At 38.1% G+C, this 143,863-nt stretch overlaps 2 protein-coding genes across 2 annotated transcripts; both read left to right on the top strand.

Moving 5' to 3' along the window:
• Positions 1-33,969: 33,969 nt before the first annotated feature.
• Positions 33,970-111,268, top strand: MYOM2 (myomesin 2). The gene is made up of 37 exons (XM_061989250.1): positions 33,970-34,076; positions 34,755-34,874; positions 36,508-36,646; positions 36,824-36,981; positions 37,897-37,989; positions 48,420-48,508; positions 48,589-48,639; positions 48,912-49,076; positions 53,383-53,544; positions 55,186-55,327; positions 56,948-57,147; positions 58,343-58,396; positions 60,290-60,417; positions 63,562-63,745; positions 70,679-70,853; positions 72,231-72,352; positions 73,100-73,120; positions 74,420-74,607; positions 76,943-77,069; positions 81,375-81,553; positions 81,722-81,836; positions 82,419-82,575; positions 82,680-82,786; positions 84,675-84,719; positions 85,173-85,309; positions 88,858-89,002; positions 89,109-89,168; positions 90,365-90,432; positions 94,780-94,893; positions 96,201-96,288; positions 99,807-99,845; positions 100,437-100,542; positions 105,281-105,444; positions 105,765-105,801; positions 105,933-105,955; positions 106,794-106,849; positions 110,924-111,268. The coding sequence occupies exons 1-37, from the start codon at positions 33,970-33,972 to the stop codon at positions 111,266-111,268; spliced, it is 4,410 nt and encodes a 1,469-aa protein (XP_061845234.1).
• Positions 101,640-102,501, top strand: LOC133625007 (perilipin-2-like). The gene is given in 2 exon segments (XM_061991346.1): positions 101,640-101,965; positions 101,967-102,501. Coding segments are annotated over 2 exon segments (831 nt in total). The 3' UTR covers positions 102,472-102,501.
• Positions 111,269-143,863: the final 32,595 nt, after the last annotated feature.

The following is a 143,863-nucleotide window of genomic DNA, read 5'->3' as shown; positions in this document are numbered from 1 at the left end:
TAAGGTTACAAATATTCAAATTTTAACTTTCAAAATTCAACTTTTACAGGTTTTCGGGCTCATAGTATCTTTGTCTTAACTCTGATGATCAACAGCACTGAGCAGATGAAGTACTAAAATGACAAAATCTCTTTACAGCATTGAATTGTTTCTTTCCGTGGACTTCAGAGAGTTTAGAATTAAATAAATAAAAGAAATAAAAATAAATTAAATTAAAAAAATTAAAGAAATAAAATGTAGTAAAGTTAAATCCCCTAATATTAGGGGGCAAGAAACAACCAAACACATTCCCTGCAAAACATTGCATTTTCATTAGATTTTAGAGGCCTTTTCAAGGGCTGTAAATCTGGATACTTGAAGCCAAAAGAACAACGCTGATTAGTGCTTCCTGAACATCTGCTTGCTGGGTTACTTTTGCCAGTGCAGTTCTAAGGATCTGAGGCTGTAAGGATATCTAAAATGCACTAGTCATCCCTGTCTCAAGACCTTTTAAATGTTTTTGGTGGTGAAGTTCACTCAACACTCAGTTCTTGCTTCTGCCAGCCAGCTGGTGGTTGCCACAGCATCTCTGGTTTCAAATTTCAAAACAAGGTATGGGGCAACCCTTGCCAGTTCTCTTCCGCAATGCAGTAACTCTGTCCTATACAAACTAGCCAACAAGGGTGCTTTGCTCACTTTTAAGGACACAAACTACTTACTGAAAGAGCTGCTTCACAGAATCACAGAATCACAGAATGGTAGGTGTTGGAAGGGACCTTTAGAGATCATCTAGTCCAACCCCCCTGCAGAAGCAGCTACACCTAGATCAGGTCATACAGGAACTTATCCAGGTGGCTCTTGAAAATCTCCAGAGAAGGAGACTCCACACCTTCTCTGGGCAGCCTGTGCCAGGGCTCCCTCACCCTCATGGTGAAATAGTTTTTCTTATGTTTAAATGGAACTTTTTGTTTTCCATCTTTTTTCCATTACTTCTCGTCACTGGACACAACAGAAAAAAGTGATGCCCCAACCTCCTGAGATCTTCCTGTATCCCCTGACATCTTGACTGCTTCCTGCAGTCCTCTGTGTGTAGCTTTCCTTTCCTTTCAACATTGGAAATTTGGGGGCCTCTGGCAGGAAATCCTCTACACATACTGATTTTCAGCAAACAGAGCCAATGGTTACTACTGGGTGCTCAAGCATCCTGCATAGCCTCTCACTTCTGCCATTGTAAGCTGTTTGGGAGGAGGGAAAACCCACAAAGAAGTGTTACAGAAAGAATACTTACCAGTTTCCCCTATGTCCATTTGCCAGTTTTCTCCTGGCCTACATCTAAATTAAAGCCAAATATATATAAGCTTAGCTTTTGATAATAAAGAAGGCATTTTCCTGCAGGCAGGATGGGGCTGCTGGAAACAAGGAGCATAGCCTCTTGATCCAACCCAGCACTTGTGGATATTACTTGACTGATTATGGTTTCATCAGAAACTCTTCTTAGGAAACCACACAGCGTGCAGGTAATTGGAAACAGAACCTGGCACAAGGATCTTTGAAAGTTTAGCGCTGGATTTTGAATTTGTAAATAGAAAAGGCCTGTGGCTCTGCAGTAAAATGGCAGTTCCCCCAGTAAATTTCATGAAGGAAACAGAGACCTTATTGTTTTCTCTCTCCCCATATAGTTTTCTTTTTCTTTGTTTCTCTCTTTGATCTAAGAAAACTACAGGACAGCTCCGTTAATTAAGAGGCAGTAGACAAAGATTTGTTTGCAAGGCAGTGTTTGTGATGACACACAAGGCTAAGCCTACAGGCTCTGTTTTCCTCTGCCTGTTTATTCTATTTGAAAAAGCAAGACAATTTTCTTATGATCTTTTTATCAGGTTTTAATATCCCTTGTTTTAAAGGATGCCTCCCATCATCTCCCCTCGATATCTAGGCAGGCTACATGCACAAGACGCTGTCCTTTCTGTTGTATTCACTGCTGTTTTTGTGGGCACAGCACCAATAACAACAGCTTACATAATATTATACATGAGAACCACAGATTTCAATTCTATGACTGTTGTTAAGTAGCTGGGATCTCAGTAATTTCCTTAGCCTCTGTGTTCCTTTTCCATCTTACACCATTCTTCCTTTTCCTACTTCTGTCCAGCCCCTTTTACTACTCTTTTTAAAGGGCTAAATGTGAGCACCATTGTAAACAGATACATTTTCAGGAGAAATTATTTCTAGTGTTTTATTTTACAGTAGTCACATGGACAGCTTCCCAGCTGAAGAAAATCAGTTTATTCACTTTTCAAAATATGACACTTCAAATGTATCTGTGACTCAACTCCTACTCCTCCAGCATCTCCTAGGTGACAGTGACTGTACATACTCCAAGATAATATTATACAATAAAATATCCTATGGTTACAATCACTGGTTGAATTTTGATGATGATGATGATGATGATGATGATGATGATGATGATGATGATGGTGATGGTAGCAGGCTTTGGTATCTAGCCCAGAGAGCTCCAAGAGGCCACTCAAATTATGCACACTGTGCTTGCTAACCTAGCTCAAACCCAGATCCATGTGAGGCAGAATTTAAGGTGCTGGTGACAGTGTTTTAAATTAGGTTGTCAATCATACTGTTGCAAGCATCAGTAGAACTGGATTGGAAATAGGAAAAAAAGGGGGAAAAAACAGCCAAAAATATCCTAGGATAAAGAAACAGTATTTTGAGTATTTTGATTAATGTTCCTCCAACTGTTAAAAAAAAAATCAAGCTCTCCCAGAAGTAAATTATTTATTACAGAAATAAAGAGAACTATTGCGTTACTGCTAGTAGGTGGCATATAAATCTAAATGAAGTAAGCAATAGTAAAGCAAAAGACAGCCGAGATGTGCATAAACAAGTGAACTCGTGGGTTGGATGACAAATAACGAAGTGATTCTGGCAGCGCAGAGGTGCTGGGACAGGCAGAGGGGGATAATGATCTCTCATGGTAAACGAGATATGACTGAAGCATAAGCACCAAGGGAAGATAAGAGCTTTGCTCAGACAGAAGACCTATTCCCACACCCAGCCTTCAGTTTCCTTCACTAGTATTGCTAACTGCTGCTCTACTAATTCCTTTCCTAGCATAAACAAAGCAGAGGCTTGAGAGTGACAGATGAAAGGTTTACATGCTGAGTGTTTGAAAGCTGTGCTCAGCTCCTACTCAAATGCCGCCCACCTGGTCAGTATTTGGTTTGCTATTACCTATTGGGCTTCCTAGAAATCAGTTGTTGCATCAGAAGATGACACACAGTTTGTATTTTGCAGCTTCAGATCAGGATATGGAGGAAAGATGGAAATTATTACAAAAATGCATATTGTTTGTTTTTCACCAATTTGAGTATTTGTCATATTAAAAGACTGGGTAAAAGAGCATTGAGCTCTTTTCTATTGCAGGCTTAATCTACGTTTAAAACCACTGATGGCATAACATCAGTTAGGAGTTCTGTGGGAGAAGGGTATCAAACCTCTCCTGTTTTTACCTTCAGCCTATCCAAAGTGCTTAAATCCAGAGCTGAAGCAAGTTGCCAGATCCCCCTGCTGCCCCTGGGGCCATCTCTCCAGCAGCCTGTGATGTGCAGGGAGGAGGTCTGCAAGCTGGAGTCTGCACTTCCCATCCTCTTCTTCTTCACAGTTTCATATAACAGCCCTGAGTGCTCCCACTCAGCCCCACGACAGCACCAGCGGGCAGAGGAGGGCTGAGGGGAGCACACAGGATGAGGGAGGAAGTTGTAGTAGCAGAGATGTCAACCATGAGGGCTTGTTCAACTGGAACATAGCAAAAGGTGGACTCACAGCCCTTGTTACAGCTCTGTATCCTATTTAATGATAGCAAGGGGTTGTGATGATAAGAGTTCACATTTCCCTGGGCAGAGAAAAGGAATGAAACTGGTTTTCCCTCATCTACATTAAACGTCTGATGAGTTGCCTCTGATACACAGGACTAATCTATCTCTCTGCATTTTATGCAGATCCTGACCCAAAAAGGAGGTTCTGAGAGGTATGTCTGAATGAGAGCTTCCAAGTGTGATAGGCCTAGTTGGTGGGCTTTCATGGCACATGAATATAATGTAAATCTGGAGCTGTACCATTGTGCTATATTTGTTCACTTGTGCCCAAGGGAACATTTATACTGAGTGCTCAGGGCATCTAAAATGTGATGGAGAAAAGTAGTTTAAGCATACCTAGAAAAAAGGCTGATACTGATGAATTTGTTTCATAGACTCTTAGAGTTATTTAGGTGGGAAAAGACCTTGAAGATCATCACAATGATTGATATGCTTACAGGGATGGCCGTGAGCATAAAATTGGGGTTTGTCCTAAATCTTATCTCTCTATGGAACAGAAATGCTCTAGCACACAGGTTTACAGTGCACTTTCATTCCTTGTATTAGCTGCCTAAAATTACTATTTTCAATGTGAGACTGCCTCTGTCCCTTTAAAATCTGTGGCAGTTCTGCTGCCATACCCTTTCTTAATAGTGTTATCACTAAGACTTCTCCTAATGCCTTCCATACCTTGAGAAATTTAAAACCACTTTGTCCTAGACTCTTAGGGCTGAAGGCAGCCCTACACTGTCTTACAACAGAGGGATGATTCTGAGAGATAGAGAGCTCAAGAGACAGGACACACAAAGGTGATGGACGCTGCAGTTTGCTGCAGACAGGTTCAGAATCTAGTCCCTGCTCTCAGTGTTCAGTTGTTTATGCAGCAGAGTTTGGATGCAAAAAGTTTGAAGGCCCCAGGATCAGGAATAAAAACCAACATGGTTTGCTCTTGCTTAGCTGTGGGCCACCATCACTGCAGGCAGTGATGCCTCTTGTCTCATTGATCTCCTTGAGTCTGCATTTCCCTCAGCAGAGAAGCTCAGTTGCTGCTGCACATTTCTCTTGCTTAACAAGTCAAAATGCAGCAGCAGCACAGTGTGGCATGCAGGATTAGACTTACATTTAACTTTGCCATGCTGGTTTTACTTCAGCTTTAATTAACCCCACCTTTTCCACTGACTATCACGAATTCCTCTGGATCGCATATTGGTAGAGTAGCGTGGCAAATTGAGCTCATTGTTGGAAACTTGGTGTAATAATTAAAGTGTCAGCTGAGGTGATTCTTTTCTTACACAATCCTCAAACCCATCCTCTGCTGCATCCTTTCACAGCAGTTTTCCTCGTCGGCTGTGTTCGATTTGCAGTAAGCGATATTGCTAATCTCCCAGGCTGGGATGCCAGGAGCTTCCTCCTTGCTGACAGCTTGCCTGGGAGGGATTTTGTGCTGCAGGCCTTAGAGAAAAAAAATAGAGAAAACAGAAGAGATAAATGTTCCCCTTCCTCCTTTGTCTGTGTGTGAAAATGAGCATGTGGGATTCTGCCTCTACACAAAAGGGCCTTTTTTCTGCTGGTCCTCAGGCTGATTTTCCTCACTGTTCCCACTGTTCTTGCCTCTGGATAACATTCAAAGGACAAATTGGGATAACTAAATGTCCTCTGCTGTTCAAAGCGGTCATTGCAGCTTATATGAAATACACCAACTCTTTAAAACTGTAACCACTCATCAAAGTCATTATGTAACAGTGTTTTTGGGCTTGTTTTTTTTTTTTTCCTGTATTTGAATAGTGTTAACAAGTTTAGTATTCTATGGTACTATACACATGCGTTATTTTTCTTCCTATAAATACATAGAAAATATGCTCAGACCTTAACTAGAATAGCTGCTGTATCAGAAAATTCTTGTGCTTAGTTTAACAGTTTGTCCTAACAGTTGTATTGGTGAAATGTTGTACCCAGGTGACCCAACGGGGAACATGTCTTTTTTTACAGTAATGGGATCAAGTTTCATCTGTGGATTTCAGTGGGATTATTATTATTATTAGCATGGAAACTAAATATATGTCAATGCCTTGTTAGTGCCATATTTGCAAACAAGTACAGAAAGAGAAACACCTCAGGGAGAAAATCTCCTTTAATGACTGCTAGAGATATTAAAACTATGTCTTTTCCTGGAGAACTTTGCTGTAACACATTAGAACTGAATAAAATGCTGTGACTTTACCTTTCTTTTTCAGAGCAGCTTTGAAAATGTGCAGGAAATTGCAGAACAGATTTGGACAAGCTGACTACAGTGCTCTTAAGAGCAGGTAGCACAAAGACGGTAAATAGTAAATGTTGGGAGAATTGGAAGGTGCACCAAGAAGAGGATGTAAAGTCTTTTAAATACAAAGCTTAGGATATTCAAAACTGTAACAAACGGTGTACTTTGGTAGGTGCAGGTCTCGCTTTTGCTACCTCAGGCTATAACTACAGTCATGCAGTTTTCACCTGAGACTGTCTTGCCTCAGACATGATGTTCCAGGTGTGCAGCAAATTGCCTCATGACTTGTTTGCTTTTGCAGGTGCCCAAAGTGAGCTCAAGATGTTATTTTTCTATAGCCTTTGAATTTTGAGTGTTCTTCCCTGAGATCGCTAGAAGAAGTTTTTCATCTCCTGACCATAATAAAAGGCTAGTTTTCTTCTAACCTATTCCCAGAGTGTTTAGGCAATGTGATGCTTGAAAACTTTAAGCTTTATTTTAAAATAATTTCTAATGCCATAGAATCTATTTCACGTCAACTTCCTGGACAAAGTCCCCACCACCTTATATGTCCTACTTTAACCATTTGGATTGTCTCATGTTTGTCTCTGTCTTGTAGTAACAAGTGTACCAGTTTCCTCCTATTTCCTTCTCAGATTTTACCTTTTGCATCACCCACGCAGAGGCTGTGTGTGTCTTTTTTCCCATATGCCATGGCTGGCAGTAAAAATTAACTTCATGACAACAAGAAGGAGTTTACTTTTCAGACCTATTTTATCACACAAAGTGTCATAGCATGCGTCTTCTTCTGGGGATGGAGTCATGCAGTGAAGAGATATTGCAAAGAGCAAGAGGTCTGAAATAAGGCATGAAAAGTGTGGGCTATTCCCAAGTGGAGTAAAAAGTGGGACATTTCCCTCATACCTTTAGCAAAAGTTATGGATGACACAAAATGTTGCTCTTGAGGGTGAGGAAGAACCCAACCAGGTCTCTTGGAGTGATGTTGGAAAGCGAAGGATGTTGTGATACAGGGTGATTCTATAATGTTTCAAAGAAAAAATGGCCACTTAAGAAAAACTCTGAACAGCAGCATCATTTGTAAAATAGGGATTAATTACACTTCTTTTCTTGGCAGGAGTGAGTTTGACTGAGATACTGCACCTGCTCTCAGGCATTGTCCTTGACTGGAAATGTGGACTCACTGGGGAGAATTCAGAGCTCAACAAAGGGAACATGAGGTTTAGGAAATTAAGAAAGTTTCAGAGCACTGGCTATGTTTAATCTAGAAAATGAGACGCTAAGTGGGGATGATGAGAAATCTTTCATTATATAAAAGGGAAATATTAAAGATAATGATCAATTATTCTCTTTGTTCATTCAGGAAGTGCAAGAAATCAGTTTAATTTTTGCTTACTCTGCAGCTAAAAATATTCAGACCAGATACTATGAAAGGTTTGTTAAGGTAGTAATATTCCTATTAATCTACCCAAGGATGAACAACAACCTAATTTATTTCCTAGTTTGTTACTAAAAGTCTCAGTGCCTGAAATGTGCTTTAGATACACTAAGTTCTTGAAGTATCTTTAGGCCCCACAGGACTACTGAGTAATTTCTGGATAAGTTAAACAAAGATGCCATGTTTCTGACAATATATGCTTCTAGTTATCTTGAGAGCACTGAGAGCTTGTGGGGTCACCCATTCATATTTAGTTCTCATTTTGAGCTTTGGAAAGAGCTAAGCCTGATACAATGTAATAAAGCACAGGAGAAAAGTAACTTGGAAAATAAAAAACCCTCAAAGATGGTAACATAAACATGGGAAATGATAGATTGATTAAATGATTAATGAAAAGAATATCTGAAGATGCTGTGGGGAGAAGGAACAGCTGGCAGCATGTGAGAAAGTGACCTTGGCAAAGCAAGGCATGCAGGTAACAAAGAAATATCTGCCTGACATAGAGCTGCAAAATAACTGTGTGAAAGTGAGAGAGTGGGCAGATGAAAGCAGTGGCAGATGAAATGTAGGAGGCAATAAAGAAAAGCTGCAACACACATGAGGATGAAGTAATTGATCTCTTTCCCTCTGCCTCAAATTACTGGATAGCAGGTGGGTCTCATTTGAAAAAGTAGTGAAGGAGAGAGAAAGCATTCTTTACTCTGGACCTGACCTGCACTGCTCCTGAGGAAGATGGAGTCAACAGAAATTACTGGCTCTTTCTATGCCTGCCTGATAAGAAGAGCTTTCTTATTTTGGCCACCAGCAATACTGCTCTTGTGCTAGCCTGCAAGAAATATCTTATCTGGTTTTGTTTCTTCACTCCAGATGAATACTGAAGTTGCATGTTAATGATTCCATTCCTTCATTTTAATTTTGGCAATTTTCTTGCAACATGTTGTTCTTGCCTGCTCCATTTACAGGCTTCCAAGATTGCTGGTGACCTTGCCTTGAGGAGTTGGACTGGATGATCTCTAAGGGTCCCTTCCAACCCCTAATATTCAATGATTCTAATATATAGAGGCTGCTTCACCTCCATACCGCTCTGGTGCTGCAATTCTCTCACCCTGATCTGCCTCTGAATTTCAATATCGCTTAGCTGTTTTTCATTCTCAGCCACTTTTCCATTTATAAATCTACCAGATTCTGGGCTCACCAGCTACAGATATGTACTAGTAAAATGAACAGAGTTGTGGCTATCCTGATTGATCCCCAGAACTGCTGGCATGGCCCTATCTGTACCATATAGCTATCTTAGCTAGCAGAACAGCAGGACCACACAAAAAACCTCCAAGTGCAATGATTCCTTGCTTAGGCTGAATCATAGAATCACAGAATGGTAGGGGTTGGAAGGGGCCTTTAGAGATCATCTAGTTCAATTCCCTTGCAGAGGCAGGTTCACCTAGATCGGGTTGCATAGAAACATGCCCAGGCGGGTCCTGTCTGTACTCAGAAGTTATATGGGAAAGTGTCATGTGTCCTCATCCAAAATGTTGCCAAAGAGCCCTCTAACACTGTAGCAGTGTTGATGACTGAACTACCATGCCTGTTAGGTTCATAAGTAGCTGAAGTTTTCTTCCTTCAGAAGTTGGAAAAGGTTGGTGCTCCAGGGTCTGATTTGGTTGGGATAAAGTTAATTTTCTCCCTAGTAGCTGGCACAGGATTGTGTTTTGGATTTGGTGTTAGAATAATGTTGGTAACACAATGACATTTTAGATGTTGCTAAGTAGCACTTGTCCCAATTAAAGAATTTTTCAGTTTCCCAGACTCTTCCAATAAGGAAGTGCACAAAAAGCTGGGAGGGAGCATGGACAGGTGTCGTGTTTTAGCCCTGGCTGAGTGCCAGATGCCCACCAAGTCATTCTATCACTCCCCCTCCTAAACTGGACAGGGGAGAAAAAAAAATAACAAGAAGTTTGTGTCACGATAAGGACAGGGAGATCACTCAGCAATGAGCATCATCGGCAAAACAACTCAACTTGGGAAGAAAATGGTTTGATTTATTAATAAACTAACAAGAACAGGGAGATGAGAAATGAAACCCAGTCTTAAAACACCTCCCCCCACCCTCCCCTCTTCCCAGGACTTTCCTCCATCTTCCTTCCCCTTAGTGGCACAGAGGATGGGGGTTAAGGTTAGTTCATCACAGATGGACTTTGCTGCTGCTTCTTCTCACGGGGAGGCCTCTTCACACTTCCCACTGCTACAGTGTAGGGTCCCTCCCATGGGAGACAGTCCTTCATGAACTTCTCCAACATGAGTCCTTCTCACTAGCTACAGTTTGTTACAAACTGCTTCAGCATGGGGCCTCCCATGGGGGTGGCTCCTCACACTCTGCCCCAAGGTGGATCATCCAATGGCAGAACAGTCCTTCAGGTACCGACTGCTCCAGCCTGAGTCCCTCGCAGGATCACAAGTCCTGACAGCAAACCTGCTCTGCATGGGCTCCTCTCTGCCCACGGACTCCCAGGCTGGGCTCCCTCCAGGCTGGGCTTCCCACGGAGTTACAGCCTCCTTCAGATATCCACCTGCTCTGGTGTGGGGTCCTGCGCTGGCTATGAGTGGATTTCTGCTGCCCAGTGGCCTCCATGGACTGCAGGGGCAGGACCTGCCTCACCATGGTCTTCAGCACAGTTCACAGGAGGACAGCTGCCTCACCACGGTCTTTAACACAGAGGAGTCTTTCCTTCAGGGCCTAAGCTCCCTCCTCCCCCTCTGACCTTGGTGTCAGCGGAGACATTTTCACATTCTCACTTGCTGTTGCTGCTGCAGTTTAGCAACTGCGCAGTAACTTCTTCCTCTTCTAAAATATGTTAATCACAGAGGTGTTACCTGAACTATGGGGAAGCTTCTGGCACATCTTTGTTTAAAGAAGCCACTCCTGTGGCCCAAAAACCTGGCCCAGAAAAAACCACTACACCAGAACAGCTGACCCAAGCTAGGCACAGGGCTATTTCAAACCTGAGAATGTCATGCCCAGTGTTTAAATTGGGGTAAATTGGTGGGGAGGGGCAAATCACTACATGAGCATCAGTCAGCAGGTGGTGAGCAATTGCATTGGGCATCATTTGTCTTTCATTGGGTTTTGTCTCTCTCTTTTGTTATCTCTCCTTTCATTACTATTGTAATTATTATTATATTATTATTTTATTTCAATTATTCAACTGTTTTTATATTAACTACTGACCTTTTCTTTTTTTTGTTGTTTGTTTTTCAGTTCTCTTCCTCATCACACCAGGGACAGGGAAAGGAGTGAGCTTAGTTGCTGTCTGGGGTTAAAACACAACAAAATTTTTTAAAAGCTGAAATATTGTCGCTTTGACAGTGGGAGGCTCCCAGAAAAAAAAAATCAGATGGTTTCAGATAGATGGTTATAATGTTGCCTTAAAAACCTGATCAATCCAAGAGAAAAACTAATATTTTTACTCAGGAGGCCACCGTATGTGTTGTTAAACACAAAGCTAAGTTAAGGTGTCTCCTCTGAGTAGATGCAGGGGGCATTTTGCCCACCTCTAAGGCCTCTGTAACTTTGACATCCATCTGAATGACCTACCCTAGGAGTACAAATTTTAGACATTTACCTCAGAATGGGATGAATTGCATTGTGAAGCGGCGCTCTCCACTGACAATAAAGATAGTCATGGGTTCAGGTACAAATGCAGGGATAAGCTATATAATAACCATAGTCTGCACTCACATTTGTGTCACAAATTGGTAAATTGTTAGGTAAGGATGAACTTCAAATGGTTTAAGTGAAGAACAGTTGTGGATCAAAGTGAATACATATCATTAATTATATCTTGGATCGGTGGTTATGGCTCTGGCTGTGAAGTGTAGAGATTTCTATTTCTTACTTCATATGTGAAGATCAACATTTTCTGTAGGTGTGAAGCGATGAAGCAGAAACCAGACAGGGAAGCTGATGCATTTCTGTTAGAAGCTGAGTGCCTATAAGACCAAACCATAGCTGAAAGGTCTTTGAGGTTTATTGCTTGTTGGAAATATATTTTCCTGGGGGATGCTGGCATTGCTGTTGTCTGGACCAACAGAGAGGAAATAAATGATGCTCTTTGTATCACATCATTTTGTTCATGTCCTCCTCTGTGGGTAGGTGAAGCCATAATCCTACGTAGTCAGACACAGGTATGTGAAAATATTCTGAATTTTATTAGTAGGATACTGGGATCTGGTTTTTTTAAAACAATGTTGGATTTTAAGAATTAGATAGCTAATCATTTTAGGAGTAGAAGGTCTATCCTTTCCTTCTGGTGCAGGTGCTAGTAGAATTCAAGTCCCCTTATGAACTAATTTCCAACGCCAGCTCGAGCTTTCGAACTTGTTTGCGGTTCTAAGATTTCCAACCACTTTTTGCCCTTATTCTCTGTAAACGCAGCTCCACGGGGCGGACGCGGCAGTGTGAGCTGAGCACTTCTTGCCTTGGGGCCCCATCTAGTGGGAAACAGCTTCCAGAGCAGCACCGGCTGCAGCTCTGTGATGGCTTGCGAAATAGGAGTGCAAGTAGCTGACTTAAGATTCCGTAAAGAGCCTAATGATCACAACCGAAATCACTCTGTATTCATTCTTCTGGCATTTTGTTGCTGTGTCTCTCTATATAGGCAATTTTACTTAGCATTATGTGCCCAAGCGTTTTCATGACATGAGAAGCATACACCAACTGTAAAAAAAGAGAGAGAAAACACGATAAAAAAGGGGGGGGGGGGGAAAAAAGGGAAAACCCATTCCTTCTGTACCACTGAACTTCTTGTATTGTTTTAAAAGACCAGCTGCATTATTTCAATAAGTATGCTACAGTGATTGGTAAACTATTTAAGGATATCTGTACTACTCTGTGAAGTTACCCATAAGTTATTATGGGTATAATAAGGCTTATTAGGTAATCTTGAAAGTAGAAAGCATTCCAGCAGCACCAGAAAGTCTGTCAGAGCCAAGCGCTTAAAATCTGTATTTTTGTCTGGACAGAAGTGTTTTTACACCAGATCGCTAAAGAGGTAGCTACGTTCAGGAAAAGAAAAGACAGTGGCTTGAGAAAGGGGAAAAGGTTTTATGGCTATATCCAAGTTACTTTTACGAATTACATTTTTCTAGTCCATCTGTCAAACGAATTTAGAGAGCCAAATTTGGATTTCAATTGCACTTAAGTCATTCCCTATAACCTGAGGGAGTAAGATGGATGGCTAGACAGAACATATGGCCCTAGCTTTCCAAAAATTTGTGCTTTTTTAGAATGAAAAGGAAAAGAATGAAGGAAATAGCTAAACTCTCTGGTAGGGATAAAGCTGTTTTCTCTGGCAAATGTATTTTAAAGAACTAACTGTTTTCAAGAGAGAATCCATAACCAGACATAGCTGTCTATGTTTCAACATAAAATGAACCCTGATAAAAGCACTTTTCTAAAGAGTTTCTGTGCTAACTATATCTTCAGAGAGCATCATAAGGGATGGAGAATGAATTTGTTTAACAGACAAAAAGTGATTTCATAAAGGGTAGGCTGATTATTTTCATCGAGCTGCATGGTGGGGTTATTTGAAAACACTGCATGAAACCCCCAAGGTAGAGATATTGGAAGACAAATGACAGTCTGGCTAAAATAAAAAGTGCACTGCTGAGAAAGAAGTTTTTTAAAATTTTGACTGTTGATCTTGAATGTTTCTTTGCCTTTGGGTTTTTTTGGTTTGTTTGGGTTTTTTTTGTGTTTTTTTCCTTTTTTTAATTCAATGGAGGCAAAAAAAAAAGTCAAGTGATATAGTATATAGACTTTCCATTCTTTGAAAATCTGACTCTTCAGTTTGCTGTCTATAAAGAAGGAAGAGTTTCAAAGGAGGAATGTAAGGTTGTGTGCTTTTGTCTGAAAGACTGATTGAGAAAGGATTTTTTTCTTTTTGACATGGTATCCATTTGGATTATTTCCTATCAGTTTTCAGCCTCTCTTATTTTATTCTTTGGCTTCTGTAACTGACATCCCTTTTGCAGCATGTTTACAGTTCTGTCTTTTGAAAGCCTAGGTTGGTTTTATACTGTGTCAGGAGTCATGCAGAGACTGGGCAAGATCTTTAGCTGTGCAAATCCTGGAGAAGCTCTGAGTTGTCTCCTGACATGAAGCTCTAATTTTTTATTTTTTTTTCCCCCTGTGTTTCTCAGCCCGTAGGAGCCAAAATAGTTTCTGAAATAAACGGTCCTTGAAAAAATGACTCTCAGAATAAATGATCTGAAATAGTGCTGGAGTTATAGCAGCTGGAATGGTCCCTTTAGACCCATTACACTGGCCAACAATCATCCTAGCTCAGCTACCCAGGAAAGGCGTGAAGGGCTGGCAGAGGTGAATGCCAATAAGGCTTTTAGGAAATAGATCTTATTGATGAGAGAACCTTTGTATCACAGCTGTATTCCACTGTAGACTAGACAGAAAATATATTTTTTCAGTACTATTTCTGAATTTCAGAAAATGAAGTGTGGCAGTACTGATACTCATGATAAATGCAAGTCCTTCCCTTGACTGTATTGCGGGTCAAATCCCAGGCTTGGGCTTCAATACATTCTCCCAGTTAAGCTGTTTCCATTTGATATTTGGCTATTAAAACTTCAGAGAGACTGGAAATAGTGTGAAAACCAGTCACATGCAGAAGTTGTTGTCAAAGAGGAGGAGCTGTAGTGGAGAAGCAGAGGTACCTCCCAAAAAGCATGGGGCCCAGGGGAGGGGACAGACAGATGTAGGGCAGAGTAAGAAATCTTTAGCTGCCTGGCCTGGCTGATGGCTGTGGCTGTCTCTTCTCACAGATCAGAGGGCAGGCTGTCTCTGAGGTGACCTTTGGAAAATGATCTAATGCCTCCTTCACACTGAGGAAGGTCTTCTGGCCTTGGGTGCCAGCTTGGTGAGCCAACAGCAGTAGCAGATACAAGGCTGGTGGGAACAACCTCACATCCAGCTGCTCACCTGGTATGTGCCTGCTCTCTCATCTCTTCCTCAAACTACATGGTATACAGGGCTCTACACCAAGGGCTGTCCTGTGTTTTCCTAATGTGGAAGGCAAGGCACAAATATAGCCTAAGAATTCATAAACAATGTAAGTACATCTTCAGTGTGGCCTGAAACTCTGTCTTGCAGCTAGCAAGCCTTTCCTAGCAATTCCATATCCACAGATGTAATTAATATGATATTCAATACACACTTTGATACTTGTCAAGTATATTGCAGAATGAAATTTAAATAATTGGCAATACTGAAATACTAGCTCACTGAAATGTTGCTATTTGAAACTGGAGTTTGTGAGTCATGATATATTGCAGAAGTTAAATGAGGCTTTACAAGGAAATTGACCAGCTAACAGGACAATTGTCTAACTGCAAATGCGCTATCATGGAAACCCTGCTCTCTTATTTTTGATTCTTTACTCATAAAAAGATAAGTAAGATCATAGACATTTCCTGATCGGTGCAGGTTCACTGGTGGTGAACACTATGCAATATGTTTGAAAGGAAGTCAAAAATGTGGAGGAGACTTTCATCGGTTTTTCATAGAATCATAGAATGGTAGGGGTTGGAAGGGACCTTTAGAGATCATCTAGTCCAACTCCCCTGCAGAGGCAGATCCACCTAGATCAGGTCACATAGGAACACGTCCAGGTGGGTTTTGAAGACCTCCAGAAAAGGAAGCTCCACAACTGTCCTGGGGAGCCTGTGCCAGGGCTCCCTCACCTGAACAGTAGTTTTTTGTATATTTAAATGGAACTTTCAGTGTTCCAGCTTTTATCCATTACCCCTTGTCGAGTTGGTAGATACAATAGAAAAAAGGGATGCCCCAACCTCCTGACATCCACCATTTAGATATTTGTAAATATTAATGAGTTTCCCCTTTAGTCTCCTCCTCTCTAGACTAAACAGCCCCAGTTCCCGCAGCCTTTCCTCATAAGGAAGATGTTCCAGTCCCCTGACCATCTTGGTGGCCCTGCACTGGACTCTCTCCAGAAGTTCTCTGTCCCTCTTGATCTGTGGAGCCCAGAACTGGACACAGGACTCCAGATGAGGCCTCACCAGGGCAGAGTAGACGGGGAGGAGAACATCTCTTGACCTGCTGGCCACACTCTTCTCGATGCATCCCAGGATGCCATTGGCCTTCTTTACTTCTCAAATGTAGTTCTAAAATTACTACAAACCTCTCCCCACCCTGCTTATGGTTCAATTTCAGCCCACTCAGGGCCATAGCCACTGCTCCAGTGGTTCAGTGGCAGGACTGTATCCAGCTTTCCATTGCTCTGTGCACCCCTTAAAAAAGCCTTACTCTGCCTTCTATACACCCTTCCATCAGGTATTTATACACACTCATATGATCCCCTGAGATTTCTCCAGACTGAACAATCAAGACCTGTCGTTGTCTCCTGATATGCCAATTGTTCTAATCCCTTAATTGTCAGCATGGCTTTTCAGTGTAAATGCTTGTATATGCATATTTCAATAATGTACATAACAATTAATCCAGGGATGGCAAATGAAATGCTATTTGGTAGTCTTGTGAGTGGTAGACAAAATTACCAAGTCATGAACTTCCTCAGATGTTTAAAGAAATCTGGAGTGATTCTGGATCTTATTTAAGCACCTTGTATAGACAATCATATTTTTGGACAACTGTTACTGAAATTATTTCCTGGAGGGAGTTGTTGATCTTTGGTGTTGATCTTTAACTGTAATGTATCCACCTACAAAGACGTCATTGTACTTGGCGCCTCTTCTGATCTTTTTTATCCACATTGATTTATCTTTTCTTTCAACAGATTACATTTGCCAAGCAAATGTCCATTAGCTTCTGGAATGCAAATAAATTCCTTGACCTTTTCTTCTTTAAGATCCCTGGTGCATATTTCGTAGGTGTTGTCTTGACTTAAGAATGACCTTATTAGACCAGGACTAGAGGTACATTTAGTGTCTTCTCCCTGTCTATGGCAAAGAGTAGGTATCTCTAGGGAGGACAGAAAGAGCAAAGCAAACGTCTGTATTTTTCTACTCCCCAGAGCAGTTTCCATTCTCTTACCCAATTTCAGGTCAAGGGCTCAGTGAGAGGAGTACAGTACTGCTGCAGCTGTGAGTTAAGAAGGGCTGGATATGGAAGACTGCTTTCAGGATCAGCATTAGCCCACCTGTTCCAGGTGTCGGTGGAGTCCATAGGCAGGAGCAATGACTGCTATCAGAGGACTGATAAATGGCATAAATTAGTTATGCTGGTAAGTTATACATAATCCTGTTCGTCTTATATCCCTTTTCTTTTGTCTTGATAATTAATAAGCAAACTGTAAGAGGCTGGGAGGAAGAGTAGCAAAAAAGTAATAATGAACTAGGCACATGGCAAATCAGAAATAAAAGTATTGAGACAGTTACTCTTTATTACTTGGGGATGGATCTCTCATGGACTGTTTCCATGTAAAACTCAGGAGACACAATTGTTTCCCAGGGCATGTGACACCCCAGGAAATTGATGGCATGTTTCTGTCAGAAAGCGGGTGGCACTGCACATGCACGTCCTTTCTGCTAGTAGGGAGATACGTGTGTAGACACCTCCTTTCAGTGCCATATTTTTTGTTAAACTGGAGATGGAGGCAGTATTTCTGCTCCAGTTGTATCAGGCATGACTTTAAAGTGTATGATTAATCAAAGATTTACAGAAAACCAACCACCATTTTTGTTCCCATCTAAACTCACAAAGACTAGAACAGAGCTCTCACTTCCCCTTCTACAGACCCCTGTTTGCTGGCTCCTTTCATGATTCCTGTGACGACACAATCTTCGAAGCTGGGGGGCAGCTTCTCAACCAGCAGCTATCACTATCAGCAATACACTCTTTACACTTTTATACTAATTCTGCTTAGGATTAAGCAGGACAAAACATCTGCAAAGTATATTTGTCTTTCTATATACAGACAACTGAAATTCAGATTGAAGCTTCTATAGTACAACATAGGAATGTGATGCAGGTTGCTCAGTTAGTGTTTTGCAAAAGATCGTAATCCTATGGTATCCTTTCAGCAAGATTCCTCTTTCTACAAGCTTCATCTTTCTAGAGGTTTATTTTTTTGTAATGTACTACTGCAAGCTATTTTTTCTGTTGCTTAATGTTTGTCATGACCCATGTCTGTCCCTTATCTCTGACATTTTCCAAAGGTCAGCACATAATGTCAAATTCCTTGTCACTTCATTGCCTGTTTCTAATGTTTTCTAAGCAATCACTCTCTTTTCTTGCATGTCTGGAAAATGAAAATTCTAAACATCCCAGACTCAAACTTGTTTTAATTCTTTCATCCTTTCTACCTGTTTCACAGAAGTCCCAACTGCTTTGTGTTAGCAGGCTGCACCAGCATCATATAGTCAGAAACACATTCTGTCTAGCACTAGCAGTGAAAAGCTGAAGTGTGAGGATTAGTGTGTGAGCAGCTTCAGAGGAAGAAAATACAGTGGTTTTGGTTTTGTTTTTTTCTTTAATTTGAGGAACCAGCAGGAACTGTTGGATTAAAGGTAATAGTGGGCAAATTTCAACTCAAGATAAAAAAGCATACACTTTTACACTAAACATGATTAAGAGTTAGAGGAAAGTATGAGCAATAAGGAACAATTAATTCCTGGATATGTCCAAATTAAGACAGATTTCATTTTATAGAAGAAGTACTTTATCGAGGTGGTGTTTTGACCACATGTTTTATCAATTGCATGATGTCACAGCACAAAAGTAGCAAAAGTAACAGAATAGACTGTGAGATATAAATAAGACAATCATAATGATTCTTCTGGACTCAAACTTCACATTTCCAGTCAAGAGTTACCATGTGTTAGAAACTCCAAGCAGCTGATTGAAGCCTCTTTGTCAGGGAGGGAGCAATGATCTGTCACTCTCTGAGACTGCCTAAGCAATCCCACCGGTTGCTGAGATGTCATGATGTTGTCATTGTCCTGTTGTAAATGCCCAGACATCTTGACGACTGCACTCAGCTCAAGATTTTTTCCTCTCTTGAGCTGCTGTAGTATTTGTGTCACTTGGGGAACAGTGCCAGTGGATGGGATTGGGTACAAGTGTAACCAGACAGGCCACCAAGGCAGCGGGGGAAGGACAGCTGTCCTAAGCATTCAGTGCTTTACATTCTGTGCCACTCTAATATGACCTGGGCCTGAAGATATTTGTTAAGCTGGAAGAAAGCTTTTTTTGGTCTTGCAGCTCTCTGAATCTGTCTCCCTGTTACTTAGGATACGTAACAGTAGAATCTAGAGTGATACCTAATGCTGCATTATTGCAATAGAAATTCAGAATAAAAGAAATAGGCTCTATACTGCCACGAAAAAAAATACTGTCATCCCTCAGTTTGTTTTCTGTAATGAAATGTTCCTTTCTTTTATCCACTATGGCATTGCTTTTGATACCTGGAAAGGAAACTACAGGGCAGTGTTTGAAGGATCAGTGTGACTCATTGGCGCTTTTGTAAAAGAGTGGTTTCTTCCTTTGTTGTTACTAAAAATGTCAAATGTTATCTGTTAAAGCAGTGCAACTTTGGGACCTATCTGGGACATGCATAGTCTCAGTACCTTTCTCTTTGTAAATGCCTGTGGTGAGCTCAAGTCTTTTGGTTATAACAACTACAGAAGCAAAGAAATCCAGCAGTAGCAAAGAACGGAATTAGGAATCATAGCAACTGAATGCCTTAAAGAAAATTGTGCCTGGGCTGCATTTCTGGTAGTTCTTGACTATTTACAGGGAAACCCGGTCAGATGTCCATTATATCATTCCGTCAGGCTGTTATGGATGGCCCTGAAATCAAATACAGTTTCTCTAATGAGAGTTACCTGGTTCCAGGGATACACCAAAGTCTCATTTACCCTAGAGCATATTTATCAGTCGCTATTTACCATGAGACCTTCAATCTCTGGCAGCCCAAAAGGAGGAGGGAATAGTACCAGAAGCAATGGGCACAAACTAAAATGCAAGAGGTTCTGAACAAGAAACTTTTTCTTTTTTCTTGAAGGTGGCATTGGCACAGGCTGCGTAGAGATGTTGTGGATTCTCCCTTACTGATTCCCCAGAAGGCTGTGCTGCTGTTCAGAGAGATCTCAACCAGCTTGAGAGTGGGCAGAGAGGAGCCTCATGAGGTTCAACAAGGACAAGTGCAGAGTCCTGCATCTGGGAAGGAACAACCCCATGCACCAGTACAGGCTGGGGGTTGAACTGCTGGAGAGCAGCTCTGCAGAGAGAGACCTGGGAGTCCTGGTTGATAATAAACTGATCATGAGCCCTTATGGCCAAGAAGGCCAATGGCATCCTGGGATGCATCAAGAAGAATATGGCCAGCAGGAATAGGGAGGTTGTTCTCCCTCTCTACTCTGCCCTGGTGAGGCCTCATCTGGAGTATTGTGTCCAGTTCTGGGCTCCCCAGCTCAAGAGGGACAGAGAATTTCTGGAGAGTCCAGTGCAGGGCCACCAAGACAATCAGGGGACTGAAGCATCTTCCTTATGGGGAAAGGCCATGGGATCTGGGACTGTTTAGCCTGGAGAAGAGGAAACTGAGGGGGAACCTCATTAATATTTACAAATACCTAAATGGTGGATGTCAGGAGATTGGGGCATCCCTTTTTTCTATTGTATCTAGCAACAGGACAAGGGGTAATGGACAAAAGCTGGAACACAAAAAGTTCCATTTAAACATAAGAAAAAACTACTTTGCTGTGGAGGTGAGGGAGCCCTGGCACAGGCTGCCCAGAGAGGTTGTGGAGTCTCCTTCCTTGGAGGTCTTCAAGACCCATCTGGACATGTTGCTGTCTGACCTGATCTAGGTGAACCTGCTTCTGCAAGGGGGTTGGACTAGAATATCTCTAAAGGTCCCTTCCAACCCCTACCATTCTATGAAAAGCCTGGACTGCTGACTTTAGGTAGCCCTGCTTGAGCAGGTGAGCTGGACAAGATGACCTTCAGAGGTCCCTTCAAACCTCAACCATTCTGTGATTGAGCTGACTCTGCTTATGTCTGATGTGAGTCTTGTATACTCATACCTGCTATTATGATCAGTAACTGCCACAGCTGACAGCTACTAAAGCCTGAATGCATTAAAATAGTCTTTGCATAGTGCTACCCAGTGGTGGATTTGGGACTGTAGCTGTCTCTCTTGTATTTCCCAGCATGGCGAAACCTCTGAGCCACACAACTGCAGTTCAACTTGTTCCTATCTCTGCACTCTTACAACTCGTGGTTGTGTCTTGATTCAATCTCTTCTTGTTGACTTTGAGATTAGTTGATAGAGATAACTGTAGCTACAGCAGATGCCTGCAGTGACACCTGAATAAATGTATCAGAGTAAGACAAAAATCATTATGGTCTTTATGTTTGCTCTTGGTTGAAAAATAGACCTCATTGTAATGGTAAATGAAGATGTCACTGAGCTGATACAGTGCTAGTGGGCTCTTCTATGGTATGATTTGGCTAAATAATTACAGTTAGTAAACTCTGATAAGTGCAGTTGTTTTCATTAAGGTTTATCAGAGACATTTTCAATAGATTTGATTAAGTTGAAAAAAATGAAACCCCAACCAACAACATTTGAAATCAGAGCTGTAACTTGACATCAGTAGAGAGAGACTATAATTTGCTAGGCTCATCCTAAAAATTAGCAAAACATATTTAGCTAAGCATTTGCCACCCTGAAACTCCAATTTTAATTAAACTATCACTGTCAGCGCTTTACCAGCTAAAGAGTATTTTATGCTGTTCAGAGCAGTGGAAAATAGATTTTTGTTGCCACTTGAAGTAACTCAGAAAATAAGTAATTGAAATATTCTGCTGTACCAGGCAACTCTGTATTTTCTGTTTGTGGCTGAGATAACCCTCTGTCAACTTTTTAAAAAGGCATTAAATCAAGAAGGATATGAATCAGAGCTTTCCTGAGTCAATAAAACTTTACCATTGACTCTGATGTGCTCCAGAGAGGGCCCTTGGACAGCATGGTGACATATTACAGTTTAAATACCTCTTTTAAATGATTGACTCACTGTAACTCAGTGATATATTTGTCCTCTCAGATACAAATAAAGATACTTACCAAGAGAGTCACTTTATCTTATGTTGCAGGGAAAAACAATCCCAATACTTTCTCTATTCGGATATCTTAGTTTTTGTTCAATACTAAGTGCTACCCAGTGTCTGATGTTCTGGATGCAATTCAGTCTGGCTCTGTTGAATTGCCTGTTAAAAATCCCTGTTTGGCTGTTTAAAACAGCTTCTAGTACATATTTTGAATAAGGTGTTTTTTCAGTTGTGTTCTCTCTGCACAGACCTCCTTTGGCAATATCTTATTCTCCCAAAGTCTTGGCTTTTCTCATCTCCACACAGCCTAAACTCCTCTCTGGGAGAGGTAGCTTTAGCTTTTCTCAGTGGGCAGCTGTGTGTAGCCAGCCTTAAAATACTTGCAGTTAGGCACCAAACAAGAAGGTAAAAGTTTTAACAGAGGAAGAGAAACTGCATCAAGTACAATGAAAATAGGCAGAAAACAAGAGATAGAGTGAGAAGTGTTTAAGCTTCTTAGGAGCTGGAATGGAGTTGTTCTCTCCCCACATGAAACAAGTAGTCAGGTATGTTTTCCCTTAGGGATTTGTACTCAGCTGTGTGAACATATGTACGGTGCTGTCAGAGTACTGTCAGCAGTGAAGTGCATCTGTTAGTGCTCTCTTGTTAGCTAATCTTCAAAAGCAGGTGCATTGCCTCCAACAATTTTTTGAATTAAATATTTCAGGTGAAGGTACTATCTTTTGAGTAAGACACATTCTATTTGATACTGTCATGATTTGACTCCAGCCAGCAACTGAGCACCACTCAGCTGCTCATTCGCTCCCCACCTCATGGGATGAGGAGGAGACTTGGAAAAAGAGTAAAACTCTACCTGCTGACCGATGCCTAAGCAGTGGTCTGCCCCTGCCTGCCAACTCCTCTCCAACTTGTATACTGGGCACAACATCCTATGGTATGGAATATCCCCTTGTACAGTTTGGGTCAGCTGTCCTGGCCATGTTCCCTCCCAGCTTCTTGTGCCCCTTCCCAGCCCACTCATTGGCAGGGCAGAGTGAGAATCAGAAAAGGTCTTGACACTGTGCAAACTGTAATCAGCAGTAGCCAAAACATCACTGTATTATCAATATTCTTTTCAGCATAAAAAACCTCCACAACTCTGTAGCAGCTACTGGGAAGAAAGTTAACTTGATCCCAGACGAAACCAGGACAGATGTCTATATGGAGTCCACACTTGATAATCCTGAACTTCTGGCCAAAGGCACTACCTGAGGAAAGAGTATGATTTATTTTTCATATGGTTGAAGTTGCATGCATTGTTTTGTTTTGCATTTCAAGGGAAATGTTAGGACCTGGATAGCTGTGAAGGAAATCCAAGACTGCTCTACACTCACCAGTGCACAGTATCCATTGTTCTAGGATGGCTTTACAAGTATTATCATAGGGGTGTGTGAATAAAAAGGACTGTTGCAGAGATGAGGAGCCAATCTTTCAATTTATGTTAATATCCTACATGCATGGGAAGAAATCAAGAACTAACGTGTTAACACAGCTGAGCTTCAGAAGCTGCCATACAATGATGCATTAGGTTTCTTAGGACAGGAGAAAGCTAAAAGTATAAGGCCACTATCAAGGCATTATTACAGGCCAAAAAAGTACCTCTTCTAACACCATTACATTTAATTTCATCACTGTCTTCGTGTTTCCTCAAGTAGCTAAAAAATGAATGTGTCTTTTTTCTAGCTTCATTTCAGATCTTTGTCTTTGCCTATACTGGAATAGTTGAGCCATGTACTTAATGTAACAATTAAACAACTCACATCAAGGGATTGGTATAAGATTGGTATAAGATAAAGAGGTAATTCTAGAACGCCACATTCACAAAGGCATTTTAGCACAAGCTCAGCTTTAACTGCCTGAATAATCCTTTTGATACCCTGCTAAATCTCTTCTTTTAAAAAGGACCTCTTAGAAAAGAACTTCTGTTTGGCAGGTGGAGGTATCAGGGGAAGATGCTTTCAGTGTCAGGGAGGAATTCTGTTTGAGAACATAATGTACGTTATTTTGGAATTTAAATGTTGGATAATTTTTCGTGCTTTGTTGCCCAAATTTCAACACCACTAAATAACACCATATTGCAGTGTTCCCTTTTACCTTATCTTATGACTGTTTATGAAGCAAAAGAGAACTTATTTATTGATTTACCCAGAGACAACCTTGGAGTGGCCCCCTGCATGGCTTATTCTTGCCCATGACAGGTTCTCCACAGCCCTCAGGATGAACTTTCACATTTTTGATATCCAACCACACCCTCAAGAAAGAACTTAAAATAGAAGAGAGCTCAAGTGTAAAGGCAGACAGAATAGTCCTCCATTTATTTAAAGATAATAAATATAGAACAAGTAGAAAGTGTAATGAGAACTTTAAAATTTTCCTGAAAACCGACCTCTAACCTCCCACAGAAAAAATGCAGGAGAAGAGAAGAGAAGAGAAGAGAAGAGAAGAGAAGAGAAGAGAAGAGAAGAGAAGAGAAGAGAAGAGAAGAGAAGAGAAGAGAAGAGAAGGAGCTGCATAAATAAAATGAGTTTGCTCTGGATTATTACATGATAATTACTTTGACAGCTGCTTCTGAAGCAACATCTCTGCTCAGTGCATATGCATGCATTCCACTGTGTCTGTCTGTAGATCTAATTCTGTCAGACAGAGTTATAATTTAAGTTTGATGGGAGGAAGGGAGAAGTCTCTGTCAAGCAAATGATATTCCTAGATGATAAGAAAGTAGGAAAGATCTTTACCAGAGCTATTTAGGAAACTTGGATGAGTACTGTGGATGTGATATGAACCAGTTGGTTAAAAGCTTTTCCACATCTTTCTCTGCTTCCCATATGTGTATGCACAAGAAGAAAGCATGATTTAGAGGAGAATTATTCATGTAACAAAGTTTCTTCTACCAAGTACTGGAAGATCTTAATTGTCATTGAGTGACGTTGGTCTTGTCCCCATTTCTATTTAAGTAAATGGAAAACAGATCTTGTTCTTTTCAAATACTTTGACTATCTATGAATTCCCTACTTCTTTTATATTGCTGATTTACTGGATATTTGAGTCATCATTTACCATGTCATAAGATGTGATTAGGTCTGACATATAGTCAGGTTTTCCCAGATATGTTGTCCTACACGCAGTCAGAATAAGAGGAATGTAATAATTTCTTTTTGTCACAAAGCTTTGTCAGAGTTTCTGTTCTTCCGTCCTTTACCCATTACAGGCTCACATCATGAGATGAATCCCTCCAGGGTTTCATACCACCAGAGTGAGGCAGAGTGACTGAGCCCATGATCACCAGTTTTGCAGAGCAAGTGCTGCTACATCATGTCTGGACATATCAGAGCCACCATAGTGGTTCCTTGGAGCTTCTGGATAGAAATCTAGGAACTCTAGAGGCACCAAATCTTCATTTTAGTTGGAAGTAGTCAGGGACTATCAAGGTCTCACAAATTCAGTGCTTTGGCCATGTTTTTCCTTCTGCCTGTACATGCACCTATGTGTATTAATTCCTTCTACTTTATCTACCAAACACAGAGAAATATCTTTTTGGTTGACTGGTGATATTATGGAGATGGAAATAGTGAAAATCGATATTAATAGGCTTTTTATACAGTTCCTATGCCTTCACATATAGCAGCCATGTTCTCAAATACGGGGAGCTCTTAAGGAGGCAGTGGAGAAGCTCATTTTACAGCTTGAGGCATCAAGGGAATCTAATATCTCTAGTAACAAGATTCTGGAGTTTACATCTTCTTACTTGTCTTCTAAGTTACTGATTATCTTAAATCTTCAATAATTTCTAAATAAAAAGTTTAAACTGATTTCTGACTTTAAACTATTTCCCATGTGCCTGGTGTTGCTGAGAAAAACCCACACCTTTAACATAAACAACTGCCTTTTTTTAGGCATAAGATCTATCTTGTGTCACAACACAATATAAAAATGTGTATGGGTAGGGCTTTTCTCCTGCCTTTATATCACACCCTTATTGCCTGTTAGGCTGACTTCAGTTTTGGTAGAATCACTTGGTTAGTTCTAAATATAGCACTGCATCTGCCCTTATATGGATGTGAAGGGGCAGTAGCCTTTAGAGAGGGGAATTATTTTTGTTTTCCTCAACCAGAGTTTACTAAGCTGGGAAAGGCTGGTCTTCCTCTCTGCTTTGCAATTTTTCTATATCCCTTGGTAAGTCCACTTTTCATCTAGGGTTTTCTTGCTCAGAGTAAATGGCAGTGATTGTGGGAGGATGTTGTGTTCTTCTCAGTAAAAAATAAATTAGCAATAAGCAGGACACAGATTGATTTATGAAAAGAGAAACAGAAAAGTAAAGTAAAATTGTTTTATTCTGTGTGTAGTCACCTGATTATATTGTGTGTAACATTTGCTCTGCTTCTTCCAGCATGTAAAGAACTACAGTATACCAGTCCACAGCTCTATTTGTATACCTGCTTCTCCAATTGCACATATATTGGCAATATTACCTTCTTGGGTGCTTATACTGTATAAAGAGACAACACATGATTTATCTGAAGTGTATGCATAAACAATTAAGCATAAAATCCTATAGCAACTGGCAAACTATTTGGCATGTTGAAGAATAAGATGTTGCATGGACAAAATTCTGCTTTTACTTTTCTTCTACCATGCTTTCAAGTACATATCTTCAGAAAATGCATTTCTAGTGCCTGTGTTGCTCTAGGCTATGTGATGTGTTTTGTGTCACATGAAAATTCCAACTAAATACCACTGATAGAGTCTTGGGAAATTATGTTCATGCTCTGGAAACTACATCTGTGTGTTGATGATACCTGTAAGACAATGAAAGTATTGTAAAGAAGGATAACAAAGATTGGTATGATGGGAAGTGACTTTCACCATCTCAGTGTCTCATATTCCTTGTTGTCCAGTTGAAGGGATGGAATACACTTACCAAGTGAAGGGAAATCTTAAAACTTTATTGGATCATATTGCAACTCTTTGTGCATTTGGAATGTTAGGATGGCAAGTTTTCAAGTAAATGTGGACAAACTCAGCATCATTTAATTTCTAGTCATGTAAGACCACAAATTCATAGGAAAGCATCTACATAAGTACCCTCTCTGGGCTATATATATGGCTTAGCTTATATGTGGCAAGAGAATTCAGATTGGAGGCTTCCACTCCCTTCTATCATGAAAGTCATAGAAAACCCAAAATTATATTTATTTTAGACCTACAACAATGCAGGAACTGGTGCTCCCCTCCACAACAATGACCTTGCTGGAGACAAGAATATCCATGGCTCTGCCTTCTACCTACTTGGCACAGAGCGAAGCTGGTGGTTAACTCCACTGAGGATTATGGCTATGACCATGACTAGGATCACCCATGGTATATTCCAAATTACCTCCTCACTAACTGTGATGGCTAGAGGGTCAAGCAAACCATTCAGGGACTATTGTAAGATCAAGTTGTACATTCTAAATAATCATATATATATACTACAATACACTATATATATACTACAATATACTATAGCTAATTGATTCCAATAGATTGCTTAACATACCTGTATCTATTTGCAAGCAGAATCATTTGATGTAGTAAGCTGTTAAAAGTCTACTCATTTATCATGTATGAAATTATTATCAGAGAATACAGACATCTGTGATGGCCAGTATTGTCAGCTACTTGAAAATATTACTTTACTGGATATTCAAATGACTAGAAGTAGGTGAGAGAACTCCATTTTTAATGAGAAAAGTAGCGCATGCACTTCTGGGGATGATGTGAATCAGACTGAACTAGTTGCTCACAAGATTTCTGTCTGAATCTGATTTGTGAAATTAGGATAAGAATATTCCCATACAAAAGAGATATGATGAGTAAAACACAAGACAAGCTATGATGGAGGTGAAGATGTCAGAAAAAAAGAGACAAGGAATCTGAAAGGACTTGATAATCTTAAAGGTCTTTTCCAACCAAAATGACAGGCTGGGGGTTGAACTGCTGAAGAGCAGCTCTGCAGAGAGACACCTGGGAGTCTTGATTGGTAATAAGCTAAACATGAACCAGCAATGTGCCCTCGTGGCCAAGAAGGCCAATGGCATCCTGGGATGCATCAAGAAGAGTGTGGCCAGCAGGTTGAGGGAGGTTCTTCTCCCCCTCTACTCTGCCCTGGTGAGGCCCCATCTGGAGTACTGTGTGTAGTTCTGGGCTCCTCAACTCAAGAGGGACAGAGAACTTCTGAAGACAGTCCAGTGCAGGACCACCAAGATGATCAGGGGACTGGAACATCTCTCATATGAGGAAAGGCTGCGGGAACTGGGGCTGTTTAGTCTGGAGAAGAGGAGATTGAGGGGAGATCTTATTAACATTTATAAATATCTAAAGGGTGGGTGTCAGGAGGTTGGGGCATCCCTTTTTTCTATAGTATCTAACAACAGGACAAGGGGTAATGGGATGAAGCTGGAACACAAAAAGTTCCACTTAAATATAAGAAAAAACTATTTCACTGTGAGGGTGATGGAGCAGTGGCACAGGCTGCCCAGAGGAGTTGTGGAGTCTCTTTCCTTGGAGGTCTTCAAGACCCGCCTGGACATGTTCCTATGCGACCTGATCTAGGTGGACCTGCTTCTGCAGGTGGGTTGGACTAGATGATCTCTAAAGGTCCCTTCCAACCCCTACCGTTCTATGATTCTATGATTTTATAATTTACTGCAATTTCTACAGGACTGATAAAACCATCTAGAATGGACCACGTTGTCTGAGGCAATATGGTAATTCTTTAAATTGGTCATTAGAAGCAAACTGATGATTGTGTGAGGTGAGGGTTTTCTTAGTTTTTTGTTTGTTTAGTTGATTTTTTTCCCTTTTGTCTTTCATTATGATATATAGGTTGTATGGAATTAAATGTATTTTATCAGCTAAATATCATGGGCTTTAAAGTACCGTGGAAGTATATATTGGCAAAACAGGGCTTCTTAAAATCACTTAACTTGTACAATTTGGAGAACTACAGACAGGTAGAGGAAACAATGCCTACATTACAGGAAAATCAGGACAAATCCTCAAGTCAATAGAAATGTTCTAAGATATTTAAGAAAAATGAGACATAGAGGAAAATCAAGAATGAGGATATGTATGTAGGAGCAGGATATACTGATCTTTCAGCCAGACATGCTAGATGAGGGCAGGTAAGAAACATGCAAATTGTTTTTGGCACTTCTGCAGATGGACAAGGACAGAGAAGAGCAAACAAAGTGCATGTTGCATGATATAGCATTGACAGGTCAGGCAGAGAAAGTACATGCTGTATGGTGCACTGCTCATGACAGGAGCCTCCTAAGTTTGGGAGTGCGATGCTATCTATGGTGAGCACAACCATGTTCTTCTTCCCGTGGCATTTGTCAATGCCATCCATCAATTTAGTTGGCTTTGTGCCTGCCCTCTGAGGCTGTTTGAATGATCATACTAGAATTTACTGCCTGTCCTTTAAATCTTAAATTAACTCACTTATCAAACTAACAAAGTCTATATCAGACCCTTGGCTTCTCTGCCTAAGAATGTGGCCCCTTGTCACATGTTCCTAGATTATTGCTTTCTATTCAGATCAGTATTACTATGGCATAAAACTATGCACATCCTGGCCTGGGAACTCTACCTTTTACTAATACTCAAGTATAAAATGTTATGTATACACTACTAAGCATGTGGAAATACGTATTTGTGTAAACACATTTGAACAGTCTAATTCACTCATATATCACTAATCCTTAAGGACATTTTGGCTGATTTAATGTTTGAGTTTAACAATCTTCAGAGCAGTTTATACAGCACACAGTAGTGCAGTTTAGGTACTTCTGATGACTCAAGCATTTACAGTCATACAAATAAATAGGAATAAAAAAAAAATGGTGAGACTACAATAGCACTGTGTTCCACCAAAAAAAGTAAAGGTTGGATGAGAGGTGAAGTGATTTAAGAGCATCTTGTCCTGTAACTCTAGGTCTTTTTTTTTGAAATCCAGAGATATTAATAGGATCTGTATGGATGAAGTTCCAGGGCTTGTTTGTGACACACATGTAAGTATTTTAGCAACTTCTCTGTAGCTCTAGCAGTCACATATCACTCAAACTTGGTGAATAAAAAATGAGACTTGCTTGTTACAATCATCCAGAAAATGAATTTGTCTTTTTCTTGTATTATCTATACTTTTTTTTAATTTTTTTTTTTTTTGATTGTTGAATTTTTGGTTTCTTATTGCAATTTTTTTTTATTCCCTCAATGCCTCTGCTGGAATACTGCCTGTGTCTTGCTTTTGGGTCAATTCCATCAATTAACTTGCCAGAATAATTAAGTCTTCAGACACTACTGGTAGTAAAATCTTGGTTCATCTAAATGGACATCTTCAGATACTTGTCTTTGCATCACTATTAAGTATTAAATACATACTCTGCAAGCATCATTGTAACTAATAACTGACAATGATTATTACATTTGGAATTGTTGCCAGGCAGCTCCCCTCTGTGTTAACAGAAGGCAAAATGAGACTGTCTGCTAACAAGCTCAGTTAATTGCTTCCAGTGGAGGCTGGAAGTGGATGGCTATGCTTGTTTCTATTTTAAAGGTTTTTTTGTTAAATGTGAAAAATATCTGAACTCAAATTTTGAGAAACCCTGCGTGCTGATTAATAGAATAAGATGTGCTAATTAAAATTCAAGTTTTACATTTAGTTGAAAAGGCTGAACTGTAAACGAGAAAGGTATTTTCTCCTATCTCAGAAACGAAAATAACCCAGACTGTTATCCATCAAGACACATGTGCATTACTCTGTAACCCTGATACAACAGATCTCAGTGAGAGTCTTGTACATAGCAACATATAAATTTCATGTTGATAGATTCACAGAATTATTTATCTGGGCCACATGTAAACATGAGTAACACTTAACAGCTGAGTCAGCCGAATATATGGGTTTGCCCTTTGCACCTTCATTTAGGTGAAAAGGCTAATTAAAAATAGAGAAGAGGGAACATTATACCATTAACTGTCTGGTTAATGTATGAACTAAGGGGGAAGTCAATTGCCATATACACAATAGTCACAGAGTTAGACAGCAGGAAGCAAACCAGTATTTGATGTCTGCAGGTATAACACAATGTCATGTACAGATATCAAAACTAGAGCAGCCAAGGCTGCTCATGGGTCTATGTAACTGTGATCATGTAACTAAGACAATATGTCATATGAGGAGTTAATAGGCTCATGTCAGCTCATCATTGCATGAGGGCACCTAACTAAACTGGCATCACTGCAAGATGCTGCACTGTGATGTGCTAACTTGGGTCATGTTAACTTTCTTATTTCTCTAGAAATGTGGTAATATACTTCTTTAATATACTTAGTCACATACTAATGTTGCAAACCTGTTTTATTTCTGTCTTGCAGGGTGTGGTATTTCGCCTAAAGCTCTCATTCCTGAACGTGTGACTTGTCCTTCTCACATCTTTTCAAAAACAGTTGTAAAGGTAACTATAGATTATGGAGAAGATGCAGCTATCAAGTGATAAATTGTAAAACCTCATCTCTTTAATCTCATGGCTTTTTTTTTTAATAAGGTGATACCTACTGTCTTCTCCTGCAGAGACCTTTATCTTAGAGAAGTAAAGCTAGCTGTTGTGAGTGTCATGATTTGGGGGCATCTGGCTTGACTCACCTTGAAGAGACCTTTATCTTAAAAAAGTAAATCTAGCTGTTGTGAGAGTGTCATGATTTGGGGGCATCTGACTTGACTTTTGAGTATCTGAAACCGACTATGACATAGTTGGAATTTGTTACACTACTTAAGCAATAATTAGCATTTCCATTCATAACCTATAAAACATGTGTTTTTAAAAATTAATTTGGTTTTATTTTTAGTTCAGGCAAAATTTCAAAACAAATGTCTAAAATGAGGTGACTTACTAAACTAAGAATTGTGGTCTTTCATGGAATCATCTTATGTTCCTCTTTGTAGAAATGTGACATGTTGTATAAGAAACTCAGCTCTCATTTTTCAAGTAGAAATTCCTGCAATGAAATGTAGAAAAATATTTTTTCTGCATATGTAATCTGGCTAGTAATAAAATTTAAAAAAAATTTTGACAAGCCACACTTTAAAAATTCCTGCAAAAGTCTTGATAACATCTGTAATTTTTCTACAATTTTATCAGTGCTTCCTATTTTTAATAGGAGATTTTGCAATACAATTTTTTTGAAACATGAGATACTAATAAAAATTCCAATGTGGCAGAAAACATCATTGCTATCAGAACAAGTAATAAACATTTAGAAACCTATTTTCACAAATATTTTATTAAAGTACATTGATTGCATGTACTTTTTGTTTGGTAAAAAGATTAATGAAATATAAACCAATTACATGGTGTTTGAAAGTTGACAATGATGTAGTGACTGAACTTCTTAAATTTTGAACTATATCTCATTTTACCAGAAATCACATTTTTCCTGAAACATTTATGAATTGAATTTTAGTACAAGTGTTGCTCATTTTTGTCTCCCACCCAAAGCACATAGAATGGTTTTTGTTGGAAGTGACCTAGTTCCAAATCTCTTGTCATGGTCAGGGACATGTCCTATCTCCAGGTATTTGATAGGAAACAGAACATGGCCTAAAAGTGGTCAATAGCAGTTCCTTTGGAATTCTGTAAGAAGAGCTCATGTTGTACCTAAATGAGTTTATAAGTTTCTATTCAAATCCCTTTGAGCTTTCATTTTATATACACCTTGAAGCTGCCTACCTATGGGACTCTGTTATAAATGTAGACTTTTGGTATGAGTCTGAGGACTTCCATTACGGACAGGTTCTTTTTTACAAGACCCATTGCTGGGCAATGTTGCTGATGACCCTGGGGGCCTGAAATGGGATCCTGGACCATGGGACTGTGGTGAGGGCTGGAGCAGGCTGAATAGGGACAGTCAGGTCTATTGCTGCCTCCAGAACCCCCGACAACCTCTTGCATGCCTCCTGTGTAAGATAACAACACTTCTTATGGGTAGCTCTGAGGTGGATACCAGCCCATGCCTCTGCCTATGGCTGAGCTTCCAGATGGAGCTGACAGGCTGAATCCCTGCATGGGAGTACAATGGGAGCACTCTCCTTATCTTTCATGAGGAAATGACATGTTATTGAAAGAAACTGCTTGACTGAAAACTTCAGGATTTTCCCTAAGCTTTTTTATAGATTTTATACTAGGAAATTGCTTCCATTGTCATTGAAGTGCAGCCGTCTCATGGGGAAAGTGCTGGCTATTCAGTTGCCTCCTGGAATCTTTCACTACTGTTTAGGCCAAGTGACCCAGAAATAAAAAGGGCCACATTCAATGAGACTGTAAACAGGATGTATTCAGCAGACTGTAGTTACACAAGTTAAAACTCTGTACACAACTAGTAGCATTCCTCACTTTTGCAAGAAGTCATCATATTTCTAAGGAATACAAAGGAATGTGAGCACCTCAGACTTCTTTTAATGCCATGGTTGGAAATTTGCTTAATTCCAACTCAGTGGGAAGTGTGCTCTCTCCACCCATACTGCTTCTGGGAGCTCCCTGAATATTTCTGAGAACTGTCTATCCAAATACTGATCAAACTATGCTGCACTGGAGAAAAGTCCATAGGAGGGCAACCAGAATGATTGGAGGCTTAGAAAGAATAACCCATGAAAAAAGATTGAGACAGATATTTTTAGTTTAAACAAGATAAGTGAATGGAAATGCAAACAAAATCTTCAATAGACTGCTGCAAAAGTGGGTGAATACAGGTTGTTTTTTGTTGTCATGGTGAATTGGCCAAGAAACAGTGAACATAAATTGCAACAAGGGACAAAGTAAAAGGTTTGAAGAGTGGAGAGCTGAAACTCTCAAAAAAACCCGAAAAGCTGTCATATTTCCATCCTTGGAGAATTCTTCTATAGAAATGTTAAATGATATCTGCAAAGAAGGAGAAAAAATGATCCAACAAATTCTCTTCTAGCTCTATCATCTCTGATACCATAGCTCATACAGAGTGGCTGATAAGAAACAACCTGAGGAACTCAGGTATATCATCAATGGCTTTATTTGTCATACATTGATGGAACTGTATACATTTGTACATATATACATTTGTTGTATATATGTACAAAAAAAAAATATATGTTGTATATACATTTGTACACATATGTTGTTGTATCAAAAAATAGCAAACCTAAGTGTCTGAAATATATGCCTAAATGTGATTTCACTCTCTGCAGGAATTACTGATTGTAACAAACTGAAGTATGTCTTCAGTAGCGGTGCCTTTTTACCAGAGGAGGCACAAGCACTTTGATCAGTCCTATCGCAACATTCAAACAAGATATATACTTGAGGAATATGCAGCAAGAAAGTAAGTGCCATGTATTTCACATCCTGAGCATAGAGAGGTTTCTATTTTGTTTAATCAGTTCTTTGAATCAAGATTTTTAGATTCATTTTCTTTCTCATACCATCCTTTTCCTGTGAAGTCTCAGAGTTTTAGCCACAAGATACATATTCTTTGTCTCTCAAAGCCCAGAGCTTTGATTCTTGGTTGCTTAAGAATCACCGTCCTCCCTCCTCAATAATTAAGATGCCTAGTTAGTCTAGCTTGTCTAGCTTCCCTTTTGAAAGAGGAGTTTTTGCAGAAGGTTATGTGAAGTGTAGAAGGGCAAGAATATTTAGAAACAGACAACATATAGGGATTCTGTGTCATTCCTGTATTAGACAGGCTGGTACCCTCATGGTTCACTGAAGTACTATCATCGTAGTACTTGAATGTTTGGAGACTGATATAAGTATAAATGTAACAGAACTGAATGGAAAAAAAATGCCTAATGTTCCCCAGTGACAGATGATGGGCAGTAAGCCTTTGAAGAACAAGTAAGAATCAGCACCCTAGTACAGATAGTGAGGAATGCAAAGTAGATTTCTCACTGAACAGTGCTCAATCATGGTATTCAACTCATTTAAAGTAGTTTCTTTGTCTTTTGTGAGTACATGATTTACCAAAATTGCTGTATTTTAACAATATCTTTTATATTGGAAGGGCTGCTTCCAGACAGGCTGCTTATTATGAATCATCTGGCTTGGGAAAAACAACCTGCAGGCTTTGTGCTAGAAAGGCACGCACCTTGGCCCATGAAGCAATGCAAGAATCCAGGAAAAGGTAAAGTTCTGCTGGTCACCACCTGTGTGGTGGCTCTGGTCTCATTTTATATTGCTCTTTTGCCAGAGCTCTTTTCAGAGTTGACAAGACTGGAGGCATCTCTGTCACTGTTCTTCACTATTCTATTTTGGCAGGAATACTAAATGACCAAGTGTCACTTTCAATCTCAAATTTCAACCCAGAGCTGTTCCCCTAATCCCCACTTTGACCCTTGAGAACAGTTTTAAAAGAAATATAAATTAGAATCTACCTGGGATCTGAAACTCATTTTTTGACAGATCTACTCCACTATTCCCAAATTTCTGATTTTAATAAATTTAAATGTTTAGAGTTCTTTCCTTAACAGCAAGAGGGCTGACTGTCACGTCTCAGTTACAGCCGTGATATGCAGTTCTGTACTAAATGTGCTGACAGCAATGTTCGTCTTAGTTTATTTGTCTGTTTCTGCTCTGCCAGGCTCTACAGTGACTACATCAAAGATATACAGAATTTATACTACAAGAACGAGTTCTGCCTTGTTTGTAGAAAACATGTTGTGAAAAATCATCTCTATCTGTACAGTTCTGGTACTTTGATTGTTCTGAAAAATATATCCTAGAAACAGAATGTTCTAGGAAAATCAAACTAATCTGTACACTTGTTTTAAAATTTATTTTTTACAAACTGTCTGAAATTTTATCAATTACAAAATATGTGGAAGAAAAATGCTGGCATTTAAAGTATGTTGAAATGGTATAAATAAATATTTTCAAAATACCAGATGTCTTGATCTACTATTCATTGAACTTCATGCAAGTCTTCTCACTTGTTTCACGGCATTTTGAGTTATGCTTCAAGAGTCTTGCCATATTCTACAATGACAGCCATGTTTGAAATGTCTGATATTCATCTTCCTTCTTTTGTCCTGTTGGCAAGGCAAAGTGTTGCATAAGCTGCTTACTACATCAGTATGAATGGAGGAACTTGAGCCAGCTCCTCCTAAAACATTTATGTGGGTTTTTTTTTGTAATTCTGAAAAATTTATGGACCCAGATTTTCAAGACCAATCCACAAATTAGTTTCTATACTTCTCACTCACCCTTGTCCAAGGATAGATTTTCTGCATGCAGAAGTTCATCCAGGAGCTTAACTCCCTGGTCTGTATCTTTCAGGGGAGGTCAGCTGATAGTGCTCATGGAGCCATCAGAGCTTCCTAGCTGCTAGAGTCGAGGGCAAACTGTAAGCAAGTCCCAGCTCTTGTCGGGATATGAACAGGAACAGAATAGGTTTTCACTCCTCTGCCTTCTTGTGTCCATGGGAAGGAAAATTAGAGGCCAGAAAGAAGCCAGGCAGGTTCTTGTTCTCAACTACCAGAGGGCTAAAACTGTGGGATACCATGTTAACCTGACCATGCTGGCTTAAAAGACCTGAAGCTATGCCACCACAGATACAGGGGGAAAGAAAATGAAGAAAAAATAGTATTAATTTCATATGCTCATTAATATAGGTAGATACACTCTAAGAATAATTCCAAAAGTAGTTTTCACATCTTACTGATATGGTTTCAGAGACCTTAGTTACATAATGTGTATGAGTGACAATCTTAAAGCTTCATTCTGATTACTCCTACAGGATATTTTTTCTTCTCCTACAGGACTCATGAGCAAAAGTCTCACATAAGTGAAGAAAAAAGGCTACGGTTTGCCAGTGAGTTGTCTGCTTTGGAAAAAGAGATTCACACAGCCAGGCACCATGCTAGAGAACATCTGGATAGACTAACCATACAAAGGATGGTACAGTATTGAACCTTTTTGTTCCTATCTAAGCAGAATTATATACTGAAATTTTGACCCGTGTTTGAAACAGCAATAGTAACTTAGCATCTTTCAATTTTGTGAATTTAAGATTAGACCTTCTGCCTCATTTAAGTCTGGTGTTAGCTGCTTCTTTTGTTTTCCTGTGTCTAATAGGTAGAAGAAAATATGGCTCTGGAGCGACATGCTATTGAGGAAAGTATAAGTCGAGCTCCTGAAATTCTAGTGCGCCTGAGGTCTCATACGGTCTGGGAAAAGATGTCTGTGAGCCTTTGCTGCACTGTACAAGGATTTCCCACCCCTGTTGTACAATGGTAAGGGACTGGCTTTTCCTAGGCCTCTAAAAATGTTGTTAAGCTCTTTTCATTTGGAAGTTATGGCATAACTGCTAAGTATCACATATATAATGTCTATGTTAAACCCCCTTTATAATCCTCATAGATGTGCTAGATTGTAGCAGTTAACATTGCCGTGGAAGGAGTGGGAGAACACCTTGCTTCATGGCTTTGTGCAGTTTGAGAAGCAAACTTGAGTATTTCAGAAAGCAGACTGTGGAAGGCATTCCACTTTTTCTGGCCATTGAGTTTCCTGATGATGAAGTAGCAAATGTCAAAACGCACTGAGCTCACAGGGTACTTGCTAAGCCTGGGTGAACTTGCATAGCACCACTGTTGCATGGGCTGTTTCTATGTTGTCTTTGTGTCAGCCTCTGAAATTGCCTTCTTCTCTAGCACCACTGTTGCATGGGCTGTTTCTATGTTGTCTTTGTGTCAGCCTCTGAAACTGCCTTCTTCTCCAGAGGAGTGCTGTTCTGTGTATATGAGAGCCACAGGCTGGACTGTGGAGATCTAACCTGAGGTGCCACTCTGGTGCTGCTTACCTTGTTTGTGCTTTACTGTGATCCAAGACAAAATTTACTTCCCATCTTGTGTCAGGGCTAGTGGACTGGAAAGTCCAAGTCATGTGGCCACTTCTCTCTACTTCACCACTCACTCTTCTGGTTTGGGTGCACATGTTCACTTTTCACTTTCTTATTTCAATGATGGTCTCCTTTTTTGTCTTCATGGCCCACTGTGGATCTATCCATACATACTGGAAAGTATTCTATGCAGGTAGATTTATAGAGAAGGCTCAGATGATAGTAAGTGATCTCTGGATGTAAAAATCTCATAAAATAATACAGTGCATAGTAGCTAATATTAATGAGTTCATTTTTTCTTCATTGCCAGGTACAAAAATGAGGAACTGATTACTCCTGCAAGTGATCCAATGAAGTACAGAATTGAAAACAAATATGGAGTACATGTGTTGCATATAAGCAGGTAGATTGTTCTGGGGAATACAACATTTTTATACTCTACATAACATATTTTATATCAATTACAATTAAAAATTCTCACAAAGGCTGCTAGAGAGTTGTTGAAATCAGAATACTGCCACTCAGGAGCTGAATATTAGATCATGAAAATGAAATTAAAAATTATAAATGTTTTTTATTTAACTCCAGTAATCTGAAGTTAAAGAAGGTAGAAAAGAAGTGAGTAGCTGAAAGAATTGTAGTTCCTTTTTTATTATATTTTACATTCTCAGTATTCAGTGTGGGAAATCATCTGTGTATTTTATATTCTTGCCATGTTGAAGCTCTTTATGGTAGGCAAAAATTTACCTGGTCAAGGCAAAGATATTCAGTCAGTATTTGTTTTATTATATATTAGGATCTGTTTACTTTTTTACCTCTATTCTTTTTGTCCTCCAAAACCTAAGGACATATTTTGAGATTTTTTAAAAATTTCTAACTTAATTAATCTAATTTTTCAAAATAATTTTCACCTGTGGTATAGGAAATGCCTGAGTAAAACAAGTTCCCATAACTAATCTCGTACTGTCCTAAACAATTGAAATATTGCATGTTCTGTGTGGTTTGGTATAAACTTTTTTTAAAAAAAGCCCAAAGAAAAATGAGGAGTTCACCGTGGTGTTTAAAAAGAAAATTAATATCTAGAACAGAGACATAAAACTCCCTTTTTAATTTCTCCAGAACATGAGCATCATCTGTGCTGAAACAGCTGGAATATCTGTAGGTAACACTTGACTAGCCAAACACTTAATCTTCTACCCTGTCTCCATCTGTCAGTAGTGGAAGCAGCCCTGAGCATAGTCTGGTGGCATTAGTACAGAAAATAGCTGCATAATTTCTTGTTTTGGGAAGGACTATGTGCCTTTGCCATCCTGCAGCAAAATCCACTCCAACTGTCCATCTTTTCATAGCTCAGGATGAGACAAACATATCACTGTACAGAAGCTGACAGCAAGAATCCCTCTGTTGTTGCATCTTAAGGAATACTTCTCAAGGAGCAGCAATGCTAACGAGTACTTCTAAAGTAGTCATTATCTTCTACTCCCAGGCCATGTATACCTTGCTGACTGCTCTTTGTATGTATGAGATGTTTCAACACAATTGATTCCTCCCACCAACATTAATTTTGCAGATAAGAGCAGGAGATTAAAAGATAAAACCAGCTTGTCCTCTTCCAATCCTCTCCCTTGCAGCAGGGAAAATGGCAAATGATCTCATTTGTCATGATGTGTGTGAGTGACAATCAGGAGATGAATCTTTGGTGACTTCTTGCTGGTGAGTGACTGTGATTGTCTTTCTTTATTCCCTTTGGTTAGTGTCCATGAGCAGCTGCTTGGTGAGTCTAGATGCTGAATATGTGGTAGATAGGTTCCTTTTTCGACATTTTGGGAGTAAATGGCCTTTTGAAGAAATGAGAACCAGTGTTGCTGCTGCTTTCTGAGCATTGGTAACCATCAGGCTGAAGGATATTAATAACTTACATGCCCCTGGTCCTTTTTTTTTTTTCCTGTGTTGGTTATCAGTCATGTAGACATCATCCACAATCAGCTTTGGAGATGTTCAGACCCAGCTATATTTATTCAGACACACCACAGAGTCATTTATTGGCAACCACTCAGGTTCCCACACCCATCCATCATTACCCACTGTTTACTAGTCCCAGATCTGTAGATATTCATGCAGGCTTCCTTGTGTTCAACCAAGCTGCCATCTTCAGAGATTGTTGCTCTTTTTCTCTTTTAATCTGTCTGGCAATGTGGTCTTTGCCACCCAAAGATGCCTGACTGCTTTTCCACACGTTTCTGTTCTCCATTTAAAAGAATACTTGGGGATTGTTGACTCAGTTGACCCGGTTATGATTTATATACCAGAGATTTATGCAGTTTATTAAATTAAAATGTCTAATCTTAAAATTTATTTATTTATTACTAATCCATTTTATTTCAGAAATCAAACATTAGTTGTCCTAAAAGACAGAAAATCAACATTCAGGAAGCAGAAGAACATTTTGATAGTGCATTACCAATACCAGATGTTTCTTGTATTGAAAACAATGGATGGTAGTGGCTAATATATGTGTATATGATTAATGATTTTATCCAAACACATATCAATTAACTCTGGATTTTCTGTACACATCTTTGTGCATGTATATTTGTAGTATTATTTGGGAAGTAGAACTGTTGGGATTCTCTACCTATCCGCTTCTGTGCTGCTCTCAGCTGTTCATACCAAAGTGCTGAGCTGCATGTCATCTGATCTGCAGCAGCTTAGAACAGCCTTGGAATTTATTGGCTACCTTTCTAGTGCTTCAGTGAAGGTTTGGGAGTGAACTTTTCCTTCTGATGCAAGCACGATATTTATTTATATGAGTATTCCTTGATCGCAGTGGAAAAATTCTTGAGGCACCAAAACCAGAACGTCACCTTGTCATCTTAAAGTAGCAACTGGACATGATTTCATACCCCCCTATTTGCTGTCTTTCAGGGCCTATAAACCTATACAGTAACCAGATAATTTTCATTTCTCTGTCTCGTATTTTTATGATGCTCTGTGTTCAACTTACCACATTTTCTGCAAGCATTCAGTGCTGTCATTCTCATATAGTGCCTCTTTCTTGCTCCTTTTACGCTTCTTCAATTGGAAGTTTGAGCTCAAGGTCTCCCTTGAGCAGTAAAGAGAAGGGGGCTGGAATGTCATTATATTTTTCACACATCCCATGATTATAGAAAAGATATTTCCAGCTTGTACTGGGGTAGTGGTTCATCCCATCTTTCATCTCACTTCTGATAGGTGATTCAGAAGAGATAGAGAGGAATCCTCTGAGGGAAAGCGGCTGGTATTTGAAGTGATTGATACATGTCTCAGAATATGAGGGTTTGTTTAAAATGCATTTCTTTATTTAACTATACACATAATACAAGAAAAGATTTCTATATCACAAGTAATCAAGATGAGGATGCCTCATTACTTTATGGCATAGCTGCAAAATATTTTCTGCCCTAGTGTAATTAAATTAGTAATAATTAGTGTAATTAGTAATTAAAAATCATGACCTTTTGAGTTTCTTAGTTGCTGCTACTTATTTAGCAACAGGTTTTGTTTTCTATTTGTTTCCTGTGATGCCTCCTTAAGTGTGTCGCTTAGATTTATGCAACTGGGAATGGCTATATTACATTTCCTGTTGTGTCGCTGGGGCCTAGGCAGCAGTATGCTTCCTGACCGACAGCCTTCCTGACCCTCACCTCTGTGAGGGTTTAAGTGGGAGGCAGCTGGAGAGCAGAAGCGGCAAGGAAAGAAGTTTGATTTTCCAGAGCTCTGTCAGCCTGATGTGACTGCACATTCTCACCTATACGATGCTCAAAGTTTGGCAGTGTTTTGCCTTTTGTTAGGACCCTTTCCCTTTCCCGTGCCGTTAAGTCATCGCTTAAGAAGTGCTTGCAATTGCAGCAGGAAAAGTTTCTGCTTGCATCAAGAAAAATGCATGTCACAGCCAGCAGAGTGCAGTGCAGTCCCTGCTGCCAGCAGGCAGAGCCAGCCCTCTGCCCAGCCAAAAAGCTGCACAACAGAATCAATCTTTTCTCTTCTCACCATTCTCCTTTAACAAATGACACTCTGTAGTCAGTACAGTGCTATTTTAGTTTGATTAGGCACCAAAGGCTGGAGATGATTTAATCTGGAGAGACAGAGTGAGGCCTGCCCTTTCTTCTGCTGTAGGTGGGAGCAGAGGAGAGCAGAGACACTGCGGCAAGGCAATCCTCTGGCACGGAAGGCAGAGCCTTTCAGCTGCACAGGCTGGATCAGGTGATAAACTGCAGCTCCCGGTGTATCTGAGGTATGCAGTACCACTGAGTGTATAGGCAGCAGGCGTGGTGTTCTTCTCTCCTTGATGAAACAAATGCCCCCAGATGAAATGATCTGTGATCTTCTGACCTGTCAGTCGCTGTTCCGTAAAAGCTGCAGTAGTTGAGAGTTGGAGGAAGTGGCCATCCTATAACCAAGGTCCTCTCTTCAGTAAAAAGGAAACCCAACCAAGCAAAAAGGATGAGTCAGATTCAGTCTGACTGGAGAGTCAGTACATGCGATGGTAATCCTGTAGAGTATTTCCACATTTTGATGTTATATAGCCTTAACACTGAAAATTTTGTCATTTGGATTCAAAGGAGGCAATTTTAACTGGAAATTTACTACACAATCCTTCCCATTCTTGACATAGACAGAATTGTGTTCCAATTCAGGCAAAAATGTTATCTCAACTCTCCTGTGTTTAAATCTATACCAGCCAGATGGATGAATATATGCATTTTAAACTGACATTATCTGCCTGGGGAATATTCCCTGCACAAACATTAGCACTTCAGAACCTCAAGTGGATTCAGTGCAATTTAATTTTCACAAAAAGTATTAGTACCTTGGGACAAATGCAGATCTGCACTCACATTTCATGCTATCTAAATGTACTCTATGCATATCTTATCTGACCTTTGTAAAGGTTGGGAAACACGGTCTCCATCATCATGCAAGAATAACTATTGGTGAGACCACACCTTGCCTTCTAGGTACTTCAAACATAGTTTTTAACTGGTCTTGTCTCAATGCACTTCACAGTACAGTTTAGGAAATCCAGGGTTTTCAGCATACAGAGAAGTAGATAGTTTCACGGATAATCCTTGATCTGGGCATTATCTGGCATAAAAGGAAAGTAAGGACCTTATATGTCTTGCCAGACTATCCAGCTTTCTTCAGAGTGGCTATTCATTGAATATGCTGTATAGCTCTTACCCACTAACCCCATAGATTTCCAATATCAGATCTGAAGGCCTTCCACTGAGTACTAGGTTATCTAAGAGGGTTTGATTTCTGTTCTGGAGAGTCTGGTTAGAGTTCTGTCATAGTTCTGGCTTAGCCAGCAACGAAGCACCACGATAGTCTCTTTCTCACTGCCCCCCCCCCTCCACCCATCCACTCCCACCCTCCTTAGGATGGTGGAGGTCCCGCTGAAATGGGAGGAAAAAGATAACCAAGGTTCTTGTGGATTGAGACAAGGGCAGGGAGAGCTTGCTGCCCATTATGGTTCCAGGCAAAACTCCACTTCTAGACTTAGAAAGGAAAGTAGGAAAGTTTGTTCTACTACCTACAAGAAGCAGAACAGAACAAAAAGGAAAAAATGAGCACAATGATGAGAAAAATACAATGAGCACTTGAAGATCTCCTTCCCCCACCCCTCCCCTTCAGTCTTTCATGGATGGTCTGTGACACTTCCCTCTTCTCAGAGGAGGATCACTCCTTGCATTCTTCCCCTGCTCCAACACAGTGTCCCTCCCATGGTACACAGTTCTTAATGAACCTCTCTGATGTGAGCTCTTCCCAACAACTACAGATTCTACTCACAAACTCCTCCAGTGTGGGACTCCTCGTGGCCAGTAGCATTCTGGGCACCTTCTACTGAAATGCTGCCCTTCCACAAATTCACAGACTCCTCTGGGCACAGTCACTACCCAACACTGCCAACAAATCTCGGCTTTTCCACTCCTCTCTTCACGGGGTTCAGGGGAGTCTCTGCTCCAGCACATCTCCTCCTTTCTTCCCTTGCTGACCTTGGCGTCTCCATGATTGCTTTTCTCTCCTCCAACTCCTTCCACTGCCACCACCACCTGGAAGAAAGAGAACAGCAAGCAAGAACAGGAAGAACCTTCTTATTCCAGCTTCTTCTTAAAAAGTGATCATGGAGGTGCCTAATTGGCTCAGCTCCAAAAGTGAATCTGACTCAGACCTGGGGAAAGTTTTGAGCAACTTCTTACAGGAGCCATCTTTACAGGTGCTTCCCCATTACCAGAAACGGCTCCACACAAGGAACTGTAAAACTCTTTCAAAGCAGTGACATCCAGAAAATAGGTAGAGTTTTAAAAACCTCTTAAATAACAGAAAGCGTCTAGCCTGGGGAATTGCAACCTGTATATTAAAGTATCTTGTTTCTCTTCCTAAACCCGAAGGATATTGTAAGAGTGTGGTCAGACATTTAGTAACAGAGTCGTAGAATCATTTTGTCTGGAAAATAACTTTGAGATCATCAAGTCCAACCACTAACTACTAACCTAACACTTCCAAGCTCATGTCCCTTGGCACCTCATCTGCTTGTTTTTTAAATATCTCCAGGGATGCTGACTCCACCATATCTCTGGGTAGCCTGTCCCAATGATTAATAATCCTCTCAGTGAAAAAGCTTTCCCTAACATCCAATCTAAACCTTCCCTGGTGCAACTAGAGCCATTTTCTCTTGTCCTGTCATTCATTACTGGGGAGAAGAGACTGACCTGCACCTCACACCAACCTCCGTTCAGGTAGCTGTAGAGAGTGATCATGTTTCCCCTCAGCTTCCTCTTCTCCAAGCTGAACAGCCCCAGTTCCCTCAGTTGCTCCTCGTTAGACTTGTTCTCCAGACCCTTCACCAGCTTCGTTGTCCATCTCTTGACACACTCCAGTACTTCAACGTCTTTCTGACTTCTTTCTTTTCTTCTCCCTGAAAAAAATAGGTATCATTCCATCACTAATTTTGTTAAATAGCTGCTTTCCGACATTGAACTACCTGGGTTGAAGAATCACAGATTCACAGAATCTTAAGGGTTGGAAGGGAGCTCAAAAGATCATCTAGTCCAGCCCCCCTGCCAGAGCAAGACTATCTAGAATAGGTCACACTCATCCAGGTGGATTTGGAATGTCTCCAGAGGAGGAGATTCCACTCTCCTGTCTGTTCTAGAGACTTTTAAGATCATATTCTGCTTTGTCTTCCTTGGAGACCATCACAAACAGGAAAATGTTATCAAGAGGTGTATTTTGCTGTTTCTTGTGAGAGCAAAACTGTGGGGAGGGAACTGAGATGAACATAGATGTACATCCATTTGAAAAGTTAATCAGGCATTTGCTTTTCTGCTTCATTGTTTTGGGGAGACAGCTTTGCAATTCTTACACCTCTAAATTTCTGATGCTTTGCACAGACTGGAGCCCCATGTTTGTTCAGAATACATGTTTCTATAGTTTCTGGATTATTTTTGACACCTTGTGATTAATTATAAATCCTGAATGCTGTATAACTCTTACCGAATTTAGTATTGACTATTTTCTCTGTTTTGCTGAAAATGAAGACAACATGGAGAGGAGAAGATGACTACTTTAAAAGGATAGTTGATCACAGTCAACTTCAGTTAAGATATACTGAAATTTTATCCTTCTCAACACTTTGTAACAAAAACAAATTTTTAAAGAACAATCAAGTTGGATTTGACAGAAGCAAAGCTGCCTGAAGTGATGGCCTAATGCAGTAATGGTAGGGTAGTGCTCATCACTCAGATGTAATACGGGTGCTGCCCAAATCATGTCCAACCCAGGGATGGAACAGCACTTCATCAGCAAACACAGCATGGCTTCCCCAGCACATACCCTGTCAGATGTAAGTGTGAATCATCCTCCTGGATGGTCTAGTTCACCCAGGAGGAACTTGGACATGTAGGTGGAAAGAAGACACTGAACCTCTGTAGGTCTTTGGGCAGGATCATGAGTGTCCTGGACTGCAGGCTGGAGGACTGGAAGCCTTTATATGGCATGTATCTGGAGACGAAGCATACAGGGTATACCATGGCATATATCTGCCACCAATGCCTATAGGGATTGCACTCCTGGACTCTGCCTGAATATAGTAAATTAAAGATATCCTTCCCACAGTGGTATCTTGACATGTGATAGACTCATGTCCTTCAGGACATGACTGTCAGGACATTCAGACTGTTTTCTGGAAACTGTCCTTTACTACCTCTTGAGTTGTGTCTGGGAATCCTTTTGAGGAACTTTTGGTGGATACTAAGGCTCGCCAAGAGCTGCTCTAGCACATCAGCACTAGGGTAATCCAATTTCTGGGGACAAATGATCTAACACTTCTTAATTTACTAAGATGTAATATATTTTATTAAATATATAACATACTATGTACTATTTACTATATATTGTCTATATATCTCCTTAAAGCAGAGATGTAGTGCAGAGTGATGAGAACACCTTACAGTTTCAGAACACTTAATTCTGAAATGTTCCTTGTAACTAGTTTTTGAAATGCCTCATTTGTTGTTAGCTTGTTTCATTATGGCAAGACACTGTACCGGACTGTGATAAATATAAGAACTATATAGATTTCAGTACAGAAACATTACAACATGACATGGGAAAAAAGCTTGTACTTCAATTTTACCTTGCTTTTGACATTTTATCATCCAAGTGTTTAAATACTGTGAAACTGGGATAGTAAAAAAAAAAATGTTCTTCTTTTAAGAGGTTAGTGCAAAAAAAAGTGATGGAGTTGGGCAGCTTGAAGCAAGTTCAGAATTAGTTAAGCTTTATATACATCTGTGAACAGATATAATTTTTTAAAACCCTTCCTGAAAACAAAGCAAAGCAAAATTTGAATAATATCAAGCCTAGTATTTAAATTCTTTTAAATTGTTTTCCAGACACCCTTTGCCTATCCAGATTGCAGTAAGGCACTCAAGGGCTTTAGACCCAACTGTAGGCTTTTTGGTTAAGTGCCCTGGTCTTAGGACTTAGCCCTCTGTTTTTGATAATTAATTGTATGATAAACTTTGTATTTCACTGCTTTATTTTGTGAAATGCATGGCTGAAAAATCGCCTCCAGGAGGAGCTGCTAGTCTTGTACTTTTAGAGACGAATCTCAAATTAATAGAGCTTTCATCGAGTTGTGTTGTAGATATCACAGCAGAGATAGTATAGTGTTTATGATTCAATGCTGTCCAGCATATATGCAAGAGCTGAAAAATAGGTGTCTGATGTGCCTGTCACAGGTGCTATGTATCCCCAAATTGACATCCTGTTATGTAATTTACATCAAACACTTTTACATACTCTTTCTTCTCCCACACCTGGGATATATGATCTCTTAAAAGACAAGTGCGACCAGAATTTTATCCCTTTCATCTGGCAGTTGCCAAAAAAATCCAAATTTGTTTTTCTATGAGGAAACTAAGTGCATGCATGCAGAACATTGTACCTCATCACTGGAAATTTCTGAGCTTCCTCCATTAAATGCACCACTAAATGAACTACACAGAAGAAGGATTTAATTGTGCATGATTCAGACAGCATTCTGATTAGCTGATGGCTCAACTTAATAGGCTTTCAAAGAATAAAAAAATCATCAGATTTCTTTATCAGACATGTTCTAGAATCCTTGACTAACATAAAAGTTGAAAAAAAATTAATTAGACCCCCAAAAAGTTTTGTTCATTCAATAACAAAATGTTTTCTTTCATAATTAACATGGTTCTGAAAATAAAGCAGAAGTAACTTCTAAAATAATTTTTAAAATTAACATTTCATTTTGAAATGTAAAAATGAAATATTTTACCTCCCTCAAAATTGTTTCTTCACCTGGATTAAGTTCTTTCAGCAAAACTGAAGAAATCTCATTCTACTCAAATGTGTATTTTACCAAAAAAGTAGTCCAAAATATTTTAAAATTTTTGAGTCAGTAGTCACTTATTAGAAGCATAGCAGATGAGTTTATTTCAACTATAAATTTAAGAAATTGCACAAAAAAAAAGTTTGCACAGTTTAGTTTCTTTTCCATTACTTCAATTTTGTGTCAATAATTCTCTTGACCGATACACTTTAAATAAAAAAAGAACTGTAAAGTCACAGTTTGTGTCTTAGCATCTGGCCATACATCTGCTAATGTAACTTCCTCATCAAGGAAGGATATAGTAAGTGAGACAGTCCATCACTGTGTAATATTTTACATGAAGTAACTCTTTTTAATTTATGTTTCATTATATTTTGCTTGCATAATAAATATCTTTTCTCACTAAAACATATATCAAGCCAAAACATTTGTGCCCATAAACAACACTGATCCGTGTCCCTGGTTTTATATAATTTCCTATGGTCTGCCTAAGAAATACAAGAGAGACAAAAAATATGAGTATTTGCCTACTAGGAATAGTCACAGAAGAAGGAATTTCTACAAGTGTCACATCTACCTTTTTTTACATCTGTCTTTCTTAAAATACATGTCAGACGGGCAAGATGGATTAAGGAAGAGGGTTAGATACAGAAAGGGAGTAGCCAGACTGGCGTCCTCCAGCTATCTCTTTTTGGTCACTCTCTTAAGGTCATGTCCAATTTGCTCAAGCTTGCACACTAGTCTGTGATAAAACTGCAGTAAAAAAAAAAATACCAGCCTTCCAATTGTCTTTCATCAACATCTTGCACTGTGTAACAACAAAGAGCTTAATACACATTTTTTGGGGTTGATATTACTTTGTTTGTAACATCAATCTTTAAGAGAATTTGTTTTTGTATAGCGTCATCTGTTTTCCTCCTTCTCCCTTTCAGAGCCGATTTTGATGATTCTGCTACCTATTCAGCAGTTGCAACAAACATCCATGGACAGGCATCAACTAATTGTGCTGTGCTTGTGCGAAGTAAGTCCCACTTTGTAATTAAAACAAGAAATAAATACAATGCTCGTGTCATTGAATGCTTATTGTATGTCTATTTATAGGGTTCAGAGAAGATGAAGAGCCTCACCCAGCTGGGATAATGCCCTTCCACTGTAAGCATTTTTTCTTTTTGCTTAGGTAGTTTATCTATTCTTATCAGAGTAATGTTTTAAAGATGAGAAAACTGGATATAATTTGCTTCTTCTGGCATTGCCTTCTATGTATTCAATTCCAATAGGAACTATCTGGATGTTTTTGCTTTCTCAGTTGCATAGATAATCATACAGTATAATAGAGAACTCTGTCTCCTGTTCAGATCAGACAGTAATCCGTTGGTGCCAAGTACAATTTACTTATACTCAAGAATGTTTTTTCTCATGCATAGTGCCCCTGTCGTATGAAGTTTGCTTCACTCACATTGATGTCCAGTTTCTGGAGAAGTTTGGAGTCACCTTTGCAACTGAAGGTGAAACACTGACCCTGAAGTGTTCTATGTTGATTACCCCAGACCTGAAAAGACTACGACCTCGTGCTGAGTGGTATAGAGATGGTGAGTTTGTACACTGAATAGAAACTACTTGGAAAATGATGGAGAAAACACTGAGGACACAGATCAGGCTTAGAACATCAGATTCTCAGAATTAAATTTGGAATAGAGAAAACAAATATCTAGGTAGAATTTATAGACCTACACTCTCTTTCAGCTAAGTGAATTGGTCAACCTTTTCTTGAGCAGACGTTTACAACAACAAGAGGTAATCTCACATTATGTAATACCACAATAGTCAGAAGGTTTACTGACTAGATGGAGATCCAAACTTACTAGATTTGACTATGACTTAGAATTGAATACTGTGACCACTGAGATGAATAGTACTCACTGAGCAGTAAATTAAAGTTTGAAACACTGAGATATGAGTGTGAGTTTTCCACTTCCATCTTGCTCAAGTATTTATTGTGAATTTTATATTAAAATAAATGAAATGTATAATTCAGAAATAGCGATAGGAGCCAGGCCTGAAACACATGCCTTTGGCAGGCTATCATAGATATTTAGCTCACACACAATCTCTCTGAGGGATTCTACAATAAATATTCTGCCTGAAGATTCGAGGAAAGCCTTGTTTTTAGTGAGACTTTTTTGGTGAGACTTTTCTTCAAGGTGATCACATTTGAGAATGGTGGCATCCCAAGACTGATGTTAGCACTGGTCCCAATCAAGCTGGCAGAAATGTCCTTAGTTAACAAAATGTGATACATAAACTAAGAAGGGACAGTAAGATTAGTAAGGCAGTTAAGATAATTTGAGATTAGGAAAATCAGGGAAAAAAAGCCTTTATTGCCACTAGTTATGGCTTTTGTTTCATGTACATTATAGTTTTGTATAGGTTTGCATGTGATCCTTCAGGGCACAGACTTTCATTCCTACTTGTCTGTCACTGTGGTCACTTCATTATGGTATTAAATATTAGATGTTACTAAAAAAAATATGACATGACAATGTAGCTTTTTTGATTAGTAAATAACTTAAAACCTGAAACTCATTCTTGCACCTAGATTCTGTTCTCACTGAAGTGTACAGGGATTTGTAATAATTGTAAGTAATCACTCATCTTTCTCTGAGGTCAACCATCAGTTTCAATAGTACTTTCATGTCCTATTGGACCCAGTTTCTCAAGGTGTTGTATCTCTGAAAGTTTGAGTTTGTAACTATAGCTGTAACAAAATACTAATTTGCAAGGGATATTCCATATTGTTACGCTTTTCATCCAACATGATTTTTTCTTACACAACAGATAAGATAACAAATTCTTACAACCCTTTCAGTTTAAACCCTCATTATGCCAAGATAATTCCCTCTTGATATGTAACAATTTGATGCTCTTTGTTTTCCCCCTTATTTGACTTAAGTTTGCTTTCCGTTTGAAAACCTGAGATGAAATTTTGCTGTCTTTGACACCAATAGGTTTTTGCTAGTAAGTCAGATAGGCTTTCATCCCATTATTCTACTATCCTAGGAAAAAAGATTATGCAAATAAGTCTAGATTTGTTCTTTATTGCATGTACATGGAACATAATATTTCCAAGTGATGTACAGATGCATCAACTGACAGAACTTGATCCCAAACACAGCTGGAATTCATGCACTATGAACCTTTGCTATGTGCTACAGTTCCCTGTGTTGATTTTCTTGAGAGCTGGAGGCAATACATAAATGTAAACAATAAAGTGGTTAATAATTTTTTCTACATCATTTGCTTTATGGATTCTGGTTTGGATTTTTTTTCCTGAATCACAGAATCATAGAATGGTAGGGGTTGGACTAGAGATCATCTAGTCCAACCTTCCTGCTCAAGCAGGTCCACCTACTTCAGGTCACATAGGAAAATATCCAGGTGGGTCTTGAAGACGTCCAAGGAAGGAGACTCCACACCCACGCTGGGCAACTTGTACCAGGTCTCCCTCATCCTCACAGTAAGAGAGTTTTTTCTTATGTTTGAAAGGAACTTTTTGTGTTCCATCTTTTTTCGATTACCCCTTGTCCTATCGCTTGTCCTATATACAACAGAAAAAAGAAGTAATACTTAATTCTTCCCTTGCATTAAGAAAAACTGCACTTTTCCTAAAAATTTTCAGTTTATATTAGTGTAATAATAATTAAATCCCTGAGATGGATACATATGATTTACTTCCAATAATTAGACAAAAGAGAAATATGTGTTTATCCAGAATTAATAAGCTTCAAACAAGTGAACCTTATTGAGGATGTCTACTGAACTCATAGGGGCTTTAAGTCAACTGAATCAAATACTCTAAAGTGGTTTGGGATTTGACAAACATAAACATGGTATCTACAATTCGTGACCACTTAGAGCAATTTAAAATACTGAAATAACTAAATAAAAAAATTAAAGTTCAAGACTGTGTGTAATCAGCTGGTAACAGGAGCTTTCTGTTAAGATCTCTAATTTAGTATAAACATTATAAAGCTTTATGCATGAGCATTATGTAATAATTTATACTGTAATCTAGAGTGAAAAACCATGGAGTTGAGAATTTATCTGAAGCTTCAGCAAACAAAAATGAATGATAAGAAGAATCTTCAGTATATAGTAATTCCCCTCACTTTATATGAATTTTCAACAGAATAATGTTTTAGGAACATTATCATATGTACAGGAAACAGCATATGAGGCTTGAATCACACTACCTCTGAAGGTCAGTCTCCTGCAGGTTCATTTGGTAGTATGTTCTGGGAGAAGTGACAGAGTATAACATGTGAATATATTGGGAGCTTGAATGCAATAGTGAGATCCTGTAGTTGCAATATTATTGTGACAATAGGTGCATGACTACCTGCTCTATTAAAACTTTTGGATATGTTTGTATCCTCCAAAATTTACTCTTCTTCTTGACTTACCAAGGAAGTCATCCGTCGAGACTGCATTAAAAAAACAGAGATCGTGCTTTCCTAGGGTGTTTTGGTGAGTCTTTGGCCCACTGTGAAGGAGAGGAGTTTTTCTTCTCTTACTAAACATGACTAACTCTAGAGTTTTCTGATCTTAGGTACACATATAGGGTGCAAACCGATGATTCTGACTTTGATAGACAATACAGTCTTGCCTATAGCTTGCCTATATAGAGCATCTGAAATTCTACTCAAGCTGGGAGTGTAAGTGACCATCTTTTCAGAGATGCTCATCACTCAGTTGCATTTTCTTCAGGATTTTTCATAAAACTCGTGCATTGGTTAAGGCTTCTAGGTGAAGACATTTTCTGATTTTATTTAAAGTACTTCATGTCTCTCTACACTAAGCCTCAGTATCACTGTGACATGCATGACAGAAAGGGGACATGCAAATTTTCTAGGTAAGGATCTCATGGGAAATACATGACTAAAGATACTTTGTACACTTATCAGAAAACAACTGTATGCTTAGGTCATTATGTAATTTACCACCCTAAGTCTTAGTAGCAAATATCTTCCAGATACTTTATTATCTGAATATGTGTCAATTTTTATATCTTCGTATGCAATTTATCTGTTAGGAAGGAAAGCTGATTCCTCAGCAATTGTTTAAGGATCTGCTCCAATGTGTACTTATGCAATAGAATAATAAACATTTATAGATATTCAGCTCCTTTAAATATGTTTCTGCTGCATTGATTACAAGAAATTAGTATGCAATAGGATTTAGGGAATTAAAACCAAAAAATAATCAAATCAATTATTAAAAATGGTAATATGCAAAAGTCCCTTGGCTAGCATAAAATATCCTGCTCATTCTTCTGCTCTGGTTTCACTAAGCAATCAGATTAATTTGCATTAATCATGGGTCACCACCTCTCACCTGTGAGATTCAAATTTAATTTTATTCACTGCTCAACAGACATGTCTTGAAGATTTAAATATGGTGTATATTTATAACAGTCTTCAGATTAAACTGAAATCTGGTCTTTAAAATTGAAGGAAGAATGTGACTAATCTGACATTTGACCTGAACAAGTAGCAAAACTTATTAAAAATGAAATAAAGTTCTACACTGCAATCATTACAGGATATGACAGGTTTTCATGTCCTTATTTTGAAATGTTTATCAAAAATTATAGTGATGAAAATTCTGTTGTTGGCACTGCATTGGATAGACTGAGATTTCATCTTCTCTAAAATTCACTGATCAGATATATATACAGAGATGTGTCTTACTACCTGTGGATTTTTCATAGTATGAAAACACCATCATGCTGAATAAAGCCAGCATAAAAGTTTGTGCCCCTGACTAGCACAGAGCTACACTAGATTGTAGGTCGTTCTTGACAGCATAGTAACATGTCTGATGGGTTTTCGCTTCCAGATGTGCTGATAAAGGATTCCAAGTGGACAAAGCTGTATTTTGGAGAAGGTCAGGCAGCTCTTTCCTTTACTCATCTGAACAAAGATGATGAAGGTTTATATACCCTGCGCATGGTTACAAAAGGTGGAGTGAGTGAATACAGTGCATACCTGTTTGTCAGAGGTAAACTTTTCATTTGTTTGTCGAGGAGAAATTCAAAAGAGTAGTAGAAAGATTGGTTTTATTAAACAATCCCCTTAGACAACTGAAGTACAAAATAAATTAATCCCTGTGGTATTTCACAGTAATTTTACTAAAATATAGTAAAATATCTCTGTGCTAGAAAGATCAGTGACCTTACATGAATGGGGAGCTCCAAGAGGAGCATGTTTCTGAGGGTATTTTCTTTCCTGAAGAACCAGAGAAATCACTCTTGTGAAGAAACTGTTTGTTTCTTTCTTTGCTATCTCCTTTCTTTGTAAGAAATAAACATTGAGATGTGGTTTAGTGGTGGACACGGCAGTGCTAGGTTAATGGTTGTACTTGGTGATCTTAAAGGTCTTTTTCAACCTAAATGCTTCCTTGACTTTTGCAAAGCACCAGTCCTCACTGTGATGGTTTTAGATCAAGAGATTGTTAGCATGGAATGAGCCTCACTGGGCACTTTCATGTCCTCTGCCTGGCCTCAAGAGGAGGCATAGCAGAACACAAAAAAATATTGTCACCATTATAGCAGTCCCAGTCATCTTAAAAATCAGAGAAAGGAAGCAAAATAAAAAATCAGCTCGCTGAAATAATGGAGTTTTCATGAGGGACATAGATAAAAGGAGGTAAATATTTTAAAGTAGAATAAATGTCTGAATTTTCGCTCACATCTGCATGCACAGCTCTCAGTGAAGTGAGAATGAATTTACACATGCACCTGTGAGCACAATTTAGTTTTTGCTATTTTTATTTTTCATGGAAAGTTGAAAACAACTCTGGCTGAGCTGTCTGAGACTCTCTTAAATACATTGGACAACATCCTTGACAGTAACAAGCTAGAGCAGTCCCACTGAAGTTATTGGAGTTGTATTAATTTTAAAACTCATTCTTTTTGGAAATGATTTAGAATATAAATCTTGCAGAAGTATCACTCTGTGTAGGGTGGAGGGATTTGAATGGTTTTCCAGGGGCTTGAGACCTATCCTCCTCACAAGAATAGTGCAAAGGCTTAATCAACTTTGCAATATGTCCTGAAAAAGCCCCTCTGGCACTCTGATCTCATTGGAAACATTTCTATTTCCCAATTGTCTTCTAAGAAAGGAAGTACCCAGGTGAAAAAGGCTCATTAATATATAATAACTTCCAAAAAGTATTTTGTTGCAGTGGTGGGTATATTTTAAAGTATCTCTCTTGTCCAATTTTATATTGTGTTTCATCTCTTTTCATGCACAGAACCCTGTATTGTCCTTTGGAGTCTCTAGTGTCTTCTGTAGGCTTTCCTCTTGCCTTTTTCTTTAGCATAGACTGTGATCTGATACTGAGCATCAAACAGCTCACAATTAATTGTGATTGGGATTTTAATTCCTGTGAAAAGTAATAGATGTTTGATGCCTAAATAACTTTTGTCTTCAAAAATATCCCTGAGTATTTTTGTCTTTGTGGACATACAGATATTATGGGCCTGATTCATTAGTGCAGTGAAATGGTGAGTAACGCAGTCTTTGGGCTGTAACTCATATACAGAAATAACGCAGTGAACTGGAAATCTTCTCTTTTGTCTTTGTGCTAGATTTCAGAGGACTCAGGGTCAAATCTGATTGATTTTTGTTTGTGGTCTAGATGCTGATGCATTGATCGCAGGAGCACCAGGGGCGCCTATGGATGTTAAATGTCACGATGCTAACAGAGACTATGTTATTGTTACCTGGAAACCACCAAACACAACCAGTGAGAGCCCAGTCATTGGATATTTTGTTGACAAGTATGTAAACAGTGGAATTTATTTAATTTTGTTCCTTGCCAAAGACATATATATATATATATATATATATATATACTGAAGAAAAAGAAATAATTACCATTTTATCCTCCTGTACGTGTGTTACTTGGATATATTTTTACAGACCCTTGGCACTGGAACTCAGTTGCCTGCTGTGTTAAATTACTAGATTATTCCCTGGCAAACTTTTAGCCTAGATGATCTAGTACCTTCCCAGGCAATTCTGGGCACAGCCTGGGAGTTAGCAGGGGCTGGGAGCCATTCCCAGTAATCATTTGCAGGCAGCCACATTTTATCAGACACTAAAAATATTCAACAGTATGAATGTGGCCAAATCAGAAAATGAGCCCTGGTGGTATTTTATTTATAGAAGCCAGAATCCATGGGCATCTTGAACTAGATTTAGTCTCTTTAATCTATATACTGCAAAAGCTGAAGTCTGAGAGTTATTATGTTATCTTTTTATTTCTACCTTAACTGTGGTACACCAGGAGCTCAAGGCATGAGCTGCCAGGAGCTGCTAGTTTAAATCAGAATAGCAGTCCTCTTTCCTCCAGTCTGCTTTGCTCTTTGCTGGATTTTCAACTCAGTGCAGGCAGCTGGGGAGCAGGGGATCTGAGCACCGTTTCTCATCTCTCTACCACTGAATTGCACGCTTGCCCCTTGTAGCCAGAGCAGACACATTTGATCCTTAGTGTCTGAAACTCTCAGTCAGCAAAAACGTTACTCAAATGATTTCATAATGCACTCTGTACTACATTTAAAAGCAACATTTGCAGCCTATTGCTATTTACTACCCTGTAATTTGGTCTAGTTCAGTGACAAGTGTCTGGGAATTGCTGAAATTATGTATGGCATTTGGTAAAAGAGAATGAACTTAATACCTAGGGATTCTACCATTTATATCCAATTAGTGCAGTGCATATATGGTGAGAGTATTTCACCTATTTTGTGTAGTCAGCTGTGCCTTTTGAAATTTTGCTTAGATTACTGCAGTGCCAAAGGAGCCTTTGATCATGACTTTTGTTTTCCTGGTACTGTCAGGACAAAAGGCAGTCTTCTTCACAAAGGTTTATAGTAGTAGGATGTAAAACAGATATGTATACATAAAGGAGAGGGTATGAGGATAGCATTCTGTTTCTTGATGACTCCTGCACTCTGTACATCAACCATTATTTAAGAGAAAAGCATGAAGATGCTTACTTAAGAATACAACAAGAAAGGGTTGAAGATATAGGTGAATTTTGCAATTCCAGGGTATTTTGTGGAGATGCATGTTAAAAATAGAAGTGAATAACTTGCTCTTTATATAACAAGGAAGAGAAGCAAATGGAGTGGAAGCAGAAGAGAGTTGAAAAGGCCAAAATCCATGCAAGAAAAATGACCTTTGCAATTGCAGTATGAATAAATACGAGCAAGGTGGGAACTGGTTGCCTGATCAGAGGAAAGACTGTATGAAATGTGTGACTTTATCTAATGAGATGTATGGTTTAGTTCCTTAACTTAGTGAAGAAGACTTTTGTATTCTGACTTGGCGTGTGTAGGATGGTATATATTCATTGTGGGACGAATCTGACAAATGCTGTCTTCTGCTACTCCAAGATGTGAAGTAGGTCTGGAAAACTGGGTCCAGTGCAATGATGCTCCTGTAAAAATCTGCAAATATCCTGTGACTGGTCTTTATGAAGGACGGTCTTACATATTCCGTGTGAGAGCAGTGAACAGTGCTGGCATTAGCAGGCCTTCTCGAGCCTCTGAACCAGTTGCAGCTCTTGACCCTGTTGACCTGGAGAGAACACAAAGTAGGTTACACAAAGCTGGAACAGATGTTGACTATTTGATTTTTCTTTTGTTGTGTTTTTGTTTGTTTGTTTGTTTAAAATTCTATTTCATTATTTAACCTAAGGAGCAGAGTTTATTTTCTCCTTTGATTAAATATCTCACTAATTTCAAGGTGGGTGATGTAGTTAGAAGGGCAAAGTCCGTACAGACAATTTGTCAGCACCTAGGAACTCCATCTCTGTTATGACTGGTTATATGGATGCTCATTTTCAGAAGGAGTAATGTTTTCAAAAGAACTAATATGCTCTAGAAGCTTGTACCATTTGCACTGGGAGATAAGCCATCAGATCCTTTAAACTTCTCTATTTGCTAGCAGTAACTTTTGAAAATGCTATAAAATGTATTTGTTTAAGTTAAAGAAAATATATGACTTTGTCATATTAATTCACTGTCTCATAGACTGTTGTCTTTATGATCGTCTTTGTTTTCTCAGTGAGATGCCAGTAATGGCACAAAGCTCCCATGTTATGGGCTGGGGAGAGTCTCTGATACTGTGACATTTCTGGCAGATGGAAAAAGTTGATCTATCTAATGAACAATCTCTTTCTAAAAGCCAATCTTGTGCTCAAGGCCACTGCAGACTGCAAAGAAGTCTTATGAGAGCTTCTTCATGAATAGAGCAAGCTGGCTTACTCTGGGGAGTAGTTTTATTGATTTAGCTTTGTCCTAAACCCCTGTACAGATTGTATCCTTATATTGTCTACTCACACACTTTCTGTTTTGTGTGCTCCTTTTACTAAGAGGAGAATTAAATTCGCTATGAACATTACAGAACATTGTCCCAGTGTTGTTTGTAAAATCTGAGTTGAATATGTTGTGTTTCCATTAACTTTACGATTAATTCCTATGACAAAAGTCCAGTTCATGATACAATTTTTTACTCATCTGCCACAGAATTGCATCCGTCTACTGTAACCGTAATTCCTGCTTTTTAGAACATCTTTAAAGAGTATTGTCTTATTATGCTCTGGTTTCCTATGAAAGTGAATGAACCAGTGTATGACTTGGAGTTGACACCATCTAGGGAAAGATTTCATAACAGAGTTATAGAATTAGCGGTATATGGGCTGTTAAACAGATGATGAACAATTATTTGAAAAAATTGTAAATATATCAAACTGATTCAAGAAACTAATTGAATATTTTGGTTAACAGCTATCCATGTGGATGAAGGGCGAAAGATTGTGATCAGTAAGGATGACCTTGAAGGTATGTAGGATTTCTGTGATTTCAGTTCATTTATATTCCAGGAATTTAGCATTATAATTAGAAACATAGCTTGAAAAGAAATCCATCCAGTGAGTATACTCTTTATAATAATAAATAAAGACAGATATTCTGGCTTTCAAGGCTGAGAGAGCACAAGTGAAATGTGACATCCAAAAGGATGTAGAACGTCACACTCTCAGCATCACTACTTTGATTATGTGCTGACATCATCTCTTCACCTTTTGCTTTGGCTAGTCCTAAGCAGAGTTTAAAGAGCTGAACATTGTGTTTGATTGCCCACATTTCCCTTCCTCCTTTTGAGAGCTAAAAATAGCTTTTTAGACTGAATTTGATGATCTGAACAGGTTATTTCCATTGTCATAAAAACTTACACAATCCATCCCAATTCTTTAATTACTATATCTATCTGAATACAGAGGTTGCTCTTAAGGTGAAAGTTATGCATTAAATATTTGTTCCTCAGGAGAACTGTAGAGATCACTGCCAACTTTTGAAAGAAAGCCTGAATTTCTTCTGTTTTTGGTTGTTTCTATATGTGGTGATATTTTTTTAAGCTTGGATAACGATCTTTTCACTTAAACTATCTAAAACGTTCACTTTAAAGGCTCAATAGTAAAAAAAAAAAACAAAAAACTGCCTACTCTCTTCCACAAAGGCTTTAAAATTGTAACTCCAATACTAACATAGTAAAAGAGAAACCATCTGAGAACAGATATAGTTTGAATGAGAGAAAGACATTAAATGGTTTTCTCAGTGTATAGGCGGGACAGATGAAGTTTCTCTACTTGTACCACAGTAACCTAAATCAATTGATATAGGTACTGTAGGATCAGAATCACATTATGGGATCAGAATACATTTTTTCTTTTTTGTTAGGCTTCACAGAACATACTCTTGTTCTCAGAATTGCCTGAGAATGATCAGAGGTGAAATATTTGTATTTCTGTTACATGAATGTGTAGATTTAAAAAAGGAATATGAATATTCAAATACCTTGGCTTATATAAAACATTACTTTCATCTGCAAAATTTGATACAATTTCTGAAAAAACCACCTCAGAGATAACAAATGGATTTCATTTTTAGTACTGGATCACTTTCCATTCTGTCTGCACAATCATGTTATAGCACCATAACTAATATCAGCTTTGGGGTCCTCAAGGATGTAAGAGAAACATGTTGAGATTTAGTTATGTGAAATCCATTGGAAACTTTTGACTTTACATATTATTCTGTGAAGAATTATTGTAATTTTCTTGACTTTATGTCAGCGATTTTGTCTTAAAGTCAAGTGATTCAAATATCTTTCATAAAGAAAAGGTACATTTGTAGGAAACATACTCTTCAAATACAGAAAGCATTCAGAAAAAATAAATTATCTTTGGATGTGGCAGTTTGCTTTAAAAAAAGTCTGATTTTCATTGGGAAAAACATCACTTTTGTGATTTAGAGATTATTATTGAACTTTTTTGGTTTTTTTAATGTCAAATCCTGAGCATCTAGAGGATATATGTTCCTTACTGGCCTGAGAAGTGGCCAGTATTATATATTATATATATATATATTTTTAGGTATCAACTGAATTGCCATTTGTGACCTATTAGCAAGAAGAAATAGTGTGACAAAGGCACAAGTTTTCAGGAACTATGTTTAACTTTTACTGGAAAAGTAAATGAGTAGCTTTCAATAATGATGATTTATTTCTCCAAATATGATTGAAGTAAGCAAGTGAACTGCACAGATGATATCGTGGACCCTAATAGCTGAGCATTGCACTGAAAGGAGGGAGTCAAGAAAGATGAATTGTAGCATGAGTGCTGACCTAAGGGTTAGTCTACTATTTAACACTCATTACATTTATTACTCTTCCAGGCGATATTCAGATTCCAGGCCCTCCCACCAATGTACATGCTTCAGAAATCAGCAAAACATATGTTGTTCTCAGCTGGGATCCACCTGTTCCCCGTGGCAGGGAGCCACTGACGTATTTCATTGAGAAGGTACTGTACTGTACAGTGGCATTCGGCTGTGTTTCATTGCTGGGTGCAATTACATCCAACTCATTTTTAGAACTAAAGAATGAACAATAAAGCTAATGCTTTCTGTGGTCTTGCAGGATTTGATAATAGGATATTAGAGAAACATGGATAATCAAATGTCTTATTATATGATTTAACGAGCATTGAAATTCAAGGTCTGGGGAAAAGGATGCTCCTGTGCTATTTGCTTACTACTGTATATAATAAGAACAAGCTAGATGTGTGAGGTAGCAGTTTAATGGAAAAGAAACATCTTAAGATTTCATAATCCTACATGCAAGACTGAAAGTTTGCACTCTGCCTGTATTAAAGGGAAGTTTCTGGTAGTCTTGTGGTTATGGCAAGGAATAAACAGTGACTCGTAATTTGTTCCTCACTTTCCTTTTTGCAGATTTATGACACCCTGTGCTATACTCTGACATTTCCAATTCTTTCCCCATAAGGTTGATGGAGAAGCAAATCCTTGCCTCATGTTTAGTGCTCCCTTGTAGTCCTCGTGGCTGCCATCTCTTCACTTTGAGCAGACACAGCACTTCAATGATCACAGCAGGCGAAGTTTGTTCTTCTCCCATCTAAGCTTTGGAGGTTTAGATACATGTATCTTTGAGCCAGGTTTCTAAATTAAGTATGTTGAATAAGAGCCAGAGGTCATCTTTCCTTCTTGCTACAAAGTTTCCCCGGTAGGTAAATTGGGACTCATACCTGACCTCTAAAACTCTTACGTGACGAGCTATACTTAGTTTTTATGAATTATGCCTCTAGCACATGCACTCTCTTGATGGTTCACAAGCACTAAAACTGTCTGTAAAACTGTCACACATTCAATTTGCACCTTGAGTATTCTGACAGCTTTTTCTCAGGCGTTTACCATGCAATTTTTTTTTCTTCTCACATCTGTTCATCACATTCCTCCATAGCTCATCTTCCAAGTAGCTATTCTATTCACATCACTCCTCTTTTTGCAGCCTCTATGTTGTCTTTTCCTTCTCAGTCACATCAAAATCTCTACTTCAAAAGACCCTTGTACTCCACTTCTATATTTTTCATCATCCCTTGCTCCCTGGATGGAACACCAGTAAATGTAAAGTGAAGTCCAGTCACTAGTTAAGTTTTCCAGTAAGCTTGTCACACAGAATCACAGAATCTTAAGGGCTGGAAGAGACCTTGAAAGATTTCTCCCACTCTGCCTTTCACATTCCAAAGAAGTAATGAAAATTTCCATAGAAATAAATATCTAGTTTTCTTTCTGTGCTACAAACCAGCACATCTTCCTTGTATCTATTCCCAGCTTCATACATCTACTCTTACCTATAAATTTCAGGCTTACTGACTTAAGGGTTTTGAACCAGCTCTTAGCATGAAAATACCTTGTTTCCAGAATATGCAGAAATAGCAGAGATAAAAAGCTCAAATGCAGATTTCCATTAAGTACACACTTAGGCTTGATTAGATGAATTTCATTCAGAGTGTGAATTCGAAGATATGTGTATCTGCTTGTTTTACAGAAATGGCTTTATATATCTCAGGAAACAGTATAGAGCACTGAGAATGTACAACAAAGAAGTCTTAATTAAATGCCAAACTTGCTGAAGGAAAGTGAGAATCAGGACTAAAGGACTATTAAAAAAAAAAGGATTATGCTAATTAGTATCCAAATCTAAAATCTTTAGCTTATGAACTGGCACAGGCTGCCCAGGGAAAGTGTGAAGTCTCCTTCTCTGGAAGTTTTCTGCCTGGATGCATTCCTGTGCAATCCGATCAAGGTGAACCTGCTTTAGCAGATGGGTTAGACTACATGATCTCTAAAGGTCCCTTCCAACCCCTACCATTCTATGATTCTATAAAAACCTAGTATATATGAATATCTCAGTCTGTTCACAGGTGAATATTTGTTTTTTTGCTTTCCACAGTAATCTTTTAACTTAGAAAAGAGCAATTTCTTAATTCTAATAAAGAAGACTCAGTTCTGAAGAATCAAAAGGTATTTTTAAAGGCTTAAGAAACACAAAATGGAAACCAGTTCTCTATGTGGTATGGCAAAGTTCCCTTAAAATCATTATTTAACAGGTAAATCAATCAAACTACTGAATAAAACGTGATGTTGATTCTTTCGCCTGCGAAAATTAAATACAACAATTACCGTTTTTCACACCAGAAACTAAAATATATGGCAAAAGGATATTTATTTCATATTTTCCCTATTTTTATTTTGAAGGATATATATGTTATACTTCTTTTTTTTTTCTACTGAGAGCACTAGGTGAGTTCAGTATCTATGAAAAAGATTTTTTTGAGCTGCACCTGGCTACATTTATACTATTTATCTACAGTAGGCCTAATTCTATACAGGGCAGTTTCCAAGCACCCATGAAACACTCTTCATCCTGTAAGAGTTTCATAGTCTTTCAGACTGTGTTCCCAGACTCTCCATTCCAAAATCTTACAAACTTTTCATTTGTATGCACCTTTCTATGCTTGAAGGAAATTTTGTTTAAGCTGTGTACTAATCTTTGGTTTGGGTCAACAGTTTATCTGGGGAACGTAATGGACAGCAGACTTGTCTCAGAGTGTTGATTTGCTGTCTGCCTTCCATATGAACTTACATTGATGATTAGCTCAGCTGCTGCATTGAGAATATTCAAAAGTAATTCCTTCATTCGGTGGATGCTTATTTAAAAGAATACATAAAGATAAAGCAATGAGTAAAGTAACATCCTGCTTCCTACATTTCTGCAGAATTTGGATTAGGATTTGCTTGCTTTATACTGAATCTTTGATTGTTCAAACAAGTTTCACAGAACATGAGAGTAATTATTTTCTTCAGGCTCTAACTGAAGCCTAGCTGTATGTACAGCTGTGCATATATTGCAGTCTAGACAAGCAAGGAGATATTGAGACATTCATATCTTTTTGCAGAGTAATGGAATGCATGAGCTATGAGAATTTGCATATGTTAAAGTGAGGCATTTGAGACTGATACTTCTCTTATAGCTCTTAAATATATTCATGACAGGATGCAGTATAGCAATATGTTCATTTTTTGACAGTTCACAGAAGTGATTCACAGCTTTTTTTTTTTTCCTGCTTTTATTTTTTCTTTTGTAGTCCATGGTTGGCAGTGGAAGCTGGCAAAGAGTCAATGCACAGGTTGCAGTAAAATCTCCACGCTATGCAGTATTTGACCTTGCAGAAGGAAAATCATATGTTTTCCGAGTCTTGTCAGCAAATAAGCATGGCATCAGCGATCCATCTGAAATAACAGAACCTATTCAACCACAAGATGCTGTTGGTAAGGCATCAATTCTAAGACATTAATATTAAATACCACTGATATTTTACAAAATGGAAATAGACAACTTTAATTATAATTAGATTAATATCATTGCAATGATAGTAATTGAATCCATTTGTGTTTGGTACTGTGAAGGATTCAAAAAATAACAAGATGCTAAATTTCAGAAACATTAAAAAATTTTCCTAAGTATCACAATCTCCTTGATGAGATCAATAGCTGTTTAAAAGTTAGATAAATTTTAGTTATTCACAGTCCTCTATTAATATGACTTATCGACAAATAAGGTAATACAGGTTAATCACTAACTTAGGTAATTATATTGTCTGGCTCAGGTAATTATATGCTACCTAATTCCCTTCAGTTTCAGCTAGGTAGGGTAGCCTTTTTTAGTATTCTCAGTTGCAAATTACTGCTGTTGCAGAATTCCTGTGGCATGCAGATGAGTAGATTTCAGGGAAAGTAGAAGAAATATCTATATACTCAGTGAGGACTTTCCAAATGAAAATGAAGTGTTTTAAGAAATATCTACATGTTCAGTGGAGACTTTCCAAATGAAAATGAAGTGTTTATCTTGGGGCCACATTAAAAAATACAAGTGAAAATTTAGGGAGTGGTTATTCATCTTGTTCAAATATTTGGTTTGCTTATGCAGTTTTGCAGAGGTCACGTGTAACAGATCCATGTATTGACACCTATCACCTTGAGTACATATCTTACTACTGTACTTGCTAGAAGAAATATTTACAATACCCAACACACTATGCTTCACTAAATGTTAATAGATATAGCCTTCTTGATGTTTACTATAATTTTAAAAAACATAATCTATCACCTTTAGCTTGACTTGTCTACACTTGAAATATCTTTTGCTTTTATGTATCCTTGATTTGGTGTCTCATTAATGCATACACATTATTTAAGCCATTCAACATTCCCCAAGGTAGAGAAGAAAAATACTGTACTTATTTCACTTAGCATAGAAAATAGGCTAACCCTTAGGGGTTAACACAAGACATTGTAAATAAATCATAGCTATAGCTGAATGGAGAAAATAGAAGATGTTATTCTAAAGAAAAACTGCAGAAGTGTTTTCACAGATGAAGTTTATCACCTGAGCTAAAATACTTCAGACACATACGGCTTCTGTTAGGTCCCTGCACATAGTGCCATTTGACATTCTTGAGGGTAGCTGAGACAACTTCATGGTGATGGCTATCATTGCATGGGAATTATGGGTAACTTTTTCTCCTGAGCAGAAGCTAGAGATAGATGGGGTATTCTAGGCCATCCAAAATGACACAGTATTATGCAATTGAATCGAGTGGTAAAAGAGTAGTTTGAGATTAACATCTAAATTAAGGTGTTTCCTTGTATATGTCTACAGGTGCTCTAGGTGCCTCTGTTCCTCACTGTGGCAATTGAAGCCTGAAGGATAAGTTGGCTGATGTTGCCATAAACTACTTGATGGCACCTAGCTATGGAGTGAATACACTGCAGTGAGATGAATAATTTTCAGAACTCTACCAACTGCTAATCAGAGACTTAGTTTAATTGGTCAAACAGATATCTAGTACTTTCTCAAATGCTTTCCATTTGCTATTTCAGAGGGATATAGGTACTTAAAATCTCCTGAGCCATGTCTGGCAGCTCCATGAAAAAAGTCTTAAATGCTCTAAAATGTCCCTACGTTAATTTGTTTGGGTAACTGAATTAAGAACAGCTGAATTTGACTATAATGCCAGTTTAAAAACATGTGCTTGAGGGCATTGTCCTACATGTAGGTACCTTTTTCTCAAACTGAACCTGTTTGATCTTACAGAATTAATGCATAAAATTCAATAGTGTGTTAATATAACCTCTTTATTCTGAGATTGAAAGAGTAAATGAAAAAAATGCTGGTTTTATTTGTTTTATGGTGCTTATAGTTCTATGGAATATATTAATCTGAGGAAACTTGCCTTGGAAAGTCAAGCACTGGATGTCTCAACTTATCATGAAGACTGGGACACTGCTTTAGTTCCTTGTGTTATGAATGCTGAGCTAAACATTTCATAGTGTACAGACTATGTGTTGGTCATTGCTAAGAATATTTTTTTCCATTTAGATCTCAATGTTTCTGGGTCATGCACATTCAGTGTTTAGATCAATGTAAATGAATAGTGAACTTTCATTGCATGTAAAGTGAACTATGTGCTATGCTACATTGGGACAACTCTAGTCAGTAGACTGAAGGAAGCTTTATTCACTTCCTGCTGCTCCTCAGGTTGATCCTAGAGCTCCAGTCTGTCTCCTTTACTCTAGAAGAATGGGTGTAGAGGAACTGGAGAAGTCCACTGGATGGGTGGGGTCTAGAGGCTGGGAGCTGTGAATAGAGGTAGCTGGGCTTATTTATTTGTATGACTTACAAAAATTATGGTACTGAACAATTCTTAGCAATGTCAGATGACAAAAAAAGTAAGAGGCAAGAGCCACAAATTATATCTTAGAAAATTCAGGATGAACATAGTGTTTCAGTGAAAAATATGCAACTACAATACTGGGAGAGCTTTCACAGGGAACCTGTGAAATCTCCATGGTCAGATTTCCAAGGGTCTCTGACAGGGTCTTGACTGACAATCCATCTTAGTGTTGGTGATAGTGTCACTGTAAGTGGTAGGTTGGACTAGATGACACCCACAGAACCCTTCCAACCAATATTCTTATGCTTCTGTGAAATCCATCTAGCTAAGTTTAGCTAAACACTTAGCATTCAAACATTTGCTTAAAGTTGTCCTGAAAAGATGGCTTTTTCTGAATTGAGGTTAGGATTAATTGACTGGAAGGCAGTATTTCTTAATACTCATGATATTACACCATGACTGTTTATGTGCACTTCTTTCTAATGCAGTAGTGCTACAGGTACATAAGCCATACGTAAATCTCTTGCTTGAGAGAGACTATTTTAATGTGTATGCCTTTATCCACAGGGATATTTGAAAATATATTCACCTACAACTTATTCCTCAGAAAACCTATATAATAATCAGACAGGTAGTCAGCCTTATAGCTTACATTAAGTTTAAATAAACAAATAGGAAGAGAAATACATTTATACAATATATCTAGACTTACAGTGAAACAAATGTACTAAAATCATAGAATCATAGAATGGTAGGAGTTGGAAGGGACCTTTAGAGATCATCTACCCCAACCGCCCTGCAGAAGCAGGTTCACCTAGATCAGGTCGCGTAGGAACATGTCCAGGTGGGTCTTGAAGACCTCCAAGGAAGGAGACTCCACAACCCCTCTGGGCAGCCTGTGCCACTGCTCCGTCACCCTCACAGTGAAATAGGTTTTTTTAATATTTAAGTGGAACTTCTGTGTTCCAGCTTCATCCCATTACCCCTTGTCCTGTTGCTATCTACTATAGAGAAGAGGGATGTCCCAACCTCCTGACACCCACCCTTTAGATATTTATAAATGTTAATAAAATCTCCCCTCAGTCTCCTCTTCTCCAGACTAAACAGCCCCAGTTCCCACAGCCTTTCCTCATATGAAAGATGTTCCATTCCCCTGATCATCTTGGTGGCCCTGTGCTGGACTCTCTCCAGCACGTCCCTGTCCCTCTTGAGCTGAGGAACCCAGAACTGGACACAATACTCCAGATGAGGCCTCACCAGGACAGAGTAGAGAGGGAGACGAACCTCCCTCGACCTGCTGGCCACACTCTTCTTGCTGCATCCCAGGATGCCATTGGCCTTCTTGGCCATGAGGGCACATTGCTGGCTCATGGTTAGTTTATTATCAATCAGGACTCCCAGGTCTCTCTCTGCAGAGCTGCTCTTCAGCACTTTGACTCCCAGCCTGTACTGGTGCTTGGGGTTGTTCTTCCCCAGGTGCAGGACTCTGCACTTGTCCTTGTTGAACCTCACGAGGTTCCTCTCTGCCCAACTCTCAAGCTAGTCGAGATCCTGCTGAATGGCAGCACAGCCTCTGGGGAATCAGCCAGTCCTCACAGTTTGGTGTCATCAGCCAACTTGCTGAGAGTACACTCTGTCCCCTCATCCAGATCATTGTTGAAGATGTTGAAGAAGACTGGCCCCAGAACCGATCCCTGTGGAACTCCACTGGCCACAGGCCTCCAACTCAATTCTGTGCCATTGATCACCAACCTCTGGGATCTGTCATTCAGCCAGCTCTCGATCCACCTCACTGTCCACTCATCCAAGCCACACTGCCTGAGCTTTCTGATGAGGTTATTATGGGAGACAGTGTCAAAAGCCTTGATGAAGTCCAGGTAGATGTCATCCGCTGCTCTCCCCTCATCTAGCCAGCCGGTTATGCACTCATAGAAGGCTATCAGGTGGGTCAAACAGGATTTCCCCTTGGTGAAGCCATGTTGACTCCCCTTGATAACCATCTTATCCTTCATATGTCCAGTGATAACATTCAAGATGAGTTGTTCCATCACTTTTCCAGGGATGGAGGTGAGGCTGACCGGCCTGTAGTTTCTGGGTCATTCTTCCTGCCCTTTTTGAAGACTGGAGTGACATTGGCCTTTGTCCAGTCCTCAGTCACTTTGCCTGTCCTCATGATTGTTCAAAAATGATGGAGAGAGGCTTAGCAATCACATCAGCCAGCTTCCTCAGCACTCTAGGATGCATCCCATCAGGACCCATTGACTTATGAGCCCTAGGCTTGGCCAACAAGTCTTTAACCTCTTCCTCTTCCACCCAGGGCAAGTCCTCTGCTGTCCTGGCCATCCTGTTATCCTTGCTGGACTGGGCTTCCAGAGGGTCAACTTTGTCTGTAAAGACTGAAGCAAAGAAGGCATTCAGTACTTCAGCCTTCTCTGCATCCTCAGACACCAGGGCACCCTCAGTGTTTAGCAGCAGGCCCACATTACCCCTCACCATCCTTCTGCTGCTGATGTACTTGAAAAATGCCTTATTGCTGTCCTTAACATCCCTGGCTAAATTTAATTCTAGAATGGCTCTAGCCTTCCTAGTTGCACCCCTGCATGCCCTGGCAATGTTCCTATACTCTTCCCAAGAAGCCAGCACCTGTTTCCACCTCTCATAGATGGCTACTTTCTGCCTGAGTTGTCCCAGCAGATCCTTGCTCATCCATAGATGCCTCCTACCTCCTTTTCCTCCTTTCTTGCACATTGGGACATACTGATCCTGGGTTTGGAGGAAGTGGTGCTTGAAGATTGACCAGCTCTCCTTGGCACTTCTGTCTTCTAGAATCATATCCCATGAGATCCCTCCAAGTAGATCTTTGAAGAGCCCAAAGTCGGCTCGCCTGAAGTCCAGGGTCACGGTCCTGCTTTGTGTTCTGCCCCTTCCACACAGGATCTTGAACTCTACCATCTCATGGTCACTGCAGCTGAGATTGCCTCCAACCTTCACATCCCCAACCAGGCCCTCCTTATTTGTCAGTACCAGGTCCAGCAACACACCCCTCTTTGTTGGTTCCTCCGTCATCTGCGACAGGAAGTTGTCACCAACAATCTGTAGGAACCTCCTGGACTGCGTGTGCTTGGCTGTGTGGCTATCCCAGCAAATATCAGGGTGGTTGAAGTCCCCCATGAGGACCAGGGACTGTGATCGTGAGGCAGCTCCCAGATGTTTGTAGAAGGCCTCGTCCACATCCTCCTCCTGATCAGGTGGCCTGTAGCAAACTCCTACAACAATATCACCTGCCTTGACCTGCACGTTAATTTTTACTGATGAGCACTCTACCCTCTCCTCATCCCCACCCAGGCACAGTTCAGTACACATTAATTGCTCTCTCATAGAGAGCAACTCCACCTCCATGCCTTGTCAGTCTGTCTTTCCTGAACAATACATAACCCTCCATGGCTGTGCTCCAGTCATGGCAGCTGTCCCACCACGTCTCTGTGACTGCAATGAGGTCGTAGCCCTGCATCCGCACCCACATCTCCAGTTCCTCCTGCTTACTCCCCAGGCTGCGTGCATTGGTGTAGAGGCAGTGCAGGGGCTTACTCAAACACACAGGTTTCCCTGGATGGGTTCAGTAGGTTCCTCCCTGGTTTGGCTCTTTCTCAGGGTGGTCAGCCTTCTGTATCTCAGCCCAGTGTGCAGATGAAGGGCACTTATCATTGCATTCCCTGTCCTGCCCTGTTTCCCAGCTAGAGGGGACAGCTTGTTCTGTTTTGCTTCTCCCCCCACCCCTCAAGTCCTTTAGTTTAAAGACCTCTTTATTAAATTTCTTAGCCTACTCCCAAATAATCCAGTGCCCTTAAGGGAGAGATGAATTCCACCCTGTTTTATAAGCTGTAGTCCCCAAGGAAGGATCCATTATCAAAGTACCCAAAGCCTTCCCACTGGAACCAGCCTTTCAGCCAGGAGTTCACTTCGCTGATTTTTCCATTGCAAACTCCTCCTTTATCTCTAGTGAACAGGATAGAGGAGAAAACAACCTGAGCCCCTCTACCTTTTACCTGCTTCCCCATCTGGATCCTGGAGATGTCATGCCTCATCACTCATACCTACATGGAACACAAGTAGGGGGTAGTACCCTGCATCCCTGACAAGCCGTGACACTCTCTCGGCCACATCCCTGATCTTAGCCCCAGGCAGGCAGCACACCTCTCTTGACTTTACCTGCTCCACAGATGGGTCTCTCAGTGCCCCTTAGCAGCAAGTCACCCACAACAGGCATCAGTCGCCTCTTCCTATGATGTCCATTACCTACTGCAGGTGGAGCAGCTGATAGGTTGTTTGATGGGTTTTCCCCTTTTGGAACTTGCTCGTTGAAGCCAGTGCCTCATACTTATTTGTATCATATAGCGATATTAATGTGGTAGGAGGCTTCATAGCTGTGGTGATTAAATATGACAAACTTGTACACTGTTGCAACTACCTAAGCTTAATATTTAAAAATGTATTTAATAACAGAATATGTTTTTTCTTTTTTTCTTAGTTGTCCCATCTGCACCTGGTCGGGTGGTGGCCACTAGGAATACAAAAACATCAGTTGTAGTTCAATGGGATAAACCAAAGCATGAAGAGGATTTATATGGCTACTACATCGACTATTCTGTGGTAGGATCAAATCACTGGGAACCTAGTAACCACAAACCTATTAAATATAACAGGTATTGATAATATTTTTGTATTTTGGGGAAATTTGAAAACTGTAGGATAGTTTCAAGCTAATTTAAATGCTAAACATTTCTGTTCTCATGGAAAGTGAGTGTTGAATGAATATGAACAAAAAGAGTCTGCAGACAGCCTTTTCAGACCACAAAGCAGATTCCACTCCACACCCCTGCTCCTCCTCCCCCCACTTTTTTTTTACTCCAAAGAGAAGCATCTTTTGTCTATGAAATTGAGAACTAAAATAGTTTACTGACACCAGGCAAAAGAGGAGACCATATCTGCTGTAAACATGGTGGGAAAAGTACTTCAGCTGCTGACATTACTGTGCAGGAAACCCAAGCATGCCATCCTAGAAACACGAGGGCCCCCTAACCTGCTACACCTATGGGTAGCTGCTGTTTCTATGTCCGTTGACCTGACTCTAGTTCTACCTGTATTTCTGATGATTTCTTACTTCCCCCTGAATATATCATACTTCATTATGTAGTTCTTCGTGGAACAGGCTGCCCAGGGGGGTTGTGGAGTCTCCTTCCTTGGAGGTCTTCAAGACCCTCCTGGACATGTTCCTATGCAACCTGACCTAGGTGAACCTGCTTCTGAAGGGGGGTTAGACTAGATGATCTCTAAAGGTCCCTTCCAACTCCTACCTTTCTATGATTCTATGATTCTTCAAGTAATTTTCTTTGTGACAATCATTTACTTTTATTGATATCACTCACCAAATGCAAAGTTTAGATGTGTAACGTATTTTCTAATGCACATATAAAAAGCGCATCATGTTGTTTAGTGTATTTTGTCAGTTATTAATTAATTTTGAGTGACTTCATATTCTGATGAATCCTTTGATCAAGTAGTCAAGGAATTTGATCAAAGAAATAGTAGAGAATGATTCTTGGTTGAAGGGATTGGTACTGCACAAAAATAAGAAAAAACATTAAATTTGTTGAACGTACCCTACAATATGATAGTTCTGTCTGTTCTATCCACTACAGCAACTAACTAGAAACTCAGATCAAAACTGAAAGCTACTTTTGACAGTGATTATGGAAATACAGTGAAAAATATAGTTTATTTCCAGAATAGATTAGAATTTATCAAGTCAAAGTTCAGAGGGAATACATTGTGGTTCATCTGACTCTGCCTAATAAATCAGCACTAGTTATTTAATGAATACTGTAGCTTTTGCTCCAGTGTTGCATCCAACTATTTTGTACAACATCACGTCATTATGTTTCCCTCTTGGAAATACTTTCTTTTGTGAAGCACTCATGAAGCTGAGTTTTTTGATTGTTGCTAAGAATTCACGTTACATTACAGATTGATTCCTATAAAATATATACTAATACTTGTTGCTGTTTTTTTTTTTAAACTAGATTTGTTGTTCATGGTTTGGAAACTGGAGAGCAGTACGTCTTCCGTGTGAAAGCTGCAAATGCTGTAGGGCTCAGTGAAAACTCACAGGAGTCAGAGGCTATAATAGTACAGGCAGCCCTTAGTAAGTATAAATTTGTGCAACTCATTGTTTCTTGAATTAGTTATATATTTTGAGCAGAAAGTCCCTTGGTCTCTTTCACTTTAATAGTACGTTAAGCAGCCATCAACATCCAGATGTTCTAGGGAAGAGTCATTGTTTTAAAAACCCAGTTATTTATGATGCCTGTTAGAAATATTCCATCACATTGACTATAATGACTGGATTGCTTCCTGCTCCTCAGTTGTAACAAAGACAGTGTAAATCTTGATTAAACTAGCTAAGTAGCTTCTGGGTCATTTGGAGTAGTACAAATGGGTTTAGGACAGAACCTGTTCCATTTAGAAGAGTTTCAGGAAACTTTTTTAATGTGTGGCTGAACCAAACAATAAAATCCCTTTGGCTACTCTAGATTGGACTACAATCTACCTCCTCTATTACCCTGCATACAAAATTTCAGTGTAAGAACAACCCTTTGTGCAACCTTCAGTGGAAATGAGAAATGTCAAGGGAAAGGCTGGATAAATGTTTAAAATAAAAAGTACATACATCTGGTCTACTATGGACCATTTGTCATTTCTGCAGTTTCAGTTTTATGTTGAAAAATTTCAAATCGAATACCTTTTCCCCATCTGAATGGCCTCCACCTCTTGGAGAAGATCAATAGGAACACTTGTCAGAAACAATCTTCTGAAAAGTTTATAGTTCAGAATTAGAAGATAAATTTGGATGAGATGTTACTGACACATTTACTCAATATGATTTTTTTAGGACGAAGTGTATCTCATATGGGTAGGTGGCATGGACACTTGTGCATCTCTCACTCCTAGATTATAAATGCACTTGCACCTTTTATTTCATCACTGTGTAGTTTGGAGATGAGGATTGTGTGGGGAATGTCACCAAACACAGAGCACATGGATCTAACACACACAGAATGTGGATGGATTTTATCCATTGCAGTAGCCTTAACAGGAACTTAGCAGGACTATTTACAAGTGATTTACATTAACATGGACAGAATCTCTTTGTAATATTATTTTAAAGGCACTCACAGGAATTTGCTATGGTTATTCTTATTTACTAAGAAGTGATAACAGTTGGAGAGGCCATGTTTCATGGCTTCTAATACCATACTTGAAAAAAGAACAAAAGATCACTTCTGATTAGTATCTGTTTTCACGCTGATCACTTGTACAGCTACAAGATCATGAGCCTCTGCTAACGTATTGTCTTCTGGATGAAGTAAGTCACATTCTTTCCAGTTATAATGGCAACTCAACAGATGAGCTGTAGGGGCAGGAGCTTAGCTTTTATTTACTGCAGCAGAATAGGGTCAAGAAAGAGGTATCTTTGGGAAAACTTTCATTCATGAATGACAAATACATAACAGTTCTTGCTAGAAAGTATATTTGCTGTTAGGAGGGGTGTAAAAAGCTCAGGAAAACAATTTTCTTCATCTCTAGGAAGATGCCTGAGTCATATTTCTGCTTCTGACACAAATGGGATTAAATTTATGTAGGCAAAATTCTGAAAAAATTGTTTTTTCTGCCTCAATATGGATTAGACTAGTACAAATCTAAATATTTCTTCTTCGTTACAAGGCAGTAAGCTCTCTTAGTCTGAAGTAGGCTTATAATAAGGGGATAGGAGGGGAAAATCATATATATATATATATATATATATATATATATATATAAACAGTCTATGTATATATAAACAGCTGTATGACTTAATTTTATTGAAGTTAATAACTTTTTTTTTTCTTTCTTATTGGGTGATAAGAAACTTGATCAAGTAATTTGTTTTGTAGAAGAAAAATAGCTTCTGATCCATTTCAAGAATTGTTTGTCGGGACACATGTGCGATCTCCTGAGAGGGCAGGACATTAGGCAGATGTTTAAAAAACTTCCACTTTTATATTTGGAGATAAAATTAATAATGATTATAAGCTTTATAACTACTTTGTTACCACTATGCAACTGTTAGTAGTATACTGCAGAAAACGAAAGCAATTAAAAAAGTAAATAATTTGTACTTTTCAGTGTTTTAGGCTCTGTCTTAACTCTCAGGATGTTTATTTCTTTATAGCTTGTCCTTCATATCCTCATGGTATCACACTTCTGAACTGTGATGGTCATTCAATGACGCTTGGCTGGAAAGCACCAAAGTACAGTGGCGGTTCACCAATCATTGGTTATTACATGGATAAACGGGAAGCTAACCATCAAAACTGGCATGAAGTCAATTCTTCCCTTATTACCCAGACAATTTATACGGTTAGTACTTTTTAATCCTTATCTTTCTGGAGATGATTTGTGTTATTTCTTTGCTTTTGGCTGAGTTCTACTTTCTTGCAGAGAAATTTTTTAAATACTTAGAACAACAAAACCAGGCCCTTCCATTGTGTATTTTGGAGTGCAATAAGCCTAAAAACAAGGCAGAGAATCAGTACTATTTTCTACTATGAAATTTTGAGCGTAATGAGACCATTCAGATGAGGAAATTTTTGATAAAAAAAGATGTGGAGCACATTTTTCACAAAGAACAAGATGAGTTATAAAATGCTGCATAAACTATACTCATTAATGAATAAGTATCAACAATGTAATAACATGCGGAGAAAGAATGGAAACATTTAGCAGGACAGATGATTGTGCTGTCTGTTGAACTGGAGACTTGCAAGTGAAATAGAGACAAGCTGAGAACAAATGTAACTGTCTTTGTTCTGACTCTCAAAATCTGCCTTCATCTGGAAAGAGAAAAGTATTAATAGATCTAGCATCATGCCTCATCACCTCCCTTCCAGAGTATCAGAGTAATGGTTTTAGTTTTGAAAATAAGTTAGTTCTGGTTGTGCTTATAACGTATTTGATATTTCTTAAGAAAGGAAAAATTTGATATGAACTTCCATGACAAACTGTTAGAAGATAGGACATAGCAAATAATTCATTATTCTAATGCTTGTTAAATTGAGTCGAACAATTAGATTTTATTATTAAATTCTTCTTTAAATGATATCTACAAGTCAGCAATTTTCCTTTAAACCTCAGGGCAGAATTAAGTCTTTAGCAGATATTTGACACTAAAGTAGAAAATAATGCTGCAAATGAGCTCAGGAAGAATGTTTCATGCACAAAAAGCAGACACTGGTACTCAAGTGCATGTGTGCTTGTGAGTGAGTTTATAATTGGCATCTCTGACATAGCAGATGGAGCATGGATGTTGAGTTATAAAAAAGGGAGGGCAGGATAGGCATGAAAAGGCAATACTAAGCAATGCTTTCAAATATTTTCATTTTTAATTCATTTGTAAACAAATGAGCAATGACAATTAAGGGAAGCCATTCAGAGTTTAATTAATTGGATATTTAAGTCTCAGTCCTGCCAGTAGCTGTAATTGTGACTGAAGGTACATTGTCATATATTTGTTGACTGGAATCTGAAATACTGGTGGGAAATATAAGCAAGGCAGCTTTTAGTAGTGTAGAATATTTTATAACATACTGCAAGCAGAGAAGACCCTGAGATATATGGTACTTAACCCTCTTTGATTAAATAACGGGAACCCCACAAATATTCTTTCCCTTAATAACCTAGGATTCCAAAACCACTTTTGCAGGCTAAGTTGTTACTGTCTCTTGTGAGTCACACTATACATGTATCTTCATGAAATCCTGTCTAAATTGTAGTAGTACCTCACTTTTCCTAGCTTACCTTGGTTACTTTGGTATTGTATTTGATGTTACCCCATCATATATTTGTTACCATCCTATCATATGTTTGATACCATTAAAAAAATCACACCAAACCCCATTTTTTTGTGTCACATTTTTCACAGAGAATATAATTACATTTCATTTATTTATGAAAATCTAAAACTGTTCAGTATCTTCGCTAGAAGTAGTACAGTCAACTGCCTCTTTCTCCTGACATATGATCAAATATCAATTTGGGAAAATTATGCAGAGGAATGAGGTGCTGAAGACTTGCTTATTGTATGTAAGCGGTCTGATGCTATTTTATGTGGGTAAGAAGAAGAAGGATGAAAGAGGGCTGCTATCATGAGGTTCTCAGGGTGTCAAGAAGCTCATGCCTTATAGCTTGTCTACCTTGACCTCAAAATCTGAGTTGATGATTTGATGATGGCCTCATTAGATAAATCAGGGTTAATTTACCAGGGATGTCTGCAGAGGTATAGCATGCATTCTGGACATCCCATTTCCAGTGTTTACTTCCTCACTTTGTAATGGTAGTAATAATGAGAGAAAGATGCATAAAAGGTATTTCATGTTAGAACACTCACCCATAAGTATCTGTTAGTGGGTATTCATTGAATGAATTCTCTGGGCTCTGCTCTAGATTTTATAGCTTCTCATGCCAATATATTGAATGGTGTTATTCCTAATATGGCTGAAACATGAGCATGCAATGTAGACCTCTGCAAAGTGTTTGGTTTGAGAGTAAAATCTTCACATCAGATACTTCCAGTTCTCCAGCACTCCTGGAAGTAAGGCCTGATAATTATTTAACCAATGCTTATTTTTTAGCATTTAATTTATTAAAATAATATAAATCATGGCTTTTGATAGATTGATTTTTTTTCTCAAAAAAGGTAGAGGATTTGATAGAAGATGCCTTCTATGAATTCAAAGTTGCTGCTGCAAATATGGTTGGGATAGGTCAACCTTCAGATCCCAGTGAGCATTTTAAGTGTAAAGCCTGGACTATGCCGGAACCTGGTAAGTCTATTAGTTGCTTATGAATTTCAATTCTATATAAACTCCTTAACAGCCAATGTCTGTTGTATGACCTTCGGTTAATTTCTGCCATATTACCTTTTGAGATTGCCATTGTTTCTGAGATCTCTTGTTAAAAGCTATCTCCACGTTGCCACTGATGACACCGAATGTCCTGAGAAGTGGTTGACCTTTACTTGACTTACTGAATGTTTCCTTCTTTCACTGCCCACATCAGCTCAGAATGGAAAGTCCTCATCTTTTAGTCTATGTTTTTATCTCTACCTGTTCTTCAATCTCAGCCCTACAAACTCAACTTCACACTCTCCAACCATACAATATATAGGCATCTTTGCACTATAACTGCAGTCTATTAATATTTCTGGAGTTTTGGACTCTGAATCTATGGTTTTTGGTCATAAATAAGACAAAACATGGAGTGGTTTCTTGACATAGAGGCAAACAGCCCAGTGTAGCTCACACCTCACAGCAAAAGCCTCCCCAGTCTCAATTAATGTGCCTGTATTCATGTGTTTCCTCTAGATTATACTCGGTTGTTGCCTGAGAGATTATTATTAACCAGGTTTTAGAGCAGATGTGCTAACAAACATGTAGTAAGAATAGCTGCTTGCTAGTGCTCAAACCTGGTTTTAGCTTGTCTATAGTTTATCAGTGTGGATGTAGCTGAAGGCTGTTAATTACAATGTTAACACTATTAAAAAAAATCTTAAATCAGAAATATTGTGAATTCAGGGCCACTGGGAAAAAAAAATAACCTTTAGTCCACCTCATGTGAAAATATAAATTTATGCCTAAACATTAGAATTGGTTCTCTTTAGAAATGCTTGAGTTCTATAAATAAATTATGAAAGGATTTTTGAAGTCACAATCTGTTTATTTTATAATACCCTTACTTATATTGAGCAACGTTTGCTTCTGAAGCTGTTCCTGATGTCTGGTAGTGATTTGTCTAAGCAGAGCAAGTCACAGTACAACCTATAATGAAAAAACCAGATACCTACTACTTTAATATATTTCTGACTTCTTTTCTATAATATGCAGTAAAGTACTGCTGTGTTCTTAAAATGAATTCTATTTATGACATTGAGCTTTGGTATGCAATTAAGGATCCATTCTAATACTTGTTTATGTCATCAGGAGCTGTCTGACACCTACACACATCTGTTTCAAGCATAAATGTTCATGCAGTTATTTTCTCAGTAAAGAAAAAAAATCCAACTCCTGATTTTGTAAAACCTATTGGAATTTTAATTGATTTCTAAAAGGATAAGAAGGCAGAAAAAAATCAAGTTTCTTTTCTATGCTGTATGTAAATAATAAATCTTGCTTGGATCAAGAAAAAATCAGTAAGATCATGGAACCATTTACAAGGAAAGATTCTAAAATGTCAGCTACTTCAACTGCTTGCCCAAGGCAGGATTAGCTATATGTATCTTGCTGAAAGGCTTGTCTAATCAACCTTTAAAGACTTCTAATGAAAAAGCCAAAGTTCTTTGAACAAGATCTGTTCCTAATCTTTCCATACTTACAGTTTAAAAGTTTTTGTAATATTACTGATTTTTTTTTTCTGCATTTTCAGCCTGTTTGCTTCTTGTCCTATCTACCAATGACATGAAGAAGAGATTATTCTTTTCCTCTTTGTAACAATTTTTCTATGTGTTTATAGACTTTATCAGATCCCTAGCTTTCCCCTTAGGATGACAAAATCCCGTTCATGAAGCCTTCCCCATAGTACATGTATTACCTTTCTCTAAATAAGCAATTTTTTTTGTTATTCTTTGAATTTTTTCTAGGTGGTTCATATCTTTCTTGAATGGCAGTGCATAAACTGAAGAGATTTTGAATACAAATTTTTCAATGCTGAGCAGAGAAATAGTACCTCCACATTTCCTACAACTATTTGCATGCTTACAAATCCTCTTCTATATGTCTTTTTTTTTTTTTTTTAAAAGAAACAATAAACAAAACTACACTGTTTTGCTAAGTACCAAATTTACTTCCAGAATCTTTCATGCAAAACTACTTGTCAGAGAGCTGTTCTCCACATTCTCTAGCCTACCTCTTCTGAGTTCATAAATCTTACCTTCTGGAATTAATGACATGGCAAAACTGTCAATAACAAAATGTTTAATCTCCTGACTTTAACTCCCTTTCTGTTAATTACATTTTCTCATAATCTTGTAATATTTAGTATAAATGCATAATCAGTGAAACAATTATTTTCCTTAAAGAAAGGACCTGTGATTTGTACTCTCTACAATGTTTTCAAAACGTCAGTGATATTGCCTAGTGTGTAAACAAGTGAAGATTATACTTCATTTTAAATGATATATAAAGAAATAAAATAAAAGACACTTTCAGGAAATGAAGAGAGTGAAATTTCCATTTTCATAATGAACAATCTGACCTTTCTGCTCCTTGGCTGATTACATTGTTCTCATTATGAAAGTAGTTCAACAGAGAATATTGTATTCTTACTGCTTAAAAAAACCCACCACAAATAAACAATCTCATCATCCTTCCCCTAGTTGCCAAGCCCATTAAAATATTTCACAAGCCTTTTTAATAATATATTTTTAAACAATGACTTAGCAATAATGGAAAGAAATAATTGAGATTTAAGACTGGGAGAAATAGGTGGACCCTCTTCACTGGCTTACTAAAGCTACTGAAGGCTAATGTAATGTGACTGCAATATACTCCCAATGTCAACAAAATATTCTTCCACCTTTTGATATGGAAGAGAGATTTCTTTAGAAAGTCCAAAACCCCTTGCAGGTTTTCCAGCTTGAATGATGGATTCCTTGCCCAGAGCCCATAATTATTTCATCTTTCTGCACATCTCTAGTCTTGGGTATCTCTGTGAGCCTCTCTGAGTTGGCAATGATAGCTAATAAATTATTTTATGTGACTTTAAAAAAAATGAAACATCTGTGATCTCAGTATCCTCAGAATAGAACATACTTCATTACACATTTTCTTCTACTGTCTAGATTTCTAGCAGGTGCATCTGCCAGTGGAATTTTAATTATCTGTGGCTATATAGACATTTAGGTTGAGATTTTTAAAGAGCCCTGAGAGAAGGTTTTAGGCTCCTTGAAAACTGTAGTTTTTCCATGAGAAGTCTAGTATTTGGTCTCATAAGATTGCAAAATTTTTTTCTGAAATGTGCTTATCCACCATGGAGAAACACTTTTCTGCTGTGTTTTTTGCTGTATATATGCTGAATATTGTCCTTTCAATTTTCATGTTAATTCGTCACTGGTTAACATCACGTAGGCTGGAATGGCAATCAAATTTATTTGTAAGGTGTTCTTACTCTTTTTCATTTTAAATGATGTTGTAGAGAAAAAGAATATCTTAAATTAGTCCAAACTGACAAGATGGAGAAAATCCCTGTCTCCAGTACTTTGGGGGTCCTTGCTCTAAAGAAGGAGAAGCAAGCTTCAAGCTACATTAATTTGACTGGATATCAATATTCTGTCATGGATGTTTTTACCATGGCAGGAAGCTGATATGACTTTGACTTTACACAAGGGTATAGGAAAAACGAAATGCTCCAAGTTAAACTGAATGGCACTAGAACAATTAAGTGAAGAAGGAAAATACAGGAGAAAGAAAAGTATGAACTCTCTCTTATTCACAGAGCATCAAGATGTTTTGGTTGTAAATACATCTTCTAACAGATATCCTCTTGAGAAGTTGTTCTTGGTTGTTGTTGTTCACTTCATAATGAAAAATTCTCCTGTCAGAGAATGAGAAGACTATTCCTAAGTCCACTGGTGCCAATGAGTTTCAGATTAGTCTGAAAGATATAGTCTGTTCATGTATATCAACAAAAAATAAAAATCCTGATGCTAAATTACAAACCTCACTCGCTCAGTAAAGCAACTTTTATGTGAGGCTAGTAAATTAAATAATAGAAATCTATGTTACTTTGTAGGATTTTAAACTGCATGAATTTTCCACATGAATAATTTTCCCTTAAAATGGAATGCACATCATAAAATCATAGAATCATAGAATGGTAGGGGTTGGAAGGGACCTTTAGAGATCATGTAGTCCAACCCCCCTGCAGAAGCAGGTTCACCTAGATCAGGTCACATAGGAACATGTATATATGCTAGGAAAATGACCTAAACACCACATATACCAGGTTTATTGTGAAAGATGAGATTTCTGAAAGCAAATACAGTCAAAACAAAGTGGTGTATTTCTGTCTGTACAGGGACAGTTTGGAAAGCTTTAGTATTTTGAAGTAAACTTCCAATATTTGAAATATTTTAGGTCCTGCCTATGATCTCACGATTTGTGAAGTTAGAAATACATCATTGGTTCTTCTGTGGAAAGCTCCTGTGTATGAAGGCAAAAGCCCTATTACTGGGTATTTAGTGGACTATAAGGAAGTAGATACAGAAGACTGGATCACTGCAAATGAAAAACCCACTTCAAAACGCTATTTTAAGGTAATATTTTCTCTAGTTAGTACTGGTTCAAAATTGGGTTCTAAAAACATCTCATTAACTATAAAAAAGATGTGATTTGAACTTGGGCTTTGGCTAATATCTTCATATAAGAAAATAAGAGTTTAGAACATTTTTTTTAAGTTGGCTTTGCTCTTTATCTTGTTCAAGGTCACTGATTTGCATGAGGGTCATACCTATGTTTTCAAAGTTCGTGCAGTGAATGATGCTGGGGTAGGCAGGTCATCTGAGATATCTGAACCAGTGCTTGTTGAGGCACGGCCAGGTAATGAAATGTTTCATCTCCTCTGCTTCTAAAATACCAAAATATTTAGAAGTGAATGTAATCAATCTGATTTGATGTCATAACACAGATAAGAATTTCAAGAATTTACAAGTACTTAGCCGTAAAAATTTAGAAAAATTCATGTGGATACAGAGGTACTGTCAAGACTTTCTGCTTACTTACGCAGGAAATATTTGATAATTAGTTATTTTAGTTCTTATTGTCATAAACAAAGCTGCTACTTGCTGTGAGTGAAAAGGAGTATGGCAAAACATTTATTAAAGCTTCAAGAGTGATAATAAAGTTAACTTTAACTGTTCACATCTTTTCATATTCTATTTCATTGTATAGATATATTTCTCAATAGGCATTTATTTTTAGTAATTTTTTTGTATAGAGTAAAAATCTTTCTAGAATGTGATGCTGGGTCACCATATGACACATATATGCTTCCAGATGTGCCAGTAAGATCACTGTCTGTTAGTGAAGATTGACAGAATGTGCATGGGCTTCAGTAATTTCTGAATTGCATCTAGAAAGAAAAATGCAGCCTTGACATTTGAGTTGATTCCTATTTTGCAGGAACAACAGAAATCTTTTCAGGTGTGGATGATGAGGGTAATATTTACCTGGCTTTTGAGTGCAAAGAAGCTACAGATGCCTCTCATTTCTCATGGGGTAAATCCTATGAGGAAATTGATGATTCTGATAAGTTTAAGATTGAAACAGAAGGAACTCAGTAAGTCATGCCAATCTACCATATTATTAGAAATTTGTCCTTTTAAAAATCTCAATAACAAGAGAAGTCTCATTAATGAAATCCTTCTTTATTGATGATTTTAGTTCTAAGCTGTACTTCAAAAATCCTGATAAATCAGACTTGGGAACTTATTCTATCTCAGTTAGTGACACAGATGGAGTTTCATCCAGTTTTGTAATGGATGATGAAGGTAAGGTCCTTACTGTCTTGTCTGCCTTCATTTTGCCACTTCAACTGCACTAACAATTGTCAAAAAAAGAATTATTACAATAATGAAATTTAAAATAACTTAATATTTTCTTTATTAAAAAGGATAATATGTTTAATTAGAATTATTTGCTTTACGTTGGGACTACAATGCTGTTTGTAGATATGTTACACTTCCAGTTAAATGTCTGAAAATGTTTTTCACTTCTTTGTCTTCTCTAGCATGACACTTTGACTTTGTAGCCTTTCACATCTCATAATAATTGTTTCTCTGTTAGCTGCAAAGCTACAATCGATCTCTGCTTACCAAGGGGTCTAACATATAGACATAGCTTGAGGCCTCACATATGGTTTCATGTAACTGAAATGCAGAGAACTGGTGAGGAGAACGTGAGGAAAAAAGATGTTGCTTTAAAAAGATCTGGATACACTGGGTTAAATTATATTTTGGCTCAAATTCAGATTAGTTGTGCTTTATTTAATTGTAGCTATTTTTTTCATTAGAGTTGCAATGAATTTGCTCCAGTATGACTTTGGTTTACCATTCAGATGTACTGAAGTGAAAGGCAAAGGAGAGGACTTTGTTGTTTTCAAATAACACAAAATTTTCTTCTGTGCTTTCCTAGTCCACAGGCTGTAATTATGACACCCAGTTCCTCAAGCATAACAATTCCTTTACTTATTATCTAAGTCATTTCAGGAGTGGAGACAAGATTCAGTGTGAAATTGACAGTAGGCAGTACTTTTATCATAGTGTGAACCACATCAAACTTTCCATTCAAAGGAGGTACTGAGAGGAAATCCATGTGCAGCCACAAGAAACATGATTCTCCAGGATAAGGACCACTTATGTGGACTCTTAGACATTACCAATATCTGCTTATGTTAGGGAAGCTAAACTTGTAATATTTTAAATTTCCAGTGATTACTGTAGGAAAAGACAGATATGCATTTCATTTGAACTTCCCCTTGGCTTAGTTTTGAAGCATCACTGAAACCTGTCTGCAGGTCTTGTCACCATCAGTCCTACCTTCAAAGTCTGTTTTTGCAGAAGATCATTGATGGTGTTTCCTATCCCACACTTAGCCCATGTCTTCTGTAGTCATATCTGCCACTCAAAATTACACTTTTATTTTCACTGGATTCCTGCACAAGTGTCAGATTTTGTATCTTAGCACTGAAACCCATTATTTCACTGCCCATTTACTTCCTCAAATGCAATAAATTCTTCTACATTTTACTAAATTCTTGACCACGTCATAAATCCTTGTGAATTTCCTCTGTTTTTTACATTACCCGTAAATTTGGAATTGCCAACAATGTTCATCTTTTAAATCTTTATTACTAACAAATATGATAGAGTCAGTATGAAAAACTAACAAAGTGATTTCTTTTCATGCAGCCCGCATGAGGATTTAGTCCAATAAATAAAACATTCTGTGTTTTTTTCAGACTAACCTGCACTCAATCTTGTTTTCTGACACAGGAAAATAAGGTTTTTGGGCAGTATCAGAAAGGAAGTCAGCAGATAAAGGAACCTCATACACTACTTAGAAGCTACTGTCTCCTATTTCTTGTTAAAATTGCACAGAGGATTTAAAATAAGTCTTGTCCCTTGTTTAGATTCTTATTTAGATGCATGAGAGTGTGCATGAAAATGCATGAACTGGGAACACTCATTAAATCAATATATAAGAATTTTGAGTTTCTTAAATCTTAAATTTTTTGCATCCTTTCCTGAAGAGAGTTGGATATCTCACATATGACACTTAAGATTATCTGCTGATATTGATATGTACCTTCTTTGACTCTTATTTTCGGACTGAATTTTTCAGAATAAATTAAAACATGGGTATTTTTCTTAATTTCAGAGTTTGAACGTTTGCTGGCATTAAGCAATGAAATAAAGAATCCAAGTAAGTTGAAAATTGGAAACTATTTGATACTTCTAGAAGAAATATAATTACATACTAGTGACTGGAATTCCATAAAAGGTTCTTCTTGAGACAATGGCAGCCTAATTTTTCATGGAACAACTTGCTTCCTTATCTTTCCACTCATTTAGAAGAGTATTAGCTTGCATTGAATAAAATCATCATTGCCTTAAAGTCTTTTGAAGTTTGACAATAGACTATAGGTTGCTGCTAGCCAGTTCCTTAAACAATGTGTGAACCGTGAGCTGTAAATTCTTTTTTCCCCTTGAGAAAGTAATTTAAAAATCATCCTGCGATGTCTTTTCCTGAATTATTTTTTCTTTCTGTATGCAGCATTTCATAAATAATAGGGAGACACTAATATTTTTCTGCAATAGTAATTTTTCTTACAAGGATTCATGCGTTATTGACTTCTGATTGCTTTTCTTTCTGCAGCAATACCTTTGAAATCAGAATTAGCTTATGAAGTTCTTGAGAAAGGAGAAGTTCGTTTCTGGATTCAGGCTGAAAGCTTATCACCAGATTCTACCTTCAGATTTGTTATTAATGATAAAGAAGTTGAAAACAGTGATGTAAGCACATATGGAGTACTCTATATATGCATGATTTTGTCAAATAAACCTTGATGGATTAATATATATTTTATTTTTATAATTGCTTAAAATCTTTGTTAAGGTCTCATAACACCTGAAAGGAATGCTAGTCATTAACATGAATCTTTTTTTGCAGTATAAAATTCATGTTGCAGAATGAGACTACTCATACCTAAAAAAGAGCAAAGTTTAGCCCTCAGAAGTCTGTATTTATTTTGGGCAGCTAGATGACCAACAACTAAAGAGAAAGAGAAATTAGACATACACCAATATTAAACATATTTGATTAAAAGTAGTGTACAAATATTTTAGGAGAATAGCTCAAGACAAAAAAAATAACCTCAAGTACAGTTTTGGATTCAAAACCAGCAAGGTGTGCTATCCTCAGAGACCTCTGAGGCTGCTGCTACTAGTCTTACATGCTACTAGTTTTACATGTGTTTACATGGAAGGCACCTGACAATGCAACAATGGTCCTAGATAGAAAACTTTTAGAAGGTGTCACTTCTGTTTGTAAAAAATTTTGGCCTAGACACTACATAGCCATTGAACTGCTACATGGAAATGAAAGGGCAGGCCACCAACTTCCTCTATATAGCTCTAGGAAGATCTTTCATAGAAAGGGCTACAAAACAAAAACGTCAGGTCGGGCTGAGAAGAAAGCATTTTGGTTTTGTAGGGCTGGAGTTGCAGTTCATCCACCAGGCATAAAACTACGGTGCTGGAAATAACTCCAGTGCAGTACTTTGAGAGATCCAGTTTATTCCTAAGGATGCAAAGCCTGGTTTTTTTTTGCCAGAGCAGCATATCAGCATTTTCATACTTTAGAAAAGCAAAGAGCATTTACTTTAATTACATATTGACAGGTGGAAGCCTGTTTCTGATTAAAACACTTTTCTGGTTTTCTTACTTTAAGGAGTAATAAACTGTAGTACTGAAAACCTGAATATTAGTGACTAGAATGTACTGAAATAACTATTCTGTTCTGGCAATATTAGTAGAACAGAACAAGCTATTTTTAGTTTGCATATGTTTTGGAAGTGTTGACATCAGCGAGAGTCTTGAAGTGGAGCTGCATTATTTCACTTCTTTAATTAGTAACCCACAGGTGACATTTACATTTGGAGACTGATGATAGTTTTGTGGAAAGTCACATAAAAGCCTGGTATTTATGGCGCCCATAAAATCATTGAACTTCATCTTGCAGCATAATGGCAATAGTTAGAAGCCTAATTACACTCTAAAACCTGCCTGGAGACTGGGCTACAGTCACTGAACATGTTCAATAGACCGTTGTGCTGTTGAATTGTAGTCTGATTCTTGACACTGGCTGAAGTGATAAATTTTTTCCTCTAGGTCCTAACAGGGAACAGTTTCTGTAAGATTCCAAAATAATCTGAGAATTTAATGAACTGAGCCCCATTTAATCATCTGTCATTTCAATCTATTTTTTTCCTTTACTCAAAATCAAGAAACAAAAGGAAGTTCTACATGTATGTCAAAGGATCAGATTAAAACATACATCTTACTCTTCTTTTCCTGCTTCTGTCAAATCTCAACTTAGCATTCTCCCTGAGAACTCATGAAATAAATGCACTTAAGTGTTGTCCTTGACAACATTTTGCCCTCTGTGGACAAAAGACTGTAAGGGAACATTTTAATTTTCACTTTCTGATAGTTTTGTGTAGATGATAACTTCTCTTAACTTATAACTTATCCTGTGTCCTCAGTTCTTACAGTTGAACTCTAAAAAACCAGATTTTCTAGTTAATTTCCTGATTAATTAAATCTTATCTTATTATTTGACATTTTATCTTTCTTCAAACTATATATGATAAAAATTATATCCATATAAAATGAGCATTTTTTTCTTGTTATTTTATACGAATGTTCTACCTCTAAGTCATTTATTTAATAAATTGCTATCCTAATCAATGCCCTGGCTACTGTTTTGATAATTCCACTATCTTTTCTCTTTCTTCATTCTTTAGTTACCTCATTAAGATATAAACTAGCACTATTTGTGTATTTGAAAGTATCAGTAATGAGTACTAAAAAACTTTATTGTGTCTACAGTATTCTTGTCCATGCAACAGTGAATCTGTTCTTGAGGCTGACCAGGTGTCCCTCAAAGCTGAAGTAGATATATGTGTGAGGTCATTCCTACTATTTTGGATCAGTATGTAATGGTTTTTCCACTTAAGGAAGTGGTCCCAGAAGTTTAAAAGTGGTATTTTTACTAGCTCTTTTTCCTCTTACTTCTTTCTTCTCCTTCCCTAAAATTTATCTACCTGTAGCTCTACATCTTTCTCTAGTTTTGGAGTCCAATGAAAAGAGTAATCAAAGCATTTTGCTTAGAAAGCATCATGTCTCCTTTTAACAGTAACGGGGTCTATAATCATTTACTGCATAGAACTCCCAGATGATGATATTTATCTTTCTGTCCCATTGTGAATGGAACAGTCATTCAGTCAGTGAGTCATTCTCTTGGCCACATTCGTTGCCTGAAAGTATTCACCAAGTAACATCCATGGATTACTTTGCTTTAGGAACTTGTTAGTTGAGATTCAAACAAGATGACTGTTACTGGTTGAGACAGTTCTCATGGTTGTTACTCGCTCAATGACTGATGATATTATTTAGTAAAAGATGGTGGTCTTTAAAATACATAACTGCAAAATCAAAACATGTATTTTGAAAGTGTTGTCCAGTATTTGTTTGCTATTTTCTGTTTCCTTAATGATGCTTGCCAATAATTTATTTTCTCTGGATATTTAATAGAAAGCAAACACAAAAGCCACACAAACAGCAAAAAGCACTTTTGACTTCAAATTCAAGTAAATATTTGGTGTTTTGTTTATTCTACAAGCACTTTAGTAAGTAAATATATGTTTTGACAGAATTCTAATTCTTTTTTACTGGACTTGGTTGGTCCTTTTAGATCCCAGAATTTTACACAAGTTACTGTTTTCAAGACCCTGTTATTTGAAAAGAATAACAGTAGATGAGCAAATAATTGTTCCTTTCCTAAACAAATTTTTTAATGAGAAAATAAGATCCAATATTGGGCTCAGAGATATTGAGTTTTGACTTTTGGGGTTTGTTTTGGATTTATTTAGAGATCCACATTTGTCTCTACAAACATATAGAGTCCAACAGTTTCTGGACTCTTCTAGGAATAGTGCTTCAGTCTAGAAAAATGCCTTGTTAAACTAGAAGCTGTAATGCAGCTGAAGACTGGCTGTGTATGTTCTTCAAACATACATAGTGCCATAAACTATTATTTTAAAATACAACCAGCTCTATTATGTTGACTTGAGGGTTCTAAATGCTGACAGAGAGGTTTCTGCTACCACCAGAGTATTGTTTTACAACAGTAAATACAAACACAACCCTGTTTCTGTAGTTTATAATTAAAAGGACATGAAAAAGATTGAATATGGAGGCAGGGATATAAACCATGATTACTTTGATAAGGAATCATAAGCAATTTACACTACACTAAAGTTATTACTTCTTTATTTCAGAGGCATAAAATAAACTGTGACCGTTCAAATGGCATAATAGAAATGGTGATGGAACGATTTACAATTGACAATGAAGGTACCTACACAGTACAGATTCAAGATGGAAAGGCTAAGAACCAGTCTTCCTTAGTTCTCATTGGAGATGGTATGTTCACTGAAATACTGAAACTTTGATGAAGAAATGAACTTCAAATGTTCCTTGAGTAATTTTGTGACTAATTCATTTTTAATTCAACGCTTCTAAAATTTAGCGTTCAAGGAAGTTTTGGCTGAATCTGAGCTCCAGCGAAAGGAATTTCTCAGGAAGCAAGGTAAGACGGAGTATATTGGTGACTTTAGGACCAGTTTGCAGCTAATGATTCATCCCTGGTGAGTACTAAGCGCTTCAGCTTCCATTGATTTAATTAGAAGATGAATATATTGCACAGATTGAGGAGACACTGAACCCTTGGTGGATCTTATTTTACCATGTTGTCATATAATACATTCAAGTTCTGATAGAACTTTCACTAAGTACAGAAATAAAGTGGGAGACCTTACAAGAGGTTGTCTTTGCTCAGTATCATGAGAAATGTGCCTACTGTAAGCTCCGATCCAAAAAAAAGCTTTCAGCATGTTTAGTTTTAAACATACAAATTGACTCTTCAATACAATTGACAGAACAGTAGACAGCATGGTTTTAGATGAGGAAGATTAAAAATCTAATCCTGTGGTTATCATCCAGGAAAAATTCCAGGAAATAAGTGTAAATTTTTTGCATTGTTGCTATATAGTTACAGGGTTTCTAATATACCTGTAACTGATGTTGTTTGCAACTGGAAGTAAAAATTACTACTGGATACCTAATTCAGAATTCAATTGCTGTGAAATCCTTAAATAATTGTGTTTGAGATCTCATTTGTAATTTTCAGTTGGAAAGCTTTTCGGATGAGAGTGAAAACAATAATTAAAAACATTTGTTCCAAATAGCTTAAGTAACATTTACTTGTTAGCAATGTAATTCTGGTTTTATTTTTGGGGGGATGAAATGTTAATAGATTTAGGAAAGAAATTATACCACATAGAGTATAAACTCATAGGATACTTCAGTTCTCAATGATTTAAGTGAAAGACTGGGATTTCAGTATCTTTCATGTCTGGATATTGCAAATACAGGTCCTGATCCCGGAGACCCTAAAGCATATAAATTTAGTGACATCTGCACAACAATTTGAAAAAGGCTACATATGTCAGCAAATTTAGTTAAGGTTATATATAGTTACAGGATTGCAACCTCAATCAAGTAGGGAAAAGGAACGTTTCCTTTTCTACTTGAATGGTTTAATAAATTTTTAAACTTTATATAATTTGAATAAATAATGTCTTGCATGGGATTTTTTATTTAGGTGTTTGGACACCTGGTTCTGGTGTAAGGATGATATGATTGTCATTTTTTTCCCTTTCTTTCACTGAATCTCTCTGATGCTTTTCATTCTACAACATACTATGAGACAATTTTGTTTCTTAGGTCCTCACTTCTCAGAGTTTTTGTATTGGGAAGCTACAGACGAATGTGAAGTTTTACTTGCTTGTAAGGTGAGGAAATATATTGGAAATAATTGGTTAGAATATGTTGATTAAAAACTGAGGTAGGAAAATGTGAGGGAAGATTTTGATATTTTTGAAACAAAAAGTTTCTTACGGAAACTTAATTTTTAATTATTTAGAAATATTTAAAATGGCTTCTCAGCAGTAGTCTTCATGAAAACAATAAAAAAATACAAGACATTTCAAAATATGTTATGTGATCTAATTATCTATGATAATTGTGAGCCATAAACATTGTTTAAATAAAATGGTCATCCCATAATGGTCCTCCTTCTTTCATAAAAAAATAGCCATCAAAAAACCAGACTTCAAACTCTTTCCTCACTCTTTTCTGATTTGGAGGTTCCTCTACCAAAGCATTTATTGTTTAATCACCTGTTAAAAAACATGCAACAAAGACTTCTAAAATTAAAGTTATAAAACATGATTTTTATTATATTTGGCTAATGGCTTTTGAATTTTAAGTAATCTGCACTAATGTGCATGGAATTCAGATCAACTTCTGCTATTAATGTGTTTTTATGCCATTCTAAACTGATATATTTTCATTTTTATTGCCCTTCTAGAGTGATTAATTAGAGGTTTGAATAACTAAGTTAATTGAAAACAACAAGCATCAAACTCATTGCCTTTTCCTGTAATATGGACTCTTTTGTATTACTTTTCTCCACTTCTATTAAATAAGTTTTTGGCTTTTAATTAGAGTAACCTGAATGATTTATTATGAGCAATTTACGTGCACATTTGTGGGATTACTTTTTCTTCTATCTTTCTGCTCACTAATTAGGAGACCTTTAGTCACAATTTATTCCCAACAGAGCTGACCTGGATGGTGAAGCTGGTCTGTATGCCTCCATTTTAGGGCTCAGCACTCATTAGCTAACATGGTACCTTTGCTGGTGCTGACCTGCATAGATGGGATACTTTATAATCTCTGCATGCTTTTGCCTGAGGCATGAACCCTCCTCATCCTTATATTTGCATGGGCAATTAAATGTTGCTGAACCAGCTATACTAGTGTTAATTCCCTATAAATGGATCTGAAACTATCCTTCTTTTCATTGACTGTCCAGCCTGTTTTTACTACTGAAACTGTGAAATGCTGGGCATCTGATTATATACTTTTTTACCAGTGTACTTTTTGTTCATAAGGTCAGAACATTTTATGTAAATGAAATCTAGGATGTGCACTGTTTGCACACTCATCATTTTAACTGTGCCATTGACCTTATAATGTTTGTTACTGTTAGTATGTGACCAGCCATTAGGTTCACATGATGCTGTTGTTTATGCCTGTTTGATATTTGTACATAGGAAGAATTTGAACAATAAAGCCCGAGTTTGTCTTATGAACTTCAGATACCTGACATTCAAGCTGGAAGTGTGGTTGTCCTGGGACTTTTCTGTAGTAATAAAAATGTACAAGCAAAAATCTCTGCCTCCACAGACTATATCATAGCACTTGGCCTGGGTCTCTTCTAGGATCAGTTTAGTGCTTGTGTTAAAAAATAATTGTCATGTCTTCTTTTACTTCTTGGAAGGGCCTAGGATAATGTGAAGGAAGTATTTGTAAGAGAGAGCTTTTTACCTTGACTTTCTCAAAGGCCATGGCATAAAACAGGAAAGTTAGGAAAACAGGCCAACTGGAAGCCTGTGTAGGGCACAGGACTGACTGTGTGATCCAGGTCAGTAATAATGAAACTGTAGTATAAAAGAGTATATTAAAAGTAATAAACATTACCTCATCACTTATGTTTTATATGGTTGGACCCCACTGACTTTTGACTGACTTAGTATTGAATTCTGAAATAGTTGAGACTTATGACTTTGTTCTTGATATTGCAGCCCCTGAATGCCAGTGGGCCATGTTAGAACATCTTATTAGTTAGAAATACTTGAAGAAAAATGAGAGTAGGTGCTGGCATATAAAGAAAAATAAACACACAATAAAGAACAAACACCTACTCTCATTTTTCTTCAAGTATTTCTAAATTTGAGAAGGTTCAGAGGCTACCTACTCTTGAATAACTTTGACCCTTGTTTGTACCATGCCTGTTAAAAGCAAGATTTTTGGTGTGTGGCTAAACAGTGAAAAAGGTAACTTTTCATTGAAAATGTCAACATGAAATAACTTCAGCACTGCAAATTGCATGTCGCAAACTCCTTCTATTTATTGTCAGATTGAGTGCTAACAGCCTTTGATGAAAAATTGTTGAAAAGCTTTAAAGGCTTACACCTTCAGGCTTTGTTCAAACAAAATTGCCACTCAAGTTGTACAACTACAAGAACAGCCACTTTGTAGTTACTGGTAAATGTAAAATGCTGCTCCGTTTTCTCAAGCAAGACATTGTTTTGGGCCAGGCTGGGATACTGTCAGAGATCCATAGCAACCATATTGGATATTAAGCAGCAATATATGTGATTAACTTGAGCAAGTTTTATAGAGATGTCCAGGAATCAGTTCAGGAGGCCCTCCTATTTGTCTAGGCATCACTATAAAGAGCTTTCATAGAACTGTTAATCTACAGAATGACTTCTCTAATGTGAAAGGGTTGGAAATCGGTGCATGTTTTTTCCTCCAAGCAAGCCACTTGAAAAGTATTGCAGATCTGTACTAATTTCTGGGCTGCCCTCCATCCATTTGTTCTGTTCTTTTTTTAAGCAGGCTTTTTAAAGCAACTGCCTGGGGACTGAGAAATGTCCTGTCAGCTCTGTCCTTCTACCAAAGTCCTGATGACTGGGAAAACACGCTATACGCAGAAATACCACTACATTTTTGTGATGTTTAGAAGGGTATGGGGCTAGTGATGTTAAATAAACGATAGTGTTTCTGAAACAGAGAAAAATAAAAAAAATATTGCTAGTTTCTAAAAGCAGCTAGGCTTTTAGCTTCTTTGAATTCATAGTTTGAGGTCATTCATCCAGCAATATTTTAGCCATCACCAATATACAATTTGTATTTCAAAATTATTGTAGTACTTGAGAAATAACTGTTGTCCATTCATTACTTAGAAAAACTGCTGCTATAACAGCAAAATTCTTGCTTTCAAACAACTTTTCTGCATTTGCACTACATTGTTAAGGCCCTTTGTGTTGGGAGAGACTGTAACTTGTAGAAACCCTCAAATCTTTGTACTTCCCATAGGACACAATCTGGTAGAAAAAAGGATTCCTGGTTCAGCTTGCAATTTTGAGGTCTCAGATGCTTTCAGAGCAGTAATTTCAGTTACTCTTTACAGTTTAGACTTAAAAGACATTGCTTAGGTAGCTGAGCTAAATTTGCAAATTGGCTGAAGACTCTCTAAGATGGGGCCTAAGATGGCTCTCTGGAGACACATGGCCAGCACAAAAAGATAAGGAGAGCTCAGCAGCTCTAATTTAAAAGATATTTCTCATAGATATCTCTAGACAAATACGACCACATAACAAGGGCACAAAACCTTTCAAGGGAAGAGTTTGAGAGGATTGCCTTTAAGGACCTGACAGGGCTCTCAAACTATGAGCTAATAGAATCACGGAATGGTAGGGACTCTAAAGATCATCTAGTCCAACCCCCCTGCTAAAGCAAGTCTGTCTAGATCAGGTCACTCAGGAACATATTCATGTGGGTTTTGAAAATCTCCAGAGGGAGAGATTCCACACTCTCCCTGGGCAGCCTGTGCCAGTGCTCCCTCACTGTTTAAGTTTAAATGGAACCTTTTTGTGTTCCCTGTTTTGTGCATTACCCCTTGTCCTAACACTGGAAAAGTGTTGCCCCGTCCTCTTGACATACACCTTTCAAATATTTGTATTAATGAAGTCCCCCCTCAGTCTCGTCCAGGCTGAATAGTCCCAGATCATCTTGGTGGCCTTGCACTGGACTCCCTCCAGCAGTTCTCTGTCCCTCTTGAACTGGGGAGCCCAGAACTGGACACAGGACTGTAGATGAGGCAGAGTAGAGGGGGTGCAGAACCTCCCTTGACCTCCTGGCTACACTCTTCTTGATGCATCCCAGGATGCCATTGGCCTTCTTGGCCACGAGGGCACATTGCTGGCTCATATACTGTATACTACTGACTAGTTCTGCACTGCAAAAAAATACCATAGGATTTAAATTTACTTACTAGGATTTGGTTAAATTATTTGTTTATTTGCTTTGTACTTAGATTTATTTGATATGTTGTTATTAAAAAAACTGGCTTCTTTTGTGGAAAGTATCTGTGTGACTACCTTCAGTGTGGTATCTGCAGGGAGACTGGACTAGATGATCTCTGAAGATCCCTCACAACCCCTACCTTTCTATGATTTTATGACTCTGTGATATAACCACGTTTATGTGCCTTTTCTGTTGTACAGGTTGCAAACACAAAGAAGGAAACAGTGTTCAAGTGGTATAAAGATGGTTCTGGGATTGATGTTGATGAGGTGCCTGATCTGCAGAGAGGAGAATGTCACCTTTGTATTCCCAAGGTATAGTATGACCTAATGATTAGAAATGACAGCTTGTGTTTAACACACTATAGATTTACCAGGCAAACTGTTTTAAGAAAAAGCAAATTTGCTACCCTTCAATTAGCCGGTGAGTAACTAATGCTAGTAAAAGAAAGATCTATTTTTTTTCCCAGCTCAGATAGTTCATGCTTAAGTTACTTCAGTGTCCTCAGGTGAACTCTATCTCGTTCTTTCTTATTGCTCCTTAATTTTTCAATTTGTTCAAGCACCTCGTTTCTGACAGTGTTTCAGTTTTATTGCCCAAATTGAATAGGTTTGAGGTATATGGCTTCATAAGATCCATCTTTTATGCAAGCAGGATAACCTAACTTGGATCTGAAGCCTTAGCTTGCATAGTTACTGCCTTCATCTAATGCCAAAACCTCCCTGGATCGAGCTTTTCTGCTTTCAGCGTAGTGGGCATTCCATTTAATTGATTTGTTTATTAGTTTAATGTTTTCATAATTTCCTTCCTTCATGTCACTTGCAAGAGGATATTGACTTAATAGTGGCTTAATTTGTTTGAGTAGATTTTTTTTGGCGGGGGGAGGGGGAGGGTGGTTTCTGCTTGTCTTGAATTGCTCTTGTTATTTATTCAATTATATGATGTTTCTAATACAACTTATTTGCTTGTGAACTTGTATGAAACTAAGATCTCAAACCTATATAGAATTATTTATATATTTTCCTTTACATTTTAAAAGAAATTCGAACAAAATCATCCAAAAAAAAAATCCTACTACTTTTAATGCAGTGTCACTATGCATGTAAATTCTCCAAGGGTAATGAATGAACTATTTATTTAGCATAGATATAATTTGGCTACAGCTGCTGCTTGAATGAAAGTTACTGAGTTGATAATTAGATAACTAAAGGGTATAGATCTATTATTATACTTTATACTGATTGATTAAAAAAAGGAGTCATTTTGGTTGAAAAAAAAGTGCATTTCTAAAATTTATGGCTGAAGTTCTGCTCTGTTACATTTTACTACACTACTTGTAATTTCTACTGACAAGAATCAATCCTGTTTGTCTTTTTGGAACAAGAGAAAAACCATATTTTTTTAGGCCTTTGAACTGAAAGCAGATGTTTTAAGCTTAAGAACTAACCAGAGTTTGATAAAAAAAGCATGCACAAGCCATTCCTAGTTTCCATCTTCTGTCTAGTAAGATTACAGAGTGGAGTATAACATATGGTGTTCAATCTAGAAAATCATGCAGGGATTGAACAAAAGTTGTACTTTTATCATATTTGTCAGTAAACATCTTATGCTTTCCTTGTAGTTGTCTCGCAAAGATGAAGGAGTTTATAAGGCAACACTATCAGATGATAGAGGTCATGATGTATCTACTCTTGAATTATCAGGAAAAGGTAACATTCAGTTCACTGTCTTGAAATAATTACCTCTGTATGTTCTCAAGAGGTGTCAAAGATCTATCCCTACAAATGGCAAGTTAGCAAACATTTTTTGATTCCTTTGCATTTTGATTCTCTTATGTTACATAAGCCTGAAATGCAGATCACTAGTTTAGGAGGGATGACACTGGGCTTTGTAATGGTTAATCTCTATCACTGTGACAGGGTAGAAATGAGGTAAGTTTCTAGTCAGACAGACACTTGCTTTTATGTGAAAGCTTTTGTAGAGAATGCTCTCTCTCTCAAATTTCTTAAGCTCTAATGTCTACAAAAAACTCTAAAGCACTAAAGTCCTGAACATGTTGGTGTGAGGCTGACAGTGGGGCCTCAAAGTTAATTTGATTGTAAAATCATAATACTGTTTTCACAGAATCACAAATTGTAGGTTAAATCCCTTAGGCAACTCAGCCCTACACAGAAATAACAGACTTTCACACTCTGCAAACACTGCTGAGCAATAGCTAAAACAAGCCTGTGTTATCAACACCATTTTAGTAAAAACTTTGAAACACATACTAGCTCCTATGAAGAAAATTAACTCTATCCTCTCCAAAACCAGTACAATCTCTGCCCCTTATTCCGTAACATTTATGTCATTTATGGTGATCAATAGCACAGAGTCGAGTTGGAGGCCTGTGGCCAGTGGAGTTCCACAGGGATCGGTTCTGGGGCCAGTCTTGTTCAACGTCTTCAACAATGATCTGGATGAGGGGACAGAGTGTACCCTCAGCAAGCTGGCTGATGACACCAAACTGGGAGGACTGGCTGATTCCCCAGAGGCTGTGCTGCCATTCAGTGGGATCTCGACTGGCTTGAGAGTTGGGCAGAGAGGAACCTCATGAGGTTCAACAAGTGCAGAGTCCTGCACCTGGGGAGGAACAACCCCAAGCACCAGTACAGGCTGGGGGTCGAACTGCTGAAGAGCAGTTCTGCAGAGAGAGACCTGGGAGTCCTGATTGATAATAAACTAACCATGAGCCAGCAATGTGCCCTCATGACCAAGAAGGCCAATGACATCCTGGGATGCATCAAGAAGAGTGTGGCCAGCAGGTCGAGGGAGCTTCTTCTCCTTTACTCTGCCCTGGTTAGGCCTCATCTGGAGTCCTGTGTCCAGTTCTGGGCTCCTCAGCTCAAGAGGGACAGGGAAGTGCTGGAGAGAGTCCAGTGCAGGGCCACCAAGATGATCAAGGGTATAGAACATCTTTCATACGAAGAAAGACTGCAGGCACTGGGGCTCTTTAGTCTGGAGAAGAGCAGTTTAAGGGGTGATCTTATTAACATTTATAAATATCTAAAGGGTGGCTGTCAGGAGGTTGGGACATCCCTCTTTTCTATAGTAGATAGTAACAGGACAAGGGGTAATGGGATGAAGCTGGAACACAAAAAATTCCACTTAAACATAAGAAAAAACTATTTCACTGTGAGAGTGACAGAGCAGTGGCACAGGCTGCCCAGAGGGGTTGTGGAGTCTCCTTCCTTGGAGGTCTTCAAGACCCACCTGGACATGTTCCTATGTGATCTGATCTAAGTGAACCTCCTTCTTCAGGGGGATTGGACTAGATGATCTCTAAAGGTCCCTTCCAACTCCTACCATTCTATGATTCTATGTCATGCTCAGGTCGTGCACTATCAATACACTCTATAACCACTTCCTCCCTTCCTATATATGTACACAGATATAGTTTCCTTAGTCTATGGTTTTCCAAGTAAAGGCTATCCTGACCACTGAAGAAAGAAAAGGTAGAGTTTTTCTGCACCTTATGGTCAGGGGTTTTTCCAGTTTCCAGAGACTATACTTCAAGTATGGCAAGACTGTGCTGTGCTGGAAATATACAGTGAGATGCCTGTTTAGAAAATTCACAGTGCCTAATTTTGCAGGTCCAGGAGGCTTTCAAAATGCCAATCAGCAAAAACAGTGTTAAAATAAACAATGAGTCTCTTAAAAAAAAAGCTTTGAAACATAAAAGATAGGCAGAAAATTGTAGCATGATCGAAACCCTGGAGGACTGCTTATTGTATGGGGTAGGTTAGTTCAAGCTCAGTGTGCATTGGCATTCAAAGGAATACAAATGCAAATAAGGATAAGATGATCTAGTCTAAAATACATTGATGATAGACATTTAAATAAGTTTTCATATGTTGTCAGAAATCACAGTGGGCTACTGCAATTCAATGTATATGTAGATTTGTTCTGTAAAAATAAAGATAATTTACTTTTGAGTCTATAGAAAAGACCAATCTGTTGTCAATAGAAATAATTTTTACTCAACAGAGCTTTCCTGGGCTTCTCATGTCCTACCAACTAGGCCAAAGTGAATCTGAATTAATCCCATTAGCATGTGGACATTTGGTCCAAATAATAGATATTTTTCGCTTGGTCCTAATAGAGGGAGAAAGATATGTTCACAAATTAACTCAGGTTACTAAAAATCTTGATTTTTTTTCAGTGGTTTGCGGAAGTAATGAAATAAGTGTAGAAGATGGATATCAAACTAAGTTCTTAAGCTGTGGTTTACCTCAGAAGGCTATATTATCACTTGATAATATCTCAGGCATTTTTCCTTTGCACATAAGTTTACTCATAACCCCCCCCTCGCATTTAGACAGAATAGGCAGTAACTTCACTTTACCAGACATCTACTGTAATGTAATATATATGTAATATACAATTCATGTCCTCATGTCAACAGGTCCGTAGAAGCGTACTGGAATTTGCAGAAGGTTATGGAATTGAATCACAATTTATTTCAGCAGAGATAAAAAATGTTCAGATACAGATCAATACAGACCAAATACACAAGCAGTATTTTCTGACTTGCAGACATTTCTCTGTCTTCCCTACTCATAAAAATTATTCAGCCTTGAGTATGCATCCTTCAGTGTTGAATATGCATTCTTCAGGTTATGATGTTTCTTTCTGTCTCTTGCCATCTTGCACAGTGATAATGAATAGGATTCTTCTGCTGTGAAAGAATTCCTGGCTCTTCTGCCCTTCTCTCCAGGGTTCTCCACTTCTGCAAACCCATTAGCTCTGTGATATTTTCTAAAGCTTGATATGATACCTATTTTCTTTCACTTGCAGTTGAAGGTGTTTACATTTGTCAAATGTCACCCTACAGAGAGAAAGTGAAAACTGTTTTCATCTAGTATGCGATAATTTCTCTTTCCCCTGCACTCTCCTTTCAACGTGAATGATCCAGTTTTAATGATCTTTTATTGTTTCTGGCCTGAGGGATACAAAGACAAAGATTTGACAGCAAACAGTTGATTTCACAGATAGTGGAGGTACTGAGTAACACAGCATATGCTGTACACAGTCTTCAATTTGTCCCATACATCTGTTGCAGTTTTAATGGTTTTCTTTGCCTAAGGATGTGAAGATTTCTCATATTTCTTTAATTAAACTGAACATAACAAAGCTATATACTGATTGAATTTTGATGATGTATTTTCTATTTTTTTATCCTCTTCAGTGTATGACGATATAATGCTGGCACTGAGTGGAATCAGTGGTAAGTAAATGTCAAAGTCAAATGAGTCTGAGGCAGAAAATTTTTGTTTTTAAGTGGGAAATCTCTGAGCGTCATGGTGCTGATGTTGTTATGGATGTGTTATTAAGTTTCTGACCTTGTTAATTGATAATATTTAAAGGAAAGAAAGTATTGCTCTACCTGGCTTCTTTGGTTTAGATACTATGACAAAGTTGTAGCTATCATTTTTCGTTTTATTTCCCATTAGTAAATTAATCTTGATTCAGAAAGAATGAGATTCTGAACCTGCTCCCAGTTAGAAATTGGGAGCCCTTCCACTAAAAGAAGGGGTACAATTAGAACCATGACACTACTGTTTCAAGGCAATTACATGACTACCTGATTATTTCACTATAGATCTTGCTAGTCATGAATCAGCATAAATTACGTAAATCAGCAATTTTCCTTTGAGAAGCATGAACAATTGTCTCTTTGTGGTAATTGAGAATCAGAATCATATCCAAGATCTTGACTTCTTTTTTTTTTTTGTTCTGACAGTACAAGTAGTCTATTTCACTGTTTCCTGTACATTCCACTGCCCTGTTTAATCTGCATGTATTCTATTTTATGTAGGCAAGTCGGCGTCTCAACTGAAGATCCTTTGCTCTGAGGAAGGAATAAGGCTCCAGTGTTTCTTGAAGTACTACAATGAAGAAATGAAAGTCAACTGGTCTCATCGGTAGATGAGAATATGTTTTCAATTTTCTTGGAGAAAAATTGTAGTCTTTATTATATACTATTTATTGTTCTGGGGCATTCATTTAGTATCTGGACCGTATTAATGCACTTTTCTTTCCAATACTTTCTTTTCACATAGATAATACACACATTAAAAAAAATATTAACAGATTTGTCCCACATCTATATATGTATGTGGGGGGCTGGAACAGTCAGGAAAAAACCCGGTCTACAGCATTTCAGCCTCTTATTCAACACAAAATTGTCTTCCATTGTATAATGTAGTTGGTTCAAAGACAGCAAAATATTCAAGCATTGTTTTCTATTCAAGGCTACTTTTTTCTTTAAAGGGATGACATTATTCTCCAGTACTAGATAAATATCAAGGATCTGCTCTCACAGTTTAATAAAATCCTATATTACAAAAGGATTTTCTAAGCTACTTTTAAAAAAATCTGATATAGTCTTAAAAAACTCAAAATATTTTAACTTTGTTCCTCTTTGAAAAGATACTCAGTAAGGCATATAACAGTTTGAGAATAGCACCTAGTTCTAGCAAATTTCTTAGAAAAAACCAGAAAGGCTACAAAATCTTTGTCTAGGGGAGGAGGAACTGGAGATGTGAGTGAGGATGCAGGGTCATAACCTCATCATGGTTACTGAGACATGTTGGGACAGCTGCCATGACTGGAACACAGCTATAGAGGGCTATGTGTATTGTTTAGGAAAGACAGGCCAACAAGGCGAGGAGGTGGAGTTGCTCTCTATGTGAGGGAGGAATTAATGTGCATTGAGCTCTGCCTGGGTGGGGATGAGGGGCAGGTTGAATGCTTGTGAGTGAAAATTAAGGAGCAGGGTAAACTAGGTGATACCATTGTAGGAGTTTGCTACAGGCCACCTGATCAGGAGGAGAATGTGGATGAAACCTTCTAGGAACAGTTGAGAGCTGCCTCACCATCACAGTCCCTGGTCCTCTCGGGGGACTTCAACCACCCTGATATTTGCTGGGATACCCACACAGCCAAGCACACGCAGTCCAGGAGGTTCCTACAGATTGTTGATGACAACTTCCTGTCACAGATGATTGAGGAACCAACAATGAGCATCAACACTGTCCTGGGAAGTCGTGTGGTGCAAATAGTGAGCAATGGAGTGGACAGTGCTCTCACTAAGTCAGAGACCCTTGTAGACCAATATCTTCCACTTACAGAAGCAGAACTAGAGAAAGAAGCTGCAAAAGTTGAAGGCTTTGAAGTTGAAATTCAAAAGCCAAGCTACTACATAAGACTAGGATCCTTGTCTTCAAAAGTCCGCAGCCATGCCTACCAGCAAGCCTTAGATAAAGTTAGAGATGCTAAACAAAAGAGCCAGGAGACAATCTCTCAGCTCCACCACACTGTTAGTCTGATTGAGTATGCCAGGAAGTGCCAATCAGAAACTTCTTGGTGCTCAGGCAAAGTTTTACCAGTCGTGGGTACAATGGAAGAAGAATACAGGCCAAAATGATGGTGATGAACCGCATAGTGCTGAGCATATTGAGTCAAGAACTCTAGCTATTGCACAGAGCCTCACTCAGCAGCTTCAGACCACCTGCCTCACACTGGTCTCAAGCCTACAGGGCCTGCCACAGAATGTGCAGAATCAGGTTTACAGTGTTGGCTCAATGGCAGGTGATGTCTACCAGAGCTTTCGCTCAGCATCCTCCTTCCAAGAATTATCAGACAGCCTTCTTACTACTAGCAAAGGACAGCTGAAGAAAATCAAGGAGTCTCTGGATGACGTGATGGATTATCTTGTTAACAACACGCCTCTCAACTGGCTGGTAGGTCCCTTTTGCCCACAACTGCCTGGAATTCAGCATGCTGAGAGCAAAGGTGAAGGGGAGAATTCCAGCCAGAATGACAAACAGCTTGAACACAGTGCTGAATAACCTCCATAGCATGCATTTACTCCACTGACTGACCAAACAAATGGCCTTTGCTAGTGCAGCTGCCAAAAAAGCCTTGGAGAAAAATCCATAAACATGCTGCTGGACCTCGTACTGACAAATAAGGAGGGCCTGGTTGGGGATGTGAAGGTTGGAGGCAATCTTGGCTGCAGTGACCATGAGGTGATAGAGCTCAAGATCCTGTGTGGAAGGGTCAGGACACAAAGCAGGATCGTTACCCTGGACTTCAGGCGAGCCGACTTTGGCCTCTTCAAAGACCTGCTTGGACGGATCTCATGGGATAAGATCCTAGATGACAGAAGATGACAAGAGAGATGGTTGATCTTCAAGCACCACTTCCTCCAAGACCAGAATCAGTGTGTACCCACATGTAGGAACAAAGGAAAAGGAGGCAGGAGGCCTCCAGGGACCAAAGATCTACTGGGACAACCGGAGAAAGAAGCCATCTATGAGAGGTAGAAACAGAGCCTGACCTCTTGGGAAGAGTATAGAAACTTTGCCAGGGCATGCAGGGGTGCAACCAGGAAGACTAAAGCCCTTTTAGAGTACAACTTGGCCAAGAAAGTAAAGGAAAATAAGCAGGAGTTTTCCAGGTATATCAGCAGCAAAAGGAAGACTGGGGGAAATGTGGGCTTGCTACTTAACACAGAGGGTGCCCTGGTGACCGAGGATGCAGAGAAGACCGAAATACTGAATACCTTCTTTGCTTCAGTCTTTACAGCCAAAGCTGGCCCTGGAGAAGCCCAGTCTGGCAAGGATAACAGGATGGCCAAAACAGCAGAGGACTTGCCCCGGGTGGCTGAGGAAGAGGTTGAAGACTTGTTGGCGAAGCTTAACGCTCATAAGTCAATGACTCCTGATGGGATGCATTCTAGAGTGCTGAGAGAGCTGGCTGATGTGATTGCTAAGCCTCTCTCCATCATTTTTGAGCATTCATTGAGGACAGGCAATGATACTGGAAAGCTGATGGAACAACTCTTTCTGAACTTTGTCACTAAACATATGAAGGAAAAGATGATTGTCAGGGGGAGTCAACATGGATTTACCAAGGAGAATTCCTGCTTAACCAACCTGAAGAGTGTGGCCAGCAGGTCAAGGGAGATTCTGCTCCCTCTCTACTCTGCTCGGCTGAGGCCTCCTCTGGAGTCCTGTGTCCAGCTCTGGGCTCCCTAGCTCAAGAGGGACAGAGAACTTCTGGACAGAGTCCAGCACAGGCCCCCCAAGATGATGAGGGAGCATCTTTCATATGAGAAAAGGCTGTGGGAACTGGGGCTGTTTAGTTTAGAAAAGAGGAGACTGAGGAGGGATCTCATTAATATTTAGAAATATTTAAATGCTAGTGTCAGGAGATTGGGACATCCCTTTTTCTATTATGTCTAGTGACAGGACAAGGGGTAATGGGATGAAGCTGGAACACAAGAAGTTCCATTTAAACATAAGAAAAAAACTATTTTCCTATGAAGGTGAAGGAGCACTGGAACAGGATGCCCATGGAGGTTGTGAAGTCTCCTTCCTTGGAGGTCTTCAAATCCTGCCTGAAAACGTTCCTGTGTCACCTGATCTAGGTGGACTTGCTTTAGCAGGGAATTGGGACTAGATGATCTCTAAAAGTCCCTTTCAATCCCTATCATTCTATGAATCTCAGTTTCTATGATTTTGTTTACTGGTATGTGCACATCAGGAAACATATCATGTACATTTCTAGTTAGCTTTGAATGATTCACTATACTCCTTAGCAGGGGACACAACACAAGTCCTAAAGCCAGACTGCATCATTCATTCATGGCAGAGTGGGAATATTATATGTAGTATTTTCTAATGTATAGTCATTTTTATCCACGTATCTAATTCGTTATGCTGAACTCAATATAGTCATCTTACAGAAAGGGAAGCAGTAAAAATTCCTTTTACCTAACTTTCTAGCTATGAAACCAAATCATCCCTGTTAGAGAAAAGCTAATACTGACTTCATCTATTAAAAGATTTCAGCTAAAGATGCTTGAGAAGGAAGGATAAAAAAAAAAAAAAGTTAATAAATGAAAGAGGAAATGACTCTTCTTTGAAAACGATCTGGTTTGCATGTTCTTATTAAATAGCTTCTTCTAATTCCAAATTTCATGACAAATTATGAACCAGAAGAATTCCTGATCTGAACCTGTAGTGCATTTCTTACATTCTTAGTCTAGGAAGCGAAGACAAGTCAATATAATGCCACTGTTTCTTTAAGATATGTTTTTTAAACATCTACAGTTTAGAAATTTCCTTCTTGTCTTATTCATGAAAAATCCTAACGTTGTGTTTTGATTTGATACAAGAATAATAAATTCTATGCAAATCTTTCATTGTTCCCTTAATTTTTGAAGTTAATGAAAAGTAAAGAAATTTTCCTTATCAGAAAAGGTTATTTGCCTCTTGTTTGCTACTCTAATGTATTCTATGTTAATGTGCATGAACATGCACCATTTTTGCATACAGACATGGACATGTATATAGATATAAACTCAGATGGTTATGTACGTGGAGAGAAGGAGAATGAGAAGAGGGTAAACAAATTAATCTCTGAAATGAAAGCTCAAGCTAATGGTTCCAAAGTGTTTCATACCCTCACCAGGAAGAAAAGAATCTCTGGGAAATTGCCTCCATTACTTGTTATTTATCTGTACCTTAGGAATAGTATGTTATCCTTTTCAACTTTTATAGATGTTCTCCTATGGTGAATATTAATGAAAAAAATATTCAAACTAATTCCTTTCTTTTTTCTTTTCTTTTTTTTTTTTTTCCCTTCCCCTAGAGACTCTAAGATTTCTTCTGGTGAAAAGATGAAGATTGGAGGTGGAGAAGATGTCGCCTGGCTGCAGATAAGTGAACCCACCGAAAAGGATAAGGGGAATTATACCTTTGAAATCTTTGGCAGCAAAGAATCCTACAAACGCACCCTTGATCTGTCTGGACAAGGTATAAGACCATACTTATATAGTGACTTCTAATGAATTAAGAATTTACTGGCAACAATCAGAGGAATGACTGTAAAAAAAATCATTGTTTGTTGTTCAGCACCAATTATAGTTTACCTGACTGTTGTGATCTTTAAAAAGTCTTATACTTGTTTTCAGCACCAGTGCCATTAGGTTTCAAGGTTTTGATTTCACATTTTGGTACCGTGTAACCCAGAATGGTTTTCAAAAGAGCGTTAATATGACTGTGTGTTTAAATGTTTACAATGAGCCTCAAGTGCAAGTTGTATTCACACATAACTCTCAATTGTTTTGTTACAGCTTTTGACGATGCATATGCAGAATTCCAGCGACTCAAGTAAGTGAAGTGCTACATCTTTTACACTTTAATGCTGTAACAATGTCTTTTAGTTACAGAAAAAAATATTTTATTAATAATTTAATTACTAATATTATGTATCTCTTTTCCTCTTTCCTCAACATTTTTAGGGCAGCTGCTTTTGCTGAGAAGAGTAAGTTTATTTTATATTTGTTTGAAGGTGTCTTACGATGTAGTCTAGTGTTCTTAAGGCATCCATTGTGATATACTGCTGTAGTTTTCAGAGTTTTGCGGCTGCAGGGATCACCTGTTAGTACTTAGTATTGCAATGATAATAGTAATCTGTGGAATTATTGTTTTTAATTCCAGTGGAAAATCATTAGACGTTTTACACATTTTGCAAGCTTCTGTGTCTGCAGAAGTTTTGTGAGGTGTGAGCTTCTGAGTGTCATACAAGCAGGTGTTGACTTTGAAATCTGCTACTGATACTGAATATTAGGATCTACCTATTAAGTAAAAATTATTTGCTAATGCCTGTGGAGCAGTGCTTATTGAGACACAGACAGTGGGGAAGGTTGTAGTGCTAGGGTCTGTAGAAATTCTGGTACTTTGATATCAAGACTCTTGGTGATGATAATGCTTCTGTCCACTAAGAAAATTTTCCTTGGATCTTTAAACACCATCAAATGGCCTCCTTGCTTTGTTCTGTGCTCAGAGAACAAACTGTCAAACTCAGCAGTAGCTTCTGTGTTGTTATTTCTGTCAGTTTAAAATGCTATAACACAATCCCTGCTAAAAAATGTATAATAAAAGACATTAAAAATAAATAATAGAAAATATCACAAAAAAACTTATTATTTTACATTTAATTAACCAGAGACTACAGTTGTTGTGGGTTTTTTTTTCCTTTTTTAAGATAAGTCCAAAAAAAACCCTGTGACTAGTGTGGCAATAAGTTATACAATCATGAAGAAATTAGTACTTTTGAGGTCTAAATTTCACATGGTCACCGTATTTTTCTTTAACTCTAGATCGTGGTAAAGTCATTGGTGGTTTGCCTGATGTCGTTACTATAATGGATGGGAAGGTAAGGATAACATACTGAATGGTGAGAGGTTTACTTTGATGGCAAAAGGAGAAGGAATTCAAATTATATGGTAGAAGCTGAAAGCAGAGGGAAGATGATTTAAAACACCCAATGGTAGTCATTTAATTGAGACACGTGCAAATTCTAAATGAGCAAAGGTATCACAAGTTGACTATACAGTCAGAGGAGGCACATTCTGTTCAGATCTTAGGCAAACAAGGTTGGCCTCAAGAGAAGCCACTCTTGTGCTAATCATGTAGAGGCTCTGAGTTAATTGCATACTCAAATATAGCTCACTTTCAGCTCTGTGTACTAAACAGAGCAGTTCAAGAGGAATGTCCATTCCTGTCCTGTAGAAGAAACTGAAGAGTCAGAAGGAAGTACCCACACTCAGAGCCAGTATAACAGAAACAAAATTCAGGTCTCATTCTTTAGCATGCCAGCTGTTATGGCTGGTACGAGTAAAGGAAAGAACCTACCTGGAGCAAGGGGCTAAACTCTTCCCTCTTCCTATATACTGGCAGATAGCCCCATTACAATATACAAATACAGGCGATTGAAAGACAATGAATCCATCTGTTTTTTGACATCACTAATAACTAAATGCCCAGACACAAAGTCAAAATTGGTAAATATTCACAAAGTTACTTCCTAGGACAGCTTGACTGATGAAGATGAAATTTTGTGATTCTGACTGACTAGTGTCCCTTACTGGGATTTTCATAATGGTGGAGAGAGATCTCAGGCAACCTCAGCCCAAATTCTCTGCGTACTAAGACAGAAACAGAAAACTGTTAGTCCGAATTGTTGTTAGCACTTAGGGGTGTAAGGAAATACTGGATCTCAGCCTCCTCATTTGGGAGTGAGTTCCAGACTCCAAGCACCTAAAGCTTCAGACCAAGAAAGACAATCTCTTCATATCCTTCACAGATGGACAACATCCTTCACATATGGACAACAAGTTCTTGTCTCTTTCTCCTGAAGCAAATCTTTTTCTATTGGGTTCCCTGCCCTTCAATATGTGGAGAAACTAGGTCTTCAGTTTGGAAAGAAAAACTACTGAAAGATAATGTGAAAACCCACCGCCCCCCCGAAAAAAAAAAGAGAAATCTGCAGTATGGTGCAGAGGAGGTACCTGGAAATGATTACCCAGAACTTCTCACAGCAGAAGAAATAGAGAATTCCTAATTACATCGACATTAGAGGCTTTAAAGAATCAAAAGGAAATTTTGTTTTCAAGTGGCTCATAATTAACTCGTGCCTTAGTAACTTAAGTGAAAATAGATTTAGGCCCAAAAAAGAAAACGGACAGTATCGTGAAAAGAAGTCCAGTATGGGCCATTAAATACAATGTTCTCAAAACAACTTGGGTTTATAACCACTTTAAAAGACATCGAGTTGTGGTATCATGAAGAAATACCGTGACTAGGATCACATTATTCATCCTCTGTATTTTTGTATATGTTCTTAAGGAGTTGCTTTTGACTTCTAAAAAAGCTAGATGGACTTTCATTCTGACTGACTATAGCAGATCAGCTCAGCTCATGAGCCAAGGCAACTCTTACCATATGCTGCCTATCAAGAATATGTTGATCAGGCTGTTTAGGTCTCTTGCATGACATGCATCTTCAGAGACTACAACTGCATTGATCTGTGTGGAAACCGTCTTATTACCAGAGTTAAGAGGTTACACACAGCTCTTCCAGCTTCCTGTGTCTATTTTCTGGATATCCAGGAACAGCCCTTTTAGAAAGAGAGGTGAACATATGGACCTTACAATAGATGCTGAAAGCTGCTCAGCTCTGGTCCAAGCAGAGATGATTTCCCATTCCTTCATTTGTCTCCAATGGAAGTTCACATGAAGTGCCTTCTTATTGTGGTAGACATAGGTACCTCACAGCAAGAAAGCTAGTCTTTTAGGGGCTTAGGTGTAATCCACTCTACAACAACATTTTAAAACACTCTAACGACAAGGAATCAGCTCAGTAAAGTCAACTATGATTGCATGCACAGAATAGCTGCAATGTCCTCATACAATTGTGGCCTAAAAACTACTACCTTAAATTTAGGAAATGCTATATAGTGCATTTCCAGAACTAAAAGGCTTCAAAGAAAACCTAAACTATGTGAAGATTATATAATGGAATATGCAAAGTGAAAATCTTTGATTCCTGAAATCAGACAAAATAAGAGATCACAAGGAAGTGAAACTTTAAAATCACCTCTGAATGAAATATTAATAGCTACCATGCAATAATTGTGTAAGTAAAAGTGTGAGAACTATACATATATATATGTATAAAAGCGGAGAGATTTCCTCAGGCAGTGGAATGATATAACTATACACACATACACACAAGACAAACTAGTCTTCTAGTGCTTCTGAGAAGAATAGAAATGATTTTAGGTCACATATATTATTTAATAAATTAGAACAGGCCCAAATGATGTGAAATGACTGGAACATATCTGTTCTTTGATAAGTTTTTAATATTAACTTATTAAGACTTGATTAATTACTATGAGTTAATTAAGAATTATTATTACATGAGGTCACTTTTGAGGGCAATAGTCATGAAATTTTGCCTGAGTTACGGAGAGTAAGATGAAAACTCATGCTGTTGGACACTCATTTCATTTCCCAAAATTTTATTTTTGTGTTTGTATCTTTAGTCCTCTAAACATTTTTAGCTAGTCCTCTAAATATTTCAGCTAGTTCCTATAGGCTGTTAGTTAATCTTACATCCTACATGATATCACTCCTTTAAGAGTACTCGCACACCTATGCTGTCACTAGGTTCTACCCAGACTATATAGATCTTCCTTCAACATTCCCCTCTGACTTTGGAGGAATATGATATGCAAGACTGCTTCTCTTTGTGAAAATTCAGCACTTTTGACCACTTAAAATGTCTTCCTGTTTTGTTTTTCTCTCTGAGTTATAGCACATCTGTTAGAGTCATCATCAAGAATATTAAACAAAAACATGCACACCCGCACACAGCCACTCTTTCTCTGCTCCCTCTGTGTCAGGATTTGTTGAAACTTGAGGGGGAATATGGAGGGGAAGGAATATAAGGAAACATTCTGGTAAAAACTATCAGTTTTGGATTGTTCATTGTTTTTTATTCTTTTCCCTTTTTGGTTGGTTTTTTTTTTTTCCCCTGACACAATGGTGCCCATGTGAAATACTTCATATGACTTACAATTATTGAGGGCAGATTTTTGGGGCAGAATGAGTTGCAAACAAAGGTAGACAAAGTAGACATTAATGAATCCAGCTTCTCAAGCTATTCTTTCATTTACTTTGTCATCACTGTACCTAAAATACATGAAGATTACATACATACACATACAGTGGTTAAATGGAGATTCAGCAGTAACCCTAAAAAAATTTGGAAGAATGACCATAAAGATTATATGGGCTTCAATCTAAGTTCAGTCCTTGAAAAACACCTGAAGTACCAGAATGGCCTACTAGGTTGTTTCAGCTTTCTCTGAATATGCTACACAAGCCAGTAACAATTACAGCATTTATGTATTATTTATTCTTCATGAAGTATTTTTGGTTTACCAGTCAGTAGTACCTGGAATCCATGTCCAATGAACCACATTATGTACTCTATTTTTAAGTTACTTATTTATTTATTTAGTTATCATCTCAAGCAATAAACTCAGGAGGCCTTGGTCAGAAAAGGTCTGCTCACTTCTCCTCCCTGTTGTGTACAGGGAAACTTTGAGGATGTTTTTAAATCTATCATTGCCTGAACCTTATGTCAGACTAATGAGTTGTCAGGAGTCTCCCGCAGGCCGGACTGCAATGACAGTCCAACTTACCATCTTCAGACACTGTTACCCTGAGGATATTATTGCATCACTGTCAGGGGTAAGATGATGGAAAAACTGAATCAAAGAAAAAAAGTATCAGGAGCTCTTCTTTTCAGTTCTCAAGAACATGATACCTGCTTTTCTTAAACTAAATAGCAATAAGATGTGCCTATAAGGAATAGTGAGAATACTCTGGTTAAACAAATCTGACTAACACTCAAAATTACTTCTTTTTTCTTCCTCCAGACACTGAATCTCACCTGTACTGTGTTTGGAAATCCTGATCCTGAAGTGGTTTGGTTCAAAAATGACAAGGCCTTTGAACTTGATGAGCATTATGCGTGTTCACTGGAACAAGGCAAATATGCAAGTTTAACAATCAAGGGTGTGACCTCAGAAGACTCGGGCAAATATAGCATCCATGTCAAGAACAAGTATGGTGGGGAGACAGTGGATGTCACTGTAAGTGTGTACAGACATGGTGAAAAAATGCCTGAAATTAAGCCTGGTCAGCTTGCTAAACCCAGGCCAATACCACCATCAGAGGAAGCTCTCAAGCCTGAGCACGAGGAAAAATCCAATGAGAAGTAAAGCTTGACACTATATTTAACAAACAAAATAGAATATATGAGTTGTAGTTGAAGCTTTCCCACATATAATTCATTGGTAATGTCCCAAGGGAAGCCAAGCTTTTAGGAGTTTGCCTTAGGGAGGTAGCTGTTCTATGATGCTGTACACATCTGCAACAAACTCATCTTGAATACACATAATAGGGTGGGACCTAAATGTAGCAAAACCCCAAATGTCTGCCAGAGGTTCCCATATGCAGTGTCAAGTTGCACAAATCTAAAATAAACCTCCATTTCCACCCTTCCCAACCCTCTGCAAAAAAAACCCCTAACTAATCTCTGAGAACAAATGTCCCATCAATAGAAATAGTGAACTGCAGCTACATACATATTCAGAGATATAGTTCCTGATTTGTTCCACACAGTCCCTTTGGCCTTGAAGACTCTGATCCTGCAAGTCTAGTGACTAGTCTCTAGTAGTGATACTGTTGGTTTATAGTGTGACTTCATCTTTAGTAGACTATTACAAATGTTTACTGTTTGCTCACGGAAGCATGGGTCACTTGGTTGTATTTTGTTTTTCTTGCTTTGTGCTAATAAAAACTTTTAAAGTTGCCTTTGCTACTTTCTGCTCCAAATCTCAGCTAACTAGTTCTGTTTACTCTCCTTCATTGTTTAATTATTGCTTTTTACACGATTTCACATCTGGTAGCATGCAGACTATGCACTTTCAATAAAGAATGCAAGTTATAGTTAATCACAGTCACTTGGTGGCACTTGTGACGTTCGTTTTACTCTTTACAATACAGGTCAAGAAGCAAGATTAAACTGTCACCAAAAGACATGGATAAAATTTAGTCACTTAAGATAGTTATGTCTTTGACACTTTATGCAAAATGAACAACAGACCTCTTCCTTGAGTGAAGTCATGTTCTGCTGGGAAAAGATTTCAATATATACTTATCATTAAACATTCAAATAGGATGGGCTTCAGTGAGATTATTCAAATGTCTGTCACACAACACATGACTGCAGCATTGGCTTTTTCAGATCAGGATCATTTATCAAATTAGATGAACCTTTGTAATTTGTTAAGCAGTTCTCAGGGTAGAGTTCTTCTAACAGTAAGTAACACTGGTGACACAAATATCCCACATGCAGCCATCCTCTCTTGTGACTTCATCTTGTCTCTAGGATAGAAGTGAGGAAAATAGAGCATTGTGAGAGATAGGGGAGCTTGGATGGGAGGTAGCCTGGAGAAAGGACACTGCAAAATCTTCACTGGAGAAACTGGATGCAAGTGTTTGGTACAAGCATTGGGACTGTAACTTGTGTTTGGAGTCATGGTTGAAAGCCAATGCTGCGTCTCTGACAGTCTCTGAGCTTAAATATGGAAAATATGGAAATAACTGTTCTGACTTCAACAGACTGAAAAAACTAGAAAGATGAAGAATTGAATAGTTTCAGAGTAAATTTAACCTCAGGGCTTTTATCCTTTTTTTTTTCCATCTTTTTTTTTTAAAAACCTCATCTAGATGTCATAGACCTTCCATTGTTTTATCTGACAAACAAATATTGCACTCAATTCAAAAAATGTTTTATTTTGAGATAGATGAACAGCAGAGGAAATAAGAAGCTAATTTACAAACTGTCAGATACAGTAAGTTGCAGCACTTGTATAGGGGAAAGAAGAGCAGCATTCCTATTCCCCCTTCTCTCCATCTATGGGGATTTGAACCTGTGTCTCTGACCATCAAGAGTAGTGCACAGATCCCCAGTGTTCCTTGTATTGGGAAGTGCTGCTTCTATTTATCCTTTTTTATTTTGTCTGACTAGATAAACAGATAGAAAAAGAGACTAGACCTAAGCATCCTACATCTTGTACGAGCACATTAAATGTTAGATGTGAGAGGTTTTCTCCTTTTCTTGTGCTTTATCTTAGTTTTCAGTATTGAAGAAAGGATTGAGGGTGTGTAGGCTAGTTAAGAACCTAATGGCTTGAACAGATAATGGTAGAGATGGAGGTGAGTATGGATTAATTACAGTTACAAATTCCTCAAGGAAGAAAGACTGCAAGTCTTTGTGGCTCATTGATATGTGCAAGTAGTCATGATAAGAAACAACAGTCCAGCTGTGGAAATTTCCTCTCATTTTATTAAACATGTTTTGATTTGAAACATCTTTTTGAAAGATTTATATACTTAGAGCCAATGAACACTGAGTTTGTATTTAAGTACAGGAATAGCCAGGAATTACATTGGACAGCCATCAAAAATGCTTCTTTTGGCTGAAAAATTCCCGTAGTTATGGAACCATATCCTACATCTGCTTATTGAACAGAAGCATCTGAGTGGGTTAAAGAAAGTCCCAAGAACATGATACTTCTGTGAGATAGTTTAATTAGGAAATATTAAGACAGAAAGCAAAACAAGAATTTATCCTCCAAATATCTATCAAATTAAGGAAATATATTTTTATATGAATCTTTCATCACAGCGACTTCAACTTCTGTTTCTTTCAATAAAATAACCCAAATTTTCTTTTTTCTATTCTAATTTCTTATTAAAGGCCTTTAAGGTTTTCAAAATCTTACTATGTCAGACTCACAAAGCATCAGAGCCAGTCTCTGTAGCGTACAAAGTGAGCATCAGCAGAAATTTAATATTATTCTTATCTCCTTCTACAGTACACAGGTTAATTTTAGCTGACACTATCAAATTATTGCATGTTATGGCAGCTTTTCAGAGGTATCCTTGGGCACAGAAGACAAGGTTAGTCTCATCTCAGTTGTACCTTTAGCTGGCCTTCTTAGTTAAGCAAGCTTCACTTATTTCCTTCCAGGCAAACAGAAATAATTTATTATGACAGTTAATCCTCTGCTGGAGTACAGACATTATCATTCACAGGAACATTGTATTCAAAAGGCTAAGGACTCCCTATAAACTCTTTCACATTTTTCAGTGTTCATTGTGCCTTTGATTCCTTTGTACACATTGAAAAACTGCGTTATGAGTGCTAGGAAATGAGTCAGGTCAACTGTTTAAAAGGGACTGCTTTTCAGAGTGAATGTGCATCTAGTTACCCAGTTGTTGATACAGTTGAATGGATATGAGAGGGACAAATAGGATGCCCTGGTAATCAATTCAGATGAAATACATGATGAGGCATATTAGCATTGGCACACACCCTTCACAGACTTGGTGTCAGCATTAGTTTAAGAAACATCTTGAAGGGGGAAGAGAATAATGTAACTTTTACTGGAGAAGGTCTGATGCCTAATAAGCCTACCCATACTAAGATCAAGGAAGATTGACTCAGTTATACTTGATGTTAATCTGGTCTGTTATTTTACCAATCCAGGGGCCCATTACAGTGAATTACCTATTTCTGTTACCTTTAAGAAGAAATTATTCTATTAGAATGATTTTCTGTCACATTGGTGAGTTTCGCATTGCCTGAGTTTCATGTTGTGCTTTTCTAGGCAGTGCTAGCGTGAAATGGAGCAGCATCAACCTGTCGTGGGAGGCAGATAAGATGTCAGCCAATTGTGCTGATGGGCCAAAGTCATGACTGTGTCTGTCATGTTGGCATTCTGCTACAAGGCTGGCAAGGCTGCCTTTTCTCCAAGCACCTGCTTCCTTTGAATCAGATCTGATATATTGCTGTTTATTTTCTTGAAAACAAGTTCTATGAAAATTCCCCCCAAGGCAAATTTACAGGTGCTTTTTATGAGAAAAAACATTTCTTTTTAATTCTTCTTCTTCTTCTTTTTTTTTTTTTTTTTTTTTTTTTAAATTTGCAGTATTTGCCTGTAGTGTAGCTCTCTCCTTAGCCCATAAGGTTCACTTTGCATGCTGGAGCTCAAAAACTTGGACACATTTCAGTAATCTGCTCTTGTATGGAGACAGAGATCCAGTAATACTAGCATCCTAAGTGATGTTAATGCACAGCGATTTTTTAAAGGAAACTTTGGAAATATAATAAAGCACTTAATTTTCTGTTTTGTGATACTGAGGACAAAACCTCTAGATGGCACCAGAAGAACAAGATAGAAACGAGCAGATTTTAAAATATTCTGCCAGCTTTGGCATATCCATCATTTTGATTCAGAGACATCACTTAGGGAATGGGAGATTATTAAAAACATTATACTTATACCAGTGACAAGGACAGGTCCAGCAAACAACTGTTTCCCGGAAATAGCAGGCAATTTTGCAAGCAATAACACTGCCTCTTAATCTTTACATGACACACATTAAGAGGTTAAGCATGCCTTGTGAAATACTGCAAGACTCATGTTACATCAAGTTTCTCCTTAGGATATGAAACCCCCAGAATATTGACTACATTTACAAAGCAAGATTTGAATATGAGCTCTGAAGGCAAACCTCTCAGACTTAGCAGCTTGCATAGGATTTCAAAACACTGTTTCTAATACTGCAAGACCCATGCCTTACATTTTTTTTGTTCAGTCTTTACAGAGGGATGATTCCATTCAAAATTAACGGGAGATCTGGGAGCAAAGAATGCAGAGTTTGTCTCTCAGCTCTGCCACTGCAAGATTTAGTGATGTCAAGACCTGTAAGACACTAGCAGTAGCCTTCTATATTAATATTTAATTCCTCATTGGAATGTGCAGTAACTCAGTACCAGCTTTGTCCTTGGGTATTAGCTCAAGGTTTATCAGATTATTACACTTTAAAAATAGCATACTTGACCTCACATAATTTCCTTTATGAACATTTGAACTTTGTGTGTGTGCAGTAAAGAACTGTTAACTTGTAATAAACTTGTCTTGTTTTTTAAGTTAATGTAACTTCATTTTCTGTTATTGTTGCTCCTCTGTTGCATTTATATTGTACAACTGAGAGTCTGATAGGAAAAAGAGACATACACCCTACTGCAGTTTGAAGTAATACATTTAATAGCTGCAGCTAAAGCCTTTTTCATGGTATCCTAAAGTATCCAGCAGAGCTGTCCCATGCAGATTTCACTGGGCACCAGTGGTATCCATGAGGGAATTAGCCCTTCACCCTGCCTAGAGCCTCTATGGGAAGCCATTATCCATCTGATGACATTGGTGCACACAGCATGTAGAAGAGAGGCAGATTGAAAGAGCTACAACCTCTGTTAAAGACAGAGCCAGTGTAGCTCTTTACCATTTTAAATCATGTTAAGAATGAAGATAAAAATTTTAATCTGCTGACTTAGTGACCTTCACTGGACCATTTTGAATCAAGAAGTGCACTAAAAGCCAATCCAACAATTGTAAATCAACCCCAGAGCCAGCCCTCCTGATTGCAAGATAATAAGTGAAAAAGAATCCCACATAGTCGTGTGCCACTTCTTCTGTCTGGAAAAAAATGCCTTCCACATATGAAAATGGCAATCAGCCTCCTGCATGGTGCTTAATGGGAGGTAAAACACAAGACGACTCCCTGGCTGGGAGTTATGAGGCCACATGCAGATGTCTCCATCTGAGCTAATCACTGAAACTCCCTTCCTCGAAAATTGAGAGAAACAAGTACTAGTAGGGCACAAGTTATGTCATTCTAAAGCAAGTGTCTCAAATAAGTGTGATGAACCATGTATATTCTTTCCACTGACTGTAAAGAAAGCTTAGTATAACTACCTTGGATGGTAGTCATCTACACGGTTGATGTTTAAAGTTAGGTGTGATAAATATCTGCAAGATGTTTCTCTAATCCAATTAGCTTTTTAGCTGAAAAATTTATTTCCACATATGTTTCATAATAGCCATTTTTTAAATGTTTTTACATGTTCCTCTACTCAGATCTTGTATTTGAAAGACTTTGCTGCCTTCTCTGATATCTGTTATTTTAAAATCCCTGTGCAAACTTTTGCTGACTTCTAGCAGCCACTTAGTCCTAACCCATAGCTGACTCTCATGATTTGGCCTTTACCAAGACATTGTTAGACCTTCTATTCTTTGAAATATGTAAGTCTTCATCCTGGTTTTTGATTGGCTGTGATGTTGCTGTTAGTGTGGGACTTGTTTCTGCCTTTGATCCGCTCAGTGCCATCATTCTGTGGCAATATGTCTGTCAATAGATGCTGTAAGCCTTCCACGGTCAATAAGTGCCCTTTGCTAAGTCTGTAAGATATGCCCTGTGCAGTTTATCTGTCATGCTGACCAAACACATCTTCTGACTAGAGAAGAACAATTCTGCAGTTCCTACATGACAATCTTTTTCCAGTGGGCCTAAGGCAGCTCAGTGACTGGCAAAAGCTCTAAATCCTACTTCTTTTGGGCTTGAACCTCACTGCTTTTATCTTCTGGTTGTCTCTAACCAGTTCCTGGTTATCTTTCTGTTCATCTCTGTTGCTCTCTAGACTATGGTTTCTTTGTACAAAGTGTGTTCTTCTGTCATTCAGTCAGCTGTCTTCCAATATTGTTTTAACAGCAGAAAGTATATTAGTAAATAAAACAGTGCCAGGTGTGATTAGCTAGTCCTTAGGCCCAAAACCTGTATACATCACATTAATCTCTTCTAGTACCCACTGCAAAGTGTGATGTTATCTGAACTTCCCACTGGAGATAGTAACCCACTCATCCTAACTTTAGGTCAAGAGATGTTTAGGAGTATGTGAGCTGACCTGTACCAAAATGTTTCTAAGATCAGTCTGAACAAATAAAAGAACTATCTAATTACACTCACTGCTGTTGCCTTAGCACTGGTAGATTTACTAGCAGAGGTTGTAACTAAAGTGCTCAAGCACCAGTAGCCATAAGAAATATGTATGTGATAGCATCGAGACCTAGTGTCCTGTTAGTAAGCAAATAATTGAGCCTACATGGACTGCTGTTCTCATAACTGCTAGCAAGATCATCCTAACGAAAATTAAATGTTGGCTTCAGCAGCCTGTGTGTCTCTCTACTGTTGGTAGCTGAATGCAGCACTTCTATGTGTTGACCCTTTCCTGTTTATACTGCCTTTTTATCAGTATCCACCACTGATGGTCTTCTCACTTATTTTTTGGTTACTTGGGGGAAAAAAGTGGGTTATGATTAAGTGGCACATTAAGACTTGAACTCTTCTGTAATGTAGATAGCACTTTGCAGGCTTACACCTTAAGCTTCCTATTTTTCCTGTTGACTTTTGGATAGATCTCCAGTTCATGTAAAATGAACACTTGTGGCAGCTTGTGCTGTTAAATGTTATATTCTGACCTTTCAGGAACAGGTTGGGCTGTCGAGAGACCTTTCTCCTTATCTTGGTGCATACACCTTGCTGCTCCAATCTCTCATTTATGCCTGGCCAATGGGCTTCTAGGTTGCCTCAGATACATCTTTTTCTTCAAGTGTGACATGCAGACCTGTTTCACTTTGTAATCAGGTCTTAAACCTGCTTTTCTCTTCCCTTCAAACACCATCATGCTCTACACACATAGCTCTGGTTTCAGGTAGCTAAATTTCAGGTTTTACTGGTTTCAGGTAGCTTAATTCCTATGGCTCTTATTCTTCTCAAGCTTACTCATCTGAAGTATGTGTATCTCTTAACAGATCTCTGTCTCCTGTATTGTCAAGACACCTGTATGGTAATCTAGTTAATTAATTTCCCTCATCAGAGTCTTACCCTTATTTAGTAGTACTGAAGGCTCAGAAACAACATTTCCATCACTTTGAGAGTTCTGCATACTTTCTGCTGGGCTCTGGTCAGGCTTTATGTCCATCCCATGCCAAAACATGAACTGATATGACTGTTCCGTTCCAAAGAACACAGCTAGTAATTCCCCTTCCATCTGAGCACAGTCTCTTTGGGCCTGACAGGTTTTAATTGAAAATGCCATGGGCCAATGACTTTGCAGCAACTGTGCTCCCAAGTCTCCTCCTGAGGCCTCGGGCTGTAATTACAGATGCTCCACAGGCATTTCAAGATTGGCAGCCTGCTTATATTCATCTTTATTCTTTCAGATGATCTTGTATTTTGATGTTAAAGAGACAGAATAGAGATATTCTGAGTGGGAAAAGGTACTTCTGTCTTTAGTGTAAACAGTTAAATAAGTCAAGCCACTAATGGGTAATCCGTCCTAGCGAGAACTGTATTGTTTTTCCTGTCCAGGAATGGTATAGAGAATGACACCATCACACCTACCCTGGAGATCTGGTTAATCATGGAAGCATTGCTTATCACAGGAGTAATCATTTCCAGCCTGAACCAAATTTGGTTCACACCTCACCAACTGACTCACAGGGTGGAGACTCTCATTTTATTTATGCTAACCAATATGATGGCTATAGTATGGTCTGCACCATACATGTTTCTCAACTGTGAGTGCACTCTAATGTAACAGAAATTTTAAGGGAAGGCAATGAGGACACCTTGTCCACTGAGATCTGAAAGGTAATTTGCGATAATGTGTCCCAATTAAAAAAGGATTTCCAATCTTAGTGATGTCTAATTAATTTCACTTATGACACCACTGACAGTAAAGCCATAGCCTTTGTTTTGACAATATATGATGCTTCGGTATACAACATATACCCAACAATTGTGCTGGAATTAAATCACAAAGGAATTGTCTTCTATCCATTAGAACACAGAATGATACCATTAAGGCCCAAGACATGTGTCTCCACGCTGAACAAAATGTTTGTCATTTTGAAATACATCTGGATGAAACCCCTGAAATTTTAGTTTTATATGTTGGAAATGGATGTGTTTGAATAAGAACCTTTTGTGGTCTGTATTTACAGACAACACCACTCCAGAGAAGTATAATCACTAAAACATCTGCATTTGTAATTTTACCAAAATCACGGCATCCAATTTTAACTATTCAGCTTGTCACAACCCACCAATTGTTACATCAGTTGTAGCTTTTTAGTTTTAACCTTTTTATATTTACTGCTTATAATCATTCTGTATATCAAAGTTTGGCAAAAGATGAAGCAAATTATGTCAATCCAATATATAAAATGTATACAGTCAACTCATTCTGTATGTGAAATTGAATGTAACTAGCAACAATTGTAATTCAACTAAAATCAAACAACTAATTAAACCAAAAAACTTCTCAAACGTTTGTGCTCATACCACTGATCTGCAATATGCCATATATTTATGACATAAAGGCAAGATGTAACTGTACTACCACTTCATGAGCTTATAAAGTGCAATGGTTATAGTCATGGAGTGTGATGAATGCATTTGACCACATAATCAAACTAGGAGCAGTTTGGTACATGCTCCAAAGGAGGTAAAGGCCTAAGCTGCTAACAGGCTAGGAGCTGTCCTAATTTCAATCAGTTCTCTGAAACCCCACAAAGGAACAGAATGACACAATGACCATTGATGCTTATGAGTCTGGAACACTGATTATGCTTAAAACATGAATAGCAAGTGGCTTTTCCAAGACTCATTTATCAAGGAAAAGAGAAAACTGTGAATACAAGGAGTTTCATGCATACCTTTCCCATCACATGTAATTTAGCTGCAAGCCAATCACTTTCTTCCATAAATATGACAGCCTAAGTGCATCTTCTTTGAGCTTTTCCTGCTAGACAGCGTGGCTGTATGGTAGTGATCTCTCCTTGAGCTGGGATGCCCCTGAAAGTTGCTCCTTGGGGCAGAGAGACCTTTTACCAACAGCAGATCTTTGGTAAGAGATCAATATCGCACATAGTCTTGTATTACAGTAAATTTGATTTGTGATTTGTAACTTTGATTTTGTCTTGGTAACTTTGACTTGTGCCTTGATAGTTTTGAATCACTGTTCAAATGATTGTGTCATACAGCAATAGAGTGAACCTTGCTGTCAGACTTTGCTAAGTCAGACCTTTCAACATCCTATTAAAACTACTCTTGCTAATGACTTTGACAGTCGTTCTTTAAGTGGTCTCAATCAACCGTTTAAGACAGATTGAATGGAGAAGGGCATGAAAGGGAATCTGCAGAAGAAAATTGCCTCTTGCTGTCCTCTTGAAAACCTGTCTAAATTTGGACAAGTTGGTAAATTGTAGTTTGCACGAGTAGAGATTTCCTAGAGGTAAAAGTCTCTGATGGTTCTGAGTGCACAGGTCAAACTCCAGCCTCCAGCAGCTTGCCCTTTTCCTGAGATGACTCCTCTGGGATGCCAGAGGCAATGCCTGTGCTCCTCCTAAATAGATGCTGCAGTAAAAAGCATCTCTTTTCTTCTTACTGCATCCCTGAGGGACTCAGGCAAGGCAGAAAGAGGCTGATGCTGGTACAGAGTGGGTGAGGGGAGATGACTGTGGGAAGCCTGGGACTGCAGGGAACCCAGGGAGGAGAGGTGAAGGGAGATCATAGAGATGTTGAGAGGCAGCTGATAAGAATGAGTGAACAGGACAGCTTCAGAGAGCATTTGATCATGAAGATACTGGCTTGGCTGTGAAAACAGACAAGAGTAGTGAGAGAGGAGAGTTTTGAAACTACAAGAGGGAGTATGGGCTAGAGGGGAAGGAGACTGCCATGAATAGTCATTTAGGCTGAGTAACTCAGTGGCAGAGTACCTGTGTGGCAGAGATAATAGTGAAACAGAATATAGCTGGATAGGAAGGCACAAAAGCTGTAAGGACAGAAGCACGGGCTGGATGACATGTGCTTCTTTCCAGAGACTGAGATCATGGATGTCTTTGTGTATCTTATATTAGCACATTTCTTGAAATCTGCTATTGATTAATCAGAGTTATTAGTGGTGACAGCTTCTAAGGGAGCAGAGCATGGAAGGTGAGTGGGATAACAAGGGTGAAATTCAGGAGGGTCAAAATATCTGAGCAGTAGGATAGAGCGACAGGAAGACAGACACTGGTGACAAACCGAGTGCAAGGTGTTGCCGTAACTGGGAAAGATCACGTCATATAACAAACCAGAGTAATATGGAAAAGTACTAATTGAGATACTAAAGCAAGATTTGGCAATAACACCAACCAGACTATGCAGGGAAGAAAGAGAGAAATTAAACATTCAACCAAGCTTGCAATCTGAGGAGATTAATATTCATAGCTATATAGGTATTGATAGCTATGTGAGGCAGTGTGATCGTCAGAATTTCAGTTTGCTCAGTTAAGTGGCAGAAGACACTGTAGTCAGAAGCAAAGATGTGTGATTGAGCTGCATAAGAAGGTTCAAGTTAGATGAATGTAACATTTGTTCTCTTAGTTATGACAGATACCTCACTGCAAAGCTCCGATATACATGTGCAGACTATCAGTATCACTAAGAGACTCTGCTACAATAAATAAATAAGTCTGTTACCAGATCCTCATGACAAACTTGCAAAATCTTAATCTGAAACTTTCTGGTGTTTAAACCTGTCCACTTCTCAGGATCTCTGTACAGCACTGGACCTGCTAAGCTTTAATACATAGGATGATTTGAATATGTTATTCATGATGAGAAATGAGGCAACTTTCTCTCTGAGGGGATGCTGGTAGGGAATTCTTCAGTTTGTGGAGTTTGTTCTCTTTGACAGCTGTCCAAATACTAATAACAGAACCACTGACAAAAGGAAGTTTGTGTTCGGGCTACACAACCTGATTAAATGTTCTTTTCCAGTTGACTGGTAGTAGGATGGATCTCATAGGGCAAAGCAGGAACTGCACAGCTATCAGTATTCTCTCTGCAGTGATTTAATCTGTCAAGCTGCATACAGCTTTCTGCCTTGGTTTTACAAAGCCAAAATCTTTAATAGAAAAAATAATAAGAGATACTGTGGCCTGACAGTTTCACTGATGTTTCCCTGGTTCTCCGTACCCAGCTCCAGGGACACATTGTGACCATAACCTTAATGTTTATGACTCTCTTGTTCTTCTGGCATGGTATAAAACAACCCCCAAGAAGCCAGCATAACTTTTTCTTACCTGTAGAAGTACTTTATTTTCAGGGTATTCTTTTGTTTTCATTACCTCACCATTGTGGCGATGAACTATTGTGTGAAGAATTGAAGCACTGTATTTACAGAAAACAAAGCTATATATTTTAACTGTCATTTTCTGATATTTAAGCACTGCCCTGTTAGATTTCTTTATTTTCCTGAGTAATAAAAAATGCTTCAATGATGAACCTACATCTAATTTTGAAGACAAATGTAAGCTACTTCATGTAGCTCTTTTTTAACAAAAAATAAAAAAATTAGTAGTTAATCCCAGATAGAACACAAGTATCACTTTTTTTTTTTTTTTAACAAGGATTTGATTGAGTACATAAACTCTTAATCCATGTGAATAACATTAGAGAAGCTTGATAACAACTGCTGCAATATTCTTATTTAACCCTGAATGGCAACATCTTAGCTATCACTCAGTGGAAGTACATTTTATAGTGAAAAGATTTAACAAAGCACTGTTTAAACTCTTCCCTCCCCCTCAAAAACAAGAAAACAAAAAGATGAGGGCAGGGTAGGAGAGAAAAGGTAGTGCACTTCAGGCATAAGAAATAACATGAAAGAAATCTCCAATGAGACTTTCTTTAAAAAATTGTAGTGAGCTGGAGTAAGATTAGCAGATGGGAATGTAGGAAGTTCTGACAACAAAATCTGATGAAAATAGATGTTTTGTAGCTTGTCTCAACTGTTAAAATTCAAGGAAGAAATTAAAGGAAAAAATGAAAGAAGTTGAGCATTTCTACATAGTCACTCACCATAAAATCTCAATTTTTCTCTGGGATATCCTGCCCTAGGTATCTTATCTTATCTTATCTTATCTGAAGAACAGATAAGTTCTTCAGACGGTACAGAACATACATCTTTAAGAACAAATAGATTATTCTGTGTCTTGTACGATGCAACATTCATGAAAACATGTGGAAAAAGAAAATATCAGCAATACTAAAGTTCAACCCTCATTCTGTTGCTTGAAACATGATTAACTGATAAAAATTTGAAGCCAAGTATTAAAAAGTTAGCCCTAAGACTAGCAGGATTCAAATGGGAAGCAAGTAGTTAATTTTCAACAATGAAACTCAATTAGTGTATGGGGCATAACTTTCAATAGCAATTGAGACAGAGGGTCTTTCTGAATAATAACAAATTAGTTGAATCATAATTGCTGGTCAACTCAGTTTCTAATTTGTTGGCTTTTTTTTTTTTTTCTTTTTTGTCCAGGCTGGTCAATAATATTTTTACTGCCCCAAAATCTATAAAGTAATTGCAGTAGTTACACATAATCTCGTGATATTAAGTGAAACCTTAATTCTTTCTTCGATGTACAGATTTAGGTCTTGAATACAAGCATAAGTAACTCTGTCATCATGACAGTTGTACCACTCTGTAACAAGAAGTAACCAAAAGGGAAAGATAAACTAAATGTTTCTGTGATACATCTCCCTTACTGGGGAGGAGAATTGAAGCTTTTCTTAGTGTAAATGATGCATGACAAGAAAAAGCTATCTTTGCATTCAGAGATCAGGGTCATTAATGGTCTTGAGTTGGGTGCAACTCCGTGTATATCATCAGGCCGAAATTTTGAGTCACGGGCTTGTCGTATTATTGAAATAAATGGAGTTATTCTGAGTGACATGTTTTTGAATATCCAGAAGGTTTGGCCCCCTATTCACCTATGCTAATTCCACTCGTCAATCAACATTTAATCCTAGCACTAAAACATTCTTGGAGGAGAATCTTAATTTGTGAGCTTTTTGTGTTCTCTTGTGAGTCAAGGAATTAAACTAATTTGATGTTGCACTCTCTTGATAATGAAATAGGCTAATGAAAATAAGAGAGAGTTTGCAGTAGTGTATCTCATTAAGTCATTTTGCATTTCAGTAGTAGAATGGTTTATCTTTCAAGTGGTGTTAGTAATACAGGATAGATTTAAAAATCTGTCCAACAATCACACAAAAAATACGTGTTCATTATTTTTATTATAATAGTATTCATTTTTTTTTGCTAAAAATCATGGCTGAATAGTTCTAGAAATTGTAAAAAAAGACTCAGATCCATCAATGAGATGTGATGTTGCCTATGGCTGCAATTTCTACTGCACCATCTCATAATTTAGACTCAAAGTCCTACACTGATGTCAGTATCTCAGTTTAAATTTAAAGCATTTCTAATCTAGTGGTAGTGCAGAAAAGCCTGAGAACTCGAACCAGAAAAGGTTAGAAAAATGATAAGGCAGCAAATAAAAGAAATGGGGGGGAAAATGTCAAGCGTATTTAACACTTCCCAGGAGAACCAGGCTTATTCTATCTACTCTGACCACATCATTTACAAGTGTGGCCTCCACAGGTGCACTCAATAAAAACATCCAGGAGGGGGCTGCTGCCACTGGAGCAAGTTTGAGAGCTATCTGCTATGGAGCCTCTTTCCCTGGAAGTAGCATGGGATGGAGAAAGCTCTTCTCCAGCCACATGAACTGTCTTTGTTACAGCTGCAACCCACTTTTCATCATTGTTTTTTCCATGTGATCATTCTGTCACAACATGACAGAAGCAAATTCCTTAGACCGAACTCCTACTCCTTGGTTGCTGCTGAACTGTCTGGAGAGAAAGGGATGCTGAAAGCAGCTGTATGCCAGATTAATTTTTCTGATGGGCCACATAAAGGCCCCCTGGATATAAGGTGAGCATCTTTGGGTTATAATTTTATCATAAACCTGAAAATGTTTGACTGATAGTTAATTATATATGAACACAGTAAGAGGAATTTTACCTTCACCTGTAATTAAAATGATGTGAGGATCAAGATTTATTAGAAAAGGACCTGCTTAAAAGCAAACCAAAAGCTTTCTTTCATAAAAGAGTCTGAATTCCAGACACAGCACTGTGCTTATCTATGCAAGAAGCCTTCTTGATCATATTCACATAATAGTCTACTTACTGCAACATACAATAATGCAATGTACAAGTCTAATGACAGAACTGTTATCTTTAGCCATAAACTCATAAATAAGCTTCTTTATCCAGCAAAATGTGCTGTCCTTTTCATTGTTGTAGATTGTGCTTGTGCTGCTCTGAAGCAAATTTTTATATGCTTATTTACATAATTTTCACATAATATCTCTGCTCCTGACAAGAGAAATACAAGACCTTATTTTTCATACTTTTTGAATAACAGAAAATATTCTAAAAGTCCTTTTATAAAAATGAAGATTAGTCTGAATTGAACTCACATTAAGGCAGATCTTCAATATTTAGAGTGAAAACCTCTAGTCTAGGAGGTATATACTCTTGGATGTGCTCATCAAAAAGATACGTATATCAACCAGTTTTAACTCACATTCACAGATTAAAAAACCAACAACTTACCAATACCTAAAATAGTAATTTCCAACTTCATGAAATAAATGTTCCTTTAGCTTAAAGGTGAAGATGAAGAAGAGAAAGAGAATCCGACTCCTTATCAGAATATGAGTAGAAATTCTCTCATGGTGTTGAAGAGATATGATAAAGATTTCCAACAATGATGAAAAGCAGGTCACATACACAGGTGCCTAAAGAGGGCTTAATGAATATTTGGCCATGTGCAGTCTCTGTGCAATGCTGTAGTGTTCATGAATCAAAGAATTGCAGCATCTTTGCAGGGTGCTGAATTCTAGAAGTGTCAATGAGGCAGTATATGAAACTCATAACTGTTGCCGCTGTCAAGTGGCCATGAAAATGATTGTCTGGTAAGATATTGGAGGAAGAGCTACTATCCCCTAAATTCTCATGGAATTCATCTGATTTACTAACTTCTCTTTGCATCAAGATTTTCAGTTTGTCATGGCAACCTAGGAACAGATAGAGGAGTAGGATGCCATCAGGCAGCAGTCATAATGCAAGCATAAGTTAAATGCCTTTAAAGTTAATGATCCAAATTTCTCACTACAGCCGTGAGGCACAGAGTGTAACTTGGGGGAGGTGCAGAAATGCTGTAAATCACCTTGGATGGCATTACCATGACCCTGGGCCAGCTGTGTATCAGACAAGACCAGTGACATAAGTTACAATATTCTGACTGCTGCTGTGAGTGGTCCTGAACGGCTGTTGTGACAGCTATGTACTGCCAGTGTCATGCTGAGTCCCTGACAGGCTTTTTACCTCAATTTCTTCCTTGCTCTGGCTGTAGGCTTGAACATAACATGGGAATTGCTACATTTTTCTGCCCTGCTGGAAAATTACCCCACCCTGAATAATTTTTCCATCACTGCTGAGCCTTTTAATTCAGTCAAATGTTGTAAGTCATCTTGAACTCAAGGGACAAGCTAAAGTAATATACTTTCTCTTGATTTGCATTTGTTTCTGGTTTATATTTTATTTTATATTAATAGAATGGACACTAATTTTGCTCTAATTTCAAAGCCTAGATCCAAGAAAATGCTTTTAACAGTGTCAAAAGACTATTCACCTGAGTAAAAAATAGTAACTGAAAAGCAACTCTATTGACAAACTTATCTGTCAGTGGAACAGCATCCTCTCTACAGTTTCACAGTGTGATGATATTAGTGCATGATCAAGCTGCCTGCCTGCTCTGCTACCTGCTTTTTAGTGATAAGTATTATCTATTATATTGCAGGGACTTCTGGTCAAAGACTTGTATATTTTGCAGTTTTCTGAATATATTTCAAGATCTTTGGGTTTTATCATCTGCAGATAATGGTTACAGACAAACCAACAGCAATTAATCTAGCGGAAGAACGGGAAGAAACATCTGTAGCCAGGGACATCAACAAACAGAAGTTTGGAGGAAGCAATTGAAACATGTGAAACTAGGACAGACCTAGCAGGGAACAGCCACTGTTCATCTGTGCAATAAAATCCATGCAATTTAAGCCACAGCTGTAAAATTAATGGGGTTTTGGTTAGCTGCCAGTCCCTGGGGATAATAGCCTACATGTCTAGATTTCTTACATTCTCCTTTCCTTATCCTGGTAACCTAGGCTGCTAAAGTCCTTTTTTTTTTTTTTTTTTTAACATTGCCCTCATTTTTATTTTTTTTTTCCCTGTGAAATATGCCAGGAACTCTCATAAAGCAGTAACTGTATTAGGAGACAGAAACTCCCAAAGCCTGGGTAAATGTCAGCACTGTGGAGCAACTTTCACCCCTGAAAGGTCACAGATTGCAGTTCCAGCACATTGTGGACCAGTCAGCAAGCAACCAGTCAAGCATATCACTTCAGCATAATACCACATTATTACATTTATCTGTCCAGCATAAAAAGAGCTGCAGTCCCATGCTTTGTTTTCCTTGACTTTGAATGAATGACGCAGCTTTCATAGTCCATCCTAAAGCTGTTCATTCAAAGATTAGAAAAAGGCCATGATGTCTGATGGGGGATTTAGACTGCATGGAAACACTTAACACTAAAACCGTGATCCTTAAACCTTCACTCAGCTTCTGTCTAGTGCTCACCATTTACATTTACTGAATATTTAGTATAGTAGCACCTCAGTTGTGATGGGGCCAGGTAGCTTCTGGAACAAACTTGCATCTCTGAGTCCACCTGCTGTGTCCTGAGCTAGTATTTACAGAGAGATGAGTCTTTGGCTTAGATACTTCCTCTTGCAAAAAGCAGTACCTTGAAAAAAAGCAGTAATTCTTGCTCCCTTTGTTGTTTTTTGTAGGTTTGGATTTTTTTGAGAGTAGGAGGAAAAGGATCCAAAAAATTTCCAGGTTGAAAATTCAAAATAGAAGACGGTGCTGCCTGGTAGTGCTGGGGCACTAACTCAGTGCAAATACTCTTTCCAGGACTTCTTTTTAGACTACTTTGTGCCCAGTATAATGTTTTTTGTGGGTCCAACTGTTTTGCATTGAGATGCCTAGATTCTTGTGGCATCTTATATTTTGCTGATTATGACTGGTTGCTGTGCATACAGGAAATATTTTGGGAGTAAGAATTTTCTAATCTGTTTATCAAATTTGTCAAGCTCTCAACTGAATTTGAAAAAGTATGCTAGGAACAAGTGCTTAGTTTTCTTGGATTTACATACACATTTTTTTAAGCCAAACAGCAGCACTAGGAAAAAAGCAATTCTTTATGCTGCTAGACCCTTCGTGCTCTTATTGATTATATATTGCAGTATAGTATAGACTTTATATATATATATATATATATATATATAAATTTCAGAACACTTAAAAATATTATTTGAAGTTTTCTCAGTCACCATGACCAATTGTTCGGAAGACTAATAATAAATCACTCATCTCATGATTACTCACTTCTTATGATTTCTTTTCCTCCAATGATTGTTCTGTCAGAGATTACTGCACAAAAAAGAGTTTCTAAAGCTACATTTTGTGTGGGTGAGCCAACATTTTGTAGAAGGTCTCTGCATATTACAACTTTGCTGTTTGCTAGTGCAGGCTGCTGGTCTATGCTTCACTTTTCTGAACATTATCAGAACATCTAATTTCTATTCTGCTTTAGGGTTGTGCTAACTTACCAATTTACAACAGTTGCTGTGATGTTGACAGTTTTAATTTGTTCCACTTGATATGCTAGTAGGCCTATTGTCTGTTCAAAGCAAATTTTGAGGTTCTGGAAGAGACAGTTTCTGTATTTTCTCAATGCAATGCAATTTGTACCTATATTACAGCTTCAGCCATCTCCTTTAGGGCAGGTCTAATTGAAGTTGCTTGATTTCTGTTACCAATCACCATTTTTTCAAACTGAGTTTCTCTTAATCTCTAGTGCTTTAAGCTTCTCCAGTATTAGTAGGCCTACTCAGGTATAACATTTTCTCTGAATCTGTCTGCTTGACCACTGCCATCTGATTTGCTTTAGTCAGTCTCCCAGCTAACATTTAAAGAGCACCTGATTAGCTCTGAGACCATCTGATACTTAATGAGAATTTATTTGTCCTTTCTTAAAATGATTACATGCACATTAAGCCATAAATCTATCTCTGACTCTCAGCAAGTTGCACCTTAGCTGGAGTCCCAAGAGAGCAGGGCAGGATTCAGCATGGATGCAAGGATCACAATCTAGACTATCACTCAGTAGTCATTTAAAGGAGTAATATTTCAACAGTTCCTAAACAAGTCACTTTACTGGACCACGATGCAGAGCTGTATGTGCATTTTTTTCTTGGGAAAAGAAGGATTTGTTGCCAGTTTCCAGAATAGGCAGTGGATTGTGAAGGGGTAAACATAAATAAAGTTTTGGGAAAAGCATGTCATGTATTACTTGAGGGTTTTACTTACATCTTTGATTTCAGCAAGATGGCAAGTACTTGACATCCATTCATCTCTTCCATATCAAAGCCATAAACAAAGCTTTGTAAGGTGCAATTATCTCATCATTAATCATCTCATGATCTGGGTTTTTTTGGACATTGATGTCACTTGCTTTTTAAATATCTGTGCTTTGTGATGAATTTGTGTTAGGCTTGTGTTGTAGGAATATATTCAAGTGACTCTGTTGTTGATTTCCAAGTAAACAGCTAAACATGCAAAGCTTTTTTTTTTTCTCAGCAATAGATGAGAGAGCTGCTTTTTTTTTAAATTTCCTTTTCCATCTACTTTCAAGGCTTATCCTCCCTCCATTTTCTCTTTCAACATTTGAATTTTTTTGTATTTCAAGAAGAAATATTTGAAATGGGATGTGCCTTCTACTGAATAGCTGTCGGGAAGACAGACAATGAAGGAGGAGAGGCAAGAAAGACTGGCAGGAGAGCAGTATATTCGTACAAGTGTATTCAACCTCCCTTAAAATGCACAGCCTTTACAGCTGGGGTAACCTCTGCCCCTGGCTTCCTTTTCCCTCACCACGATGTCAGCTTACACCCATTAGGAAAAGCTCTTAATGAAGAACACAGGCAGGTGAAGAACACAGGATTTAGGTCACACAAAGGAAGGGAAGGAGAGGAACCTGTGACAGAAGAGTTGTTACTTGCAGTCTCAGCATGGTCTCATCTAGCTGCAAAATACTACCAGTGCAAACAAATAATTGCTTCTTACTATATACTTTTGGTCCAGTAGATGGAAGATTTACAGATCCCCTCTGTCATGTAATCTCCATATACCTAAACATTGACCTGTATACCAAATATGTAAGGCAGGAGTCGATTGCAAGTTTCCTGCAAAATGTACAAGATGTATTTTACTGTCTCTGATTTGGAGATGAGGAAATATGACATAGAAAATTAAATGACCTACCTGTGGTCACACAGCCAAAGCTAGTAACAGTAGCAAAACTGAAGAACTCCTACTGTCTGGTTTCATATCTATTTCATTTCTGTTTTGTCACATTGCTGTAGAGACTTAAAAATAAATTTTGCTTGTGAAATAGCTTAGTTTACTAAGTCAGACCTTTATTAGGTTAGTGTAGTGCAAAATTTTTTCAAATATTTAAAGATATCTCAGCATCAGCCAGATCATTGATTATGATTAGCTGATACTTGGACATTGTGGAAACCCAGACCCATACGCTAACACAGACCCATACGCTTTCACTGGAATCACTCTCCTTGAGCAAGTTCAGCATTGCAATATTTCCCTAAGTAGTAATATATACTAGGTAGAGTATTTCAGAAATTGCAGTATGGGTATTATGAACAAAACTGCCATACAAAGAATCATTATTGTTAATCCTTGATAGCATATTAGATGCACAAGGGTGCAATTGTACACCACAAAGATTTTTTTAATTTCAAAAATATTTTTAATGTGTAGTATTTTCATCCCATATGTGACATTATATAAGTTTTCAATTAAATAAAATTCTGCAGAAGGAAACTATAATTTTTATACAAAATCTAAACTTACAATGTTAAAAGACACAGATTGAGAAAAGCTATCATTTTTGTTACTTGTAAATATAAAAGTATGTAAAGAAACCTCTTCACCACAGGATTAGTGACCTTTGCATGTATTATTAAGGGAGAGTGAATTCCTCAATAAAAAATCAGCATTCATGAGAAGGTCCTGGTGATATTTTTGGATCCCGGTAAAGCTTTGCTCATAAAATTCCATCTCTTACACTGTTATCCAAAGTAATAATACTCTACTTTCTAAGTTAAATAGTGTGCTAGAAATGCATGTAGTGGTGCAGTTTGCTAGATCACGCTAACCTCACAAAACCAGCAAAATCTGAGGGACAATTGTTGTATACTTATTTCCTTGAGACAAAAGTCTTCAGAGGGCTCAATTTTCCAATTTAAATCAAATTGTAGCAAAGAAGAATACTTCCATAATGCATGTTTTCTACTTTCAACACTTGGTGACTATACTAATCCTGCCAATACCACAGAAAGTGAAAACAGTGAGTATCATTCATCAAATCCTGAACATTGGAAAGAGTAGGATTTTTTTCTTATATTTAGTAAAACATAATAAAGTGTTTCTAGAAGGACTCTTTGCCATTAGTATATAGTTTGTATATACTGCAGCTATTTTAAAATACTGAAATTATTAATGAAATGTCATACGCTCATTACTGTGTGGTAACCAGCATGGCTTTATTGGGTCAGCACACCAAATAGCAATTTATGTTAGTTTATTTGCTTTTTAGAAAGATTGGAATGGAGATTTTATAGTCAATGATGGTAATTATAATATAATTTATTAGAGTTTACATTGTCTGTTGACATTTTCAATCCATAGTCCAAATTTATTAATTAGGCTCAGCAGCAGAGCATCATATTCTGCTTGCTGTTGACTCTTACAATTTATTGAAACATGATCTTGCTTCACCATATCTATAAGAATCAGTTTGCAGAGAGATTTTCTGCTGCAGAGGTATATGTATTAAATTAGTACCACAGATTAAAAGAAAAGGAAATGTTTAAAACGCCACTATAATAGAGCAGTAAATCTTTCACTTTAAAACAGAGAGGAGGAGGATATCTTATTTTTTCTCATCAAAATAGGCAACTAATTAGTCTCACTTCAATTAATACTTAGGTTATATAAAAGATGATTGATTCTGTTGAGGTTTTTAGCCTTTTAAGATATGGCAACAAGAATGATGCAAAATTTTCATCTTTAATGTTTGTGCTGGTACACACTAGTTTGAATGTAAGGGTTATACACACAGGCAGTGGTATATTATTTTGCCTACAGATACATGCATGCTATTTAAACACTTTTATTTCCCTATTTACAGCTGATAAAGAACAGATCTTGGCAATGCAGAAAGCCTGTTGACCACCTATAGTCTACAGATGGATTTTGATAATGTATCCAGACTGACAATGGCAACACTTAAAATCTAGGCTCAAGGTAAGATGCAGAATCTGGGCCCAAGATGGTGTTCCAAAAAGGCAACTGGACAGTCTCAATTTACTACAGTCAGTGCCATAAAGCTACCCATTCCTGCAACTCACTCTTCTTTTTCTTATAAGTTTGCTAGTTGAGTTCCTGCTCTCACGCACAAGCAGACCTTGGCATAGGTTTAACCAGTGAAGGCTTTTGAGCTCCAACTTTCTTTCCTAAAATAGGAACAGCTTCCATGTGCTCTGCAGGTTACCATAATACAAGTTTATCTGGATTTGTATGAAAGCAGTCCCAGGGGGAAATGGGTTGACCAAAACCACTTGCTGAAGATGGTATGTGGCACAACAGAGGAGAAGGGTAAAGGGGTCAAACTCGGGAGTCCAGGAACATGGTGTTTTGAGCAATCTCTCAAGACTGCTCATGCCTATAGCTAGGTCTGTCAATGGTAGGAGAGATGCCAGAGAAACAATTGTGCAGAAAAGCTATAGCTTGTGCTGTTTCTAACACAGATCAATTACTAGTCTCTCCATTTTTTTTGAAAATTTCACTCCCCTCTCCACCCCTCTCAGATGAGTGATAATTTCCCTAGAAACAGCTAAATGTGACTATATTGAACAGGTGCATATTTTAAGCTCAATTATCTTCCTAAAGGTTTAGAATTAAAAAGCAGAGAGGCTTTTTTTTTCTAGGAACAAAGGGCAGATCTCAGACAAGAAGCAGGCACAACCAAGTTCTCTAAGTAAATGAAGTTGACACCCTCTCTCAGTTGCTTTCTATGAGCTCTCTGTCTTTGACTTTCTCTGTGTTTATATAGTGTCCTTAATGCCAGTTATCCTTTTTTACCTCTTAAACAAAAAAAAAGTAGATGAGACTGTTTCCCAAGGGACTAGATAGAAATCAATTGTAAATTCTTATACACAGATGTCACAGAATGTTCTAGAAGGCAAGGAGATGCAGGCAATTTCAAGTTTCTCAGTGTCACTGATGCTGGTCCACTGCAGGCTGCTACAAGCACCAGGCCACCTGCCTGACTGGATTTTTGCATTTCTGCTCTTCAGAATTATTTCCTGGCATAGGTCACAGCAGGACATACTGCAGCTCTTAACTGATTGCTGCTGTGCTGGCCTGCTACGAAGGGAGAGGGCTGCTGAAATGGGAAGCCAGACTTCTCTCCTGTTCTGCATGTTTTCCTTTTCCCTGTCTACATGGCATGTACAGGTAGAGGTAGTATAGAGGTAGGCTGTTACTTAAACACAGCTGCCTCTTGTGCCATCAAAATTGCTGTTGGGCAATATTTCTGAGTAACTATTCTTGTTCAGTGTAATCTTTCTGAAATCTAATGTGTCTCAAAATGTCCTCAGTAACATGAATTAGGCCCATGATGTTTAAATGTTAATAGAAAATGAGACAAAAGAAATAACTAAACCTGAAATATAATAAAAAGCATAAATTGCACAGTATAGAATTGAACAATATTACCTTTTCTGACCTTAGATTGTAAATTAAACAAAATCTTGATAATGAAGTATGTGGAAATCCAATACTATTACTGAGCTCATCCATACACCTTGCTAAAGAATTATTTTTCTGTAAGACAGCATATTTTCTGATGGTTAAACAACATTCATCTTAACAGGTTCTGCCTCTTTTGGGTTGATACATTTAACTGAGTGGCTTGCCTGCTTGAGAAAGAGTTTCTTGGATTATGAAACAAAAAAAAAATCTCATGTCCAAAAACAGTTCTATGATTTTTATGACACAATATAACTGTTAACAGAAGAGTTATTAATTTTCAAACATAATCATCAGGTTTTTTTCTTCTTCAGCAGTTTATGAACTGGTAGTAAATATTGTAGTGCTTTTGGTGATTCACCTGAATCTATGAAGAGAGTATTTCAGTGAACCACTATCTGTTCTTTTTTCCAGTGTTTCCAAAGTACTTCTGCTTTTGTAAACTGCATCTTGAATGACACCAACTGTGAGTAGTTTGTTGCTCTGTGATGAGGCACTTTGCTTTCTTGGACTGAAAGGGAGTTTCAGGAGCCAGATCCTCAGCTGGTGTGAATATATGAATAGTGCTGAAGTAAATACACTGCCATTTAGACTGCCTGCTGATGTTCCCTTTCGTTCCCTTAGAGTGATGTTTGTCATCCCACTCACACAAACCTAGCATGACTGACGTTATTCAAGATGCTATTTGCAAAGCAGAAGGGCTTTGCTCACTGTAAGAGTAAATGGGCAGTGGTTCTCTATCCAATTTGTTCTCTCCACTGTTCACAGGCTATTGGCTCAACCAAATCACTACAACATATTTTCTTTGAAAGCAGAAAGCAATAAGCAGTTAGTCAAGGGTATATCAGTAAAGTGGGAACAATGGAATTATGGATGTTTACTCTGGTTGAAGGTCTGTTCTAGTTTTTAAAAGTACATTTTTAATATCTGTCCAAAGCTTAATTTTTCATACATTGGTTTCTATTGCAAACACCTTATTTTCCTGGTACCCACCAAGTAAGTTCAAGTATCATCGTGTACCATATGTAACACTGTGTGATAATGCCATTGTGTTGAATATAGAGACTGTGGAACAGCATTAGACAACAAATTGGAGGGAGGAACAAAAAGGGAGGAGTCATTTAATAAAATGCAGCAGAAAGATATAGAAAGAAGCCCCAGTGGAGCTCTTCAAGAGAAACGAAAGTAGATAAGACAATCAGAAATGGTAAAAGATGAAGAAAGAAGAGATAGAAAGTCCCTTGCTTGGCACAAGCTCTAGGAAGGAAAACGTTTTTTTTAATTTTTTTTTTTATGGTCAGTGGTACCAACTGGATAATTTAATTGAACAAATCAACCTACAAAATAAAACTTTTGTAAATCTTCTATATGTATTCTATTTAACTATTAGTGATACCTTTCTTTAATAAGTAGTCCTACTAAACATTATTTTATTGTGATGTGCTAATCATAAACTCTTTGCATTGCTTTTAAAGCTATCAAGTAGCTTGTACATTAAACAAATGCTAATTTCTTCACTTTGACTATAATGGGTACTTCAGATTACCTCAAGTGTAGTTATCTGAGCTAGAGACTTCAGATTTAGTGAGCTGGTCATCACTTCTTCTCTGGAGAAAAACTGGAAGAAGGTGTTTTTTGTCCTGGGTGGTAGCGCAGATGTCGGCATCTGAGACTTGATGAGAAGAATGCCATGTGAGGTTTCCCATTACCTTTAGGAATGTGAGATCTCTTGAAAAATATCTCCCATCTCCTGTAGCTCTTCTCAGTATGATTTTTTTACATATACATAAGATATACATGTGTATAAAAAAATGATTGAAGAAATATGTTAGTGAGTTTGGAGTGAGCACTGTCACAGGTAGAGTCTCTCACCTTGGACATACATGAAAGACATCAGGACACAGTCTGGGGCAAAGAGCTCTAGTTGACCCTGCTTGCAAACTAGGCGACCTCCTAAGGTCCTTTCCAAGCTCACACATTCTGTGTATGTAAGTAACAGATTAAATGATTGGGAATTAAGAAATGTATGACAATTTTATGGAACAAAACACCACCACCTCTGTATCTTCTTCTTGCTAGGAATGAAGAAACATTCGAAAGACTGAAGGGACAATTGTGACATGCATTCCTATCACAGCTGTGGAAATAAGTATATATGATTAATTGATTTTCCTGGTGAGAAGGACAAATTAAATAAATATCCTGTATTATAAAAAAGCCTTGGGTTACAGCTAGTAAATGTGGTAAAATGAAACTGGCTTTTAAACTTTTTTTCTTTTGAGTCTTTGAATTGTGTAGCTAATAACACATTCAAAGAGTAAAGTTTAATGGAATTTACTACAAGTTATATGCAGACTTTTTCATTGCTAAAAGATGATTATGATTATTTGAATTCTCTGTTCATGAAAGATGTCTAAATTGAAGTTAAAGAAAGCATAGGAACATTCTTCTAAGGCTCAATTTAGATATAAATACAAAATTACCTTGAAAAAAAACTGCTTAGTGAAACAAAACACTTTTCAAAAAAAGATAATTCCTCCGTTCTTTATTTGATTATGTATTTTTATTATCTATATTGGTATGGTTAGGGGAATAATTGGTGAAGTTAATTTTTTTAACTGATTTGATAGATGTTCTGCATCTTTGTCAATTGCTTAGAAGAAAATACCCCTTGAAGCTAATGACAGAAGGTAAAATACACCTACAAGCAGCCTGATTCCATCTCATTTTTTATCACAGGAGTTGAATTCTGGTACAAAGCCACAGTAAAATCTACCAGATGATTCTACTGCATAAATTTCCCTGAGTAAAAGTAGATATTGGTAAACCAGAGTTTGATTATTACAATATAAACTGTGAATTTGTAGACTTGTAGAGGTGTAGGAAATATAGACATGTTGACAATAAAACATATCATTGTCTACCTTCTGTGAATCTCTTTAAAGAAGAAAATTTTGTGCAATATGCCATGTTATAAAAAGCACGAACAGTTTTGTACTGTAATACATTTATCTTGTAATATAAAGGAATCAAATGCATGAAACAGACACCAGCTGCAAATAAAGCACAGAATAGTTGAACTTTTGCCACAGAATCAAAAATTTGGAGTTAGTAGGGATAGAAAAAGATGAATCCATACAAGACAATGTGAGAATCCTGGTTAGACCTGTACAAAAATAAATGCCATTTGGTCTAGATTCTTGTAGACATAATAGCAAAAGAGAAGGTTCCATAACTTTCCCTTTCTTTTTTCTCTGTCCAGCTTTGTAGACTCTGATTTGATCTTCAAAATTTGATCTTCAGCACTTCAGTTTTGTGATCCAGCTACCCTACTGCCTGGTATCAATGTCATTTTTGGCTGTGTAGGTATCTGTCATCAAAGAAATCTTTTCATGGTCAATTTGTAGTACAGCCATAAAATAGGACTGCCAAAAGGTTTACAGGACAACTACTCTTTAATTTTGATGGCACGAATGATGTGTGTGTCCAGACACAAGTAAACCACCTATATATTTTCCTTATTATACCTAACACCTATAAATAATCTCCGGCATATGATCTGAGTTTTCCAGTGTCTTTTCCTAAATGTGCCTTCTCCTTCAGTCATAAACTCAGAGAGTGCCACTCTTGTTCTTTTCTATTTGTCCACTTGTGTTTGTTCATTCATAGTTGATTGAATAATAGAAATATATTCTCTCTGACACAAGAGCATGCTCTTTTACTTCCATTCCCAATTTGGTGGTTTAAATTCTGCACTCATATTTAATTTCTATGAGATGTATAAATTGTGGGATTAAGTAGAGATAAAACAAACTGCTTGGAATCAGTTTGGCAGTATAACAGAGCTAAATGAAAGCTAATTTACTCAAATGAGAAATAGAGTATGTTAGTACACAGATGTAATATATGTTGTGAATGACATCTGAGCTTAATTTTACAGATTTCATCTGCTTTTAATCTTTTGATCAAGTTTAGACAAGAACAGTAGAATTTACTTTACTTCTATATGCTAGTTTTACACAACTAGACTATTTAAAAAATATAGAAGTCCACACAGTTTGTTCAATCTAAACACACATGATGGTACAATGCATAGAACTTGTGCGTGCTGTTTGCCATTTTTAGGGAGCATCTGTTGAAACAAATTATTTCCTTATGTTATCCCCCCCACCCCCTTACACAATCAAAATAAACAGCTAAACCAAGTTACTGTACTTCATAGAAGCAATACAGAGATATATAGTATTTTCACAATACTTTTAATTACATTATGATATTTCAGGGTTCATTTTTTTCTACTCTTAGCATCATTATAGCTACAGTATTATTCTTGTGGTAGAATGTGCTTTTTATAGGAGCCTTTTGGATAAAGAACTTAGCTTTTCTAAAACTGTTAGGTCTGATTATGAAATATTTATTTTCATTTGAGATTGTAGTACTTTTCAGCTTATAGTTAGTATTTCAGTTATATGTTACACTCAGTGCACTTTTATGCTTTTGAGTTTTTGCTTTGTGATAAAGCTTTCCGTGACATTAATTACAGAAAGAGCTGAGTAAGTTTGTGTGTTTATGATAAAATATTCAGAAGACAGTAAGAAACTGGTCTTTACCAGTGTAGTTTTTACTTCACATCTTAAGATGACTAAACGTTCTCATTCCTAATGGAGTGTTCATTACTTGTTACTGTGTTCTGGTTTAGCAAGGAGCAGCTTTTGGCTTGGTAACAGGGGGAGCGGGTTGCAGTGAAGACCCGGTAAAGAGTTTGCGGACTCTCCCCCGGCTCCTGGGTTCACACCCACCTCCGGCTTGGAATCTGGCACCTCTGCCATCACTATTTAGGGGACGGTAATTCGGAATGCGAGGCAGGAGGTGTAAGAGTGATACAAGATGGAGACGACCACGTGGACCCTTCAGCCAGAGAAGGAGGAAGGAAGGAGAAGCAGTAGACCAGAAACCCTCTGCAAGCAGTGGCGAGAATGCAAGCTGTGCCCCTGCAACCTATGGAGATCCATGGCAGAACTGAGAGCCACCAGCAGCTCCATGTGAGTGAGCCCGGACGGACGAGGGACTGTGTGGGGAGACGGCCATGGCCCAGGCCGTGCTGGAGAGCCTGCACGCCGCAGAGCAGCCCCACACGAGAGGCAGAGAGGAGCTGCAGCCTTTGGAATGGGTGCGCGTCGGAGCAGCCCGTGCAGGGCTGCCATGCGTGTGAGTTACCCCACGGACTCGCAGGGAGGACTGGTGTGGAGTTCACCCGTCCTGAGGAGGGACAAACGGCAGAAGCTATGGGGAACAGACTAACTGAAACCCCCACTGCCTGCCCCCCGAACCGTTCAGGGGGGGACAGGGTAAAAACCCCGAGATCAGGGCTCTGAGCCCGGGAAGAGGGGAGGTGTGGCAAGAAGGTGTTCTTAAAAAGGCTGGTTGGACTCTTCATTGATGTATTACTCTGGGTTGTTTCATTTTGGTTATGTTTTGGGTTTTTGGGGGTATGTTTTAGTTGATGTTGCATTAAATTATTTTCTGTTTTCTTCCCCAAACCGAGTGGCCTGGTCTGTTTTGTCCTAAACCTTAAGTGGCAACTAAGCCCTCCCTGCCCTTGAGCAATCCTCAGCCTCTTCGGTACTCCAGGCTAATCGTGGTCTTTGTTCCCTGATGGGCCTAAACCACGACATACTGCTACTTTCTCAAGTTGACTAATTGTTTCATTGAATGTGTTTGTGAAGTGGCAACTGTCTCTAAACCTTGAAAGAGATGTCTCTGTGCAAGGAGTCTTAACATTTTGGAAGACAATAGTCTTGCGACCTTTGACAACTCCATGCTTCTGAAATAATATTTTGTCTATTAGGAACATTATGTAAAATTGAGGACTAGATTATTATGCTGCTTCTGGAAGCCAACAAAGTACAAAGGAAGAACAACAGTGACATCACTGTAAAAGCACTGCAAAACAAAGAAGGCTAACTTTTCTATTCATATAGACAGTACTTTAATGAATAATCTCTTCAAAAAGTTCTTTAGAATTACTGAAGCTTCGATACGCACTAATTTTTGTACTAAAACTAAAGCCCAGACCCACAGATAATCTCCAGTAAGAACTTCTGAGCTTAACCCAAGCCTGCAGTTCAAGGAGATAAGGGGGAGATCATGATTGAAGGCAAAGCTTTGCTGCCAAGTTATCCAGCTCTGCTCTAAGCCCTACAGTGGTGTCAATCAGCGGATTTCTTGTTCCTGGTTTCCTGCTCTTTATAGCCCATGATTATTTGCTTAGCTGAAAGTAGAAGACTGATCCTTAGAATAGTATTGTGGGAGGGAAATAAGCCAAAATGTATAGGTAAAAGATATACATAAATTCAAATGTAACTTGGGGAGGCTGGATGAAATCTCTACCACTGTGTCTGCTTTTCAGAGGAAACTAGGCATCTACCATCCCACTTTAGTATTTCAACTGCAGGTAAAGTTAAATCAGGATGCACTGCGACCAGAGATGAACTTCAGAGTGAATGCACCAAAATGTAACAGTATATTCCAAGCTTGAAATCGGAACCTTAGGAGCATATTAAACTATCACAAGGTAAATTTTAAACATGGGGATTTTCAGATATGACAGATAATCCAGTTTTAAATGGTAAGCTTGAAAACGTGTCTCATACTCATTGTGTTCTTGTCAAATCCTTTCCTCTATTCTTCCTTCCAATCTAGTTTCTCTCAGTGGCTTTCTTAAAAAATCCCAAACTGTGTCCTATGGATGTTTAAGAAAATATTCTTTCCATCAGCTCAGAGTCTTGAATATTGCACCCTGCTTCTGGCAGGCCTCTGCTTTTGTCAGTACTCAGTCTTCACTCTGGCATGAGCTGGCAATATGCCCTTATGGCCAAGAAGGCCAATGGCATCCTGAGTATATTAGAAGGGCTGTGGGCAGTATGTTGAGAGAGGTTCTCCTTCCCCTCTACTCTGCCCTCATGAGACCAGATCTGGAATAGTGTCCTCTTCTGGTCCCCTCAGTTCAAGGAGGACAGGGAGATGCTGGAGAGAGTTCAACACAGAGCCACCAAGATGATTAAGGGAGTGAAGCATCTCCCTTATGATGGAAGTCTGATGGAGCTGGGGCTCTTTAGCTTGGAGGAGACTGAGGGGTGATCTCATTAACGTTTACTAACATGTAAAGGGTGGATGTCAAGAGGATGGAGTCAGGATAGTCTCAATGATGTCCAATGATAGGACAAGGGGTAATGTGTAAAAGCTGGAACATGAGAGGTTTGAAAGAAACAAAAAAAACTTCTTCACTGTGAGTGTGAGGGAGCACTGGAACAGGCTGCCCAGATGGGTTGTGGAGTCTCCCCTGGAGACATCCAAAACCCATCTGAATGTGTTCCTGTGTGACCTACTCTAGGTGGTTCTGCTCTGGCACATGGGTTGGACTAGATGATCTTTTGGAGTCCCTTCCAACCCTCAAGATTCTCTGATTCTGTGGAAAAGATGGGTGGCTGTGGCTGTGATGAGTTGAAGAAATTAAAGTGCACCAGTTTGAAAACTGATCCTCAGAAAACAGTGATTAGGATTTAGTTAAGAATTTCAGTGACTGAAAATATAATCTCATGTTAAGAACTGCTTTTGGATGGATTATGTATATTTATATTGACAATTGCATGGTATAATATGATATCCGATGTCATACTAATTAAAAAGTTTGATGTATAGAAATAACAAGAACCCTGTCAGATGACTTGAAGGCTTGTCTACTGTAAATATCTAAATTTGCTTTTTGTTTATTGCAAATCACAAGGTCTCTCCTAGGAATAATATTTTAGTATTTATTTATATAGCAATTTCTTATGATGATTGAAGCAACTTACCAAGCCAGTCCAGCCATGACATGACTATTGATGGAAGAGTAAGCGATGAGGACTGCATATCCTCATACAGAGATATAAATTGCAAAAGTAAGTGGTCAGATGTCAACAAAATACACTTTGATGCTGAAAATTAAGTTAGTTTAGGTAAGAAATGCAGCCAACATATGGGAGAAAAATGTGTCTTGGAATACATGCTAGGGATAGCTGGCTCTTCAAGGGCTCTGTGGTGCAGGAAGACCTAATGTGATCCTTGAATACATAAAGAGTAGAAATAGTGTCACGAGATTGCCTCTGACTGCAGTCCTGTTAAATCTGAAATGGTAACTCACAGTATCTACTTCCATAATTTAAGAGAAATGTATGGAGACAGCTTGAAGGAAGACATTCAAAATGATCTATGAATTGCAAAGTGATGAGAGGCTTAAGATGCTCAACCTATTGAGATTACTGAAAAGCAGGCAGAAAGTTTGTTTCACTCAGAGGTGAATCTGATGAGTGGAAAATTTCTGAAATTCCTAGAAAAAGTCAAAACAGGATTCAGTGACCGAAAGCTGATGTTAGCCAAAATCAGCCTTAGGGTAAGATGAACTTTACCTTCAGTGTAGGTAATTAAACACCAGGGATGTGATGAATTCGTGATAGTTCAGAGAAATATAAACAAGTTTTATAGTGAAGAAAAAGATAGAAGAAAGAAAGAAAAAAGCTTCAATTCAGCTTCTGAGAGCACCCATATTGCCCAAAGAAGTGCAGCTCAATGTGCGGACAAACTGGATTAGCAAATACCATTTCTAACATTTTCTTCAGAGTTTGAAGGAAAGTTTCCTCTAGTCATATTCAAGCAGGTATTTTGTTTATATATTTTATTTCATTTTGTTTTCATCTCTGTGACCAAGACAGTGTAAGGCAATGCCCTGAAGTGGACCACATTAACTGTCTGGAAAACAAAGCAATCATTTGTGTTTAGCAAAATACAGTCTGAGCACCCTGAGATGGAGTCAGAAAGAAATATCTTTGACATTCAGATTAACAGAGCTGCAGAGTTCCTCCTTTTTTTATCTCCTTGGCAACCTGAAACAGAGAGCACCTACATGATTACTAAGATGCATATCCTTTGTTTAGTTTTCTGC

Source organism: Colius striatus, chromosome 2 (genome assembly GCF_028858725.1).
Source record: "Colius striatus isolate bColStr4 chromosome 2, bColStr4.1.hap1, whole genome shotgun sequence".
NCBI lineage: Eukaryota > Metazoa > Chordata > Aves > Coliiformes > Coliidae > Colius > Colius striatus.
This window is presented reverse-complemented; position numbering and strand designations above follow the sequence as displayed.

Bases quoted from the DNA above. Each gene is read 5' to 3' on its own strand.
- MYOM2 (XM_061989250.1), top strand. From the start codon at position 33,970: ATGTCTTCAGTAGCGGTGCCTTTTTACCAGAGGAGGCACAAGCACTTT. The intron at 99,846-100,436 runs GTAAGTAAATGT...TATTTTATGTAG, and splicing joins GGCACTGAGTGGAATCAGTG to GCAAGTCGGCGTCTCAACTG. The intron at 100,543-105,280 runs GTAGATGAGAAT...CCCTTCCCCTAG, and splicing joins AAAGTCAACTGGTCTCATCG to AGACTCTAAGATTTCTTCTG.